Genomic DNA, 123755 nt, shown 5'->3' with positions numbered 1-123755 from the left:
CTGGATGTCACCTGGCCAGCCAGTGCTGGGAGGTGGTTTTAGGAATGAGATGCTTTTGGTTGCATATTATTTGTTGTTGTATTTTGGGGTTTTTTTCCCCCCCTCCACTTGAGGTGCAGAGAAGAGTGAGGTTGCTACAGGAAACTGAGGCCTGAGGCAGTTCCTGGCCACCCTGTCCCCTGCAGAGTTACAGGATGGTTTGGGTTAAAAGGGACCTTAAATCCCACTCAATGCCATGGCAGGGACACCTCCCACTGTCCCAGGCTGCTCCCAGCCCTGTCCAGCCTGGCCTTGGGCACTGCCAGGGATCCAGGGGCAGCCCCAGCTGCTCTGGGAAATCCATTCCAGGGATGGATTCCACAATTCCTGATTCCCAGTCTCCCACCCAGCCCTGCCCTGTGGCAGTGGGAGCCATTCCCTGTGTCCTGTCCCTGCAGGCCTTGTCCCCAGTCCCTCTGCAGCTCTCCTGGAGCCCCTTCAGGCCCCAAAAGGGGCTCTGAGGTGTCCCTGGAGCCTTCTCCTGTCCAGGTGAGCAGGCCCAGCTGTGCCAGGCTGGCTCAGAGCAGAGGGGCTCCAGCCCTGGCAGCATCTCCGTGGCTCCTCTGGCCTGGCTGCAGCAGCCCCACGTCCTCCTGCTGCTGTTGCCCAGGGCTGGGGCAGCTCTGCAGGTGGGGTCTGACCTGAGTGGGGCAGAATCCCCCCCCTGCCCTACTGGCCCAGCCCAGCATCACCAACATGGGGGTGTCTCTTTGCCATGGGGGAAATTCTTCCTCCACGTCCTAAAACAGCTCTGGGTGAATCCCCCCCTTTCCCATCTGCTCTGCTCCCCAAGGAAAACCCTCCCTTGCTTCCAAACCTCTTTATTTGGGGTGGATTGTGGTGCTGAGGGTGCCTAACCCTGTCGCAGACATCTTTTATGGAAAATCCTTTCCTTAGGATTTTTCCTCCTGAGAAGCTAAGGGGCCTCAGGAACAAAATGTAAACATTGATTATCTGCTGCTGTGGGATGCAACAGGTGCATCTGGGATTGGCCCATGTTGGTTATTTCTAATTAATGGCCAATCACAGCCCAGCTGGCTCAGACACAGAACCGAGCCACAAACCTTTGTTATCATTTCTTTGCTATTCTATTCTTAGCTAACCTTCTGATGAAATCCTTTCTTCTATTCTTTTAGTACAGTTTTAATAGAATATATATCATAAAATAATAAATCAAGCCTTCTGAAACACGGAGTCACATCCTCATCTCTTCCCCAATCCAAAAACCCCCTGTGAACACCCTCACACAACCCCAGGCTGGAGGAACACAAGTGGGAGCAGAGGCCGTGCCCGGGATCGTAGCTACTCCTTTATTATAATTCATGCCTTACGTCGCTCCTCCTCAGAGTTAGTATGTTAAACATTGGTCAGTAGGATATATATCGATATAAAAATGGTGAAAACACCCCCTCCCCTCACCCAAAACCATCAGAACATGGAGCATGGCACCAGGAAGGAAGAGAAACGAGGTTTGCTGAGCACCAGAGAAGCTGCGATCGGCCGAGAGGAGCAGGTGGACACAAAAACGGAGCTGGGACAGGAACACACGGGGGCTCTGCTGGGGGAAAGGGGACTGTCCCCTCCCTGCACCACAGGGATGGCCCCAAGGGAACAAAACACAGCTCTGGACAAAGCTTTCCCATCGCTGTGATGCGGAAAGGCCTGAAAATAATCGTCATCATTACAATTACAATGCCAACAAAAAGCTTTGGAGAGTTGAAGTCAGGTCTCCTCCACAGGCTGCCCGTGGAGGAGCTGGCCCAGGTTTGGCCACCAGGTGACCTGGAGGAATGTCAAACCTGCTCCTTTCCCATCTCTGTAGGCCTCCTGTGGGCAGAGGGGTGGGTGGCACTGGGACTGGCACCTCGAGTGGCACCACTGGGACTGGCACCACCTGCCTTTGGAGGCAAAGCACCTTTTGGAGGCAAAGCACCTTTGGAAGTCAAGCACCTTTGGAAGTGAGGCTGAGGCTGTCTCTGGGGTGCCAGGCCCTGGGGACACTGTGCCAGGCCCTGGGGACACTGTGCCAGGCCCATTCTTGTCCTGCACCCTCCTGTGCTGCTCTCCCTGAGCCTGGCACAGCCTGGATGCCCATACAGCCCCCAGCACGCCTCTGCCCCCAGCTCAGGGCCAAAATCTGGTCCTAAAAGTGACAAGGGCAAACAGGGGAACAGCCCAATCCAAGCTGGTGGCTATGGGAGTTTGGAGAGCCCCCTCAGCTCATGGGGTGGCCTGATCCCAGTCCTGAGGCGACAGGGTGCAAACCAAGGGACAAAATCCCTGCTCCAGCCCCACTCCCCACAGCAGCTCCTCTCCACCCATCACCCAGGAGCCACAAGCCACGCTGGCCACCCCAGGCACCTGAACCCTCCTCCCTGGCTCCCCTGGGGTCCCGAGGGAAGGGCAGCAGCCCCTGGAGTGCCCCAGCCCCGTGATGGTGCCCTGGGGACACGGAGCAGGATGAGGCAGGAGCGGGGCGAGCGGTGCCGCCTCCCCCAGCGGGACCTGGCTCCGCTACGAATAAATAACAACATCAGAATTTCAAGTAAAGTCCCTGCTCTGCCCAGCTCCCCCCTCTCCCAGCGCTCATCCAGCTGGGGCTGCAGTGGTTGAACTGGGATCCTGCCTCTGCCAAGCTCGGGGGGCCAAGGGGGTCTGTGGGGGACGGGGTTGGGTGACGCCCGTGGGAGCGTGACCGGAGTCTGTGCGGGAGCCAGGGGAGGTTCCCGGGCAGGGCAGGGCCCTCCAGTGAAGCTTTGGCCTTCCAGTTTTTGCCACGGGGGTCCCGCTGTGTCCCGCTGTGTCCTAGTGGCCCTGGCAGGTTTTACAGCACATCTGTCGGAAGTAGGTCCGGCTGCAGAACTTGAACTTGAGGACCAGCGGGCAGTAGGCCACCTTGTTCACATCCTTGCACTCTGCAGGGACACAGAATGGGGAACAGGGTCACAGCCATGTAGCCACATTATTCGTCACAGAGAAAAGCAAGGCACAGTCCTTCACAAGAATATTACTGGGTTTCACGTTCTCCGAAACTCAGAGAAAGGAAAAATGATTCTATCTCATTTGCTGTGCCTGTGTTTGTGCCAAAGTGTCGTAGAAATCTTTTATGAAAAATCTTTTTTTTACTATTTTTCCTCCTGAGAAGCTGAGAGGCCTCAGGAAGAAAATGTAAACATTGATTATCTGCTGCTGTGCATCTTTGATTGGCCCATGTTAGATGTTTCCAGTTAATGGCCAATCACAGCCTAGCTAGCTCGGACAGAGAGTCCGAGATACAAACCTTTGTTATCATTCTTTTCTATTCTATATTCTATTCTTAGCTAGCCTTCTGAAGAAATCCTTTCTTCTATTCTTTTAGTATAGTTTTAATGTGCTCCAGGATGCTCCATACCCCATCCAGCCTGGTCTTGGACACTTCCAGGGATGTGATCTCCCCACCCCAGAGCCCAGCTGGTGCTGTGCTGGCTCCAATGTCCCTGTCTCCAGCGGGACATGTGCGCCTCCCCAGAGCCCCCTCACCTTCAGGGTTGTCCGTGGGCCCTGACTCGCACTTGGTCTCGCACTGCTGCATGCCGGGGGGCTGCAGGGCCTCCACGCACTCCATGGACGGCTGCCCGGTGTGCGCCAGGCACTGGACGGATCTCCTCTGCTGGCCCAGGCCACACTGGGCAGAGCACTGTGGGGACAGCACAAGGGAGCTGCCAGGGCCACCAGCAAGGTGACAGGAGCAGGCACATGTGGGGGTTAGGGGCTGCAAAGGGTGCTGGAGGGGGTTGTTCCTTCCCTTCCTGGCATGGGTGAGTGATGTGGCCCTGCGTCCCAAAAATGCTTGGTTTGATTCTGCAGGGCTCGGGGAGGATCCCACATCCAGCCCTAAATCCCTGGCCTTTCCCAAACCTCCTGCATCCCCACATCACCCTGCAGCTCGAGGGGTGTTCAGGGCAGGGAGTGTCACCTCAGCTCCCTTCAGGGAGCAGCAGGAACAATTTCCCAAGGATTTATCCTGGGAAACACAGTGAGAAACCTCAGAGAAGAGAAAACAATTCTTATCTCCACTTGCTGCTCCCGTTTTTGCACATGTGGAACGTGTTATGGAGATTGTCTACCAAATGTGATTCAGTTAATTGGACAGCAGTGAAAGTTGTTTTGAGTGATTAGCCAATCGTTCAAAGCTGTGTCCTGGCTGTCTCAGACAGTCATGGGTTTTTCTTTAGTATATTATCTCTTTAGTATAGTTTTAATATAGTATTACTGTAATATAGTCTAGTTTTAATAAAAAAATGGTATAGTTTTAGTATAGTATTACTGTAATATAGTCTAGTTTTAATAAAACAATTGTATAGATTTAATATAGTATTACTGTAATATAATATAGTTTAATAAAACAATGGTATAGTTTTAATATACAAGTAAGTATATATATACTATATATATACTATATATAGTGTATATATATATATAGTATAGTTTTAATAAAACAATTGTATAGTTTTGATATAGTATTACTGGAATATAGTATAATTTTAATAAAACATTTTTTTCTGAATCATAGAATCAAATGCCAATCATTCCCTACATTGAGGGCTCCCTGAATTTGATACAGAGATCACTGCCAGGGTGACCCCACTGGGCTCTGGGGGGATCAGCCCACCCCTGCTGACCCCCAGCCACTCATGGGGACCCCTCAGTGACTTCTGTGGGGTCCTGCCAGGCCTGGAACACCCCCAGGGTCACCACAAATGAGCCAAAAAGGGGGGAAAAACACTGCCATGGGTCCCTGGATAGTTATGGTCAGGATCTGAAGGGCTGGGGAGGCTCCTCCTGCCATCCCCCCATGGGGAGGGCTGTCCCTACCTCTCCCCACTCGCCGGTGACCCAGCGGGGCGGGGGGCAGCGCCGCAGGTTGCACCTCATGCTGGTGGGGGGCTTGGTGGCCTCATGGCACTGGGAGGTGGGCAGGGTGACGCTGTGGTCGCCGCTCTTGCACAGCACGATGCGGTGGCGGAAGCCGGGCCCGCAGCTCGGGGTGCACTGCAGGGACAGGGGACACGGTCAGCGAGGGCACAGAGGCAGCTCTGGTTCCTCCCCACTGCTGCTCCCACCTCTCCTGGCTCCTGAGATGCCACATTGTCACACTCTGTGGACATCACAGTGATTGGCACTGTGCTCCTGCAGCAGCGCCCTCAGAGAGGGGAGAGATGGTGTCAATCACAGAATCAGAACATCCTGAGCTGGATCCCTCAGGGAGGATCAGCCCAGCCCTGTCCCTGCACAGCCACCCAAACTCCACCCTGAGCACCCTGGGAGTGCTGGTTTGGGTAGGAGAGACCTTAGGGACCATCTTGTTCCACCATCCACCAGCCCCAGGCTGCTCAGAGCCCTGTCCAGCTCTGTCACCCTGGGCAGCAGCAGCCACTGAGAGTTCAGGTGACACCAGGAGTGACAGACACGACCCCACTGCCTGCACTGCCAGCACAGCCAGCTCCACACAGGCTCAGAGACTGGACAGACCACGGAATCCTGGAATGTGCTCAGTGGGAAGGGACCCTCAGGGATCATTGATCCCAGCCCCTGTCCCTGCACAGCCACCCCAACACCCCCACCCTGAGCAGCCCTGGGAGCTCCTGCAGCTCTGGCAGCCTTGGCACCATTCCCTGGGCAGCCTGGGCAGTGCCCAGCAGCCTCGGGGGGGCAGAACCTTGCCCTGAGCTCCATGCCAAGGCCTGGCACAGCTTCAGCCCTTGCTGGGCTCCTGTCCCTGTGCCAGAGCAGAGCTCAGCCCCTGCCCCTGTGCCTGCCCTGGGGAGGAGCTGCAGCCCCCGAGGAGCCTCCCCTCAGTCTCCTGGGCTGCAGCTGAATGAGCCAAGTGCCCTCAGCTGCTCCTCAGCCCTTCCCCAGCTCCGTGTCCCTCCTTTGGGCACTCGCCTCTGACCAGTCCAGGGCCACCCACTCGGGAGGACACGTTTGGTTGTTGCAGGGCTCCAGCATCTTGGGCCGTGGCTGGGGGCAGGAGGCATCATCCAGAGTTTTCTCCTCGCTGGCAGAGATCTTCCTCTTGCAGAACACGCTGCGGGTCCGGACGCCCTCGTTGCAGCTGCGGCTGCACTCGGACCAGTTCCCAATGGCCCAGCTGGGGATGGGGAACAGCAGAGCTGGGCCGGGCCGGGCTGGGCCCCACTGCCCTGCACACAGCCCTGGCCCTTCTGCAGCCACAGCCTCCCAGGCAGCTCTGGCTGTAGCCCTGAGTCCCTGCACATCTCCCCTTCCCCTTCAGGAGAGGAGCCAGGCAGGGGCTGGCACAAATCCTCACTGAATATCTGGGACACAGAGGAGAAACGCCCATCCCATTCCCCAGCAGAGCTGCAGTGTCACCAGTGGGGGTTGTGACTTGGGAATTTCACTCTCTGCTACCCTGGTCTTCCTCCCTGGCTCCCTGCCTGAGCTCCAGGTATTTTGGATTAAGTCCTTTTTTGACTTAGAGATGGGGTAACTGAAAGGTGTTCTAAAAAATTTATTTTAAAAATTTAATTCTAAAATTTAAATTTAAAAATTGAATTTAAAAAGATAATGTATAAATTTAATTTTAAAAACTAAAGGTATAAATTTAATTTCAAAAACTAAATGTTCAAATTTAATTTAAATTTTAAATGAAAAAATTAATTTAAAATTAAATTAATTGTAATTTTTTTTCTATTTTTAGTCTCATGCAAAGGGTGAGACAATATAGTCGTTATAATTTATGCTATTTTAATTAGAAATTAACCATTTCTTAATTATAATGTGTTATAAGCTTTTCTGGGCTTATCAGTTTTTGATACATTATGTTGTAAATGCTTTAAAGCTATTATTATCTAAAATGTATTTAATATCATTAATAATAAATATATTAATATACTAATATTATTATATAATAATATTAGATAATAATTCCAGTATAATATTATCATATGTATATATAATTAGGATAATATTATTATTATAATTATTAGTATAATATTAGTATAATTGTATAATTATTAATAATATTAGATAATAAAGATATAAAATATTATTATCTAATAATAATACTATTATTATTTTCTAAAATTGTTTAATAATACTAATATTAATATCTAAAATTATCCAGAGCTATTATTATCTAAAATTCCTCTCCGTGGGTCTATCTTTCATAGTTCTATTTCTCCAAAGAAACGTTGATCTCCTAAATGAACATTTCTTATCTCAAAGTTTACATACAAATCCATACGACATAAACTTTCTATTAAAGTTTATCAGAAAAAAGAAAACAACAACAAGAAGATAATACTGATAATGATAATGATAATGATAATGATAATAATTAATTTCCCGTGTTGTTACTCACGCAGGGGGACAGGGCTCGGTGTTGCAGCTCCTCTGTCGCTCGGGCACTTTGGTGTCAGCGCTGCAGAAGTGGTTGGGGACAGTTGAGCCATCAGAGAGCTTCCTGCACACCACAGACTGGGTCTGGCTGCCTGCCCAGGGCAAAGAGGGAAGGGGAAAAGGGAGGAGGAGGCTGAGTCTGTGATGCCTCAGGTTTGAGCTTTTCTATTTTTCAGATTCTGTGCTGCTTTAGTGGGTGAGTCTGGGCTTCACATCAGGGGATGGTGAGCTCTGTGCACAGAGCAGGGAGACAAAACAATTCCTGCTCCAGCTGGGGACCAAGGACAAATGACCCAAATCTCAGGCCCAAGAGCACAAGCAACGTGGGCTGGAGAGAGAAAAACAAGGATGGAACTTCATGGGCTGGAGCTGTAATTGGACAATTAACTGCAATATGATAATAGACCAACATTTATAAAAGTGAGAGTGGGATATTGGGCAGGAATTGTTCCCTAGGAGGGTGCCCAGGACACAGGGAATGGCTCCCACTGCCACAGGGCAGGGCTGGATGGGAGATTGGGAATCAGGAATTGTGGAATCCATCCCTGGAATGGATTTCCCAGAGCAGCTGGGGCTGCCCCTGGATCCCTGGCAGTGCCCAAGGCCAGGCTGGGCAGGGCTGGGAGCACCTGGGACAGTGGGAAGTGTCCCTGCCATGGCAGGGACAGGAAAATTTTGATCTTTAGGGTTAATCTACTCATACCTGTGGCCCAGCTGAAGATGGCACCCAAGTTCTTTGCCCTGACACAACTCTCCTATGGCTGAGTGTGGGGTGGGGCTGTGTAAAGATCCCAGAGCTCCTCAGAGCCAAGCAGAGGCCCAGCCACAGCACAGGGCGGGTCCCACATGTCCCCCCAAAGCAGCCCAGCAGCAGAGCTCACCCCCTGCACACAGCACGGAGCACTTGGTCCATGGGGTGTAGTGCCAGGAGTAGAGGCTGGAGCCGTCCCTGCCCACAGGAGCGTTGAACTTGTATCGGATGCCCTGCGGCTCTGTCCGCACCAGCACCTGCAGGAAAGGCACCCCCAGAACATCAGTGCCACCACAGTGACCACCCAGCTGGCATCTCACAGCCTCTCCAACAGCCTGGAATATTCCTCTGTCCCCTTCCTGCCCCTCCCAGGGCTGGCAGGGCAGCCACCAGTGGTGACAGAGGTGCTCGATCAGGGAATGAGCTGCCAGGCACTCAAGGGTGGAATCATCCCAAAACCTGACAGATTAGGGCAGCAGAGCTGAGAATCAGGGAGGGAGATCTGGGAGTGCCCAGTGGATAAAACACTGGGGCCCTAATGCAGGGACGGTGGGCTCCTGTCCCACCTGGGGTGACTCTTTCAAGGCTGGATGTGGCACTCAGTGACACAATCTGGCTGACTAGGCAGTGTCAGGTCACAGTTTGGTCTCACAGGGCTTTTCTAATTAATTTTGTGATTTACTGTGTCAATTTAGCCCAATTTACCCCTGCTCCCTGTTTCCCTTTACCCCCAACAGCCACACCGGGGGCTGACCAGCTCCAACCCCCAGGCAGCCACAGCAAGATCTGTCACAGACATCTTTTATGAAAAATCCTTTCCTTAGGATTTTTCCTCCTGAGAAGCTGAGAGGCCTCAGGAACAAAATGTAAACAATGATTATCTGCTGCTGTGGAATGCAACAGGTGCATCTGGGATTGGTCTCATGTGGTTGTTTCTAATTAATGGCCAACCACAGTCAGCTGTCTTGGACTCTCTGTTCAGTCACAAAATTTTATTATCATTCCATTCCTTTCTATTCCTTGCTAGCCTTCTGATGAAATACTTTCTTCTATTCTTTTAGTGTAGTTTTAATATTTCATTTTCTTTTAATATAATATATATCATAAAATAATAAATCAGCCTTCTGAAACATGGAGTCAGATCCTCATCTCTTCCCTCAACCTGAGACCCCTGTGAACACCATCACAATTGGTGACCCCGAGTGGAGAAAAATTCCACATTTGGTGACCCTGAGTGAAGAAAAATTCCAGGTGCATCTGTGATTGGTCTCATATGGTTGTTTCTAATTAATGGCCAATCACAGTCAGCTGGCTCAGACTGTCTGTCCAAGACAGAAGCCTTTGTTGGCATTATTTCTTTTTCTATTCTTAGCTAGTCTTCTAATGAAATCCTTTCTTCTATTATTTTACTGTAGTTTTAATGTAATATATATAATAAAATAATAAATATAAGAAGAATAATAAAAATAATTAAAAATTAATAAAAATAATACAACTCCTGAAACATAGAGTCAGATCCTTGTCTCTTCCCTCATCCTCAGACCCCTGTGAACACCATCACATTGATCCTTCCAGCCCAACTTAGGACACCAGGAGAGGTATGAAGGTACCAACCATGACAAAGAGGGTGATGTTGGTGGGTCCCAAGGCCTCCAGCGACTCGGGCTCCTCAGGGGACCTCCTGTAGTGGAAGGTGGTGCCGGCGATGTCGAAGCGCCGGGGGGGATCGATGGAGAGCTTCCCGTTGATGAAATATTCCCCACTGTCCCCTCGCAGCGCTGCCAGCACAGGGGAGGGGGCTCAGCACAGAGCTGGGGGCACCTGGGCCAACCTCAGCCAGGTGCTGCCCACCTGCAGGGCTCAGAGCATTGCTAAAGGGCACCAGGGAGGGCACAGGGGCACCGAGGTACCCACAGTGCCTGCCCAGAACCTCCCTGGCCACCAAGCCAGGCTCAAACCCAACTGGGAATCCACAAAACCAGAGGGTTTTGGGAAAGCTGCAAAAGGCAGGCCTCAGAGACAGCAGAACTGTGATTAGAGCTAAGCAGTAGTCTTGCAGACATCTTTTCATGAAAAATCCTTTCCTTAGGATTTTTTCCTCCTGAGAAGCTGAGAGGCCTCAGGAACAAAATGTAAACATTGATTATCTGCTGCTGTGGAATGCAACAGGTGCATCTGGGATTGGTCTCGTGGTTGTTTCTAATTAATGGCCAATCATAGCCCATCTGGCTCAGACAGAGAGTGCGAGACAGAGCCTTTGTTATCATTCCTTTCTATTCTTAGCTTAGCCAGCCTTCTGGTGAAACCTTTTCCTTCTATTCTTTCAGTATAGTTTTAATGTAATATATATCATAAAATAATAAATCAAGCCTTCTGAAACAGGTAGTCAGATCCTTGTCTCTTCCCTCATTGAACACCGTCACACAGCAGCCATGAGATAGGTCAGCAGAAAAATTACTTAAAAAGTAGATAAGCAAGGATGAATAGAACAATGGTCTGTGTATTAACGCTTGTCTAGAATAACTCCCTAAGCTACAGAAAAGTTTATCTAGCCAGATATTAAGAAGTTCTAAGCTTAATAATGGAGCTCTGTGCATTGTGATTTAAGGCTCAGAAGCAGGTGTTGTATTTGAAATAAGCAAGCATTGTTTTAACCAAAGGTACATGTGCTTATAGTGGTTGGATAGAACTACTGTCAATATAGAATATATACTATACAGATATAAATACAGTCAATGTGCTTTTGCTTTGTGTGATTGGTCAAAAAACTTTTAAAGTGAGTTGTAACACTAAGTTCTTGGGATGTGAGCTGGTGGTTGTCATCACCACGTAATGAGACTGATGCTAAAAAACAAAACAGCTCAAGGCACGTCCCCAGCAGTCCCATCCCGTTTGTGATTTGTACAGACTCCAGCCGGTGCTGGAGCTGCTGGGGCCCGGAGCAGGGCTGTGGTTGCCCGGCAGAGTCGCTAGAGGGGGATCGGAGCGTTCGCTCCTGCTCCTGCCTTCCCTCCTAAACCTCCACCGAGCTCCGGGCACCGCTGCCCTGCTCGGGACGCGGGGGATGCTGCGGGAGTGGAGGATGCTCCCTCCATCAGGGATGCCCGAGTGTCAAACACTGTCCTGAGAGCGCAGAAATGCAGAAAGGAGTCCCCACACACCGGGCAGGGAGGGATGGAGGCACCTCCATTGCCAGGAGAATCCTGCTGGTACCCGGCAGCATCCAGGGAGAGCAGCCTGCCCTGCTCTGCATTGCTCAGGGGACAGGGAGGAAAAAAGAGGAAAGAAAAACCCTCGTGGTGAAAGCAGGGCTGAGCAAGGCTGGAAAACCGAGCCCGAGGAAAATGTGTTTTTAATTCCCAGGATGCCATGAGCTGAGGGATGTGGGGTTTGCTCAAGGTTGTGATGCTAACACAAGACAGGGACACTGGGGAACACACTGCCCTGCTGCCCTCCCCTGCCCCAAATCCCAGCCTGGCACCCCCAAATCCCCATTCCCAGATGGAGTGGGAAGTTCTCCCTGCATTTCCCTGCTAATCCCAGGGACATGGCAGGGCCTGGGTGGGATTTCAGCAGCCCCAGCTCACCCAGGTAGTTGATGGAGAGGTTCAGCTCCCGGATGTCGATGTGCACGGAGCCCTTGGGGATCTGGATCACCTCCTCATAACCTGTGGGACAAGCAGATGAGCAGCATTTTCAGCCTCCAGTCCCAGAGCCAGAGCTGCCCTGGGCTGGATGGGAGCGTGAGCCAACCCCCTTTTCCATGGGGAAATGATGGAAAAAGCATTTTGGGCACCGAAATGGAGCGGGTTTGTACTGGGGGCTCTTGTGGTGGGACTGGGAATGTGCTGTGGAGCTGGGATCAGCCCTGGGGAGCAGGGAAGGGGCTTGGAGCTCTGTGTCAGAGATTTGGGCACCACTGGAGGCTGGGGCACTATAGGAATGTGCCCCTTGTTGATGGAGTGACAAAACTATCCTTTGTCCCCTTAAAAGGGAAATAAGCCCAAAAGTTCCTCTCCTGGATTGAAAAGGCATCTCATAGGACATGGAGGACTTCACCTCAAATTTAAGGATAACTAATCAGACAGGAGCCAAAAAGTCCTGCCTGGGCAATTTACTAGAAAAAGAAGAGAACAAAGAAACGAATGGCTTTTGCGAGGTGTTTTACCAGAGCAAGACCCTCTTGCACCTGGCTGGGTTTTTCTCTGCAAAGAGTTTTGTTATTTTGCCTTTAATTAAAACCTTTTTCCCCCCAACACTACCACAGAAGCCATCCTCCTGTTTTATTCCTTCTAAGGTAGCTGAGCTACCTTGATCTCCAAGAGCTGATGAGACTCAAGGAGACCCACATTTCAGGGACCAGGTAACAGCCACCACCCTCTAAACACTTTTAGTTTCCAACACAACCACAGAAGTATTTTATACCTTCTAAGCTAGCTGAGCTATTTTTCAGGGATATCCCCTATTTCAGGGATATCCCATATTTCAGGCAACAGGTAACAGCCACCACCCTCTAAACACTTTTTGTTTCCAACACTACCACAAATCCTGTTGATTTTATGCCTTATAAAGTAGCTGAGCTATCTTGGGTGTGAAATAAATCTCCAAAAGCTGATGAGACCTGGCTCAAAGTGTCCCCTATTTCCCAGCACGGCTTGGCTGGTGGACAGGAGGGATTTGCTGCCTGGTGCCACCCCTTGGGATTGAGCTCTGGGATTTGTCCCTGCCTGTCCCCAGGGCCAGGTGAGGAGGAGGAGGAGGGATTGAGGGTGAGCAGGCCGTTTGTTCCCTACCTCCCTCGGGCAGGGAGTGGTTGAAGACGCCCTCGATGGTCTCGCAGGAGCTGCCATCTCCTCCACACACCCGGCACTTGTCCTCCTTGGAGTCGGAGCCCAGCACCCGGTCACAGCCCACGTGCTGTGGGGAGGAACAGCAGCAATGAGCCAGCCCAGAGAGACCCTGCTGTCCCCTCAGTGTCGCAGACATCTTTTATGAAAAATCTTTTTTTTAGGATTTTTCCTCCAGAGAAGCTCAGAGGCCTCAGGAACAAAAGGCAAACATTGATTATCTGCTGCTGTGGAGTGCAACAGGTGCATCTGTGATTGGTCTCGTGGGGATGTTTGTAATTAATGGCCAGTCATAGTCAGCTGGATCAGACAGAGAGTTCGAGCCACAAACCTTTGTTATCATTCCTTCCTATTCTATTCTTAGCCAGCCTTCTGATGAAATCCTTTCTTCTATTATTTTAGTATAGTTTTAACATAATATATATAATAAAATAATAAATCAAGCCTTCTGAAACATGGAGTCAGATCCCCATCTCTTCCCTCAACTTGAGACTCCTGTGAACATGGTCACAGAATCCCCCTTTGTTCCACTGCCCCATGGAGACAAACAGAGCCCAGAGATGCAGGAAGGGAGGCAGACAGACACACAGCCTGTCTGTCTGTCTGCCTGCTGGGAGATGTTGGCCACTCCCACAGAGCTTTCTTATAATTAACTTTTACAGCTCCCCCCAGATCCCATTGCAAGGGAAACATCAAAGGGGCTGGGGCTGCACAGGCTGGGGCTGCAGGGATCCATCTGTGAGGCAGGGAGTGCAGAGAGGATGGGAATGTTCCTGCTCCAGGCAGAGAAATAATGGACTTACAGAATGGTTTGGGTGGAAGGGACCTCAAAGCTCATCCCACTCCTGCCATGGCAGGGACACCTCCCACTGTCCCAGGCTGCTCCCAGCCCTGCCCAGCCTGGCCTTGGGCACTGCCAGGGATCCAGGGGCAGCCCCAGCTGCTCTGGGAAATCCATTCCAGGGATGGATTCCACAATTCCTGATTCCCAATCTCCCACCCAGCCCTGCCCTCTGGCAGTGAGAGCCATTCCCTGTGTCCTGTCCCTGCAGACCTTGTCCCCAGTCCCTCTGCAGCTCTCCTGGAGCCCCTTCAGGCCCTGCCAGGGGCTCTGAGGAGTCCCTGGAGCCTTCTCCTGTCCAGGTGAGCAGGCCCAGCTCTCTTAACCCTCCACCCATCCCAGTCTGTGTGAGCAGTTTGAGGGCAACGCTCACCTGCCCTGGGGGTCCGTCCTTGTCCCCTCTGCCCACAGGTCTGTTCTTGTCCCCTCTTCCTGGGGATCTCTACTCTGTCCCCTGCCTGGGGCTCTGTCCCTGTCCCCTCTGCCCAGAGATCCGTTCTTGTCCCTTCTGCTCATGGGTCTGTCCTTGTCCCCTGTGCCCTGCAGGTCTGTGCTTGTCCCTCTTCTTGGGGATCTCTTCTTGTCCCTTCTACCCAGGGGGTCTATCCTTGTCCCCCATCCCAGGAGTCTGACCCTGTCCCCCCTGCCCATGGGTCTGTCCTTGTTCCCCCTACTTGAGGGTCTGTCCTTGTATCCCCCCTGGTTTGGGTCTGTCCCTGTCCCCCATCCTGGGGGTGTGTCCCTGTCCCTCCTGCCCAGAGGGTCTGTCCTTGTCCCCTCTGCTTGGGGGTCCTTAGGGGTCTGTCCCTGTCCCCCCTGCCCAGATATCTGTCCTTGCACCCCTCCAGTCCTGGGGTCTGTCCCTGTCTCCCATTCCTGGGGGGAGAGTCTGTTCTTGTCTCCCCATTCCAGGGGTCTGTCTCTGTCCCCCCATTCTGGGGGGGTTTGTCCCTGTCCTCCATTCCCAGATATCTGTCCCTGTCCCCCATCCTGGAGGTTTGTCCCTGTCCCCCCTGCCCAGATATCTGTCCTAGTCCCCTCATCCCTTGGGGTCTGTCCTTGTCCCCTTGTCCCCTGGGGATTCTTCCCCTGTCCCCCATTCCCAGGAGTCTGTCCCTGTCCCCCCAACCCAGAGTCTGTCTTTTTCCTCCATCCTGGCAGTCTGTCCCTGTTCCCCATTCCTGGGAATCTGTCCCTGTCCCCCCATCCCAGATATCTGTCTGTTGCAGTGTGTCATAAACTTCCTTCCCCAGGTGTGCCTACACCACCTCTCTCCCTTCCCCCTCGCCCCCTTGCCGAGTGAGTCCTGTCCATCAGGCCTAACATTCCAGCAAGGCGTCGTGTGGTTGGTCAAGTTCAAAGGATGCCCCTCAGGCCTGGGGGTCATTGGCCTGTCTGGGTGTCCCTTGTCCCTTGAGACCCTGCCCCTCTCACCTGGTTGGTGCTCACCTGTCCCCTCCCCTTCCCCTGTCCCTGAGCTTAAAAGGTGAATCAGACCATGCGGCCTTGGAGCAGTTGCTCACGTTCAGACCTCTGTAACCATGGAATAAACCTCTGGACATTAAACCCTTCAGCAGAATCCATCCTTTTTCTCTTCACCATCACCTGAAGCTAATCCTCCTGAGGTAAACAGAGTTCCTAACAAGCCTGGACTTGTTCAGTGCCCAGCTGCAATCTCCAGCAAGCCAAGGTATCTCTGGGGTGATACACCACAGCTGCCACCTTTGGCCCAGCAGCGAGGGTCAGACTGGCCCAGGCACTATCTAACTGGTAATATTGGGATTCATATTCCAATATCTGTCCTTGCCCCCCCATTCCCAAGGGTCTGTCCCTGTCCTTGTCCCCTATCCCGGGGGTCTGTCCTTGTGCCCCTTACTTCAGATCTGTCATTGTCCCCATTGTCCTAGGGGCTCTGTCCCTGTCCCTCTATTCCAGGCTTTGTTCCCGTCCCCCCTACCTGGGGGATCTGTCCCTGTCCCCCCACCCTAGGGTCTATCCTTGTCCCCCTGTCCTGGGGTCTGTCCCTGTCCCCTCTGCCCTGGGCTCAGTCCTTGCCCCCCCCATTCCTGGGGTTGTGTCCCTGTCCCCCATGCTAGACCCTGTCCCCATCCCACCTTGCACTCCCCGTTGACGCAGATGTCGTTGGAGTCCTGCCTGCAGGGCGTTCCATCCACCACGGCCGCCGCTCTCTCCGTGTAGAAGTTGAAGCCCTCGGCCAGGCAGTTGAGGGAGCACGCCTTGACACCCCCTGGGGAAGGAGCACAGCTTCAAACGGGGCCAAAAGTGGTGCAGTCACATAGAAAAATCATAAAGGTTCATAAAATCATCATCAAATCAAACCTGCTCTCCTGGAATCAGTAGAAATATTAAATATTCATAAAATGTTCGTCAAATCAAACCTACACTCCTGGAATCAGTAGAAATATCATAAAGGCTTCCTAAAATCCTCATAAAATCAAACCTGTTCTCCTGGAATCAGTAGAAACATCAAAAAGGCTTCATAAAAATTGTCATAAAATCAAATCTGTTCTCCTGGAATCAGTAGAAATATCATAAAATGTTCATTAAATCCTCATAAAATCAAACCTGCTCTTCTGGAATCAGTAGAAATTTCATAAAGGCTTCCTAAAATCTTCATAAAATTAAACCTCTTCCCCTAAAATCAGTAGAAATATCATAAAATGTTCATTAAATGAAGCCTGCTCTCCTGGAATCAGTAGAAACATCATAAAGGCTTCATAAAAATTGTCATAAAATCAAATCTGCTCTCCTGGAATCAGTAGAAATATCATAAAATGTTCATTAAATCCTCATAAAATCAGACCTGCTCTCCTGGAATCAGTAGAAATATTGAATATTCATAAAATGTTCATCAAATCAAACCTACACTCCTGGAATCAGTAGAAATAACATAAAGGCTTCCTAAAATCCTCATAAAATCAAACCTGTTCTCCTGAAATCAGTAGAAGCATCATAAAGGCTTCATAAAAATTGTCATAAAATCAAATCTGTTCTCCTGGAATCAGTAGAAATATCATAAAATGTTTATTAAATGCTCATAAAATCAAACCTGCTCTTCTGGAATCAGTAGAAATTTCATAAAGGCTTCCTAAAATCTTCATAAAATTAAACCTCTTCCCCTAAAATCAGTAGAAATATCATAAAATGTTCATTAAATGAAGCCTGCTCTCCTGGAATCAGTAGAAACATCATAAAGGCTTCATAAAAATTGTCATAAAATCAAATCTGCTCTCCTGGAATCAGTAGAAATATCATAAAATGTTCATTAAATCCTCATAAAATCAGACCTGCTCTCCTGGAATCAGTAGAAATATTGAATATTCATAAAATGTTCATCAAATCAAACCTACACTCCTGGAATCAGTAGAAATAACATAAAGGCTTCCTAAAATCCTCATAAAATCAAACCTGTTCTCCTGAAATCAGTAGAAGCATCATAAAGGCTTCATAAAAATTGTCATAAAATCAAATCTGTTCTCCTGGAATCAGTAGAAATATCATAAAATGTTTATTAAATGCTCATAAAATCAAACCTGCTCTTCTGGAATCAGTAGAAATTTCATAAAGGCTTCCTAAAATCTTCATAAAATTAAACCTCTTCTCCTAAAATCAGTAGAAATATCATAAAATGTTCATCAAATCAAGCCTGCTCTCCTGGAATCAGTAGAAAAATCATAAAGGCTTCATAAAATCTTAACAAAATCAAGCCTGCTCTCACAAACAACTTTTCCTGCAGGTACATACCAGGTTAGAGTGACCAATCAATACAAAATAACAACTTGTTCCTAATCAATAAATTGCCAAGAAAGCTACTGACCAATTGGAGTCACACAGGAGATCTGTAAAATGGTATAAAAGGGAGAGTAAAGAATTTATTCTTTTGTGAATAAAGAATGGGATTTTTTTTTCCACCAAGAAGAAAACGGAATCTGTGTGATTTATTTCCATAAGAAAGGATGCAGAAAACCATGAGGATGCCCCTGGAGGAGGGAGCCAGGCCCTTGAACTGGACACATACCCTGGATTTTCTGAACCCCTGGTGTGGCTTGAGGATGAAGGAGAAGGATCTTCAAATTACATCTGAAATTTCTGTATTTTCCTATATTTTCACCCAAATATCCAGATGAAGTACCTGGGAGCACGATGTGGCTCCAGCAGAGCATTCTCTGCCTGTTGCCACGGGATTTTCTCAACCCCTGGTGTGGTTTGTGGCATTTGCTGCCTTCACTGAGCATCCCAGGAGACCCAGCAGGAGCCTGGCAGAGGTGCCTGAGCTGCTCCTGATCCCTGTGCCAGAGCTGGGGAAGCACCTTGGATGGGAGCAATGGGAATGTGCAAAAGGGAAACTCAATATAGGACATCAAAGGAGTAAAAGGAGGGGAGGGGAGGGGGCCCAGCTGTGCCGGAACAGCTGGAGGGGAAGAGAGAGCAAAGCTGGGAGAGGGAGGAGCAGGAGGAGACACGAGAGGGGAATTCAGCAGCTTGGAGGCATTTTCTGGAGCAGGATGCCTGGGCAAGCCCCTGGAGAAGCAGCTGCTGAGCAGGGGGAGCTCAGCAAAAGTGCTGTGCCAAATTGCTCCATGTGGGATGAGTGAAAATGGTCCTGCAGTTTGTCCTGTCTCAGGGTTTCTGATTAAAACTGCAGGATTTTCTTTCAATTTTGCATGTGTGAAAATGGTCCTTCAGTTTGTTCTGTCTCAGGGTTTCCCATTAAAACTGGAGGATTTTCATTCAATTTTGCCTGTGTGCTATTTGGAAGGTGTCTAAAAATTGGAGGGTTAGGGTCTGCAAATGAGCTATTCTTAAAATTAAAGACATCAACCTCATCTTAGGATTTTAGCTTTTATATTTGTAATCTATTTGTAATCCTGCAATTCTATAGTATATAACTCCAAACTCCACACACAGTGTGAGCTGCTGCTTTCCCAGTTTGGGCAGACACAACAATTCCTCTCCAGGCCTGGCATTCAAGGACACCTCACTGCCTCAGGCCCCAGAAATAGAAATAAAAGTGAACTGGGGAGAGAAAACTGGGGGTCAATGACTTCATTACCTGAAACTGTAATTGGGACATTAACCCCCCCATATGCAAATAGAACCAAATATCTGGAGAAGTTCCCTCAGAGGGAGTAATCCCTGCCCAATATCCCATCTATCCCTGCCCTCTGGCAGTGGGAGCCATTCCCTGTGTCCTGTCCCTCCAGACCTTGCTAAAATTCTGTTTATTTCCAGTCCCCTTTAGGCACTGGACACAAACCAGATCTCCCAGTTTTGAGAGAGAGCCCAAACTTGTCCAAAGTTGTTCCCTGCTCCATGGTTCTTTTCCTTTTCCTTTTCCTTTTCCTTTTCCTTTTCCTTTCCTTCTTTGACTCTGAATAAACAAAATTAAAATGCTCCTAATGACCCACAGCCACTGTGGGAAGAGGAGATGAAGCTCCCAAATCCCTTCCACACAAGGTCAGCACTGCCAGCCTCCCACCAGGGGAGGTTTCATCACTCATTTTGTGGCAGAGGAAGCTGAAGCACAGAGAGAGGAAGGGGCTCTTTATGAAAGCCAAAAATCCCTGTAAGGGTCAGATGACACCTCAAGGGTGATGTCCAACTGGCCAGCCCAGCCCTGGGCCATGCCTGGGGAGGAGAGAGGTCTGAGCCAGGGTTGTCTCCCAATCTGACATCCATTGAGGTCTCGGGGTGACTTTACAGCTTCCCAAAATTTTATTCCATTTTTATTGATCCATGCCCTGCAGCCTCAGCACAGCTGCTCCAGATGCAGGAGCCCCGCTGGGAGCTGGGCTTGTTTGCACAGCTGGGAAGGATTTCCCCAGCCCAGTTCATTAACTGCACCGAGGAGATGAGCTGTTTGTTCCTCCTCATTATTGAGAGATTTGTGCCACAGAGCCTCCTCCAGAGCCTTCTGCAGGACCCAGGGCTGACCTCAGGAAGAGGGAAGTGCTGCTCTTTGAAGGATCCATCAGATCCCATCCCTTCTCCTGCTCAGGAAGCTTTCCCTGCCTGCTCTGTCTCCTCCCCAGTGAGTTCCTATTTTAGGTCGGAAATGGGGCTGTGTGTTCTATTCCCATCTGTCAGAGCTGGGGCAGTTCTCTGCTGCCCATGGGGCAGTTTTTTCTTTATCTGCCCCACAGCCAACCCTCCCTCCAGGAGATCTCTGCTGTCCATGGCCACTGAGTGTCCCTGCAGGGCTGATCCAATTCCAGCATCCCATGGGGAGATGCTCCGCCCAGGGGAGGAGCCAAGCATTCCTACCTGGGCACAATCTGAGGTTTGGGACACCAGAACAGCCTTTCCACTGGATACCCAGAGGGAGCCCAGGCCCATCTCCAGCAGCCCTGGAGCTGCAGAGGAAAACTCCCCCCTTGTGCAGGATCCCTGCTCCAGCAGAACCTCACAGGGTTTGTGTTCCCAGCCCCTCTCCAGCCTCATTGCCTCTTTGGGCACATTCAAGGATCTCAACGTCCTTCCTAAACTGAGGGGCCAGAACTGGACACAGCACTCAAGGTTTGCCCTCACCAGTGCCTGGTACAGGGGCAGAATGACCTCCCTGCTTCTGCTGGTCACACCATTCCTGATCCAGGCCAGGAGCCGTTGGCCTTCTTGGCCACCAGGGCACACTGCTGGCTCATGCTGTTGACCAGTACCCCCAGGTCCCTTCTAGCCAGGGCATTGTCCAGCCACACCACCCCCAGCCTAGAGCACTGTTGTCACAGACATGTTTTATGAAAAAATCCTTTCATTGGGATATTTTCTCCTGAGAAGCTGGGAAGTTTCATCTTCTCCATGTTTTGCTGCTTTGGAATGTGATTTGGAGAACTGTTTACCCAGCATGTGAATTGTTTTTACTTGATGACCAATGACAGCCACCTGTGTTGAGGCTGTGAGAAGTGACAAGATTTCCTTCCTTTTCCTTTTCCTTTTCCCTGTTCCTTTTCCTTTCCTTGAAATTTCCTATGAAATCCTTTTCTTCTATTCTTTTAGTATCATTTTAATATATCATTTTCTTTTAATATAACATATATCATAAAATAATAAATCAGTCTTCTGAATCATAGAACCAAGAGTCTCATCTCTTCCCTCATCCTGGGACCCCTGCGAGCACCACCACATCCTGCCTTACTCCGAGAAAGGAGTTTCAGAAGCCTTCAGGGTTCTGAAGGAGCCCCTTTGAGGGGGTTTCAGCATTTTTACCACCCTGCCCTGTGACAGCAGAGGAGCTCAGCCCCAGCAGCCCCAGCTCACCTCCCCGGTAGGTTTTCCAGGTGTAGTACTTCCCTCGGAAGGGCACGCTGTCGAACTCGGCGCACTGCAGCTCTCGGAAATCCTGCGAGCCCGGTGGGCAGTCCTGTGGGCACAGAGCCATGGGTCAGTGTGGGGATGGGGAGGGACCAGCCCTGGGGACAGGGACATCAGCCCTGACAGTGGGGCATGGCCACCAGCTCCCTGGGGACAGGGACTTCAGCTCTGATACAGGGCACTGCCACCAGCTCTAAGCAACAGGGCATTGCCATCAGCCCCTCGGGGACAGGGACATCAGGCCTGACATGGCACATGGTCACCAGCCCTTTGAGGATGGGGATGCCAGCTCTGGCAGCCAGGCACTGTCACCAGCCCCTGGGGACAGGGACATCAGCTCTGACAATGGGACACTGCCACCAGCTCTGATGCTGGGCACTGCCACCAGCCCCTTGGGGACAGGGACACCAGCCCCTCGGAGACAGGGACACCAGCCTTAATAACGGGCCACTGCCACCAGCCCCTGGGGACAGGAACATCAGCCCTGACAATGGGGCACTGCCACCAACTCCTTGGGGACAGGGACACCAGCCTGTCAGGGACAGGGATATCAGCCCTAACAATGGGACACTGCCACCACCTCTGGCAACTGGACACTGCCACCAGCCCCTCAGGGACAGGGACATCAGCCTTGGTAACTGGGCACTGCCACTAGCCCCTTGGGGACAGGAACACCAGCTCTGACACTGGGGCACTGCCACCAGCTCCTCAGGGACCCCCGCCCCTTGGGGACAGGGACATCAGCCCTGACACTGCTACACGGAGGCAGGACAGTCCCTCCTGCAAAGCCAGACACGATTTGAACACCAAGAGCACGAGGAGGGGCCCCAGGAGCTCTGCCTGATCTGTGACCCTGGGGAGCCATCCCCCAAACCCAGGAAAGCAACAGGACCCCTCTGTTTCCCTCTCCAGCAGCCCGTGGGTGTTAAAGCTGCAATCCCCAGGTCCCAAGCTCCTCTGAGCATCCCCTCAGCACAGATTTTTCTGTAAATCTTTGAGGTTTAACCCTCATCCCTGGGAAGCAGAGTATGACCCAGCCTCACCTGAGCAGCCTGGGAGAAGCAGAGCTGGAATTCTCCCTCTCCCCTCCTTTCCCTCCTTATCTTTGGGCCCCTCTGGATGCCGAAGCCCCGCAGGTCCGTGCAGCCCCCCCGCCCCCGGAGCCGGCTCCCACACCTGCCTGGTCCTGCCCGGAATTCCCCATTGCGGGATCGCTGCCGGCTCACCCCGCCCTGCCTCCTCCTCCTCCTCCTCCTCCTCCCACGGCTGCACAGAGAACCCCGCAGCTGGGTGGAGAGGGCTCATCCCACCTGGGCAGGGCTGATCCTGACCACAGAGGGCTGATCCCAACCAGAGAGGGCTCATCCCAGTTGGAGAAGGCTCATGCCATCTGGACTGGGCTCATTCAACCCGGAGAGGGCTCAACTCAAACTGGACAGGGCTCATCCCACTTGGGGAGGGCTCATCCCACTTGGGGAGGGCTCATCCCATCTGGAAAGAGCTCATCCTACTGGGAGAGGGCTCATCCCACTGAGACACAGCTCATCCCCACCAGAGAGGGCTCATCCTACTGAGACAGGGCTGATCCCAACCCAGACAGGGCTGATCCCATTTGGAAAGGGCTCAACCCAATTCCAACAGGGCTCATCCCAACCAGAGAGGGCTCATCCTACTGAGACACAGCTCATCCCAATGAGAGGGCTCATTTAATCTGACCGGGGCTCATCTGACCTGGATAGGGCTGATCCCACCTGGAGAGGGCTTATCCCAGTTGGAGAAGGCTCATCCCATCTGGACAGGGCTCATTCAATCCTGACAGGGCTGATCCCACCTGGACAGGGCTGATCCCATTTGGAGAGGGCTCAACCCAATCCAGACAGGGCTCATTCAACCTGGAGAGGGCTCAACCCAATCCAGACAGGGCTCATCCCAACCAGACAGGGCTCATCCCATCCAAAGAGGGCTCATCCCAATCCAGACAGGGCAGATCCCAACCCAGATAGGGCAGATCCCATTTGGAGAGGGCTGATCCCAACCTGCACAGGGCAGATCCCCCTGGACAGGGCAGATCCCCCTCCTCCATCCCTCCATCCCTCCCATCCCCGCTGCCCCACTCACATCAGTGTTGCAGGAGCGGTAGCGTTTCCTCTCTCCCAGGCAGTACTTCCCTCCGATGGTGGGCCTGCCAAAGAGGAAGGAGGTTTGTGAGACTGTGACATAGATAGACAAGAAGACTCTCACATGGTTTGTGAGACTGTGACGTAGATAAGAACTGATAAACATCTGAGTCCCAACAAGAAATACCACACATTTAATCCCAACCCTGGCAAAAAGAAGTTACGACTCCCCATCCATCCAGCCTCTGCTCTAGCTCAGCCTTCCCAAGGCACCACAGGCACCTGGATGTGCCTCCCCACAAACACAAAGGGTTTGGGACACGGCAGGGCTGTGGTGACAGGGCCACCCCCACATATGGATGCCATGGGACAGACAGAGAGAAACGGTGAGCGTTTCTCACAGCGGCTTGGGAGAAGTTTTATGGAGCTGGAAAGATGTGATTATTTGTTGACTATAAACAATTTGCAGGTGGTGTTTTTCTACTTTACTTTTTTGTTCCTCTCAAGTGTAGGAGTGTTGGGGGGTAGGACGGTGGGGACGGATGGAGATGAGAGATCTCTGAAGCCAGGTAATGGAACTTGGGGTTTATTGCAAAGGGCCTGGGTGCAGGGCCCTGCTGGGAGCTGCCAGCCACAGCTCAGAGCAGGCCCGAGAGAGACAGAGTGGTAAAGAAGATGAGAGGGTTAGAGAGTAAAAGGGTGAGTGAGGTTCCCATTCCAATACAATAAATCTTCTTCTGTGTTGAATATTCTAATTCTCACTAACCAATCTAGTACAATATACAAATCTTATAACATTTCCATACAGCCTATAAGAATCACTACATTACCACACTGTGTTACATTTTAAACCCTAAAAACTCCTCTTTGGGCCCCTTCTGCCAAGCTGGCAGGGTCTGCTCTGACCCTTGGAGATGCCTGCAAGCAGAGGGTGTTGTTCCATCAAAAGGGGATTACCTTCAGCCAGCCACACCATTGTTTTCCAGTTGTTCAGTAACTGAGGGATCTCAAAGCTTGCTTTCATTTCAATCTCGCTTATAGTTTCTATATTCTCAAAATCTTTTGCCAGACAATCATATTTATAAGGCTTTCCGTTTCATCTTCCCCAACACTCGAGGACAGTGCGTGAGAAAGATGTTTCTATTAGTTAGCCAATAGAATAGAATCTATTGTACCGCTCTATAAAAACTGTGCGGTTCTTTTGAATAAACCCTTCTTCGCCTTTTCTACCATCCCGGCCCTCTCCTGTTCCTGCCCTGATCCCAGCCCACGAGTGACCCCCGTGTACCTGGGGCTGTCGCAGTGGCGCACGGACGAGGAGACGCCGCCGCCGCACGTCCGGCTGCACTCGCCCCACGATGACCACGAGCCCCAGGCTCCGTCCACGCCCTCCGGCCGCGTCCCGAAGGGCACACACTCCCTCTTGTAGCACCACTGCGGGGACACAGAGCTTGGGACACCTCGGCAATGGGACCCTATCGGAATTCAGTGCATCCCTCCGGGTGTCCAGAGTTGTTGAGGACCCCGTCGGGCACGCAGCCCAGAGCACCTGCAGATTTGATTTTGACCCCTGGAGCAAGTTACCAGCTTTGTATGAGGACCTGAAAGTCACAGAAGTTTAAATAGCATAATAATAAAATGATCACAGGGTGAAAATGTAGATTTAAGGCTTTTTAGAATGGGAGTTATGGGGACAAGATGGAGGAACTTGGGCGTGCCCAGTCCTTCTTCTTCTTCTTTTTGTTCTCCATTTTCTGCAGTGATGTTGGCCCTTTGGGATTGGTTTAGAGTAGAAGTGCACTGTCTAACACAGGTGATGGGTATTAGGAATTAAGTGTAAATATGTTATATGTAGTTTGTAGTATAAAAAGACAACACAGAGAGTGCCTGTGGCTGCCCTACTGAGCAGACCTTGGCTGGGCAGAAAGAAAATTTTATAGATAAGAATTAATAAACAACTTCAAGACCGAAAACTGAAGAGTCCAAACTTGTTCTTCAGACATGTGGGCTGAAGCAGAGACATCCTGCACATCTTGGGGGGGATCCTCCTGCCAGAACCTCCATGGGGCCAGTGCAGGGCTGGGATCTGCTTTGGTCCTGAGGAATTTGAGCTTGGAGCTGCTCAGTTCTCCAAGGCAAAGGGTGCTTGCCTTTCCTTGGGGTCCGTGGAATCAGTGTCCCCAGCCGCTGTGGTACCATCCACTGGCAAGGGGTCACATCCCAAATGTTGTCCAGAGCAGCTGTGGCTGCCCCTGGATCCATGGAAGTGTCCAAAGCCAGGTTGGACATTGGGGCTTGGAGCACCCTGGGCTGTGGAAGGTGTCCCTGCCCATGGATGAGGTTTAAGGTCCCTCTCAACCAAACCAGTTAGGGATTCTTTTCTAAAGATTTCCTATAAAAACCCTCGGCAGAGTTCCAGGTGATCTTGGGTTGGAGCTGCTGCTGCTGGGCAGGGCCAGGATCCCTGGGGGACATGGCCACAACGACTGCCAGGACAGAGTGAGTTTTGTTTGTACTGAGAGCTCAGGTTTGTGTGGTTTGTGTGCCCAAAATGTCCAGATCAGCAAAGAGCTCGAGTTCAAATAAAGTTTAAATTGTAATATCAGAGTTGTTGTGTCATCGTTCTGCTGAGGATCTTTAAAGAATCCTGTCCCTGTCCTACTGGGAGACAGATGCTCATGGAAATTTGCCTATGAAATTTTTCCCTCATGCCTGGCACGTGTCCCACAGCCCCTGGAGTCCCCAGCATGGGAGGGTGGGACGGTGCCAGAGCCGCCCGGGCGCGGTGCCGGACACGGAGCCCCGGGGGCTCAGATAATCCCAGGAAGGAAGAAAGCTCTGTGTGCTCCTTCCAGGGGCTGGGAACCCACCCTGGAGCTGCTGGCACAGCCTCTCCCTGCTCCTCCCGAGCCAGCTCTGCATGGGCAGCCGGGAAAAATGCATGGTGTCTTCCCAGGAATCCCAGCTCATGATCCCTGGGAGCACCGGAGCCTCTCCAAAGGGGGATCCCATGTGGAGGAGATACTCCACAATATTCCCACAGCCTGGGAATAGCTTCAATAAACCCTGGGGGCCCTTCCCTTCCCTTCCCTTCCCTTCCCTTCCCTTCCCTTCCCTTCCCTTCCCTTCCCTTCCCTTCCCTTCCCTTCCCTTCCCTTCCCTTCCCTTCCCTTCCCTTCCCTTCCCTTCCCTTCCCTTCCCTTCCCTTCCCTTCCCTTCCCTTCCCTTCCCTCTGAACAACCCTGGTTAAAAAGCAGTTACAAAGTTGGGGGAAAGGGATGATTAAAAGTGAGAAAAACTGGGAAAAAGGAGGAAAAAATGCCCCTGTGGGTTCTTGGGGTAAGACAGGTGAAGCCTTAACAACCACAGGAGATTGATTATTAAAAAAAAAAAAAGGGATCTGGGAGGAGGAAATTCCCAGAGGTTTGGGATGTGGGTACAGCAGAGCTTGGCTCAGCCTTCCCCCACACTGGCTGGCAGAGCACAGGAATTTTCTCTCTCCTTAAATATTTCATACTTTAAATTCCCTGATCTTTCTGTCTGCTCTCCCCAGGGCAAAGGGAGAAGCCAGGGAAGACCTTGGAGAGCTGCTCCAGCCAAGGGCTGAGGTCTGGGGCTCACCCCAGCAGCTCCAGCTGGGAACAATACAGAAACTTAATATAAAAGTGTATTCTTCTTAATATAAAAATATCTTCTTCCACCCAAGGCCATCAAATCACTTCCAAATAATGAATGGATCCAAAAGGGTAAGCACAGGGAGGTAACTGGGGGTTCAAAGGGAGCCAGAATCCTCACAGGGAGCAGCTCCCACAAATCCTGGGGGCTGTGACTGCTTCATTTCCCTTCCCTCAAGGCTTTTGAAGAAGTCTGGTAAAAAAGCAGCCACAAAGTGAGGGAAAAGGATATTGAAAAGTGGGAAAAGCTGGGAAAAAGCCATGACTAGGAGGGAAAAAATGCCATAATCCCTGTGAGTGTGCAACCCCAGGAGCTGTCTGCTGCTCTCTGCCCCAGTTCCCAGCAGAACTAAAATGAAAATAATCATGGATTTGTCAGAGCCATGCACACCAACTCCTCCAGCTTCCTAAGGATTTGAAATGTTTCTTGGGAATTACTTTTTTTCTAGTGGAATGGAGAATGTCCCAGCCCTGATTCTCCATTGTTTCTGTGTGCAAAGGCTCTTTGTCTGAGCAGTGCATTCACTTTGTACTGGGGAAAATGGGTGTAGGAGGAGCAGGGAGTGAAGCAATCAAGGCAAAATTCACGGTCAGGGAAAATCCTGCCCTCTCCTCCCAGCTGAGGGTAAAAAAAACAAAGTTTCATCATAGCCAGTTTTTCCCAAGTTCCTCTGAAAGCAAAAATCTGGGGGGGGGAAAAAAATCCCTTTTCTCAGACCAGCCAGGAGATCCCAGGAGACCTGAGGACAAGGTGTTCATTTAAGGACATGGCATTCCATGACATTCTGTTCCTCCTGAAGAAGAAGGAGGAAATTTCCAATCCATGGAAAACTTGCTGCCTTTCAGGAGCAGCGTGTCCTGTCAGAGGTTATCCAGGAAATGTTAAACAGGTTCAGTTTCAGTGACAGAAACTGGGATGGGCAGCAGAGCCTGAGCTGCCACAGCTGCTTGAGGTCACCTTGCTGTGCCTCAGGGGTGGCACCAAGGAGGATTTTGCTGGAGTAGGGATTTCCCATTCCGTATTCAATATTCCACATTCTACATTCTCCATTTTATATTCTACACTCCACTTTTCACATTCCACTTTCCACATTCTATTTCCCATATTCCACATTCCTCTTTCCACATTCCATATTCCATAATATCACATTCCATATTCCACGCTCCACATTCCACTTTCCACATTCCATATATCACATCCCACATTCCACTTTTCACATTCCACTTTCCACATTCTATTTCCCATATTCCATATTCCACATTCCATATATCACATTCCATATTCCACACTCCACATTCCACACTCCACATTCCACTTTCCACATTCCATATATCACATCCCACATTCCATTTTTCATATTCCACTCTCCACATTCTATTTTCCTTATTCCACATTCTATTTTCCATATTCCATATTCCACTTTCCACTCTCCATATTCCATATTCCACATTCCACTTTCCACTCTCCGTATTCCATATTCCACTTTCCGTATTCCATATTCCATACTCCACGTTCCACTTTCCAATTTTCATATTCCACATTCCACATTCCATATTCCATACTCCACATTCCACATTCTAGCCCTGTGCAAGCTGAGTTCTGAGCTGGACCTTGGGGTGATTTCTGAGCTCCTTGGCCCATCCCAGCCTCCCTCCAAGGGCAGCTCTGCTCTATGGGATCAAGGCTGGGCTGGCTGCTGGCTGCTCCCAAACCAACCCCACATCCCCAGCACAAACAATAATCCCATTTTTGCTGGAAAAGGGACCCAGCCCATCCCTGCCAGCTGCCTGCAGTGCCCAGGGCTGCCTTACCCCCTTGTCGATGGTGTTGGTTTGGCAGATGGTGCCCTCCGCTGCGGGGATGCTGTTGGTGATGCAGCGGTTGCTTTTGCTCAGACACCAGAGCTCACTGCACACTTCCTGCAGATGGGGAGGAAGGGAGAGGCAAAGAAACAAAACCCAGATTAGGATTGGCTTGTGCCAGGGAGGCACCAGCTGGGTGGGACACAGGGACATGGGGACACCGAGTGTCTTCAGCGTGGTGGGGACAGTGTGAGGTCAAACCCTGCCAGCTGCAGCCACACCAAAGCCACTGAGAGCTGTCCCCTGCTCTACACTTGCAAACTAAGCACAAGCGCCTAAGCAAAGTTTATTTTTTTCTAGTTTAAGTTTTTTCTAGTTTTAATTTTTCTAGTTTAGTTTTTTCTAGTTTAATTTTTTCCTTCCTTGTGGAGGAAAAAATTAAACTAGGAACAAGTTTCAGAGGATGAGCTTACAGAAAAGAGTATACTTCAGAAAAATAGAACTATAAAAATACATTGTAGTAAGATCATAAAGAGTAATTTAAAATAATTAGCTTTAAAGTATTTACAATATAGTGTAGCAAAAACTGATAAGCCAAGAAATGCTTATAATATATTGTAATTAAGAAATAGCTTCTGATAGTAATAACAAATTATAATGCTATATTAAGTTATATATTATACATAATATAATATATATTATGATTTATATATTATTTATCTAGATTAGATATAATGTTATATATTATATATTTCTATATTATTTTATATATTTAATATAATATAATATAATATAATATAATAATTTTTATATTATTCCTCTATATTTATATTAAATATAAATTATCCATATCATTTCACCCTTCTCATGAGACTAAAAATAGATTAAAAGCTTTTAAAATGCCAGTAAGTTATCCCATGTTTAAGTCAAAAAAACCCCTGCTAATCCAACAGAACAATCAAACCACAGAAAATAAAAGTTCAAACCAATATCAACACCTTACAAGATTTACAACAGCTTTTAAGAGAAATCAATTAAATCAGATCTATTTTAAAAATTACAAATAATGAACTTACTCCACTTTTAAACTGATTTAGAGGGGACTGTAACATCAAATCTCCTAAAACTTTAACATTTAAGGCTCAAAAAACCCCTTCTGGCTGTGGAGGTTCCTCAGGCTCAGATGGCAGAGCTGACTCCAGCCAGCCCATGCCACCTCTCCTTTGTGTCACCTTGGTGACACCTGAGCTAATCCCACCTGTCCTTATCTGTGTTGTGGTTTTTCACAAACAGGATGGGACTGCTGGGATAAAATAAATAAATAAAACTTCCTGGAGTTTTATTGTGGCATAAGATAAGATGGTGAAGGGTTTATAATGAAACTTCCACAAACACAGGAGGGTTTGATCTGCAGCCTTGGAAGAAGCTTGGATTGATGTAAAAATACAATACACAGGCATTAAGCAGAAGAATCATAAATTTATGTTCCTAAAGTTGTAAGTAAGAATACGCTTTAAGTGAAATTGTATTGGTAAGATGGTGAAAGGTTTATAATGTAGGAAGGAAACTGTATTGATAAAGTGGTGAAGGGTTTATAATTAAATTCCCACAGACATGGAAGGATTTGTCCTGCAGCCTTGGAAGAAGCTTGGATTGATGTAAAAATACAATACACAGGTATTAAGCAGAAAAATCATAAAATTATGTTCCTATAGTTATAAGTAAGAATTAGCTTTAAGTGAGAAACTATTGATAAGATGGTGAAGGGTTTATAATGTAGGAAACTGTATTGATAAAATGGTGAAGGGCTTATAATGTAGGAAAATGTATTGATAATATAGTGAAGGGTTTATAATGAAACTTCCACAGTCACAGGAGGGTTTGATCTTGGAAGAAATTTGGATTGATGTAAAAATACAATACATAGACATTAAGCAGAAATAAATAAGGGTTGTAAGTAAGAAACTATTGGTAAGATGGTGAAGGGTTTATAATGTAGGAAAATGTATTGATAAGATGGTGAAAGATTTATAATGTAGGAAACTGTATTGCTAAGATGCTGAAGGGTTTATAATATAGGAAACTGTTGATAACACGGTGAAGGGTTTATAATGTAGGAAAATGTATTGATAAGATGCTGAAGGGTTTATAAGGGTGTGGTTGTATAGAATAAGTTAAGAGTTTAGAAGTTATAATAGAAGCATGTGTGTGCAAGTGAGACAGAAGCCACTGGACAAAAGCATCCACAGTGCAGCAGAAGTAAAGGTGATAGGTTAGAAAAGCAAAATAAGTTCTGTGGCAACTGTCTATTGGTTTAGAAAGTTATATATTGTCTTGTAAGGAAACCACTTAGAGCTATGGCTGACTGCTTGCTGCTCTAAAATCTCACATCCTCTGAGCCTGATGTTCATCTGAGCAATAAATCGTTCTTAGCTTGAAAATAGCCCCATCCCTCCATTTCTAAGGGTGCCAATGACAGATGTGGGCAGCAGGCACAGCCCCATGGACCTCTCCTTGCCCCACGCCCCCTCCCACAGCCCTGGAACCGATAGTAAAGCAGGAAGGCTCTCTACCCCGTATTTACACTGGCGGGATTTGACTCCGTACTGGAAGCGGCACTGCTCGTCGGCATCGTAGGCCTGGCCCGGGGCCACCGTGGGGTAGATGAAATCCTGCTTGGGAGGAGCGTTGTTCAGGCACAGTCCCATCCCCGAGCTGGAAACACAGGGGGACAATCAGAGCTGAGAAAGATGAGGAGAGAGAGAGAAGCTGAGGTGGGGGAGCAGCAGGTGTTAGTCCTGGCTTTGCTGGGCTGAACTTTGTCGCAGACATCTTTTATGGAAAATCCTTTCCTTAGGATTTTTCCTCCTGAGAAGCTGTGAGGCCTCAGGAACAAAATGTAAACATTGATTATCTGCTGCTGTGGAATGCAACAGGTGGATCTTTGATTGACTTACATTTGTTGTTTCTAATTAATGGCTAATCACAGCTTATCTGGCTCAGACAGAGAGTCGAGCCACAAACCTTTGTTATCATTCCTTTCTATTCTCTTCTTCACTAGCCTTCTGATGAAATCCTTTCTTCTATTCTTTTAGTACAGTTTTAATGTAATATATATCATAAAATAATAAATCAAGCCTTCTGAAACATGGAGTCACATCCTCGTCTCTTCCCTCATCCAAGAACCCCTGTGAACACCATCACAGAGCTTGGCTGCTTGAGGGGATAAATTTGGGTCTGCTCTGGGTGTGGAAAGTGCTCTGAAATCCTTCCCAGGCTGGGAAGAACATCCTGGTTCTGAGGTAACTCTGGAAGTGTTGATCTGAGGGTTCATAGAAACCTGGAACATCCTGAGCTGGGAGGCACCCACAGGGATCATCTCCACTTACTGAAAATTATCACAGCTCTTAAAATTCCCAGATGGCATCATCACTGGGCAGAGGTGGACAGAGGAGCCCAAATGAATATCCTGAGCTGGAAGGGACCCTCAGGGATGATCAGTGCAGCCCCATCCCTGCACAGCCACCCCAACATCCCCACCTGAGCACCCCTGGGAGCTCCTGCAGCTCTGGCAGCCTTGGCACCATTCCCTGGGCAGCCTGGGCAGTGCCCAGCACCCTCGGGGGGCAGAACCTTGCCCTGAGCTCCATGCCAAGGCCTGGCACAGCTCCAGCTCTTCTGCAGAGTATTGCCCGCCCAGGTTGTCCCCAAGGTGAGTGCCCAGGCAGGTGTGCCCAGGTGGGCACTGTGTGGGCAGAGGTGCTGGTCCCCCACCCAGCTGTGATCCCCCAGCCTCCCTCTCCAAGCCCAACCTCCTGCTTGCCCGAGCTTTGTAGGAAACATGCAAATTCAGCCAGAAATGCCTTTCCCTCCCCTTTCCTCGCTTCTCTCAGAGCTCCCCCTAAATCAAAGCTGCTGTCATCACCCCCAGCCCCAAATCCTGCTCACACCACGTCCCACTGGAGGCTCCTGGAGCTGGGGGTGGCCAGCACGGAGCACGAGGAGTGGGGATGTGTTATTATATTATTTATTTTTTATACAATACATAATAAATAATATAATAAATAAATAAAGCTCTTCCAGCCACAACAAAAATGGTTTTAGATGTTCAACAGGCAGGAAAAACATGGGAAAGTCTAAAGGAAGGAAGGAATGCGACTGTGGGAGACAAGACAGAAGGTTTTGGGGGATTTGGGTCTTTGCTTTCTTTGGCTTTACCCCCTCCTCACAAGAGACTGGGGGAGGCTGGAGGGAGGGCAGGGAGGGGTGGATTCCTTACTCCAGCAATTCCCCCACTCTTCCTCTGGGGAACTGATCTATTTGTGAAGTTTCAAACATGAGAATAATAAATAAATGAAAATAAATAAAAATATATTATATATATAATAAATAATATAATAAATAAAGCTATCCCAGCAACATTATAAATGGGTTTTGATGTTCAACAGGCAGGAAAAAACGTCTAAAGGAAGGAAAGAGACTCTGGGAGACAAGACAGAAGGTTCTGGGGGGTTTGGGGCTTTGCTTTGGCTTTACCCCCTCCTCACAAGAGACTGGGGGAGGCTGGAGGGAGGGCGGGGAGGGGTGGATTCCTTACTCCAGGAAGCTGGTGATGTAATCCCTGCTGCAGGTGGACCACACGAAGGGGTTGGTCTTCATGGTGATGTGGGCAGCCATCAGCTTGGCCGTCTCCTGCCCCCGCGAGCCGCAGCTGTTGCCAACCCCGTCGTGGTTCATGCCGAACCTGGAGAGCACCACAGCACACAGCCTTGGGCAAAATTACTTCCTCCTTCATTATTCATATTAAAAAAATACTCAAACTAACATTTTGTACAGTTTAACAACAGCTCTCAAGAACACTCAAACAGTTTCAAGCAAAAAAAGTGATTTTTTTCAATTGTTTAAATTCCTCGTGTTGGATCATTGATGTGTCTTATGACTGATAGTCTAATGGCAAACTCAACTTTCTTTATGAAACAGGTGTTTCTCAATAAGGAAATAAAGTTTGCAGATTTTTTTTTTCCCTAAGCCGCAGTTATTGGGAAAATTCATCCAGCTGGGGTTGGACACACCTGGATGGTCCACAGGGAAGGTTTTCAGCCTGTGAAAAGCACCTTCACTGTCCTGTGCAAATTTAAAAAGTTTAATAAAGGACCACAGGAGACAACGACCATAAAGCAAAGGTTATTACTTGAGTTATTATAAAGGTTATTAGTCAGCCAAGAGCACCCCGTTATCCTCATGGATACCCCTTAAATACCTTATCCATTAAATCAACCCTTTGCATATTATAGACCCTTATGCATAGTAAACTTTTCCCCAAATGAGTTTACATGTTCCAAGAACTGTTTAGCATGGCTCCTCCTGGGATCCAAGATTTTAGAGCAGGTGTATTCCTTGGGTGTGGTTTTAGTCCTTTTTTTATCACCTCCAGTTTTTGTTCCTCACTGCCTTCAGTCAGCGAGTGCTGATGGTTGGCAGATCTGCACAGGTGTCCTCGTTATATTTTTATTGGATGTATCCATCCAAGCAGGCATTTTAACAGAGGCACATTTATATCAGCTATTTCACTGAACTTAATTAACAACAGAAATAAAACTATATCTTTATAACAAAGTTAATTTAAAACCACATGTATAGAATCCATTTTAACATTTGCGAAAAGCCAATATTATATAATAATAATACATTACATACTATTGGATATATTATATAATATACAATGATTAATAACAATATAATATATTATATATTATTGGATATATTATATAATATGTATTATATATAATATATTATATATTATATTAAATATAATATAATATAATATAATATAATATAATATAATATAATATAATATAATATTTATATAAATATATAATAAGTCTATATAATATAATAATATAGATACTATATTTATATAATATAATATATAAAACATATAAATTTATATATTCTATCATATACAATTATTAATAATGATATATTATATCGGATATATTATATAATATTATGTATTACATATTATATATACTATAATAATATAACATTATATAATAATATACAGTATAATACAATATAATTACATTATATGTATAATATAATACAATGATATATAATTATAATATATATTATACCATTATATATAATATTTATATATAATATATAATATATATTATATAAAGTTATATATTCTATAATATGTAATAATTAATAATTACATAATATATTATATAGTGAGGGATATATAATATTGTGTGTATATATATATATATATATATATATATATATATATAATAATCTATAATAGATTATAGATCATACGTATCTATAACAAGCCCCTGGTGGCAGGGCCAGAGCATCAGGAGCTGCACTCACGTGTGGCCGATCTCGTGGGCGATGGTGAAGGCCGTGGCCAGCCCGATGTCCTCGTTGATGCTGCAGCTCCTCTCCCGCTCACACATCCCCCCCACGGGGGCCAGGCCTGGGGAGGGGACAGAGCTGTCACACAGGGCCACCTCGGGGTGGCTGAGGGGACCTGGGGGTGTTTGCGGCTGCCTGGTGTTCTTCATGCTCTGTAGCACTGAGCATCCGTGGCTGCAGCCTCTTCACTGCAGCAGGCGCAACTCCCCCAAGGATTTTCCCTCAGGAAGGCAGTGAGGGGCTCAGAGAAAGAAGAGAAAACAATTCTTATCTCTACTTGCTGCGCCTGTTGTTTGGCACATGTGGAATGTGTTATGGAGATTTTTCACCCAGAGTGATTTGTTAATTGGACTCTGGTGAAGGTTGTTTTATTTCTTGACCAATTGGATCCACTGTCTGGAGACAGTCACAGGTTTTTCTTTAGTATTCTTCAGTATTGTATCTCTTTAGTACGTAATTTAGTATAGAATTAGTGTACATCTCTTCAGTATGTAATTTAGTATAGTATTAGTGTAATATAGTATATCTTAATAAGGCAATGTTCAGCTTTCTGAAACCATTGGAGTAAATGAATATTATTTCCCAGCTGAGGGATCACCTGTTTCTACTTTAAGCAGTTCCTTCTCACCATTGCACTGGGCTTTGGGATGAACTCATGGCTCTTACAGGACATGGTCACTCAGCACTGATGGTGAATTAAGAGTGACAGGCTCAGAAATGCCAAAAATCCTCTGAATTTTGTACCCAAATAGTGCAAAGGGGAGCAGTCCTTGGCACAAACCTGGTGAGGGAATCTCAGATGGGCTTCACCAGCTCTGGGGCATTCGAATCTGGCCAGGGAGAGCTGAGCAAGCTGGCTCATTTGGAGGATTGGGTGATGCTGAAATTCTCTCTGAATTGTGACAGCAAATTCCCTCTGCACAAGCTGTGCCCCTGCCCCAGTCCAGGAAAGGGCCTGGCTGTGCTAGGGGAATGATTTGAGCCATCCCAGCACTCAGAGATCCACCAGCTCTCCCCACAGTTATGAAGAGCAGAAATCTCTCCCTGCCTGCCCAGTCTAGACCAGGATAAGACAAAGGAGGAGCTGCAGCCAGACAGGGCTGTGACAATAAAAACTCCCTTTGCAGTTATCACAAAACTGTCAGATTTCTCTCTGCCTAGCCAGGAACTCCAGCAGGCCATGGACAAGCCCTAAAAATGTGAGTGGTTCTTAATCAGCAGTCTGGAGCTGGAGCTGGAGGAGTTCCAGGGTTCAGCTGAGCTCAGGGCTGCTGGATTAGTGCTCACAGAAGGGACAGGAGGCTGGAAAGAACTGGAATGGTACTGGGACAGGAGCTACAACTTCACTGGGAAGGGATGGCACAGGTGGGAAAGGATGGCACAGGGGGAAAAGGGATGGCACAGGTGGGATGGGGATGGCAGAGGTGGGAATGGATGGAAGAGCTGGAAAGGGAATGGCACAGGTGGGAATGGATGGAAAATGTGGGAAAGGGAGTCACAGCTGGGAAAAGGAATGGAACAGTTGGGAAAAGGGCTGGCACAGCTGGGATGGGGATGGAACAGCTGGAAAGGGAATGGAACAGCTGGGATGGGGATGGCACAGGTGGGAATGGATGGAACAGGTGGGATGGGGGTGGAACAGCTGGAAAGGGAATGGAGAGCTGGAAGGGGAATGGAACAGTTGGGAAAGGGGAATGGAACACCTGGAAAGGGATGGCACAGCTGGAAAGGGGAATGGAACAGGTGGAAAGGGAATGACACAGCTGGAAAGGGAATGGAACAGCTGGAAAAGGAGTGGCACAGCTGGAAGAGGGGTGGCACAGCCCATCCTCATCACATTCCCAAAGTTCTGTGTGCTGCTGGGGGCTGCTGAGGGGGTGTCAGATTTCCACTCACCCAGGGTGCCACAGGGCTTGTTCTTGTAGATGCAAATGTCGTACCTGTGAAGGAGAGAAGGTGGCATTAAGGACATTTCTGATTTTGGGGGTTGTCCTTTTGCCCATGTGTTCACATCCAAACCACTCCAAACCAGCCCGTGAAATATTCTGGGATGGAAACACCAATGGTGACAGGTAGGACAGCACTCACTGTGCCCAGGCTGAGATTCACTGAGGGTTTTAATGGCAGAGCTGAGCAAGGTCAGAGGTTTGGTTTTAATGAAACATGAGCAGGGAAGGGAACAGAGCTGGGGAAGGGTCTGGAGCCCCAGGAGAGGCTGAGGGAGCTGGGAAGGGGCTCAGCCTGGAGCAAAGGAGGCTCAGGGGGGACCTTGTGGCTCTGCACAGCTCCTGACAGGAGGGGACAGCCAGGGGGTTTGGGCTGTGCTCCAGGGAACAGGGACAGGAGAGAAAACAGCACCAAGCTGTGCCAGGGGAGGTTTAGATCAGATTTTAGGGAAAATTTCTTCATGGAAAGGATTGTCAGGCATTGGAATGGGCTGCCCAGGGCAGTGGTGGAGTCACCACTGCTGGAGGTGTTAAAACCATCAGCAGATGTGGCATTTCAGGATGTGGTTTAGTGGGCGAGGGGATTCAGTCAAAGGTTGGACTTGATGATCTTGGAGGCCTTTTTCAACCTTAATGATTCCATAAATCAGCAGGGACAAGGTAATTCCTTGTCCAAGATTATGCCAAGGTTATGCCAGACCTGGAGCTCTTTGGGTTTGGGTGGGTCCAGCTCTGCTCCCCAGCACTCCTGGGAGGCATCAGGCACAGAGGGGAGAGGACAAGGCCAACCTCTGCTCTGCCAGCTCAGGTTTCTTGCAGGAAATTGCATCAATCAAACAGAGAAACACAGAATCCCAGCATGGTCTGAGTTGGAAAAGACTTTAAAAATAATTTCCCTCCACCCCCTGCCACGCCAGGGACAACTTCCACTACCCCAGGGTGCTCCAAGCCCTGTCCAGCCTGGCCTTGGACACTGCCAGGGATGGGGCATATGAAATTCTGATTAAAAACAAACTAAAAATAAAGAAAACATTTGAGTTTGAAAACATGTTCTATTTCAAATCCCACTGTGGTTTCATGAAAATGCTGAAGTGATTTTTTTTTCAGTTCTTTACTGAGAATTTTCCAAACAAATCCAATCTGGGTTGATTCAAGGTGACTCTTCCCTCTGCTCCTGGCCTCGACTTCCAGCCACTGCATGAAGGAATCTTCTGTTTGTACAAGGAAAAGTAAAACAAGAAGAGGAAAAACTTCTTCCAGATGGAAACACACCATCCTCAAAATAGGAAGAGGTGGAAGCTCCAAATGAGACCAGTTTGGGTTAGAGAGGGAATGTTCTCATTTCCTTGCAAAGGTCAACATTTGGGGTGTGCAAATCTGGGCTGAAGGGGGCCAGGCTGAGAGCTGGGGAGGGTGGGATCAGCTGGGGGACCAGGGGGCAGCTGGGCTGGGCTGGGACACCCCACAGCCAGGTTGGGGTGGCATTGAGGATTGTGACCCCAGCGTGGCTTTGGGGACACCCACAGGGTCGGGGTTGAGGATTGTGACCCCAGTACGGGTTTGGAGACACCCACAGGGTGGGCAGGACAGAGGATTGTGACCCCAGAGAAGACTGGGGACACCCACGGGTTGAGGGTTGAGGATTGTGACCCCAGAGAGAGTCTGGGGACATCCACAGGGTGAGGGTTGAGGATTGTGACCCCAGTGGGGATTTGGGGACACCCACGGTGGGCAGGACCAAGGATTGTGACCCCAGAGAAGGTCTGAGACACCCATGGGGTGATGTTTGAGGATTGTGACCCCAGAGCGGGTTTGAGGACACCCATGGGGTGGGCAGGACTGAGGATTGTGACCCCAGAGCGGGTCTGGAGACACCCACAGGGTGAGGGTTGAGGATTGTGACCCCAGAGAAGGTTTAGGGACACCCATAGGGTGGGCACGACCCGAGGACTGTGGCCCCAGAGAAGGTCTGAGACAGCCATGGGGTGATATTTGAGGATTGTGACCCCAGAGCGGGTTTGGGGACACCAGGCAGGACCCTCCAGCACTGCTCCCTCCACTGACCCCTCAGTGATGAAGGTGGGCGGTGAGAAGCTGCAGCACACGAAGGGTTAAATGTGACACATTCCCAGGGATGGCTCCGGTCCCTTTGGCCCCTGGAAGTGCCCAAACTTCTCCCCTCCTCTCGGCAGGAAACCCAGCAGAGTACAAAACATTTGTTGCTTTGTTTGGGGCCAATGCCTTTAAAGCCTTCGGAGGCTCTGCTTTGACACGTCCCTGCAGGAGGATAAAAAGCCCCGAGCTCAGCAAGATCTTATCGGGACACCGGGAATTTATTGGGGCCCGGGCCGGATGCGCCGGGCGCTGTCCAGGCTCAGCAGCGGCTCCGGGCTGGCTCCAACATCTGGAGGGAGGACGGAGAGCTCGGAGCCGGCGTTTGCATCACAAATGTGGGGAGGGAGGGCAGGAAAAAGCTGCAGCCCCCTCGGGAAGGGGAAAATCTGGGGATGAGGGGCCCTTTTGTCGCTCCTCTGTGGGGTCTCATCAGTGGGGGATTCCAGGCTCACGCTGGAGCTGGAGCAGGAGGACAGCACATGGATAAAGGAAACAGCTCCTACCTGGAGGCTCCCCTCACCAGCACTTTCATTTCCTGAATTTCTTTCTCTGAAGGAGAGGGGGAAAGGCACAAAATAATGTTGGATTTGCCTTTGGCCTCTCCTGGAGTGTTTTGCATCTGACAAGGAGGGATTTGTGGGGACTGGAGGGACAATCCTGGACACAGCCAGCAGCACTTGGGGACTCAGCATTCCCTGTGCCCTCCATCCCTGCAGAATCCTGTGTCCCTTCCAGCTGCTCTGCCATTCCTTCCACCATCCCTGACATCCTCTGTGTCCTCCTTTTGACCATCCATCCATCCATCCATCCATCCATCCATCCATCCATCCATCCATCATCCATCCATCCATCCATCCATCCATCCATCCATCCATCCATCATCCATCCATCCATCCATCCATCCATCCATCCATCCATCCATCCATCCATCCATCCATGTCCATCTATCCATCCATCCATCCATCATCCATCCATCCCCCATCCATCCATCCATCCATGTCCATCCATCCATCTATCCATCATCCATGCATCCATCCATGTCCATCTATCCATCTATCATCCATCCATCTGCCATCCATCCATCCATCCATCCATCCATCCATCCATCCATCCATCCATCCATCCATCCTCCATCCCAGCAAAGACCAAGGGAAGAGTGGGAAGTGACAACGAACTGGGGTGAAGATTGAAAACAAAAGTGAAGGTAGAGATTGATAACAAAACTGGGGTGGAGATTGATAACAAACTGGGTACAGGGTGATAAACTGGAGTGGAGATTGATAACAAAAGTGAAGGTAGAGATTGATAACAAACTGGGGTGGAGATTGATAGACTGAACTGAAGGGCGATAATCTGAACTGCAATAATCTGCACCCACTGAAAGTCAGGAAGCTTTGGAGGAGCTTGGAGTCCAGGACAGCTGGCACCCCCAGGGCACAGTGCCACCCCCAGGGGACAGTGCCAGCCCAGGGGACAGGGCTCACCGGGTGATGAGCACGGCGGTGTCGTGGTTGGCGATGCCATTCTCCGGGATGGCGTTCCCGTTGCCGTTCCTGTTCACGATGGATTTCTGCCACTTGCAGAAGCTGTCCAGGGATTTCCCGGCGTGGTGGTTGATCTCCAGCGTGGGCTGCAATGGAAGCAATGGCAGAGGGTGTTCCCAGGGAAGCTTTGGGGGGGAAGGCACTGCCCATTCCGTGCCAGCAGAGCACTGACACCACTGCAGACAGCCCCAATTCCTCATGGAGGCCATAAGAAAGCAAGAAAAATGGGACTTTGTCAGTCTTAACTTTTTGCCAGGGTTGGGATTAAATCATGGGATGATATTTCTTCTTTGGACTCAAATGTTTATTAGTTTAGTGTATTAGACTAAGATGTTTATTAATTTAGTGTATTAGACTATGCCACAGTCTCACAAATCCTGAGTTCTACAGCACTTCACTCTAACAAACCAAAAATGCAGCTCCATCTCTCTCTCTAAAAGGTCTTTTAAGGATAAACTGTCCAATTAAGAAATGATACCTAAATTATTTTTACTTTTAACCCAATAACCAACCACCTGTGTCCGCAATGGGGACTTTTTTATCCAATTACACAATGCCACCCAAACCCATGGAGAAGAAGGAGAAGGAGAAGGAGAAGGAGAAGGAGAAGGAGAAGGAGAAGGAGAAGGAGAAGGAGAAGGTGAAGAAGGAGAAGAAGGAGAAGAAGGAGAAGGTGAAGAAGGTGAAGAAGAAGAAGGTGAAGAAGAAGGACCAGCCTCCGCCCTAAAACCTCCATCTTGCTTTATCTATATTACTGTATTCTAAAACCTTCAACTCTGTGATATCACACACTTCTATTTAAACTCCACACCCACAATCCCAGTTCTATCATTCCATTTTGGAAGCTTCTCCACAGCCTCAGGTCAATGCAGTTTTCTCTTAGGGGTCAGTACCTGGCAGCACAGAAAGTCTGAAATTCTCAGCAGCCAGGGTTCCAATATGACTTTAGGAGAACTAAAGCTGCTTAAACCTCCCTAAAGTCACCTTATCATGGAAACATTCAGATTCCAGAGGTCGGCTCAGTCCAGTCCTCAAGGGGCATTGGGAGGATGTCACTGGGGGGAATTCCTGGGAGTGACATCCAGGGGGGACACAGAGCTCCTGAAGGGAAGTGCAGACCCAGGACAGGCTCAGCAAAGCCCAGCTTACCTGATCCTCCGTGAGCAGGATCAGCCGGGTGACCAGGATATTGACAATATTGCCCAGACTCGAGTCCTGGAAAAGTTTGGCAACCTGACCTCCAAGAAACAAGAAAAGAGGAGTCTTAAAAATGAGCTCCGTGGCCAAGCGAGCTGGGAAGGACTGGGCACTGCTGTGGGGGGGTCTGAACCCAACATTTTTGGGAAGCAGGGATGGGAATGAGACACTTGAATAGCAGAATTCCCTAAACCACAATCAGGGCTTGCTGTCCCAGAGCAGAGAAGCCAAAATCCCTCAGCCCAGGTGGGGCAGCCCCCACTGTTGGCAATTCCAAAATCCCTGTTATAAATAAAAAATCTGCCAATTTTTTTTTTTTTTGGAAAAAAAGTATTATAGAGCCAGTTAAACCAGTTGCTGCCAAGGTGAAGTTCTACCTCTTTGTTATTGTAATCACCGGTTGTTCGTGTTAATTGCTCCTTTTGTATCGGTATGGCCCTGCCTGGGGCTAAGTTGTCCTTCTCCCTGGACGGTGAGGGGAGGGGATATGGTGGGGGCATCAGAGAGGATGCAAAATAACCTCGAGACCAGCATGCCATGGGAAGCCACCCCACCAAACTTACCGAAAAGACCCCAAAAACAACGAGCCAACACAGAATTAAGAGATCAGAGTGATGTCTGGACGTGAAAAACAAAGTACCGAGCCTGCAGAGATGCCGAAAACCTTTGTAGCCTCTCACCCTGAGCTAAGACCTCATCTGAAACCAAGACCAGGAGACTGGAAGACCCAAAAGTTGAAAAGCACGGTGTTCAAACCCACTGCTCTTGTGAGGACAGGACCCCCAGGTCTGTCCTTTAGTGGACAAAGCTGCACATTCCTCCTCCTCCGAGTCACCCTGGGAGCAACGATGGAGACCACGGATCCATCGAGTCTCCCAGCCTTGAGCTGATCACTTTTAATAAAGGCATTAAAAAGGAGAAAAAGTCTCCTGCCCTGTCGCAGTCATATTTTCATTAAAAACCTTTCCTTAAGATTTTTTCCTCCTGAAAAGCTGAGAAGCTTCAGGAAGAAAATGTAAACAATGATTATCTGCTGCTGTGGAATGCAACAGGTGCATCTGTAATTGGTCTCATGTGGTTGTTTGTAATTAATGGTCAATCACAGCAGAGCTGACTCGGACAGAGAGTCTGAGGCAGCTGCCTCTGTTATCATTCTTTTCTTTTCTATTCTTAGCTTAGCTACCCTTCTGAGATGAAACCTTTCCTTCTATTCTTTAGTATAACTTTAATGTAATATATATAATAAAACAATAAATCAAGCCTTCTGAACATAAGAGTCAACATTCTCGTCTCTTCCCTGACCCGAAAACCCCTGTGAACACCGTCACGCTCCCCTGTTTATTATTTCAGGGCAGCCCCCACTGCTGGCATTTCCAAAATCCCCAAAAATCCCCACTGGATGGCATTTCCAAAATCCTCAAAAATCCCCACAGGTGCTGGAGCTTTGCTGAGGGGAGGGCACAGCATGTCTCGGTGGGATCGGCAAGACCACAGCATCCCCCAGGATTGTTTCGGAGCAGATGAAACCGGGATTTGTTTGGAAAATCTGGCGTCGGGGCTTTAGAAATGCAAAGCGTGGAAAGCGATCCTGCGGAGGACGGGACAAAGAGCGGTCACAGAGGGGCTTTCAGAGGGTTGATGGATAACTTCCAAACCCATCTCACCTCACAGGAGGATCCAGCAGGGCTGTTAATGCATCCAGCCTGGTACCCTGCCGCCTGCAGAGCCCCACACCAGAACCAGAGCTCTGGGGGGATTTCTGAGCCCCTCTCTCTGCTCAGCCCCCAAGCGTGAGAGCTGCCCGTCCTTCTGCTTTCCCATGTGGTTCTCAGCTTGCCTGGCCGCGTTTGCAATGCTAATTTGGGCTGAGAGATGCTGCTCTAAGAAAGGCCTTTGTTCTCCCAGCCCGGGGTCAGACAGGACAGAGTTTACCTCTGCAGGCTCCGGGGTCCCACCGGGGTCCCTCTGCTCAGCAGCAGCAGCAGCCTGGCAGGATTTTGGACCCCAAAACCTGCTCTGAGCCTAAGAAAAAGCCACTGCCAGCCTGGCAGGATTTTGGGACCCCAAAACCTTGCTATGAGATTGGAGAGAAGCCGCTGCCAGCCTGGCAGGATTTTTGACCCCAAAAACCTTTGTGAAAAATGCATGTATTTTATGATTGGCTTTTTGCAAATATTCAAATGAATATTATATGTGTTGTGTTAGAAAGTGATGCTGTATTAATTCTCTTAAGTACAGTGTTAAATATAGTTTTAGGTTATAAAAAAATATTAAAATAGAAACTATGCTATGTAGGATACTTTTTTTAAAGAAAGGACTCGCAGTGAGAGAGCAGCCACAGGACACCTGAATCTTTCAGAAAAAGAGAATTTATTGCTCTCTTATCAGAAGAAATTAACTTCTTCCCGCCTCGAAGGGGCTGTTAGGATTCAGAGGAAGAAGCTGACACTGACCAGACAGAATCCTGTGTTTGAATGGAATTTATGCATCATGTATGAGGTGTGTGAATATGCAACAGGCTGTTGTTTTTAAGGGTTAATCCTTTGCTAACTGTGTCCTTTTTTGGCCTCGGGCTGCCCAGAAAAATGTGTCCAGACGTCCTCTTTGTATTTATTGTCTCATATTGTCCTAATTCAATTTGTCCAAATTATTATTACTCTAATTGTATTACTATTTTTATAAAATTTTATTTACCATTTTATTACTATTAAACTTTTAAAATTTTTAATAGAAGTGATTGGCGTTTTTCACACCTTGCTCAGAGCCAGGGGAGAAGCCACTGCCAGCCTGGAACAGATCCCATTTTCCCATCCTGCTTCATACAGGAGAATCTCCTTTTCCCTTTCTGCTTTAGGGGTTGAAAAGAATGACAGATTTGTCTTTAGAAACAAACTGTGGGGCTGCTGGTAGATAAAACCAGCACTAGGAGGTAAAAGAAACAACAGGAAGGATTCCGCTAATTGATGAGTGGCAAATGATATTTACCTTCACAAACAAATTGTAGGTTTGCTGATAAATGAAATTGGATATTGAAAGATGAAAGAAACAATGGGGAAAAACCCCTAAATTCCGTAAGAATTAAAATTAAAAAGGAGGGTTATAGATTAGAGGGGAATCTTTGGTATCAGGTGTATTGGGAAGTCTGAACCTCTCAAGTACTTCAGAAATTGGGAAAGAGAAGGGAAATTGGGATTAAAAGGTGGCTGCATCCTCCAAAAATTTGAGAGGCCCCATGGCCTCTCCCTTTATTTTAATAAAGCAAAAGGTTTGTCTCCTTTTTGGACACAAACCTCTGATGTTTGTGGATTAATTCTCCTGACAGGGTGATGAACAGGAGTTCTCCCCCAGCCCACGAGGCTCCTGGTGTGGGTGTAACACTTACAATATTCATGATGGCCAGGATGTACTGCTCGATGTCCCTGCGGCCATGGTAGCCCACCATCATCTTGTCAGCCACCACCAGGGTCTCCACGTAGCGCTCGGTGCTCACCGACCTCTTCAGGGGCAGCTGGCCCCGCTGGCTGTGGTTGCCTGAGGGCTTCAGCGGGGAGGGTTTCAGTGTCCGGAGCCACCAGTGCCTCCCCTTCCAGGGCTTCTCATCTGGGGAGGGAACGGGATGGTTGTGAGGCCCTCAGGATGGCTGGGATGACCTCGGGATGGTTGTGATGCCCTTGGGATGGTTGGAATGACCTTGGGATGGTTGGGATGCCCCTGGGATGGTTGGGATGCCCTTGGAATGGTTGAGATGCCCTCAGGATGGTTGTGAGGCCCTCGGGGTGGTTGGGATGCCCTCAGGGTGGTTGGAATGACCTCGGGATGGTTGGGATGCCCTCAGGATGGCTGTGATGTCCTTGGAATGGTTGGGATGCTCTTGGGATGGTTGTGATGCCCTCAGGATGGTTGGGATGCCCTTGGGAGAAGCTGCCGGCTCCCAGTACAAAGTCGCTCTGTCCCAGTGCCTCCCAATCACTCCCAGTCCCTCCCAGTACAAAGCTGCTCTGTCCCAGTCGCTCCCAGTTGCTCCCAGACCCTCCCAGGTTAGGTTAGGTTTCCTAACCTGCTCTGAGGTTCATCACATCCAGTCATGGGGCAGACCTCAGGCAGCCCCAAAACCTCAAGCAGCCCCAAACCCTCCCAGCTCCAGCTCCTTTAGAGATCCAGAGGAGCTCCTGGAGGTGCTCAGAGCCCAGGAATGCTGGGCAGGGCAGGACAGGACATGTCCAGCCACAGGGTGGCCTTGCTGGAGCTGTTGTGCTGTGGTTGTTCTAAACTTTGGCTCCCCCTGCACATCTCTGCTTTCCAAGAAGCAATTAGGAGAGGGCTGAATTATTTCTGGAAGCTGGGGAATGTGGCAAGGAGTCAGCAGGAGGGGAGTCTGCATCCAGCAGGGCTTTGGGAGATGGATGGGCAGGGCCAGGGAAGCACAGGGTAGCTCCAGAGGTGCTGGTGGCTCTGGGGACACTCAGAGGAGGTGACAGTGCCTCCTCATCTGGCCAAGTGTCATTGCTGGGGCAGTGAGGGATGGACACCCTGAAGTGACACCCAAACAGGGTGTCAGTCCCTCCCAGTCCCCCCCAGTCACTCCCAGTCCCTGGCAGGATTTTTGACCCCAAAACCTTGCTCTGAGCCTGGAGAGAAGCCAGGAGCAATCAGGGCCAGCTCTGGTCTGCTCCCACAAACTGATCCAAACTGAAAAGGTAGGGATGGCAACTTCCCTCAGCCCTACAGAGCCTCTCTGAACTGAGGGAGGAGCATCCTGCAGCATTTTGGGGAGATGGTGAAACTCTGCCTGCTCACACAGGATTCCAGCCAGACTCTGGGACAGACTGGTGGGAAGGGCAAGGACCAGGAGGTCTCATGGGGAGAGGCCAGAGCTGGTATTTGTGGGTCCTTTTGGAGGTCAAAGCCGTGTAGGTGCAGAAATGGGGCTGATGTGCTGTTGAAGACTGCAATGCAAGTTGTTTTCTATTACCATCTCTATGGCAGATTATCTTTGTCAAGTGGGCAGTTTGCCTTATCTCTCTCTTTGAGTGACCACATTCACTCCTCCTTCGGGAGGGGACATCTGCTGATAACAGCTACTGAATGTCACTGCATGGCTGATAAGAACTACAGCATCCCATTGGGAGATGTGAGCCCAGAGGGAGGAGCCAAGCATTCCTGCCTGGATATAATCTGGAGATTCTGGAACATCAGCACAGCTTCTCCACTGGATATCCCAGAGGAACAGCAGCTGCCTCTTTCTTCCACTGGATCTTCAGAGGAAGAATACATCCTTTACTACAGAAACATCCTTCTCTAAAAACCCCCTTGCTCCAGCAGAACCGCCCCTGACACTGCAGGAGGGCTGCAGCCACAATTCCAATGGGGCTGCCACCAACAGCCTGACCCACAGGGTGTCAGGTTGGGTTCTGACTCTGTCAGTGTTGTTTTGGTTACTGCGTTGTTATTTTATCCTTTTTTCCCCCCTTTCTCTATTAAAGAACTGTTATTTCCTGCTCCCATATTTTTGCCTGAGAGCCCCTTGATTTAAAATTTATAGCAATTTGGAGGGGTGGGGAGGGTTTACATTCTCTATTTCAGGGGAGGCTCCTGCCTTCCTTAGCAGACTCTTGTCTTTCCAAACCAAGACATGTGCTGTCATCATTGTCCCCAAACATCCCCCAGAGTCCCCTGTGATGGGCCAGGCCCCACATCCCCCCCTCCAAGGGCCTTTTCCACATCAGCAGCAGAGTTATCCCAACATGGACAAAAACCCCAAAGCCAAGGCTGTGCTGAGCACACGTGAGCTGTGATTTCCCAATCCTCTGCAAATTGGCCAAATCTGGGAGGATTCTTCTGAAGAAAAACAAGAGGTTTGTTTTCTTCCCTCTCCCATTCCATGCTCTATTTACAAATTTTCAAGCCCTGCTGCGAGGAGGAGAGGACAGGATCTTCCCAAAGCCCAGACCACCAGAAAGAGGTAAAAACAAACCCAAGAAAATCTCAAATTTAGGAGATAAATTTGGTTCTTTGCCAGGATTTCCCCAGGGGGTTTTGGGCTGGATTTGAGGAGGATATGATGGGGGCACCTACCCATCACTCCACAGGCTGCATCCATGTGAGGGTACTGCAGGGATGAGCGCTTGTACACCACGTGGGGGCTGCCCTTGCCCTCTCCCCCCATGCTGACGTTGGCTCCAGGGCTCAGGGGCTCGATGAAATATTCCTCCTCATCTGCCACGATCACCCCGTGCTGCAGGAGGGAACAGAGGGGGTGCAAGAGGTTTTAGAGCCATTTCTGGGAGCCAGAGAGAAGTTTGAGAAGAGAATCCATGTTTACCCCTGAAAGAATTTTCTACCAAGGTTGTTGGCATAAAAACCAAGAAAGAAAGAAGGATAAATAAGAAAAACCTGCAACTATTCCAATAAACACTTTGTCTGTATCTCATTGCCAGTGAGTAAAGTGTAAACTTATGAGCTTTGTAAAAATGTATGAAAAGTTATAATAAAAACAGGTTTGAAGCCCCCTGAAAATGCAGTGTAGCTTTGTATTGTCTCTGTCTCAATTATGGCAAGACGGGAGGCAATACCAGAGGTGCACAGAGAATCTGGTGGCTTCTCACGGTGAGGTTTTTGCTGATTAACCTCATATGAGCTTTGTAAAAATGTATAAAAAGCATGCATGCTATAACAAAAACATGTTTGAAGCCTTCTGAAAATGCAGTGTTGCTTTGTATTGTCTCTGTCTCAACTACAGCAAGAGGGGAGGCAACACCAGAGGTGCACAGAGAACCTGGTGGCTTCTCATGGTGAGGTTTTTGCAGATTAACCCCAAATTTCTGGGGGCTGACAAAATCTGAGGAGGAATCCTGCACAAACATTGAACTACAGGAAGCCACAGAGCAGAGGAAAACCCATCCAGATGGTGGTGGATGCCTTGGGACATCTGCGTTCACTAAAGTCCTCTGGAAATCACAGCATTGCCTTGCTGAGTTATGAATGAGTTGTTTCCTATTCCACCCACTCGGTCTCAGTGGGATCCCTGTGGGATCCCAAAAAGCCCTTCAAGCACAGCAGCACTCAGCTCTGAGCTTGGCCTTCCCAAAACAGCCAAAAAGCAGTTCAGGACCATCCCCAGCAGCTGGGAATTGGAGCTGCAGAGAGGGGTAAATCCCCAGAGGTTTTGGGAAGCACCCCAAATATTTAAAATCTGAAGGCTGATTAAGCAGAGGCCACCAGCAGAGCCAAACCCCTTCTCTGGTGTGACCGTGTTCACAGGGGTTCTTGGATGAGGGAAGAGACGAGGATGTGACTCCATGTTTCAGAAGGCTTGATTTATTATTTTATGATATATATTACATTAAAACTGTACTAAAAGAATAGAAGAAAGGATTTCATCAGAAGGCTAGCTAAGAATAGAATAGGAAGGAATGATAACAAAGGTTTGTGGCTCAGCTCTCTGTCTGAGCCAGCTGACTGTGATTAGCCATTAATTGCAAACATCCAACATGGGCCAATCAAAGATCCACCTTGTTGCATTCCACTGCAGCAGATAATCATTGTTTACATTTTGTTCCTGAGGCCTCTCAGCTTCTCAGGAGGAAAAATCCAAAGAAAAGGATTTTCATAAATCTGTGGAATGCAACAGGTGGATCTTTGACTTATGTTAGTTGTTTCTAATTAATTGCTAATCACAGCTTAGCTGGCTCAGACAGAGAGTCCGAGCCACAAACTTCTGTTATTCTTTCTTATTCTATTCTTCACTAGCCTTCTGATGAAATCCTTTCTTCTATTCTTTTAGTATAGTTTTAATGTAATATATATCATAAAATGATAAATCAAGCCTTCTGAAACATGGAGTCAAATCCTCATCTCTTCCATCATCCTCAGACCCCTGTGAACACAGTCACATGTCACTCCCTGCCAGGGCTGTCCCTGTCCCCTCTCTGGGCACTGTCACTGCCAGGGCTGTCCCTGTCCCCTCCCTGGCCGAGCTCAATGCCTCACTGTGTGAGCATTCCCGAGTGCCGGGGGATTTCCTCCTGCCCCAGGCTCTGCTGCTCTTGGCTCAGCTCCACTTTCCAAGCACAAGCGAGGCACTGTGAGGTTCCCGAGGCCAGGGGAGCCCGGCAGAGCCAGCTGGAAAAGCTTTGTGGTGTGGGATGGGGGAAGGAGGTCATCCCCAGCCCGGGGGCAGAGCGAGTCTTGCCCCAAATCCATCCCAATGCCAAAGGGATGCTCTCACTCCAGCTCTGCAGAGGCTCCACACCTGCCTGGCACCTTTGTTTTGCGGAGATAACCAAAAACTCCACAACTTTGTGAAAGTTGTAAAGCTGGTATGTTCATTACAGTGCCAGATGCATGTGGAGATTACTCTCCTTAAAAGACATTCGTACCTCTGTGAACTTCAGATCCCTTTTTATCCCCCTCTCAGATACATATGCATAAAATTTCACAATAGGTTCATACATATTCATTTTTACGAATTTCTAGTAACATTTGCTGCTATTTCTTCTTTACCAGAAAGAATTCCTAGGTTAGGTTGACCTGCTGTCACAGCAGGTCAACCTAAAAACATTCCAGACCTAGCTAAAACTATTCCTCTCCTCCTAAAAACCTCTACCTCGAGTCTCTCTGTCTCTCTCTATCACTCTCTGTCTCCCCCCCTTATTTCTGTCCTTCACTGAAGCAGTTTCTCTGAGCCTAGGCTTTTGCAGTCAGGCTACATAGCTATGTTTTCTTACTACACACTCAACTCAAAGATGTACGTTTCACCTAAATCAAAATGGATTTCTACTTTAGAGAATTTCTACTCCGTCTCACCTTCCAACAGCAAGGCTTGGATGCCACAGGAGCCTGGGAATTGTCCTAGTGCTGACTCCAAGGACTTAGCTGTGAGGGCTGGACATGGACGTGACACAGGGCTGGTGAAGGGGGTGGTGAGAGGTCCTGAGGGAGCTCTGTGGTTTGTGGGGGAGCTGCAGTGGATATCCTGTGTGTGATTCACACAGGTCAGCTGCAGAGCAAGGAGGGTTTGCACTGTCAGCTCATACCACACTTGGCAGAGGCACAGCCATGGCCTGGGGCCAGAGCTGTGTGACTGAGAGGTCATCTGGGTCCATTCCTCCTAATTCCTCCAGATAAGGAGGAATGGACTCCTCATCTGGGTCAGTTCCTCTCCATCTGGGTCTATCTTCCTCACCTGGGTCCATTTTCCCCATCTGTGTCCATCCTCCTCACCTGGGTCCATCCTCCTCATCTGGGTCTGTTCCTCCTCATGTGGGTCTATCCCTCCTCATCTGTGTCCATCGTCCCCATCTGGGTCCATCCTCCCCATGTGGATCTGTTCCTCCCCATCTGGGTCCATCTTCCTCATCTGGACCCATCCTCCTTGTCTGCATCCATCCTCCTCACCTGGGTCCATCCTCATCTGGGTCCATCCTCCCCATTTGGATCTGTTTCTCCCCATCTGGATCTGTTCCTCCCCATCTGAGTCCATCCTCCTCATCAGCATCTGTTCCTCCTCATCTGGATCTGTTCCTCCCAATCTGGGTCCATCCTCCCCATCTGGGTCCATCCTCCTCCTCACCTCCTCACCTGTCCTGCGAGGCAGTGACAGCCAGGAGGAGCAGATCCCCGTGGTGTCATCACCAAACCCACCAGATACTTGCAGGGTCCCTCCTCTCCACGCTCACAGCAACATTCCCTTGACCTAAAAGGTCTGAGCAACACCAGAAGTTTCTGGGAGCCCAACACCAGCTCCATCCCAGCTCCTGGCACTGAGTTTCTCTAAGGAATGTGGTGCCTGGGTCCCTCCAGACACTTCTGTTCGTGCTGGGCTCAGGAGGCTCCCCAGGAAAGCTGTCCCCTGGATCCCTGGGAGTGTCCAAGGCCAGGCTGGACAGAGCTTGGAGCACCCTGGGACTGTGGGACATGTCCCTGCCCATGGCAGGGGGTGGAATGAGATGAATTTTAAGGTCCATCCCAACCCAAACCATTCTGGGATTGTCTGATGAAGATTTGGCCTTTTGGCTGTTCCTCTGACACAAAGAGGTTCAAAACCAAACCTTGCAGGCATGGGAGTTCCTGAGGATGTGGGAGTTGGAGAGCAGGAGGATGGCTGGAGCTCATTACTGTGTTCACAGTCATCCTTTCCCTCCTCCTTGTGCTCAGCTCACCCCATAACCAGCTCAGTTTGTGCCCAGTCACCACCACAGCGCCCAGGTGCCCATGCAGCAAAGGTGGGGCAGTGCAGTGCCCCCTCCGCAGGAACCTGCACCTGAGGCCCTCTCCTGTCCCTTCCAGGATGGGTGATGCCCTCCTGGAGCAGAACCTGCTGGGGATGGGGGATGCCACGAGTGGATCAGCAGCTCCTGGTCACCCAGAGCACTGCAAAACATCTCTCATGGCAAATCCAGCCCCCTCTCTAGCTAAAAACATTCCAGACCTAGCTAAAAACATTCCTCTCTTCCTAAAAACCTCTACCTCTAGCTAAAAACATTCCAGACTCCTCTTGCCCAAATCCAGCTAAAAACATTCCAGACTCCTCTTGCTCCAATCCCCAGCCCCACTGTCCTCAGTGACCCCAAAGCCTTCCTCCCCCATCCTCTCTGTGTCCATCCCTCCGGAGGGCAGAAGGACAGAGTTCAGGCAGAGGAGAGATTGTTGGATGACCCACTGTCCCTCTCTGTGCCTGGCTGCATTCTCCTCCAGACAGGCCTTGGTGCCTCTCCAGAGCTAAACACGGCCTGGGGATGGAATTCTCCCAGTTCCAAGGGCTGCAGGGCCAGTTCAGCCTTTGTGAGCACCACGAAATTCCCTGGGACTGGAGCAGAGCTCCCATGTCCAAACAAAGGGCTCTGGAAGTTTGTGCAGCTCAGGAGTTTGTGCAGCTCAGGGGTTTGTGCAGCTCGGGGTTGTTGGCTGTGAGCTGGAATCTTCAGACTCTGTGATATAAAATGAGTCAGATTCTCATTTTCTGTTAATAACCCACAGCACTGTTCTGGCAGAGTCACCCAGCAATAAATCAAATGGGAATTCATTCCCCTTTGGAAGCTCTTTGAATGCTTCCAGGAGGTGAGGCTGGAGCAGAAATATGAACCTGGCCCTGAGAGGCTTTTTCTACCCCTCCAAGGGAGCCATCAGCCTTGGGATTCACTCACGGGGTATGTTTGCTCCATCCCTCCATCTGGCAGCTCAGGGAATGTGCTGTGCAAGCCAGAAAAATCAGAAAATCACAGAAAAATAGGGATGGAAGCCCTCAGTCTATTCCCAGGGCTGGGAGAGCTAATGAATCATACCTGAAGGGTTTTTGAGAGGCTTTTGTCTGGCCTGTTCCTAAAGATCTTCCAAGATCTCTCTCTCTCTGAGCAATTTAGTCCAGAGCTCAGCTGTTCTTGCACTGATGTCCACCACTAAGATTCCTTGCTGATATTTAGGACTGGGATGTTCAATTTGAGCTATCAGGACTTGGAAAATCAACCATTCCCACCCTTCTTCCTGCAGCCTTGCTGATTTTGAGGAAATGCCACCTTGCTCCCTTCTTGATGTTTCATTTTTCATATTGAAAAACCGATTATTTCAGGGTTTTTTTTTCCCTCAGAATCAGCATTTTGTATCTCCTGAAACATGGACAGAAGCACCTGGGATCCCCAGGAGTGCATCTGCAACTGGAAGGATCTGGATGCACTTGTGGCCCTGTGAAATCCCTGCCCTCCCTTACTTCTTCTTCACCAGCACAGAAAAATATTCTTAGCTGTTGTTGTTGGAAAAACCTGGCGAGAGCCAGGTCTGGGTATCCCCAGAGAGTCAGGATTATCACATTCCAACCAAAATCAATGGGAAAATGCCCAGAAACTGGACTGGAAGTGACACAGATATCAGCAGAGATCAGGAACGCCTATGGATGTCTGAGGGATATCTGCATCTCTGCTGATCATAATGACAGTTTGGAATAATAAATATAAAATATAATAAATATAAGATAAGTATGTATATAAAAATATAAAATCTATATTATTAAAAATTTATATGTATTTTATAGATATTATATATATTTTATATAATATATTGTATTAATATAAAATTATATAAAATTATATATTTATATCAACATATTAATATTATACTGTGTATAAAATTTATACATATGTTTTGTATACTTTCTTCATATAAAATATTATATATAATATTTTAAACATAAAATATTATCTATAATATATAAAATAATATAAATATATACATATAAAATAAAATATAATATAATATATGATAAATACATAAATATAGCATAATATAATATATTATATATAATAAATATATAATATAAATTTTGTATATTATATATAATATATAAAATATATTATATATAATATACAATTTATGTAAAAATACAAGTATTATGTATATATAAATAGATATATAAAATAAATATATATAATATATAATATATAATATATAATATATAATATATAATATATAATATATAATATATAATATATAATATATAATATATAATATATAATATATAATATATAATACAATATAATTAGAGATATAGAGATATAGAGATATAGAGATATAGAAATAAAGAAATAAAGAAATATAGAAATATAGAAATATAGAAATATAGAAATATAGAAATATAGAAATAAGTGGAGTTAAAAAAAATATATTAAATATAAAGCTTGCCACCAACCCCAAGCTTTTCCCACCACATGGATCCACCTGCTGGAGGACCAAAACAGCTGGCCCTGCCCCCATCAAGCCAAGGCAAGGCAGACTCACCAGCCCGTTGCAGTTGCTGATGGCCACCTTGGAGCTGAGGTACTGGTCCTGCAGGTGCCCGGCGTAGTGGCAGTCCTCGTGGAAGTCGTGCTGCCAGTCCATGCCATCCCGCTTCCAGTACTCCACGGTGAAGTGCTCAGCCAGCAGGTTGGAGTGCAGGGTGAGGTTGAGCAGGAACTGGGTGTGGTGGGCAGAGACTTTGTAGAAGACCTGCTGCTCCGAGGGCTCGTAGGGCAGCGAGCGCCGCGGCCGCGGCTTCAGCTGGCGGCGCATGTCGAAGGTGAGGAAATCGCCGTTCTGGTCCACTTGGATGGGGAAGGCGATCTCATAGTGATCCAAGCTGGAGAGGAATTCCTCTGGGGAGGGAAGGACACGTATTGGAAATGCAGCCTGCAAAGGGAGTTGGACGCCCAGCAATGCCAGCCTGAGTGCAGTGCAGGTGGAGGGTCATGGTCCTGCCACAGCATTCCGAAAATTGGGATCCCAAGTCTCTGCCCAGCCTGCAGGATCCTGGGTGTCCTGGATTGTCAAGCAAATTTTGTTCTATTTGCCATCTGTATGGCAGTTGTGTTTTGTCAAGTAGGCAGTTTTCCTTATCTCTTCCACTTCTCCCTCTGGGCAGACATCTGCTGATAACAGCTATTGAATGTCTCTGCATGGCTGATAAGAACTACAGCATCCCACTGGGACATGTGAGCCCAGGGGGAGGAGCCAAGCATTCCTGCCTGGATATAATCTGGAGATTCTGGAACACCAGCACAGCTTCTCCACTGGATTCCCCAGAGGAACAGCAGCTGCCTCTTCTTCCACTGGATCTTCAGAGGAAGAGACTGCACCTTTCTACAGGATCCCTGCTCCAGCAGAGCCACCCCTGACACTGCAGGAGGGCTGCAGCCACAATTCCAATGGGACTGCTGCCAACAGCCTGACCCACAGGGTGTCAGGTTGTGTTCTGACCCTATCAGTGTTAGTTTAGTTTATTGCATTGTTTATCTTATTATTTTCTTCCCTAATAAAAAACTGTTATTCTTGCTCCCATATTTTTACCTCAGAGCTCCTTAATTTAAAATGTATAGCAATTTGGAGGGAGGGGGTTTACACTTGCCATTTCAGGGGAGGCTCCTGCCTTCCTGAGCAGAAACCTGGCTTTCAAAACCAAGACTCAACCTGAAAAGGGAGTTGGGCAACCAGCAATGCCAGTCCGAGTGCAGTGCAGGTGGAGGGTCATGGTCCTGCCACAGCATTCCAAAAATTGGGATCCCAAGGCTCTGCCCAGCCTGCAGGATCCTGGGAAATTCCCCAAATACTGCAGCCTGCAGAACCTTGGGATAGCAGTTTTTGGAATGCAGCTTTTTCCTCTGCAGGTAATGGATAATTGTGTAATTGGATAAAAAAGTCCACATTGTGGGCCACGGGTAGTTGGTTATTGGGTTAAAATTAAAAATAATTTAGGTGTCATTTCTTAATTGGACAGTTTATCCTTAAAAGGCCTTGTAGAGAGAGAGATGGAGCTCCATTTTTAGTTTGTTAGAGTGAAGTCCTGTAAAACTCAGAGTTTGTGAGACTGTGACATAGATAAGAACTAAAAACATCTGAGTCAGAACAAGAAATACTGTCTTGAGTGCTTTCAATCCTGACCCTGACAGAGGCAGAAAAGAAGCAAAGGAACTGACAATCTGGCTTTGTCTGACAGCCCTCAGCCCCGGAGGCTTGGGCTGAAAAGGGAAATATTCATGTGCTGGACCATGACATCTTCTCACTGAGTGTCCTCCTGAACTCCTCATGCCTGGAGCATTTGAGCCTCCTGAGCCCTCGTGGGAGGAGATTTTCCCTCTGTTCCTTCTGGAAAAATCTTCCTGTGCTTTCTGCATCCCACTTGTTGATGTTTCCTAAGCAGGCAGGAGGAGCCTGGCTGCTCCAGGGTGGCTGAATTTTGAATTTTGCCAGCCCTCACCTTCAGAGCCTTCCCAGCCATCAGAAACTCAGCCAGCTCCAAACTGCACTCTCACCACAGGGCAGCACTGGAAAGTTTCCTTTTCCTCTGTTTTCCAGTGTGGGAGCCTGACACAGTGGTTTCCTTGGCCACCAGGAATGGGACAGCCCTTCCACTTTCTGGGATTAGGGCTGAGCTCCCATTCTTCCCAATCATAAACACTCCTGGCACCTCTGGCCAGAATTAACTATTAGGGCTTTAACTTCCCATGCTTCAGCTTTTCCTCCATCCCAGCACCTCCCTGTGATGGGGCTGGGCAAACAAGGGTGACTTTTTGCACTCAGAAATTACTTCAAGCTTGGAAAAATTTGCTGTCGGAAGTGTTTTGTTTTCCTTTTTGCCTCTTTGCAGTCCACTTGGGCTTGGAAAAGAGTGAATCATAGGGTGGTTTGTGCTCACCGTGGCTACAAAGCACCTGGGACTCAGGGCTGGAGGCTCTGATCCTGACCTGAAAAGCATTTCCAGGAGGAAAAATGTGTCCAGAGCTGAGGGTGGGGTGGTGTGGGAGAAGCTGGTGGTGCTGTGGGGCTGGACACTGCATCTCCTCAGGGATGTCACTCTGGACACAACCAAAACCACTACTGTTGGGAAGGATGAAAGTTTGACAAAAAGTCTCACAGATATGTGTGCTTGGCAGGAAGATTTTTGAATGTAGAGTCTGAAGAAAGGATAGAGATGGAAGCAAGTTGTGATATAGAAGAAAAGAATTGCTGAGCCAGTCTTACTGGATAACCAAGGAGCCAAAGGGTGTGTTAGTTAGAAGGGGTTTTTATGACTTACAGCAAAGGGTAAACCCACCTCAAACAAGAAGATGTTTTTACCAAGCAGAAAGACAGCACAGGCAAACAAGTCAGCAAATGTGACAAGTATAAAAAAGGTCTCAGAATTTTCTACTGCAAGAAAACTGAAAAACAACTTCTAGCTTAGACTGTAATGTACTGACTTTTAGTGATTGGAGAATGATAACATAAATATGGTAATTACAGTAGTTATGATAGGCTATAGATAAAAGTTAAGGTATAGATTAGTTCTACTGTATTAAGATGCTAAGCAAAGAAAAGTATCTAATGCATTGTAACCAAAAGAAAAGTATATAATGCATATACTTTAAAACCAAAGTGTCTCCAGGCCTGCCTTCAGCTGGAGCTGACAGCTGCAGGCACAAGCTCTGTCACCCATGACCCTGGACTGCTGTAACATCTTGGACACAATAAACTGCATGTTGAAGAGCCACCTGGAGCCTTGCATCTCTCTTTCAGGCTCTTACACACTTCACCATCCCATCCCATCCCATCCCATCCCATCCCATCCCATCCCATCCCACCCCATCCCTACCTTGTGACTGGAAGGGGAAGCCGGGGAAGGTGCCCCCGGCCAGGCCGAGGGTGAGGGTCCAGGTGAGGAGCCTCCAAGCTGTGGCCATGGTCAGCGCCGCTCGTGTCGGAGCAGGGAGATCTGTGCCGGCTGGGAGGGCGCTGTCCCCACATGTCTCTCCCTCGGCCACCCCTTATGTCCAGAGAGGAGTCCCGGGTCCCTCCGCAGGCATCCTTGGCTGCTCTGTGCTCTCCTGAGGCTGGCAGGGGTGGGCAGTGCCAGGCCAGCACTGCGGGGTCAGCACGGGCTCGTCCCCAGCCCCGGCATCGCCCCTGCAGGGGAATGTCACAGACATCTGTTATGAAAAATCCTTTCCTTAAGATTTTTTCTCCTGAGAAGCTGAGAGACCTCAAGAAGAAAATGTAAACATTGATTATCTGCTGCTGTGGAATGCAACAGGTGGATCTTTGATTGGTCTCATAGAGTTGTTTCTAATTAATGGCCAATCACAGTCAGCTGGCTCGGACTCTGTCTGAGCCACAAACCTTTGTTATTCATTCCTTTTTTTGCTATTCTTAGCTAGCCTTCTGATTAAATCCTTTCTTCTATTCTTTTAGTATGGTTTTAATATAATATATATCATAAAATACTAAATCAAGTCTTCTGAAACATGGAGTCAGATCCTCGTCTTTTCCCTCATCCTCACACCCCTGTGAACGCTGTCACAGGGGAGAGGGGGATGAGTGAAGGGATGGAAGAGAAGGACTCGAGGCAGGCAGGGGAATGAGGAAAGCAGGGTCCTGGAGGAGGCAGGAGTGGGATGGAAAGAGAGGAAAAGAGAAGAAAAAGATGAGAAGGGTTTGAGGGTGGATTAACCCCATCAGCTCTGCACTGCACTCAGGGGTTCTCCCAGCTTCTACCTGTGGAAAGGAGCTCAGGATCAATGGGAATCCTTTATCCTGTTGCAGCACCCTCCAGGAAAAGCAGCCCTAAGAGTGCCCTGGGTCCCCTGATCCCTTAAAGAGAGCAGGAAATAACAGCACTGGCAGGGAGTGGTGAGCAGCAACCCAGAAATCCTCTTTGGATTTCAAACACACTTTAAGGACTGTCACTGCACTGAGGGAAGAGCACTTGCTCTCAAAGTGTGCTGGCTGAACCTAAAAAAGTGATGGAAAACAAAGAACTCATTCAGGGAACTCACCCTCAACCCCATCCACAAATGGATCCCGAGATTCCAATCGCATTTGTTCTTTAAAACGCTCTGCTAATTGCTCTGGTGAAAGATTCCTGGCTTGCAGAGAATTTCTACTCGGTCTGAGGCGATTACATCAAACTCAAATCGTGCTGGGGACTTGTACAAAGCCTGTGGGGTTTTCTTTTTACCCACCCACCCAATGAGTACGGGATAAGTGCAGCACATCCCAGAGAATCCCAAATGTCCCAAGGGTGACGCTGCAGGGCATGACCCAGCAGCCAAACCCAAACCTCCCTGCAGGGGTGGCAGATCCCATGGGCTGGAGCAGGGCTGGGAAAGGCAGGATGAGCTCTCCGGGATGTGCTCCCTTGAAAGGCAGGATGAGGTCCTGGGAAAGGCAGGATGAGCTGCCAGGAAAGAATGGGATGAGCTCCCCATGGAAGGCGGGATAAGCACCCCAGGAAAGGCAGGAAGCGCTCCTGGGAATGGCAGGATGAGCCCCCTGGGATGAGCTCCTGGGAAAGGCGGGATGAGATCCCCAGAAAAGATGGGATGAGCTCCCTTGGAATGGCAGGATGAGCTCCTGGGAAAGGCAGGATGAGCTCTCAGGAATAGCAGGATGAGCTCCTGGAAAAAGCAGGATGAGCTCCCTGGGAGCATGGGATGAGCTCTCAAGCATGGGAAGAGGCTGGAGATGGGAGGAGGACGCTCTTTGCAAAGGTGTCAGCGGCCAGGGCCTGTGTGTGGTCCTCATCCAGTAATGCTTAACCCCTGCCTTGATGGTTTAAACAGCCCAGGGCAGGGGAGCTGGGTCCTCCTGGGATCTGCCCTGCTCCCCTCCGTGTCCTTATGGGAATCTGAATCCCTGAAAATTAATTTCTGCTCCTGTTTTCCCATCTTTACTGTGCCATGAATGGTATTTGTGCTGCAGGAATGACACCCAGTACAGGTGGTATAGGAGAGATACAAGGGCAAATCCAGGAGATGATTCCTACCCCAAATTTATCATGGAAATTGTAGAATGGTTTGGGTTGGGAAGGACCTTAAAGCTTATCTCCTTCCACAGGGGCAGGACAATTTCCACTACCCCAGGGTGCTCCAAGCCCCATCCAACCTGGCCTGGGACACTTCCAGGGATCCAGGGGCAGCCACAGCTGCTCTGGGCAACCTCACAGGGAAGGATTTCTTCCTAAAATCTCATTTAAATCTCCCCTCCTTCGGCTTAAAGCCATTAACCTAAATTAATGTTCTTTTCCCCTACTAGTCAGAAACAGTGGGAGATGAAACACACAGCTTTAAACATAACTCAGAGTTGCATAATATAAAGATTAAGAGTTTTCACTGCTTATTTACAGTTAAGAATGGCCAAAGATCCTCAGTGGGGCCTCAGTCTGGACTCCCCAGTCCCATTTGGGGCCACTTGCCAGGTTTTCCTCTGCAAAGCCCAGACACAACAAGAGGTGTCCTCCAAAACTGTGAGTGGCCCTGAGAATGAAAGGGGCAACTCCCACCTTGGGCTGCTCCTTTCCCTGGGACAGGTAAGGGGAATCAGGGAGTGGGGAGAAGAGGGTTGAGGCAGGAATTCTGCCCCATTCCACCCCAAAAAGAGGATGCTGAGATCTAGTGACAGCATCACCTGTGGTGCCACAGTGAGGGCACAGCCAGGGCTAGGAAAGGCAGGTGGGGGCTGAGGAAACTGAGCTGGAAAAGGGAGAAGTTGCAAGCAAAACCCTCTCCTAAATCTGCATTTTCCAGCATCTCCCAAAGCTTGTGATTCCAGCTTTTCAATCCTGTCACAGCTCCAAACCCCACAGAGCCCAGCTAAAGTGTTGTTGAGGATTGCAATGCAAGATATTTTCAATTGCCATCTGTATGGCAGATTATCTTTGTCAAGTGAGCAGTTTGCCTTATCTCTCTCTTATGACCACAATCACTCTTCTCTTGGGAGGGGACATCTGCTGATAACAGATTATGGAATGTCCCTGCATGGCTGATAAGAACTACAGCATCCCACTGGGAGATGTGAGCCCAGAGGGAGGAGCCAAGCATTCCTGCCTGGATATAATCCAGCGGTTTTTGAGACACCAGCACAGCTTTCTCCATGGGATTCCCCAGAGGAACAGCAGCTGCCTCTTCTTCCACTGGATCTTCAGAGGAAGAATACATCCTTCTCTACAGGACCCCCTTGCTCCAACAGAACCACCCCTGACACTGCAGGAGGGCTGCAGCCACAATTCCAATGGGACTGCTGCCAACAGCCTGACCCACAGGGTGTCAGGTTGTGTTCTGACTCTGTCACTGTTGTTCTAGTGTACTGCATTGTTTATTTTATCTCTTTATTTTTCTTCTCTATTAAGGAACTGTTATTTCCTGCTCCCATATTTTTGCCTGAGAGCTCCCTTGATTTAAAATTTATAGCAATTTGGAGGAGTGGGGAGGATTTACATTCTCCATTTCAGGGGAAGCTCCTGCCTTCCTTAGCAGACTCCTGTCTTTCCAAACCAAGACAAGTGTATTTTCTCCTGGGCTTCACACAACTGATTTCCCCTGTTTTCCAGCTGTCAAACCCTTTTCCTCCAGGCTTCCCATCCTCCCCCTGCCTCTCCATGACCCTCCCCGTGTCCCCTCTGCCCTTCCCGGCCCCTCAGCATCCCCTGGAACTGTGGCTGGGAAGCAGCCCCGGTGCCAGGAGCCCGCAGCCTTGACCTTGGGGGAAGGAGAAGCGCTGGGAGCAGCACAAGGCAGGAATTACAGCTGCAAAAAATTCCTGCGGGCCGGGCTGGGGGAAGGGCCCGGCTACGATCCCTCCCTGCAGGCAGCGGGGAAAACACGGCCCCTTCCCAGAGGGGCTTCATTGCCAGAGTCCAGGAGCAGCAGGAGCACCTGGAGGAAGGTGTTCTCCACACAGGTGGATCCTGGCTCTCTCCCCGTGGGCAGATCCAGCTCCCAGGAGCAGGAGGAGCACCAAGAGGAAGGCCCAGGAGCCAGAGGAACTCTGGTGCTTCCATCCCTACCAAGTTTTCCATAACCCCACTGTGCAGCTTGCAGGACGATCCCAAGGATCGCGGAGCCCCGGCAGGACAGGGGGGTGCCACGGGCCAGGCTGGGACAGCTTGGGGCAGCTTGGGTGTTGGGGAAGATGAAACAGGAAAGCCTTATGATTGTCTGGCAAAAGATTTTGAGAATATAGAAACTATAAGCAAGATTGAAATCAAAGCAAGCTTTGAGATTCCTCAGTTACTGAACAATGGGAAAACAATGGTGTGGCTGGCTGAAGGTAATCCCCTTTTGATGGAACAACACCCTCTGCTTGCAGACAGGCCCAAGGGTCAGAGCAGACCCTACCAGCTTGGCAGAAGGGGCCCAAAGAGGAGTTTTTAGGGTTTAAAATGTAACACAGTGTAGTAATGTAGTGATTCTTATAGGCTGTATGGAAATGTTATAAGATTTGTATATTGTACTAGATTGGTTAGTGAGAATTAGAATATTCAACACAGAAGATGATTTATTGTATTGTAACGGGAACTTCGCTCTCTTGCCTTTTACACTCTTAGCCTTTTACTCTCTCACCCTCTCACCTCTCTACCCCTCTCTTCTCTCGGGCCTGCTCTGAGCTGTGGCTGCAGCTCCCAGCAGGGCCCTGCACCCAGGCCCTTTGCAATAAACCCCAAGTTCCACGACCAGAAGAAGATTTATTGTATTGTAACAGGAACCTCGTCCTCTTTTATTCTCTCTTTACCCTCTTTACTCTTCCTCACTCTCTCATCTCTTTACCACTCTCTTGCCTTCTCTCTCTTTGCCTCTCTCTCCTCTCAGGCCGGCTCTGAGCTGTGGCTGCCGCTCCCAGCAGGGCCCTGCACCCAGGCCCTTTGCAATAAACCCCAAATTCCAAGACCAGAAGAAGATTTATTGTATTGTAATGCAAATCTCATCCTCTGATCCTCTCTTTTACTCTCTCATTCTCTCTTTACCACTCTCTTATCTCTCTCTCCCTCTTTGGGGCCTACTCTGAGCTGTGGCTGGCAGCTCCCAGCAGGGCCCTGCACCCAGGCCCTTTGCAATAAACCCCAAAGTTCCACGACCTGGCTGCAGAGATCTCTCATCTCCGTCCGTCCCCACCGTCCTACCCCGACGCTCCTACACTCAGGGACAGCTTGGGGACAGCTTGGGGACACGGCATGACCTCTCTGGTCTCGTGCCTCCCTCGCTTGGGCCGCTTCTGATCTGCTCCTTCCCAAGGAATTCGCTGTCCTTGGCAGGCTCGGCTCGGGCTGACGCTCCCGGCTCCCGGTGCCAAGGGTGGCTTTGGCCGAGTGAACCCGAATGACACCAAGGGACAACGCCACCACACCAGGGCACAATGCCACCACCGCTCCAGTTCACCTCCTGCCACCCCAAACAGTGCCGGGAAGGAAGGGGCTGGGAAAGGGGTGAAATTCCAGCTGGGATGAAGCGAGGAGAGAAGAAGGAGCAGGGAGATGAGAGCTGCTCCCAGCTGCAGACAGAACTCCCCGGCTGCTGGGCCGGCTCCAGCAGCGCTGGGGAAGGTAATAGGAAGCAGATGGGCGATGCTCGGGGCCAAGAGGAAGGTTCAAGGTGCCTCCTAGTGCAGGGAAGAGGAATTTAACTGCTTTTAAAGATGCAGGACTCGGCGGCTTCCAGGTTTCTCATCCAACTTTTGCAAATTATAAGCTCAGGTGTCCTTATCCCTTTTTTTTCCCTTTCTTTTCTGAGGGAGAAATAAATACAAACACAGAATTCTGCTTCCAACTTTCCCCGGGGAGAGGAATACTTTTAGAGCCCCCCCTACCAGGCCTTCCACTGACATCTTTCAGACGTGGGAGAATTGGGAGCACTGGGAGCTGTGGAGAAGTGAGAACAGCACCTCAGTGGGAGCACTGGGAACAGTGAGAAAGCAGTAGGAAAGCAGTAGGAAAGCAGTGGGAAAACAGTAGGAAAGCAGTGGGAAAACAGTGGGAGCAGGTCCCCACAGCTGCACCACCCCAACAGCATTTCTGGGCTGCATTATTTTAAGGAATGAAAACCTCAAGGTTCTTTATTCTTGTATAAAATGGGGAATTGACATCACCCTATAACCACTCTGGGGTTATTGGGGTTATCATGGCGCCACAACTCACAGCTTGATCCCTTTTTGGCCCCAGGTGCTCCCTGACCCTCCCAAGGGGCTGCTTAGCCCCACAGCAGCCCTGGCAGCCCCTACAAACAGCACCACAGGGGTTTCTGCTCCTCCAGCTGCTCCAGCCTGGGATTTGTTCCACCAGGTCAAAGTTTATCTCTGGGGGAAGAGCTCTGAGCCCCAGGCTGGCCCCACAGGCCTCATTTTTGATGGAATCCAACCTAAACACAGCAGGGGCTGCAGGGGACTGGAATTTGGGCTCAGGGGCTGTGCCAGTGCAGGGAGGGCACTTGGCAGCAGCAGCAGCAGCAGATTTTTCAGGCTTTCCTGAAAAAAGGACCCACATGGATCCCCTTCTACCCACAGTGGGCTCTCTCCTGCTGCCCTTCAGGACACACAACAGCCCCTGAGTGCCTGTAGCTCCTGGGTGATGCTCCTAAAGTCACCAGAAGAACAGTGCCCCTGTCACCTGCCATCGCTGCTCTGTGCAGGTGACACCTCAGGTTTGAGTTTTTGTACTTTTCAGATTCTGTGCTGCTTTCGTGGGTGAGTCTGGGCTTCATAGAGGGGATGGTGGGCTCTGTGCACAGAGCAGGGAGACAAAACAATTCCTGCTCCAGCTGGGGACCAAGGACAAATGATCCAAATCTCAGGCCCAAGAGCACAAACAGCATGGGCTGGAGAGAGAAAAACAAGAAGGGACTGCATGGGCAGGGGCTGGAATTAGACAATTAACTCAAATATGCAAATGGAGCAGAACTGATCAAAGTGAGAGACCCTGTGACCAGTTGTGCATTTTGTGACCATTTTGATTCATCTTGGGTGCAGCCCTGGCTGGGCTCTTGTGCTGCCCAAGGTGCATCCATTGAGGCCTTTCAATAAATCCCTGCTTTATGCTTTAGCTCTGTCTGGTCTCTGTTCTAGCTCAGCCCTCACAAGGAATCAGAGGGCCACAGGTTTTGGTTGTAAAGCCTCAGCTGGAATCAACTTTCACCCTTCCAGTGAGGAAACTTATCCTCATATCCAATCTGAACATCTCCTGGGGCAATTTCAGGCTGTGTCCCATGGCTTGTTCCCTGGGAGCAGAGCCCAAACCCCTCGCTATCCCCTCCTGTCAGGGAGTTGTGCAGCGCCACAAGGTCCCCCCTGAGCCTCCTTTTCTCCAGGTTGAGCCCCTTCCCAGCTCCCTCAGCCTCTCCTGGTGCTCCAGAATCACTGAACCAAAGACCATGGGATATCCTGAGTGGGAAGGGACCCTCAGGGACATCAGTGCAGCCCCTGTCCCTGCACAGCCACCCCAACACCCCCACCCTGAGCAGCCCTGGGAGCTCCTGCAGCTCTGGCAGCCTTGGCACCATTCCCTGGGCAGCCTGGGCAGTGCCCAGCAGCCTCGGGGGGCAGAACCTTGCCCTGAGCTCCATGCCAAGGCCTGGCACAGCTGCAGCCCTTGCTGGGCTCCTGTCCCTGTGCCAGAGCAGAGCTCAGCCCCTGCCCCTGTGCCTGCCCTGGGGAGGAGCTGCAGCCCCCGAGGAGCCTCCCCTCAGTCTCCTGGGCTGCAGCTGAACGAGCCAAGTGCCCTCAGCTGCTCCTCAGCCCTTCCCCAGCTCCCTGTCCCTCCTCTGGGCACTCTCCAACAGCTCTGGGTCCTTCTGATCTCGTGGTGCCCAAAGTGCCCCCAGCACTGGAGCTGAGGCTGCCGCAGGGCAGAGCAGAGTGGGACAATCCCTCCCTGGGCCCAACCAGTGATGTTCAAATCCTTATCATCATCTCTCCATCCCTGCTCCTCCTCACCTCTCTCTCTGCACACCCCAGGGCCTGGCAGGGGCAGGTCCTGCTGCATTTCTGTGTTTTCTGTGAGGGTCTCAGCCCCTGCATCCCCGGGCTCTGGGTGTTCCCTGCATGCTCAGGCATCTCCCAGCTGGCAGCTCCGGGCAGGTCCCTGCACGTTCCTGGGGATGGAACACAAAGCCCCGCTCCCCCCGCAGGGCTGAGCACGTGGGGGATGCAAAACTGTCCCAGAGACCTCCCTGGCTTCCAGCAGGAGAAAGAACGTCCTGATAGTCCCGACAAAATATTTGGCAGGGCTGCCAAGTGGAAAACATGCGGAGCTGCAGATGGCAGAAGTCTCCCCTGCAGTGATCTTGCCAGCACCTCAGGACTTCCACTGGGAAGTCATTTCTCAGCTCTAGGGCAGCACCAGGGCTTAAACCCACAGAAATCAGCGGTTTTTTGCTGCCAGGAGCATCTGCAAATTGCGAGTAAAAAGGGTTAAAGTCACAGGTCTGCAGAACACAGAATAAGAACTTGAGCCATAATCTGCTGGGCTGCTCCAAGTGTGGCCTCTCTGAGGCCACGGCGAGTGAGGAATTAGAAACATGGCGTTATCCCTGTTCCCAGAACACTGCAGCCTCCAGCCTGGGGTGGTTCCTGCCTGCACAGCCACCCTTTGGCTGCCCTGCAGTCCCTCTCCTCACCCCTGACACCAATCCCAGCTGCTGCAATGCCAACTCTGCCTGTCCCTTCCCTGCTGAACCCCAGGATGCTCAGTGCGGCCCCCCTCTCCTTTCAAGGGCTGATTCACCTCCCCTTGATAGCTTTCTTAGCACACCCCAGTGACTGTGAGTCCCATTTCAGCTTCCCAGGAGGCGAGGTGCCATTTTCACACCATTAAAATCAGATCCAAGCCCATCCAAAGGCTCACCCCAGCAATGTGGGAAATGCAGACCAACACTGCCAGCGTGACCCTAAGAGCTGAGGGCTCTGAGCCGGGGTCTCTGTGTTGCATTGTGATTTCAGGGTTTGTCTCAGAACCTCGGGTTCCTCCCCTGATAATTCCCTCCCAGGTGTGTCAGTCACCTCTCCTTTCCCCTCCCAGCACTGTCTGTCAGTCCTGGAATTCCAGAAGGGATTGGCAGATTCACAGGATGCCCTCTACCCCTGGGGGGCATTGGGGCCATCCAGGTGTCCTTTGTCCCTTTGTCCCTCCCCTCCTGTCCCTGCCTGGTGGCTCCCTGCCCCTTCCCTGCCCCTCTCCCTGGGGTTAAAGGAACAGCAACCACGGGCTCAGGGAGTTCTGTTGGAGCTGCTGCTGCATTCAGAGGCCTGTGGGCCAGAATAAAGCTCTGGATCCAAACCCTCCATCAGAACCGACTCCTTTCCTTCACCATCCCCTTAAAGCTTCTCCAACACAGGGAAACCTGAGGAGCAGCCCCTGCTATGGGGGAAAGCTCCATCCCAGCACCACCAGAGCTCCTGCAGGCCTGGACTTGTCCCCATGGGCCCAGCTGCAGCACCCAGCCAGCCAAAAGGGTCTGTGGGGTGAAACACCACACACCCAGCCAGCCTAAAGGGTCTGTGGGGTGAAACACCACACACCCAGCCAGCTCAAAGTGTCTGTGGGGTGAAACACCACACACCCAGCCAGCCCAAAGTGTCTGTGGGGTGAACACCACAGTCGCCCCTATTTGGTTCAGCAGCAAGGCCAGACAAGTTCAGGCACATACTGTCTTCAATATTGGTAATATTCCAATATCTCTGTCCCCCTGCCAGCACCCCAGTGCCAGCCTGGGTGCCAGGGGCACACTGTCCCTGCCTTTGGAGCACCAGCTCCCCCTTCCAGGCTCTCCATGGTGCTCCACAGCCGGCCCTGGCCGGGCACACCCTGCATCCCTTTGTACAGCAGCTTCACAGGACTTTGGGCTCACTCCAGCGCTGTGTGGGAGGAGGGTTGGCTTTTGATTTTTTTTTTCCCCAAAACCATGATAATTATTTTACAGTCAAATCTATTCAGCGCAATCCCAGTGAGGAAACGGCTGAACCCCCTGCCTTGCTCCTCTCCAAAATCTTTAATTTTGCTAGCAAAGGGGCAAAAGGAGCTTGTGCCAAAGCCAGGGCAGGGGGAGGAGAGCTGGGAGCAGCGACCTCGCTCTGACACAGCCTGCTTGGCTCTCTGGAAATCCTATCCCTGTGTTACATAAGGACCTGGCCCTATCTGGAACGCCGGGGTCATTGCACTTCTCCAAGTGTGGTAAAATGCTTGGAGGTCCTCAGCAAGAAAGCAGGAGGGAAATGCCAACTCAGATCCTCCTCAGGATGGGGAGCTGGGCCTGGGGCAGGGCTGGAGCTGCCAGAGCAGTGCCACAACTCCCCCCTGGGGGAAGCTGGGCACCAAGAGTCCCAGAGCTCCCATCCTGGGACTGCTCCTGCTTTCGGGAGAGGATCCACCAGGCAGGTCCACTCTCAGACGGGACTTATGCAATAGTTTGGAGCCTCTCCATGTGACCCAGACTTGCTGGCGCTCTGCCACCGCTCTCCTCGCTGGCTGCAGCCAGGCACAGAGCGGCGGGATTAGAGAGAGGCCGGGCTGGGCAGTCATTAACGGCGTGCCAGTCATTAACAACGGCATTAACCCAGTGCCACTTATTAACTGCGTGCCAGTCATTAACAACGGCGTGTTAGTCATTAATCAAGTGCCAGTCATTAACAACGGTGTGTTTGTCATTAACGGTGCATCCCCCACCACATAGGGACACACGACCCATGAGTGAAGGGACACTCGTGCCACCCACATGTACCCAGGGCACAGCTGCAGCTGCCTGTGTGCAAGGGGATGGGGATAATGTGTTTTAATGTGGATTAAATGCTATTTGCACATGGATACATGTTATCTGCATGTGATAACGTTATCAGTATGAGGATACATGCTATCTGTATGGGGATGCATGTTATCTACATGGGGATAGATACTATCTGCAATGTTATCACATGCAGATACACATTATCTGCATGGGAATACATGTTATCTGCATGGGGATAGATGTTGTCTGCGCAAGGATACACATTATTTGTATGTGATAACACATTATCAGTATGAGGATACATGTCATCTGCATAGGGATAGGTGTTATCTGCACATGGATAACACCTCATCTGCATCACGATGGAATAGATCTTATGGAACAGATGGTGGAATAAATCACATGGGATACATAATGAAACAGATCTTTTGGAATAGATCATTGAACAGATCTTATCTGCATAGGCACAGACATTATCTGTATATGGATACTCATCTTCATGTGATAACACGCTATCAGCATGAGGATACACACTGTCTGCACGGAATAGATCTTATCTGCATGGGCACAGACATTATCTGGGCATGGATACACGTTATCTGCATGTGATAATGTGTTAACAGCATGAAGCTACATGCTATCTGCATGGGAATACATGTTATCTGCATGGAGATAGATGTTATCTGCACATGGATACATGATAACTCTTTGTATGCACACACTACCTGCAGACAGGTCTGATGCCCACCCCTCTGTGCCCTGCCATCCATGGAGTACAGATATTGCATACAAATGCCATTTTTATACCCTGCATCTCCGTGGCCACCTCTGCCTCCACGAAATGCTCCCTCTCTGTGGGGCTCAGCATAGCCAGGAGAGAATCCAGACCTCCTGGGCCTGTGCACAGGCAGCTCTCCCTGTGCTCCTGCTGCTCCTCCTGGCATGGAGCAGCACCAGGGCTCTGCCAGGAAAGGGCTCTGGGAAAGGCTGGGAGCGCTCACACCTCAGAGTGGGCAGGGAAACAGAGGCAAACCAAGCCATCTCCATCGTGGCAGGGCTGGTTCATCCCCATCCCAAGACTGTCGGCTCCTCTCCATCCTGGCACTGCTGGCTTGTCTTTCCACCCCAGCAGGGCCGGCTCCTCTCTCCATCCTGGCACAGCTGGTTCCTCTCCATCCCAGCAGGGCTGGTTCACCCCCATCCTGGCAGGGCTATCTCCTCTCTCCATTCCAGCAGGGCTGGCTCCTCTCCATCCCGGCAGGGCTGGCTCATCCCCATCCTGGGACTGCTGGCTCCTCTCTCCATCCTGACAGAGCTGGTTCATCTCCATCCCGGCAAGGCTGGTTCTCATCTCTCCATCCCAGCACGACTGGCTCCTTTCTCCATCCTGGCACGGCTGGTTCTTATCTCTATCTTGGCCCTGCTGGCTCATCCCCATCCCGGCAGAGCTAGCTCCTCTCTCCATCGCAGCACTGCTGGCTCCTCTCTCCATCCCAGGACTGCTGGCTTCTTTGTCCATCCTGGCAGGGCTGGTTCATTCCCATCCTGGCACAGCTGGCTCTCATCCCCATCCCGGCAGGGCTGGCTCTGCTCTCATTCCCATCCCGGCAGGGCTGGCTCCCGCAGCTCCCCCTCCAGCCGTGCCGGTGCTTACACAACCCATCCCCGCGGGGCACCGAGCCCTGGGCTTGCATAAAGACAAACAGCCTCGTGTGCCAGCAGCGAGCTGGGCTCACCTGCACAACCAGCCCGGCCCTCTCCAGGAGGGATCTGCTCATGCTGTGAGCCCCAGCTGAGGCAGGGATATGTGGTTGGTGCAGCTCCAGCTCCAAGGAGCTGTCACAGATCTCACACCGAGTGTCACAACCAAAATTTGGCTCTTTGTCACCCAGGCTGTAGGACAGGGCCATACCCCAGTCACAGAATGGTTTGGGTGAGAAGAGATCTTAAAACTCATTTAGTTCCATTCCCCTGCCATGGCAGGGACACCTTCTGCTGTCCCAGGCTGCTCCAAGCCCTGCCCAGCCTGGCCTTGGGCACTGCCAGGGATCCAGGGCAGCCACAGCTGCTCTGGGCATCCACAGTCCCCAAGGCAGCTTGGGTTTTAGGCTTTTCTGTTCTGTTTTGGTGTGCAGCTTTTAGCTTTATATTAAGGATATATATATATCCTTTTACCTATATATATCCTATATCCTATATATATCCTATATATATAATCCTATATATATAATCCTATATATATGTAATCCTATATCCTATATAGATCCTATATAGGATTTATACTAGGATCTCTTCACAGGCTGGTGAAGACAAAATAATCCTATTCCTGCTGCAGGCTCAAGGACAATCCCTTCAAACTTCAGGCTCAAAGCACAAAAACGTGAAAAGAGGAGGGCAGGCAAGCAAGCAAGGAGGATGAAACTTCATAATTGGAAGCTGTTAATTGGACTGTTAACTCCTATATGCAAATGGACTAAAACTTATAAAAATGTGAGATCTTGTGGCCAAGCCCTTTTTGCTTCTATCTTGGAGCCACCTGGGCAGAGCCACAACTGTGGCCGTGGCACTGCCAGGGTGTGGCCTTGGAGGGCATTTCAATAAAATGTGCACTTTATTCCTCTGAACTCCCCCTAACCTCTGTTTCAGCTCCTCAAGGCATCACCCCCATGTCAGGGGAGCCCTGCAGGAGCAGGGATGCCTCCTGTGGGATGAAGCTTTGCAGAACTCTTCAGCTGTGGGATCCCTCCAGCCCTTACAGACCTGCAGATCGTGTCCAGGCTCCTTGGGAGCTCCAGGAGATCTGCTGGGCAGAGATTTTGGGCCCTTTCCCTCTCCCTGTAGGTTCTTTACTCAGGGAAATATGGCCCAGGTGCAGCTCCTTCCTCCACGGCCAGGGAATGAAGAGTTCCTAACCCTGACAGGACTGAACTCATCCTCTGCATTTACATTTTGGACAAAGCCACTTCCCACTGAGGTCACAAATCCCAGAGGACGAGGCCAGGACTTCACCTGCCAGTTTAGCTCATTTGGGACCAACAATCAGGAGTGCTTGAGTTCAGAAAGATTTGCAGGACTGCTCAGGAATAGATTAATTTTAAGTCATTTTTCCTTTTAAATCAAGCTATGATGTAAGAGTAAGAAACACAACATTGATAATTGTGACAAATAGAAGTGTAAAGCTGTGGATGTCCCATCCCTGAAGTGTCCAAGGCCAGGCTGGACAGGGCTTGGAGCAGCCTGGGACAGTGGAAGGTGCCCCTGCCCAAGGCAGGGGTGGGACTGGATAAGCTTTAAGGTTCCTTTCCAACCCAAACCATTCCATTATTCCATGAAAGACTCTGAGTAGACAGACATGGAATATCCCAAGCATTTCCCAGCCTGGGAGGATGCAGAAGGTGAGAGAGGAGCAGCAATGGAGCAGCTGGATGGAGACCCTGCACTGATGTGGCTCCACTGAGGTCAGACAGAGCTAAAATATTCCAGCAGTGGAGACTCTCCCAACCCTTCAGACTTCATTGAAGGCCCTCACAGAAAGCAAGATGGGAAAGTTGGCTTGGATAGTGTCCCTTTAAACCTCGTCAGTGCTGGAAAACAGAGCTGCATCCAGGCTGGTGGTTTTCCATGTGTCTGTGTCCTCCATGGGATCTGACCTGCTCACAGATTCCTGGGAAATGTTCGTAACTCCTCACCCTGCAAACACTCCCTACAGTGGTGGGGTCAGGCAAAGACCTCTTTGCCTTCAGCACATCTGAGCTGACATCCCCCAGCTAGCTGCTTCTGAAAATGTGACAGGTTTGGTCCCAGTCCTGTTTCTTTTAAGCTCATCTTGTGTTAACCCAAGATCGAGGCCGGGCAGGACGTGACAAACACATCCTGCACTGCTCCCAGCTCAGGAGGAACTCATTGCTGCAAACTTGGCAAGAAAAGTGGGGTTTGGAGTGGGGGGTTTCAGATAAGCTGGAGATAAGGGTTTGCACGGGATCATCCTGTGCTGAGGACCCTCCATGGAGCTGCTCCTTGGGGAAGAGGAGCCTGGGCTGTTCCCGCACCAGGATTCCATGGAATGGTGAGAACATCAGCTCCTCCCGCTCATCCCTGGGTGGCCTGGAGCCATGGGTGATAAGAGAGCCTCTCATGTTTCAGGTTGGAGGAACAGACACTGTTTATGTTGAGCAGCACCACCTTCCACCCCTCGGGGCTCCTCTTCAGCTGCTCAGGCCCGGCTTATCGGGGCCTCCCGGTGCCAAAGGAAACAGCTCAGCCCCCCCAGCCTCATCCGAGCAGAGCAGATTTGCAGGAGATGACAGCACCTTTCCCATTCCCCGCGTGGGGAATGCGGCTGGAGCAGCCCCAGAGAGGCGCCGTGAGCTTTTTGGCATGTGGGGAGGAGGAGGAGGAGAAGGGGAGCGCAGGGTGCTGCCCTGGGGCGAAGCAGGAATGGTGGGAGGCTGAGGATGGAGCAACTGGAGTGCTCAGCACGTTCCATATATGGAGAAACCTCGGGAACAGCCTCCCCAGGACTGCGGGGAGCCTCACTGATGGAGGCATTTCAGAGCAAGGCTGGTCCCAGCTTGGGGAACATCCCAGAGCTGGGAATCACTCTGGAACAATTCCCCTTCCACCTTAGGGAACTCCCCAGATCCTCCCTGCCATGCCCAGCATCCCACCCTGGCACCACTGGGTACTGATAAGGAGGATAAAACTGACCACAACAAGAATCAGAGCTCTGCTGGTCTCCAGCACTGGTGATTGGCAGGGATTGCAGCAGGAACACAAATGTCCCCCGAGGTTTGCATCTTGACCACAAAAAAAAGTCCCCAAGAATGGGCCTTGCTGTGAAATGTTACATTTACCTGCCCCCAGCACAGCATCCTACCCTGGCACCACTGGGTGCTGCTAAGGAGGATAAAACCGAGCACAACCAGAACCAGAGCTCTGCTGGTCGCCAGCACTGGGATGTTGGCAAGGATTGCAGCAGGAACACAAATGTCCCCTGAGGTTTGCATCTCTACCACAAAAAAGTCCCCAATAATGGGCCTCACTGTGAATTTTTACATTTACCTGCCCCCAGCACACTCCACACTTCCCTCTTGGTTGGTTCTTCCCCTCTGGAAGCTATTTGCCAAGGTTATTTTATAAACTCCTTTCTATTTATAGCCCAGCTCCTTCAGCTCTAATGAGATAATCTTCTGGCATCTCACCACCACTAATATTTACTTTGATGTTTAAAATAACATCTTCTGAGGGATTGATTTTTTTTTTAAAATCAATAAAAAACCACCATTAAAGCATAGTCAAAGCAAAGAAAGAACCGAGCAGGGCAGTGGGGCTGAGCTCCTGGGGATGCACACGGAGTCAGTGACACTGCAACTTTTTCAGGGCAGACTCTTTATAATCCTCTGAGCACATCAGGAGGGAGAGAGGCATTGGCAGCTCCTGAAGATGGAGAGAGAGACAGGGAAGGAGGGAGAGGGAGCGCGGGCTGTGTTTATTCTCAGGAATGAAGGCAGCAAGGAACGTTTCATTCTGCAGCAGGGCTTGGGAGCTGCTGCTCTCTGTAATTGAGAGCTTGGCCCCGGGGCAGCTCAGCAGAGCAGATTTGGGGTTTAGAGAGGCAAACATTCCATCCTGGGGTTAATGCAATTAAAAAGAGGGGCTGGGGGAGACGAGGGAGGCAGCAGCGGAGCCCAGTTCCCGCTGCCTGCAGCCACTTTGAAACACAAGCCTGCGTTTTTATGGAAATTCTGAATGTTGGAGAAGGGTGAACATGGTTTTCATTCTCATAAATGTTTTTCCAGCGTGCAAAGGCTCTCTGGGCTCATTCCTTCTCCAGGGAGACGGTTCTGATTTCAAAGAACATTCGCATTCCCTCCACCCCAGACCACCCCAACTCCAACCTCAAAGAGCCTCCTCTGGAAAAATTATTTTAAAGAGCTTTTTACCTTTTCGAGTGCTTTCCCTTCTTTCTTCTTTTTTTTTTTTTTTTTCCCTTTTTAATTCCTTCAGCTTCTCTCTCTTTTTTTTTTTCCTCTTCTTTTTCCCAGCAGCAGCCAAAAGCTCCTCTCTCCCCCTCAGCCCTGCGTGTGTCAGAAAGTTTCCAGGCTGAGGGGTTGTGTCGCCTTCCTTAAGAAACTTCTTCTGTCAGACCCAGGCAGAGCTTGGAGTTGGAGTTGCTTTGCTAAAAAGTCTCCTTTCAGGAAGTGAGGAGTAATAAGAGAGCAGCTCGGAAGCAGCACATGGATAGGGGCTGCTTGAGAGAAAAAAAAAAAAAAAAGGAGAAGAAGAAGAAAGAAAAAAAACTTTGCTCAGGAATTTTGCCAGGATTATCCAAAAGAAAAAAAAAAAAGAAAAAAAAAAAAGAAAAAAAAAAAAAAAAAGAAAATCCCCAAACCCACAAGGCTGGAAAAGTCCCGCCCTGGCTGCTGACATCAGTGCAGAAGGCAGGTCTTGGCTGAAATGGTATAAAACTACTCAGCCTTTCTGTGGAGGAGCAGGGAGGGAGCTTGGGGCTGCCCTGGAGGCGATGCTGGGGCTCCCCTGTGGATAAAACATCCCAGGAATAGCCAGGAAGGACAGAGGCTGTGCTGGCAGTGCCACACAGAGCAGATAAAGCAAAGCCTTCCTTGGTTTTGGTTTGGTATTTTTTCCCCTCCAAAACAACAAACAACAAACCCATCGTGTATTTTAACCGGAGTTTTCCCAGTGCTGTTAAAAACTCAGGGAGATTGTGAGGAAATGGCCTGAAAGGCTCCACAGCAATGGCAGCGACTGGCTGGGAATTGAAAAAAAGCCTTTAAGAACTCGCCAGTGTTTTCAGAAGTCCCTTCCCTCTGCAGTTACATCATTCCTGCCCCGCTGGCTCTGGATTGCGGCGTTCTCCTGCCCTCTGCCACCGTGGAGGGTCCCACTGAGGGACAAATCCCCCTCCGGAGCAAAGGAAAACCCCTGGGAATAACCAAAATAACCAAACTCTGCTCGCTTCCAAACAACCCCCTCGAAGGACACCTCAACAATAAAAGGCAGGAGCTCATTTCCTCCTTCCTTCTGAAGGCGGCTCTGGGATTTCAAAGCTGAATTTGTGAGCCTTGGTGGAGAGAGAATTACCTGGCAGTGCTGCAAAGGCTGGAAAAATGAGCCTTCCCCGAGCTGCCCTTCCCTGGGAAGAGAGAGGGGCCCTGGGGAAGGGCACAGGGGAAGGATGGAAGCACCAAAGTGAGGATGGACCCCCAGCCTGAGCCCTTGGTGGGGACAGAACAACCCCAAAACCACCCTGGCGGTGCCTTTTCCTTCCATAAGGATTTAAATGAAGAGTTAAAGGGGTGAAAAGCTGCCAAGGGAATACATAATATATAAAAAAATATAAAAAATTATATAAATATATAATAAAAATATATGTATATTTAATATACATTAATTTAAATAATTATACCTAACAAATACTATTTATATTAATATATAATACAAATTATATACTATTATATAAATATATAAACATAAATTATATATATTAATATAAATATACAGATTTAATATTATATTATATATTAAATATTATATGTTTATTTATCTAATATATAAATATATATTAGATAAAATATATAAACATAAGTAATATATATTAAATCTTAAGTAAAACAAAAACTATATATTAAATATATATTAACTATTATAATCAAATATAAATTAAATTTTAGATTAAATGTTAAATTAAACATTAAATATATAGTAAATAAATGTATTAAATATTATATTAAATATATTAAAATATATTATTAAAGCAAAAAAATAAAATATATGTATCAAAGCAAACTTCCTGAACCTGAGACCCCAGGAGGGGATTACAGGGGTGCTCTGGGACACCAGGACAGGATTTACATCCCTGGGCAGTTGGTGAGGATGCCAAGTGCAGGACAGCCCTGGCAGCCTGGTGTCCTGCCCTGACCCTTGCAGGCACACACAGTGCCAAAGCCATGGGACACAGCCCTGGGCAGCCAGAGCTCCTGGCCACGGTCCCTGGTGCCACCCAGGCTGCCCCAGCTGCCACCAGACCATGAGATGGGCATGGAGAAAGAAAAAAGCCTCAAAGGCCTGGCCAGCCCCGTATCCTGATGGGATGCTGGCCCAAAAAAAAACCCCAAAAAACAAAAAGGATGAAGGAAAAAGCAAGAAGTTGTGGCATTTTTGTGGTGGATGCCCCTAAATCCTCTGATGTAAGCAAAGCTGGATGAACCTGACCTGGAGCTGGACCAGCCCTAATTCATGTTCTGCCATAAATTTGATTTTTGGAGCCCTCTGAACTCCCCTCCAGGAATGGAGCAGCAGCAGGGTCGCCCAGGAGGGACCTCCTGATTCCCCCCGAGCTGCCTGTAAGGTTTTCTGATCCAAACAGCCCAGAAAAACCAGAGAAAACATCGTTTGCTCCCAGGAGGAGCTGGCTGAGGCTGGGAGATCACAGTCCCCAGCTCCACTCTCTCTGTGCAGACTGGAAAGGGCTGGCTCTGCACTGGAAAAAAAAAGAGTTCAAAAGGGACTGGGATTGATTGCTGGGCTGGATTTTGGGCCAGTTCCCTGGCTGGGTGGACAGAGTGGTTTCCTTCCTCCCCAGGCCACGCTGGCCATTGTCTGAGCCCCCAGAGCACACCCAGAAAAGAGCAGCAGAACAAAATATTTGGGGTTTAATTGAATGGTGCTGCTGCTGGCCAAGGAAAAATTAATTGCTGCAAGTGTGGCCTGGTGCCATTCCAGGGGTGTTCTGTCTGCTGGGGCTTGTCTCAAACACACTCAGTGTGGAATAAACAGGGATGGAGGGGCAGATTTCCTTCCCCAGAGAGTGGCTCTGTTCTGCCAGACCCTTTGGAAAACTTGTTTTTCCCCGATTCACAGAGTTTCCAGTCCCTCCTGGGTGGTAAATACAGAGTCAGACACTCCTGATTTATAAGGCAAATTCCCCCAGCTCTGTACCCCAACCCAGCAGTGGTCTGAGCACCCTCAGATTTGTACCAGACCAGATCCAAAAGTGAGTTTTGCTCCAGTCCTGACCTGACCCTGAGGAGGGGATGGAGCAGCACAACCCTAACAAGCCAAGACCTCCATCCCCTGAACACATGCTGGAAAACAGGGAATGCTAAAATGACCAGAGGCTCACAGCAAAGAGGAGGGGGTGATAAACAGCATAAAGAATAGAAATTTTCAGTCCCTGAGGTTGCTAGAAAGTTTATTTTTCAGATTAGTTCGGTATCAGAAAAATTTGATACCTGAAAAATCTGAAAATCTGCCTGAAAAAATGATTTCACGGGGCAACAAACAACCCCCCCATTAAAACTCCAAAATCACTCAGCTGCTTCCTCTCCCTAGGATGAGGAGCCGAGGCTGAATTTGCAGCAGAGGTTTGAAATCCTCGCTGTGCAGGGGATGGAGAGGAGCCGGGAGCAGCCCGGTGTCACTGCACCCTCCTGTGGCTGCACGGAGCGGCCGGGGCCACTGGGAGGATGGAGACAACGGCGGGAGGATGGAAACGGCCCGGGGTGATGGAAACAACGGTGGGATCCTGAATCCCCCTGGAATGAGGGAAACACTTCCAGGATGATGAAACCCTGCCAGAATCCTGAAACCCCATGGGATGATGGAACCCCTTGGGATGACGGAAACCCCAGTGGGATGATGGAAACCACATGGGATGATGGGAACACTTCCAGGATGATGGGAACACTTCCAGGATGATGGAAACAATTCCGGGATGATGGAAACCTCCCCAGGATGATGGAAACCCCCTCGGGATGACAGAAAACCCACGGGATCCTGAAACCCCTTGGGATGATGGAAACCTTGCTGGGATGATGGAAACACTTCCAGGATGATGGAACCCCTTGGGATGATGGAAACCCTGCCAGGATCCTGAAACCCCTTGGGATGATGGAAACAACAGCAGGATGATGGAAACAATTTCAGGATGATGGAAACCCCTTGGGACGATGGAAACACCACAGGGTGATGGAAACCCCCTTGAGATGATGGAAACCCCGCCGGGATCCAGAACACCCCTGGGATGATGGAACCACCTTGGGATGATAGATACCCCTTTGGGATGCTGCAAACCCTGCCAGGATGATGGAACTGCTTCCAAGATGATGGAAGCACTTCCAGGATAATGGAAACCCCCTCGGGATAATGGAAACCCTTCTGGGATGATGGAAACAACAGTGGGATCCTGAACCCCCTTGGGATGCTGAAACTCCCTTGGGATGATGGAAACCCTGCCAGGATGATGGAAACACTTCCAGGATGATGGAAACCCCAGTGGGATCCTGATCCCCCATGGGACGATGGAAACCCTTGGGATGATGGAAACCCCACGGGATCCTGAAACCTTTTGGGATGATGGAAACAATGGTGGGATGATGGAAACATTTTCAGGGTGATGGAAACCCTCTCAGGATGATGGGAACCCTAGTGCGATACTGCAAACCCTGCCAGGATAATGGAAACCCCAGGAGGATGATGGAAACACTTCCAGGGTGATGGAAACACTTCCAGGATGATGGAAACCCCCTCAGGATGATGGAGACCCCACTGGAATGATGGACTGAACCCCTCAGGATGATGGAACCCCTCCAGGATGCTGGAAACCCCCCAGGATGATGGCCTGAACCCCAGGGAGGCACAAAGACTGACACTTCCAGGCAAATTTGGCACTTCCTGGCAGTGCTGGATGGTGCCCAACGTGTCCAACCTGCACCAAACCAAGGCCAGGGCTCCTCTGAGGGCTTGAAAAGGCTGCAGACTGTCCTGGTTGCCGTTAGGACACACAGGGAATGCTGCTGAGGCCTGACAGGGTAATTCTGTGTAAGCATTTTGCACATAAAATGAAATATTCTCCCTGCCTTGCTATGTCTGAACTGCAGGGCCTGGGCAGAGTTCCCAGCTCTGGCTCTACATCACAGCCTGGCCCCAAGTCCGTGCTGGGACAAGCTCCTTGGCCACAGACTCACCCTTTTTATGGCTGTTCAGCACCCAACACAACAAAGCTCCATTCAGCCCTTCAGCTACTGCAGCAATAAACAAAGTGCTGGGCTTTGTTTGCAGCCCAGAGGCTGCAGGTTGAGAACCTGCGAGTGAAACAAGCTGGAAACAAAAGGGTTTGTTTTTCCACCGGGGCACAGACGTGTAAACTAATTGCCCAACAGTAAAGCCAGGCTTAATTAGTCCCAGGTGTTAAATAAAATAGGGTTGGTGTTTCCCAAAAGTGTAATTCTGGCTTGAAGGAGGTGCAGACTTTAAGAGCAGAGCCATCAGAAGTGATTATTGAGAATTTTGGGGGGATTTGGGCGCAAATGACAAATATTCAGGTAGGTTTTGCTGAGGGCACTGCAATGGGGTGCTGCATTTTCACCTGAGGATCTCACCTTGTCCTTGGGGAAAGCTTTGTTGTGGATTTTTGGGTAAACACCATGAAGAACTCCATGTGAAAATTAAAACAAAGGGCTCCTGAGGGAACAATCCATGGGGCTGAGGTATGCTCAGGTGTACCTTGTGCTCTGCCAATCCAACCTATTCCCATTTTTTTTTTTTTTTATTCCAATCAGTCCTGATCATCATAAAGCTCATCCTGCTTAATCAGGGCCTTAGTCCTGACTTCTACAGTAAAATTTTCTGCCAGCAAAAGTCAAGAAACTTTGGGATTGTCCATCCATCTCCTTGGGACACCTCTGCATTCAGCAGGAATCAGTCATGGATGGGGCTGATCCAGAGGGAGGTGTCCCTGTCCATGGGGTATTGGAAAGATGGGATATAAGGCTGCCAGAACAGGGACGGGATGGAGGAAATGGCCTCAAGCTGCTCTAGGAGGAATTTGGAGGACATCAGGAGGAATTTCTCCATGGAAAGGATGGTCAGGAGTCAAAAGAGGCTGCTCAAGGAGGTTTGGAGTGCCCATCCCTGGAGGTGCCTGAGCAAGGCCTGGAGGTGGCACTCAGAGCTCTGGGCTGGGGACAAGGTGGCCATTGGCCACAGGATGGACTCAGTGACCTCAGAGGGCTTTTCCAGCCCAGGTGAGTCTGTGATCCTGTGGCAAAGACACTCGTGCACAGAAATTCCCTTTCCCACCAACATCTGCTCAGTGGAAACTGTTCAAGGAGACAACTTTGCTCCCCAAGCAACATCTCCCCTAAAACATCCATTTAAATAAGGACAGCTCCTCACCAGCTCCCTCTGTCCCCTTCCCTCCCACAGCAGACCCCTGCCCTGACACGGGGAAGATCTCAGAGCTCTCTCACTCTTCAGAGCTGCACGGTTTTTGTTTGCTCTCCTTTCCTTTCCTGTGCAACAAGGAAATAAGGTCACATTTCAGAGAAACCCAGCCAGCGGTGGTTTGCGAATGCCAGAGCTCTCGCTGGATGCTGCGGCCTCTTCTTTCCCAAAACCGACACAACCCTCACTCCACAGAGATAATTTTCCCTCTATTTTCCCTTCCTGCTCCCCAGCTGCTGTAGGGAAGCCCCCAAAGCTCCTCAGCAGAGCAGGTAAGAGGCACTTTTTGTTCGCTGCTGTTGTTTGGGGTGGCGGGTGCATCATGGCTGCTTTGCTGCTTTGTGCCTTTCTGCAGCACCAGGGCGTTCAGAGGGAAGATCCTGTGAAATGTTGGTGTTAAATTCCAGATTGATTCCTCATTCCACCTTGGTTTTCTTATCGATCGCTCCATTAGAAAAAAACGGGGTTGAGTTGGGGCCATCACGTTGTTTTTGAAGCTGAGGGGGTTTAGATGGGTCAGAAGACAACGAGATGATGGCTTGTGGTCCAGCATACCTGGCCAGCCCTTCCCTTCCCTTCACCTCTGGACACGGCATCAAAACTCTGGAAGTTTCTCTTTACATTTCCTGCGAGCCTCGGTGGCAACGTGGGAAGGTTTAGGAGGAGATTTAGGAGATTTGTGAGGCGATTTAGGATCTCAGTGGCTCTGTGGGAAGGTTTAGGACCTCAGTGACACTATGGGAAGATTTAGGATCTCCATGGCAATGTGAGATTTAGGATCTCAGTGGCACTGTGGAAGGTTTAGGGAACCTGGCACCTGCTGGATAATGCTCCAAACACTCCAGAAGAACTTCAGGAATTTGCTGCTCGCCATCATAGCAACAAACAGACTGGAATCCCAAAGCAAACTCACTTTTATTCCCTTGGGTTTCTTTGACATCTCTTCTGTTTCTCCTTGGTGAGGACAGGCACAGTTCCAAACACAGTCTGGGGTGTTAGGGAATAACCTGGGACAAAGGAAACTTGGGTTTGAACCTCAGAAAAACCTTTCCTATCCATTAGACTTGGAATAAACCCCACAGGAACACCAGGGAAAGCCATCCCAGGAAAGAACTGGAGAAGGGATCAGGCTTGAACAAGGGGGGTGAACAAAGGGATCTTCTTGATTTATTTATGGTTCTGCTGATTTCAATCCCTCATCCTCCTTTTTCCTGTTGGAAAGAGGGACTCAATTCCCTGAAAAGTTTGCTTATGTTGCTGGGAATAGGATTTCCTAAAGAAACGTGGGTGCTGCCGCAGCAGGATTTAGAATTCACACGTATTCATATACAACTTTAAAAGTTAATTCCCATCAAGATGTAAGGGAAGAGGCTTTCTGGAAGCTCCCAGATAACCAGGACAATCCATAGTCTCTCTGTAAAGCACCCAGCTCCACGAAAAGCAGAAATTCTGGGAATTCCCAGGTTCTCTCCATGCTCTAAATCCACCCAACCAAGCACAGAGCACTTGGCTCGAGCAGCCAAGCTCAGGAAGGACAACGGTGTCGGTTAAGCCGAGCTTTTCCTCTCACAAACCCCAAACAGGTGGGACTGGGGCACAAAAACAGAGAGGCTGGAGGCAAAGAGTGGCACTGAAAGGGTTTTTTTCACCTCTGACAACATTTGGGGTTGAGTTGGGTAACGAGGAGGGAGCAGCTCCTTGTGGGGCAAAGCAGGAAGTTCTCGAGGGTTGGAAACACTCAAAAATACAAATAATTGTTAACAGGTGATTGTCCAGGTGAACATGACCAATATTTAATGCTGGCTAATATACTACAGACTGTAAGTACACATACCTAAAGTATAGACATAGGTACAATAAATACATTAATATTTAATGGAATAAAACATAATAATAGGATATTTAATATCATTAAAGATAGACATAGATACAACAAATACATTAATATTTAATAGACTTAAATATAATAATAGAATATTTAATATAATTAAATATAAACATAGATACAACAAATAGATTACTATTTAATAGAATGGAACATAATAATAGAATATTTATTTTAATTAAATATAAGCTTGAAGTATTACCCTTGCTCTTAGTCCTTAGTGCAGGAATGTGCATTTTTAAACACTGCTTTGATCTCTAAATGTTCTGATTTAGCTTTGTAATATCCCAGAAGTGCCAGGAAAGGCTCTGCTGGGTGTGGAATTGAATGGGCACAGCCAGAACATGGGACAGATCCCAGGGGGCCATGGGGACCATGGGCAGCTTCCACAAACTCCACACAGAGCCAGGAATCAAATTCCAGCCCCAGTGAGTGAGGCAGCAAAGATAAAACATGAACCAGTCTGAAATAACTCCATTTCCCCACATCCCATCCAAAATATTGCAACAAAACCCCTTTGCTGTTGTAATTAAAAATAAACAAAATGCCCTGGGCAGGTCTAACCCTTTATTTCTGCCTCAGAAAACCTTGGCTCAGCTTTATACTTAGAAAATAAGGGGGATCCCAAGCTGGCTGTGAGTGGAGCATTTCCATACTCAGGGAATGTGAGAACAAATTCCCAGAAATCACTCACAAATCACTGCTCACATGCAGGGATGTCCTGACCCCTCAGAGCTGATGTCCAACACTTCCACTTCCCAGTTGTCTTCATTTTCCTCTTCAGGAATTTCCTCATCAGGAATTTCCTCTGGCCACCCTCTAATCAACCCCAGTTAGACTTTTTGTTTGATGCCCAGAACACAGATTAATAAAGGAATGGTCTCTGTCTGCTTTGAAATAACGTTCCACCAATGCTCAGGCAAAGCTGGAGCTCCAGTCCCATGCAGACCCTTCCAGAGAGCATCACCCACCACCAGGACATTCCACACGTGGGATTTTGGGCCCTCAGCTGGATCCTGCAGAATTCCTTTCCTTGTTGCAGTTTTGATTTCAGCCTCACGTTCATCTTTCCTCTTTTTAATCTCCAACCAGAGCATCTGATGCTCAATAAAACTTCCTGCTCTTAAATTTTCTGCTGGCATGGAGCTCAGGGCAAGGTTCTGCCCCCCGAGGCTGCTGGGCACTGCCCAGGCTGCCCAGGGAATGGTGCCAAGGCTGCCAGAGCTGCAGGAGGATTTGGATGCAGAATTCACAGAATTTCAGAATCACTGGGTTGGAAGAGACCTTCAAGATCATCGAGTCCAACACAACCCCAACCCCTCAACTGAACCCTGGCACCCAGTGCCACATCCAGGCTTTGTTAAACACACCCAGGGATGGGGACTGCACCACCTCCCCGGGCAGCCATTCCAGAACTTTATCACCCCTTGCATGAAAAACTGAAAGAATGATCAATTTTTCCTAATACCCAACCTAATACCCTAATTAGGTTTTTCCTACTGTCCTACCTATAGGATAGGATCTCACCAACTTCCTAATATCCAACCAATATTTTTTCCTGATATCCAACCTGTATTTCCCTTGGTGCAGCTCGAGGCTGTGTGCTCTGGTTGTGTCAGTTCCTGCAGACAGAGCCCAGCCCCAGCTGAGCACAGGCACCTTTCAGGAGCTGCAGAGCGATGGGGGCACCCCTGAGTCTCCTTTTCTCCAGGCTGAGCACCCCCAGCTCCCTCAGCTGTTCCTCACAGGGTTTGTGTTCCCAGCCCCTCACTGACAGAGCTCCCAGGGGTGTCAGGGTGGGGTTTTGGGGTGTCTCTCAGTGATTTACTCCAACCTTGAGCTCAGATCTCACAGAAAATCATTCTGCCTCCAAGGTGCCCAACACAGCCACATTTTGCCCAGGTTTTCTCTTATTCTGACAAAAAAAAACCCCAGGGGCTGAGTATTTTACACTTTAAAAAGGTTTAAAATTTTGACAGACCTAAAAATCTCTTACAAAACCAACTGATTTGTGCCTCTGAAAAGTTTCTAAACACTCCCCCAGCCAGAGCCTCTGAAGTCACTCAGGTGTGACAGGTTGGGCCAGGGAAGAACAGATTATTCAAATTTTTGGCTCTTCTGCTCTCCATCTCTCCAGAAAACTCCCAGTGTTGGTCTCTGAAGCAGAGTGAACCCTTCTAATTTGATTTTGGAAAGGTGCAGGCAGCACTGAGCACCCTGAAGAAGATCACACCCAAATCTGCTGCTGAGATCTGCAGGGCAAGTGGAAAGTGCTGGGTTTTTTTCAGTGAAAATCACAACTTTTTTCCTGTCAGATGTTTGTGCAGATCCAGCAGATGATCTGTGAGCACATCCATGTATGGTTTGCCCCTCAGTTTTTATGTGGGCTTCTGATCTTTCTAGCACTGGAGGCAGAGGTGGGAGCACCCCCAGAAATAAAATATCACAGCCAATAAAACTTTTGTTTTATTAGCGCAGTTCTAGAGTGAGACTGAGCATAAACCAGTGGGAAAGCATCTCCCAGTTTCTGTGTCAGATGTTCAAGGTCCTGTTGTGGTTGTCACCTCCAGGACAGAGCGGAGTGGATGGAGGAGGATCCTGCCTGAGCCAAACTGGGCAAACTGAGCACAGACCCCAGAGCTGGGGCTGAGCTGGGAAAACATCCAGCAAATCCAGCAAATCCTGAAAATCCTGCAAATCCTGCTGATGGATTTCTCTTTAAGCTAAGTCTCTTGGTTTGGAAAAGATAGGAATCTGGTAAGGAAGGCAGGAGCCTCCCTTGAAATAGAGAATGCAAACCCTCCCCACCCCTCTGAATTGCTGTAAATTTTAAATTAAGGGGGTCTCAGGCAAAAAAAATATGGGAGCAGGAAATAAGAGTTCCTTAACAGGGAAAATAAAAGGATAAAATAAACAATGCAGTACACTAGAACAACACTGACAGAGTCAGAACCCAACCTGACACCCTGTGGGTCAGGCTGTTGGCAGCAGTCCCATTGGAATTGTGGCTCAGCCCTCCTGCAGTGTCAGGGCTGGTTCTGTTGGAGCAAGGATCCTGTAGAAAGGTGCAGTCTCTTCCTCTGAAGATCCAGTGGAAGAAGAGGCAGCTGCTGCTCCTCTGGGGAATCCAGTGCAGAAGCCGTGCTGGTGTTCCAGAATCTCCAGATTATATCCAGGAAGGAATGCTTGGCTCCTCCCTCTGGGCTCGCATCTCCCAATGGGATGCTGTAGTTCTTATCAGCCATGCAGTGACATTCAATAGCTGTTATCAGCAGGTGTCCCCTCCTGAGAGAGGAGTGATTGTGGTCACTCAGAGAGAGAGATAAGGCAAACTGCCCACTTGACAAAGATAATCTGCCATACAGATGGCAATGGAAAACAACTTGCATTGCAATCTTCAAGCTAAGTTTTATGAGCTCTCAGAGAACCCATCACACCTGAGATAGCCCTGCTACCCCAATGGCATCAAATCAGCAGGATGGCTTCTGAGGCAGTGTTGGAAACAGAAAAAGGTTTAATGGAAGGCAAAATAACAAAGTTCTTACAGAGAAAAACTGAGCTAGGGGTGAGAGGTTCTTGCTCCTGCTAAAACACCCCACAAAAGCAAATATTTCCTTGGTTCTCTTCCTTTTTCTAGTGAATTATCCAGGTGGGACCTCTTGGCCTTTGCCCAGTGGACAGCCGCAGGTCTGAGATGAAGCCTCAAAGTTCCTATGAGGTATCTTCGTATCACATTGGGAGAGAAACTTGTGGGCTTTTTGCCTTTTTAGGCACAGAATAATTTAGTCACTCTGTGAACAGGGGGCACATCCTATATCCTGCCCCAAGGAGGATCATTTAGATGTGGAGGCAGACAAGAGTGTGGAGAAAAACCCCACAGACACAGCAGAGCAGGGTGAGGGATGCCAGAGGGATGAGCAGAAGGTTCAGGGGTGCTCAGTGCTGTCTGCACCTCCCCAAAATCCACTCCCATGGTTTAAACCAGGCCTTTCTGGGCACTCAGCTGGGCAGGACAGGCCCAGCTCAGCTGCCATTCCCTGGCATGTGGAGGGATTTTCACCCTGGAAAGCGGTGAATAAAACTGCTGACCCTGTAAAGAGGCTGTGGGCGAAATAAGAACTCTGCTCTCAGTGTCCCAAAACACAGCCAGGAATGTCCCCCACAGCTGAGAGGGACCTCCAGCACCAATCCCCACTGCTCTGAGCACAGGGAAATTTGTGTCCAGTGAAATTTGTGTCCATGTCTTGGGTTTTTGTGGTTAAGATGACTTTTGAGGTATTAGAAAGTCTTTTTATATTTTAGCTTTGCAGCTGAAGAAGAAGTCAAGATTTGTCGGTTTTGCTTTTTAAGTTTGTATTTTTTTTCTTATATATTCCATTTTTTCTCTGACTTGCTGAGATCTGTCCAGCAGGTTGGATTGTGTCACACTGACCAGCCTTGGGGAGGTGTTGGCTTTTTATACTATAAAATACCTGTTATTTATTTACAATAACTTTCCAATACCTATCACCTATGTTAGACAGTCTGTCTCTACTCTAAACCAATCCAAACATGTCACCATCACAGCAGAGGATGGAGAAGAAGGACAGGACATGCCCAGATTTCTCCATCTTGCCTCTTGAACCTCGATTCTAAATCCCCAGTATTCTACTTTTTCACGCTGTGACAAATTAACCATCATTCTACTCAAAGTCTTGTGGCTTGTAACTCTTCACACAAAGGTGGGAATTGTTTCTATGGGTTAAAATGGAAGGCACAGAGGAATGTCCTGGGTTCTGACATGCATGGGCTCTTCTTGTCCCCAGATCCAGCTTGAGGGGGAGCAGAACACGAGGACCCCAAAGGTTTTCTGTGGGGCAGCATTTCCCTCTTCTGCTCCTTCTAGGGTACTTTCCAAAAGGGAAATTCTGGGTTTTGCCTGCTCTGGGGTGTTCAGCTGCAAGGTCGCCTCAGGGATATTTTTCCTGGGTGGAAAAGTGAAGGGAGAGGTGAATAGTGCCCGTGTGGGAACAGCCTGAGCACCGGCAGTTATTGATTAATGCAACCTCCCCTCGAGAGCACAGGAAGGACAAACACCAGGAACTCGCCAGACCATGGAGAATGAGTTGTTTTTGCACCTCAGTCCTGGTCACTGAGTTATAAAAATGTGCCAGAGAGTATTTACTGCTGTGCATGGGGAGGGTTTCACTCTCCTTTCACACAAAAATGTCACAAAATCCTCCTGTGCTCAGTGATCTTCAGTTTTCCACAAAAGACTGACAGAACTGGAGATCACATTGGCTCCAGAAAGAAACTGAAAGCAGGATTTTCCCTAATGGAACTCAGGATTGCAGGAATTAGCAATGGGAAAGTCCTGTGAGCTCATCCCTGGGGGTTCTTCCTGCCTGGGGAGGATTGTTCCCATTTCCTGATCCTGTGCTGAGGGCCTGCCAATGGCACTTCCACGCTCCCCCTGCCCCACATCCTGATGAATCTTCTTGCTTGGAAATGTTTCTTGATACCCAGACTTCCTTTCCACTGATTAATTTCTTCTGCCTTATCCCTATTCCATTTTAGCAGGACATCCAAACCAGTTTTTCCTCTCTGAAGGAAACTTGCGCTCCTCAGATGCTTCTCCCTTGCTCTCAGATGTTCCCCCATCACTCTTGGCCAACAATTAGTGTTTGTCTCCATTCCCCAGGGCTGAGCCCATCAATCAGCCCAGCCAGGCCCTTCATCTCCTTCCACTGCCCTTCCCTGAACTTGTCACATTTCCAACACTTTGAGGCTCAAATCATCCCCCCCAAAATAACTCATTTCAACCTCACCAACGTGCTGGGATCATGGGACTGAGCCCCAGGGGTGGTATTTATTTTATCCCTTAATTTTCAAACCACAGGGAATGTTTAGGTCTGGTCTGTGCAGTCTGAGTTCCTCGTGGTGTGTCTGGGGAGCAGTGAGAGCACCCAGAGCTCCGCCAGCCCTTCCCCACCTGGCAGCAGCTTCCACTCTCTGTGCCCACAGGAATATTCTGGCTATAAAGATGAGCACAACACATTCATTTTGTGGTGCTGGGAGCTGCTGGTGGCCCTTTCACCTGAGATTTCAGACTGTGACTCACAGACAGCAGAGCCCCTGGCGCTGCAGGCACAGAGAATTCACTTTGGTCTCTCAGCCAACTCCAGAGCTGCATATTTCTGTATTTTTTATATTTCTAATCTGCCCAAAGCCCTTCCAGCAGGGCTGCAGGAGGTTGTGTCCCTGTTCCAGGCACTCCTGGAGCACAGGAGCTGCTGTGCCCCACCAGAAGGTAATGATGAAGCAGCTCCAACATCTGCTGCAGATGTTTAGAGACCAAAGTGGTCTGGGGGAGCTGGAACTGCCCCAGACAGAACCCCCTGGCTATTGTACTCCCAGGGAATGTCCTGATGAAGGCAGGAATGATGACTCTGACTCCATATTCTCAGAAGGCTCATTTATTACTTTATAATACTACATTATATTCAAGAATACTATATAGAATACAAAGAATACTATTATATTATATTATATTATATTATATTATATTATATTATATTACATTACATTACATCACATAACATCACATCACATCACATCACATCACATCACATCACATCACATCACATTGCATTATACTAAAGAATACAGAAAAGATACTTACAGAATGCTAAAAAGATAATAATGAAAATTTTTGACTCTTTCTAGAGTCTGGACACATCTTGGCGCTGATTGGCCAAAGAGTCAAAACAATTCACATTAAACCAATCAAACAATCACCTGTGGGTAAACAATCTCCAAACACATCCCACATGAGCAAAACACTGGAGAAGCAAATGAGATAAGAATTGTTTTCCTTTTCTCTGAGGCTTCTCAGCTTCCCAGGAGAAAAATCCTGGGCAAAGGGATGTTTTCAGAAAATGTGAATGCCACCCCCTGTCCAGTGGCCATGGGCAGTTTTGGGGCAGCTCAGGGCTCAGGGAAACCTTTGTGCTGTCCAAGCTGAGGTGACCAATGTGTGGCACTGACACAGCAGCAGCACAACGAGCTCAGTGCTGGTTTGGGTGGCAGCTGCTGGGTTTGGGATGGATAATGGGTAAACTCCTTACTCAAAGGGTGAGGATGCCCTGGCACAGGATGCCCAGAGCAGCTGTGGCTGCCCCTGGATCCTTGGCAGTGCCCAAGGCCAGGCTGGATGGGGCTTGGAGCAGCCTGGGACAGTGGAAGATGTTGTTGGCTGATGCTCTTTTCTGAACCAGAGATGGGGCAACTGAGAGGCATTTTAAAAACTCAAAAAAATGTTTAAAAACCCCATAATCCAACAGAAAGTGTCCCTGCCATGGGACGGGTGGGATGGGATGGGATGGGATGGGATGGGATGGGATGGGATGGGATGGGATGGGATGGGATGGGATGGGATTTAAGTTCCCTCCCAACCCAAAGCAAAGCAGAATTCCTTGAGCTCACAGTCTGGGAGGGCCAGACCCAGGGACAGCTCTGCTCCTGCAGAAATGGCATTAATGGTCCCTTTCAAGGTGGTTTTTGCTGTGTGGGAACAGCTGCCTTGGTTCTAGACAGTTTTTAAGAGCTGGACATTCTAAAATGGCTTCCCTTAAAATTTTAACCCATTCCTTTAAGGTTCCTCCAAGCCAAACCATTCCATGGTTCCATTCCATGGCTCCATTCCATGGTTCTGTCATTCCATTCATGTCTGCCTGTTCCAATGCTCCTCTCCAGGAGGGACCTGTGAGGTGGCTCCAGTGGGGAACTGTGAACCAGAAATGCCACAAAGTTCCACATCTGCCCAGAGATGCTGCCCAGAGTGAGAATTCCTTAAAAACCCACCTTGGGAAGCAAAAAAGAGGAGAAAGGAGATGGTTTTGGGCAGGACCATCTGTGTCTGGCAGCACCCAGAGCTAGAGCAGAGGCTGTGCTCAGCAGGGAGGTGTCACTAAGGAGGACACAACAACCATTTCAAAGTATAAGTAAATTACTTATGCTTGGAAGTAAATTGGAAGTCAATTGAAAGTAAATGAAAGAAGAATGGAAGTAAATGGCAGTATTAACACTTGGGAGTAAATTAAACAAGAATTTAATAAGAATTAAAATTAAATTTTGGCAAATTTAAGTAAATTTAAATGAAGGCAGAGTTGCTGAAGGAAGGAAACCCAGCCATGCTGATAACTTCACACATGTATCACCATTATTTTCAAACAGCAGAGGCAAGGCAAGAGCACAGCTGTTCATGCAGCAAAGCCACTGTCACTTGTGGTTGGAAATAGAGCTGTGAGCCCCTGCAGCACCTGAAACAGGGAGAGGGGCAGGGGAGAGAAGGATCTGGTGCTCAGGGCAGCTCAGAACCTGCTCAGCACCTTCAGGAGGACCCAAACCAGTGCAAGCCAGGGTAAAATTATCTTAAAATGTTCTCAAAGCCCTCTGTGCCCCCTCTCCTACACCCTGCTCAAGTCTGTGCTACCTGCCAGAGTAAGGAAGTAGTAAAGGAATGGGCTCAGCCACAATTCCCTCACATAAATATCTCATTTAATCTTCCTGCAGTCTGACAATCCCCAAATCCTCTGCGCTGTCAGGATCAATCTCCAGGCCCCTGATGCTGTATATAAGTTGTAATTTCAGCAAAAGGTGAGGCAGGGAGGCCAGGGAGAAGCAAAGGAAAAACCAGAGCCCTTCTCCTCCAACTTGTGCACAAACTGCTGCAGTTTCCTGCTCTATCCCTAAGCCAGAGGAGCTGCAGCTTTTCTGACTGCTCTCCATTTGCTGTCCACACCTTGGTGGCAGGGACAAGCTCTGTGCTCCTCCAGCCCCAGGACAAAGCTCCAGCCCAGAGGAGCACAGGGGGACGCCAGGCAGGAAAGGAGGGGGCTCTATAAGAGCCTAAATGAGGGACTCCAGGCAGCTCTTCAAAATGCAGTTTATTCCATCCAAGACGTTCCAGCAGTCCAGGGTTATGGGTGACAGAGCTGTGCCTACATCTATTGGCTCCAGCTGCAGGCAGGCCTGGAGACCCACATCCCTCATTAAGGCTCTTACTAATGGTGCCCCACATTGGGCGCCACTGTTAAGATGCCCTGCAGTCCCACATGCCCCCTAAATGGGGCATGTGGGACTCCAGGGGCTCTCCAAAATGCAGTTTATTCCATCCAAGAGGTTACAGCAGTCCAGGATTGTGGGTGACAGAGCTGTGCCTACAACTGTTAGCTCCAGCTGCAGGCAGGCCTGGAGACCCATAGTTTAGGTTACAAATGCATTATAGACTTTTCTTTTGGTTGCAATGCATTATATACTTTTCTTTGCTGAGCATCTTAATACAGTAGAACCAATCTATACCTTAACTGTTATCTATAGCCTCTCATAACTACTGTAATTACCATATTCATGTTACTCGTCTCCAATCACTAAAAGTTAGTACATTACAGTTTAAGCTAGAAGTTGTTTTTCAGTTTTCTTGCAGAGGAAAATTCTGAGACCTTTTTTTCTACTTGCAACTTTGCTGACTTGTTTGCCTGTGCCATCTTTCTGCTTGGTAAAAACATCTTCTTGTGTGAGGTGGGTTTATCCTTTGCTCTAAGCCATAAAAACCCCTTCTAACTAACACACCCTTTGGCTCCTTGGTTATCCAGTAAGACTGCCTCAGCAATTCTTTTCTTCCATATCAAAACGTCCTTTCATCTTTATTCCTTCATCAGACTCAACATTTAAAAATCCTTCTGCTAAGCACACATACCTGTGAGACTTTCTTGTCAAAATTTCATCCTTCCCAACGGGGTTGTGTTTAACTCTGTGCCCCAGACCCTCATTAAAAACTGTTCAGGATCAATGGCTCTGGAGCCAGGAGTGTTTCCAGTGGCCCCACAAAGGCTCAGCAGGGTGTTTTCACAGCTCAGTCCACAGCCAGCAGAGGAGCCCAGGCTGTCTGAGGACAGCACAGTGACTTGGCTTCACACAGAAATGTCCCAGCAGTGCCACCCTGGGCCCAGCACCCTCCTGCTCCAGGGGGAAGCTGCTCACCAGGGACATCTGACTTGGGTGAAGATGCTTTCACAAACCAGGGCAGCTCCAAGAAGGGCTTCTGTCCCTGCTATAACCTCTTGGAGTATTGGGCAGCAAAAGAGCCCAGCCAGGGCTGCACCCAAGATGAACCAAAATGGTCACAAAATGCACGACCAGTCACGGGGTCTCTCATTTTTATATTTCTGCTCCATTTGCATATTGGAGTTTATTGTCCAATTCCAGCTCCAGCCCATGCAGTCCCATCCTTCTTGTTTTTCTCTCTCAAGCCCACGTTGTTTGTGCTCTTGGGCTGAGATTTGGATCATTTGTCCTTGGTCCCCAGCTGGAGCAGGAATTGTTTTGTCTCCCTGCTCTGTGCACAGAGCTCACCATCCCCTGACATGAACCCAGACCCACCCACTAAAGCAGCACAGAATGTGAAAAATAGAAAAGCCAAAACCTGAGGCATCAACCTCATCTGGTGGCTGTGACCTCACAGATATTCCTGTCCCAGCCTCTGTGGGGAGGCACCTGAGAAAACCCAGAGGAAGCAGGGTGACACCAGTAAATTGCTTTTTGGGAACCAAAAAACTGCTTTCTTCAGTGCCAGCCGTTAGAGAAGCCCAGCCTGAAGGGAGCAGGCACAGAGGTGTCCCCTGCAGGATCAGGAGGAGCCCAGGCCTTTGGGGCCATCTGAGGGCACCAGAGCTGCCTGGGAGGGACCTTCCACAGGTTCCTCCTGGAGAGGAGGATTGGAACAGGGAGTGTCAGAACCATGGAATGGTTTGGGTTGGAGGGACCTTAAAGGAATGGGTTAAAATTATAAGGGAAGTAATTTTAGGATGTCCAGCTCTTAAAACTGTTAATATAATATAATATAATATAATATAATATAATATAATATAATATAATATAATATAAGGCCAAAAGGCTCCCACATTTCACTTCAGAAGGTGAGGAAGATATCAGGGAGGATTTCTTAATGGAAAAAGTGTCAAACACTGGAACAGGCTGCCCTGGGAAGCAGTGAAACACCTTGGAAATGTTCAATAAACAACTGGACATGGCACTCAGTGCTGGGGTTTGGGTGTTGGGTCAAAGATTGGAGGTCTTTCCACTTAGTGATTTTTTCTGGAGCATTTCTGCATCAGGTAGTGCTGGGTGTGAAAAACACCAATCACTTGATGTTTAATAGTAATAAAATGGTTATAAAAATACTAACACAATTATAGTAAAAATAATTTGGACAAATTGAATTAGGACAATATGAGACAATAAAGACAAAGAGTTACCAACACTTCGGGTACCTTTTTCTGTGCAGCACGAGCCTGAAAAAGGACACAGTTAACAGAGGATTAACCCTTAAAAACAACAGCCTGTTGCATATTCATACACTTCATACATGATGCATAAATTCCATTCAAACACAGGATTCTGTCTGGTCATCATCAACTTCTTCCTCTGAATCCTAACAGCACCTTTGAGGTGGGAAGAAGTTCATTTCTCCTGATAATGGGACAATAAATTCTCTTTCTCTGAACGATTCAGGTGTCCTGTGGCTGCCATCTCACTGCAAGCCCTTTCTTTATAAAAAGTATCTTACATAGCATTGTTTCTATTTTAACAATTTTTGTAACCTAAGACTATATTTACCACACTACTTAAGAGAATTAATACAGCATTATTTTCTAACACAACACATATAATATTCATTTGAATATTTGCGAAAAGCCAATCATAAAATACATGCATTTTTCACAGGTTGGAGGTCTTTTCCACCCTTGGTGATATTTTCTGGAGCATTTCTGCATCAGGCAGCGCTGGGGCACTGAGGACTCAGCTTGTCCAAGGGCAGCAAGAGCAGAGCAGGTCCTCGGTGGGAATGAGGGAGGTTTTCCTGCAGATTTACTGTAAACTCACCCATTTCAGGCAGCTGTGAGTCAGTGAGCTCCCTGAGCAGGGGAGCAGATCGCTATCTGCACACAGCACGTGTTTGTGAGCACAAACACAGACAGGCTCTCACAAACTCCCACACAGCTCAAGTGTTAATCAAGAGCCGAGCAGCTTTGGCTTTAATTAGCAGCCAGCAGGGAGGGCAGAACAGCAGCTCCAGCCAGGAATGTGAGTGCTCCTAAATGTTGGGAAGAGCTGCCATGGAGTGCATAAAGAATTAAACATTAGTAATTAAAAGAATGCAGCCAGGTCAAGGCAAAGTGAAGTTTTCCAGGTTTTTTCTTTGAACTATGGAACACTGCATTGAATCAAAGTTATTTCAAGTTGAATCAAAGTTATTGCAAGTTAAATCAAAGTTATTTCAATTTAAATCAAAGTTATTGCACCTTTTCTGTTTAAGATAAAAAAAATAGTATTTTTTAAGATTAGAATTTTTAACATTTAAAAAACAAACAAAACCCTAGGAATCCCCCTAGGGTTAAATTTTTTAAGATTTAAAAAACAAAAAGAAAATCCAAGGAATCAGCTCCTCATTTCCTCCTCTTGCACAGTCCCAGCCAGTCCTGGGATGAACAATCTGCAAAAGCAACTTGGACACTGAAGGTGTTTTCCATCTTTTTCTTCTCTTCAACCACAAATCAGAAACAAGAGAATGAAATGCAGGGAAGGGCTGGGGACAGGCAGGAGGTCCCTGCCTGGGCCATCACCTCTGCAGCAAACAGCACCAGAACAAAGCGCATTTATTCTGGCATTAAATGCAGGTCCCTGCTCCCCTCCAGACTGTCCCAACCACCCCATTGTGGCTGTGTTAGCAGGGATTATTTGTGGTGTGTGGGATTATTGCTGCCAGGACAAGGAGATAAAAAACACGGTCCTAACAGGATGCTGAACCTTCCAGTGCTGCCTCCAGTTTCACCAGTACAACCCCCTGCTCTCAGGAACTGGTCTGGATTTGCATCAAGTGCTGTTCTGGGAAATTATGAAATCAAACCAGTTCCTGTTGGTTCTTGTCTGATCTGAGTAAAAAAACGAGTGGCCACCTATAAATAGATGTGATTGAGTGACATCTCCAGGGCTTCCTGTCTGCTTTTCCTGTGTTGTGGGGCACAGACCCGACTGATTTCATGTGGGAGTTGTTTTTTTGGGTGCATCTTCACGTCATCACACCAACTTGCCAACGTGGCCACCACCAGAGGAACCCTGGGCTTCCAGCCCTGCCTGGAGAAAAGGAGACTCAGGGGTGCCCTTATCACCCTCTACACCCCCCTGAAAGGTGCCTGTGCTCAGCTGGGGCTGGGCTCTTTCTCCAGGAACTGACAGAACCAGAGCACACAGCCTCAAGCTGTGCCAAGGGAAATATAGGTTGGACATTAGGGAAAAAATATAGGTTGGATATTAGGAAGTTGGTGAGATCCTATCCTATAGGTAGGATATTAGGAAAAACCTAATTAGAATATTAGGAAAAAATATACGTTGGATATTAGGAAAAAATTATCATTCTTTCAGTTTTTCATGGTAAGGGTGATGAAGTTCTGGAATGGCTGCCTGGGGAGGTGGTGCAGTCCCCATCCCTGGGTGTGTTTAACAAAGCCTGGATGTGGCACTGGGTGCCAGGGTTCAGTTGAAGTGTTGGGGCTGGGTTGGACTCGATGATCTTGAAGGTCTCTTCCAACCCAGTCATTCTGAAATTCTGTGAATTTTGTGAATTCTGTGCCCAACCTGTGGGACCACCCAAACCCAAGGGAACACCCAGCACCTGCAGCCCCAGGGACACAGATTAAAAAACGAGGAGAAACGAGGTCCTGTTAATTGAAATGAATAATGGTGGAGGGTCCCTTGCACAGTCTCTTTCAGCTGCTGTTCCATGAAATTGGTTCTCATTTTTGGCTGCATTTGGCAGTGTGGGAGAACAAAGTTGAAGGAGATTTTTGCAGGTCTATTGAGGTTGTTCCGGGTTGCTCAGGTTCATCCAGAACAGAGTTTGGAAGAGGAATTAGAGGAGACTCTGAGCTGGTGTGTGGGCAATAAAACCAGCCAGGGCAAATATTTAAAAGTAAGAGCTTTAGAGGGATTATAAATCTTCCCGTTCATATCTGCTCTCAGTGACTTTCCCTCGTGTCTCAGGACTGGGAAAGTTTTACTCAGCAGAGAAATTTCCTACCAGGGTTGGTCTGTGGCAGCAAGGCTTGGGTGGCACTGCCTGACCCAACCTCTGAGCCCTGGGTCTATCTCCTATCTCTGTGAGGGTTTCTTCACTCCCAGCTCTGTGACTGGAGAGGAAAAACATCCTGTTTATAACAGAGCACCCAGTGTGGGCAGCTGGAAATTCTGTGAGGGCTCGCATGTCATCAATAACTTCTGTGCCCTCTCACTTTCACCTGGCTGAGCTGCTGACACAGGTGCTCCACTTGCTGTGATGTTCTGCTCCTGGAATTTCCAGAGCAGGGATTCAGCAGGTCTGGGTGCAGATGTCATGGCTGTTTGTCCCAGTGCAAAGCAGCAGCTCACACAGGAGGCCACTGACGTCCCTCTGCCCACTCAGTATTTCCTGGTTCTCAAGAACGTGACTCATGAACCTGATTGCAGCTAAACCCAAGAGCTGCATCCTCCCTGCTCATCTCCTTCAGCCCATTTTCCTGGAGTTATCCTCTTGGGAGCCAGCTGGTCTCAGGAGCTGAACGTGGGGAACCAGCTCTGGGAACCAGTCTGGGCTTTGATCTCTGGAGGCACCACAGGATTAGGATGCTTTGCTTTGGTCCCAAGCACCAACTCCAGTCTGGGTTTGAGCCTCAGGGTGTTCCCATTCACCTGCACATTCCAGACTGGCAGCTGTGCCAAGACCCCACTTTGCTCCATTTGGTGAATTTGGTGACAGGGCCTTCACAATTTGGGCTGATTTGAGCTGTGCTGGGATGGTTTCTGCTGGTCCCTCACCCTGGCTGTGAACCACTGACGCTTCCTGTTGCGGTTTCCTGCCTCAGCTGTGATGCCTCCTCTCTGCTCTCCCTTCCTGTTCTCATCAGGGCCATTTCAGAGCTTCATGGGGACAACAAATAGGTAGAGAAGGCTCTGGTGGCCATAAATCCAGCTCCTGGTAGCCCTTTGCTGCTGAGGGCTGAGCAGGGCAGGGTGCATGAGCAGAACAGCTCCTCCTGAGCCCTTCCAACACAGAGATCCAGCCAAGCCCTCCCCAGCTCCAGAGACGCCAGGGGATGGCAGGAGGGCCCTGTGCTGCTGGGAGGGATGAACCAGGCTGGCATGAGCCAGGGCAGGGCTGACCACCAGGGCAGGGCTGGCCACATGCCCAGGCACAGCTCCAGCTGTGATGGTGATCACAGGGGTGTCAGGTTGAGGGAAGAGACGAGGATCTGACTCCATGTTTCAGAAGGCTTGATTTATTGTTTTATGATATATATTACATTAAAACTGTACTAAAAGAATAGAAGAAAGGATTTCATCAGAAGGCTAGCTAAGAATAGAATAGCAAAGAATGATAACAAAGGTTTGCGGCTCGGCTCTCTGTCCAAGCCAGCTGGGCTGTGGTTGGCCATTAAGTACAAACAACTCCATGAGACCAATCACAGATGCACCTGTTGCATTCCACAGCAGCAGATAATCATTGTTTATATTTTGTTCCTGAGGCTTCTCCGCTTCTCAGGAGGACAAATCTTAAGGACGGGATTTTCCATAAAAGATGTCTGCAACATCCAACCACTGCCTGGGAGCAGAGACCACAGCAGTGTGCTCAGCCCATGGGGAAGCAGCTTCTCCCACCATGTTCAGAAGAGTCAAATTGGGAAGAATCAGGGCAAATACCCAACGTGCTGCCCCAAAATCTGGTCTTTCTTTGCTCCTTACATGAGTGACGTGTTTGCAGGAGGCGCAGGTGGAGAAATCTCTCTGATCTTTTTGGGGTCATCATCTGTGCAGGAGCAATGCCAAAGTTCAGGGAACAAATGAGACCCTTTGGTCATGGTCAAATTTCCATTGATCACAGCAAAGTGGGCTCTGTCAACACCCTCTGGGTGGAATTTTAGGTGATTCAAGACAGAGATACAAGCCCTGTACAAGGACAAGCCCTAAAGGTCTTTGGCACCAGGGGCTCTGCAGGATTCGGTAAACGAAGGGCCCTCTCTGCCAAAGGGATCAGAGCATCAGGAACCAGTCAGAGCCAGGTATTGTAGGGAAAAATTCCACAGATTGTTTAAAAAACAATTCAAGGAAGGTTTCTCCTTGTTTCTGCTGACTGCTGGTTGATGTCTGCCCAGAAGCACTTGGGTTTCTCTCCTTTCGCTGTGCTTGGTGCAGTTGTTTATCTAAATGTTGTTTTAGACGTTTCATATCCATCTCATGTTTTAATCTCAATGCATTTAAGGTTTTGGCCTTCTAGACCTTCATGGCAAAGCTCATTTATTCAGAGAGGCCAAAGAATTTCCTTTTATTGTGAACAGGGCTGGAGAGAAAATGGTAGGAAATCAAGGCTAAAAACATCAGGATGGATTTAAGGAGCTCATTTTTAATAGTGAAGGCAATCAAGGACTGGAGGAACTCACTGTAGGATTTGGGCCATTCTATCTTGCTTGGGATCTTTAAACCAGGTTCAGGGGGTTTCTCTATTCCTTGGCATCTATAAATCAAGATCAAGTGGATTCTCTGTTGCTTGGGATATTTAAATCAAAATCAGGTGGATTTTTATTTGCACTTCTCAGCTCTAGTAAGGACAGAATAGAAGGATGTGGGATGCTGTGAGGTTGAAATGACCCCACAGAGAGCTAGTGGGAGAACATCTAGACAGGGAAGTCTGAACCCCAATTTAACCATTTTTCAAAATGATGCTTCAGGGACCAATTTTCCCTGCCAGGCCAGGCCCCAGCAGTGGGTTGTCACAGCAGGTATTGCTCAGAATGGTCTTGAAAAAGTCACCTTGGGGGCACAGCACATCTGTGCTCATGCCAAGTGATTTCAGCTCCTCTGTGATCCAGGTGATGCAGAAGGAGAGACTGGGTCTTGGTATGGGGTTCCAAGGACAGCCTTTATTGAGCTTCTCCCTCAAACAGATCCAGGAAGAAAGAAACATTCCAGCAGGGAAAGCAGGGATTTATATAGGGATCTCAAGGGGCAGGACAGAGCACCAGGGCCAATGGGATGAGGGCACAGGGGTGGAGCAAGGGGGAAGGACCAATGGGATACATTGAATCTGCATATCACAGCAAGGCATGCTGGGAGAAGCCTTTTGGTTGTAGGCGCATCGGTGGGTAGCACGGTCAGGACGGAGGGAGACGAGAGATCTCTGAGGCCAGGTAATGGAACTTGGGGTTTATTGCAAAGGGCCTGGGTGCAGGGCCCTGCTGGGAGCTGCCAGCCACAGCTCAGAGCAGGGCTGAGAGAAGAGAGGGGGAGAGAGAGAGGATGAGAGGGTAAGAGAGTAAAAGGGTAAGAAAGTAAAAGGGATAAGAGAGTAAAAGGGGTAAGAGAGTGAGGTTCCCATTACAATACAATAAATCTTACGTGTTGAATATTCTAATTCTCACTAACCAATCTAGTAAAATATACAAATCCTATAGCATTTCCATACAGCCTGTAAGAATCATTACATTACCACACTGTGTTACATTTTAAACCCTAAAAACTCCTCTTTGCGCCCCTTCTGCCAAGGTAGTACTTGGACCTTGCAGACAGGTCCAAGTACGGTCTGCTCAGACCCTTGGAGCTGCCTGCAAGCAGAGGGTGTTGTTCCATCAAAAGGGGATTACCTTCAGCCAGCCACACCATTGTTTTCCCATTGTTCAGTAACTGAGGCATCTCAAAGCTTGCTTTCATTTCAATCTCGCTTATAGTTTCTATATTCTCAAAATCTTTTGCCCGGCAATCATATTTATAAGGCTTTCCTGTTTCACCTTCCCCAACATTTTGTTATAACTTGAATGCTTTTCCTTCCAGGGGAGCACCGTCGCCTTCCTGCCTGTTGGCCCACCAGCCTCCTCAGCGCGTGATCCATCGAGCGGAGGGGGAGATGCCGGACGCTGCCGCCCACCTGCCCTTCTACTACGGCAGCATCGCGCGCTCGGAGGCCGAGGAGCACCTGAAGCTGGGCGGGATGGCGGACGGGCTGTTCCTGCTGCGGCAGTGCCTGCGCAGCCTGGGCGGCTACGTGCTCTCCATGGTACGTGTGACGGTGTTCACAGGGGTTCTTGGATGAGGGAAGAGACGAGGATGTGACTCCATGTTTCAGAAGGCTTGATTTGTTATTTTATGATATATATTACATTAAAACTGTACTAAAAGAATAGAAGACAGGATTTCACCAGAAGACTAGCTAAGAGTAGAATAGGAAAGAATGATAACAAAGGTTTGTGGCTCGGCTCTCTGTCCGAGCCAGCTGGGCTGTGATTGGCCATTAATTACGAACATCCAACATGGGCCAATCGAAGACCCACCTGTTGCATTCAGCAACAGATAATCATTGTTTACATTTTGTTCCTGAGGCCTCTGAGCTTCTCAGGAGGAAAAATCCCGAGGAAAGGATTTTCCCTAAAAGATGTCTGTGACAGGTGTGCGACCTGCAGTTCTACCACTACCCCATCGAGCGCCAGCTCAACGGCACCTACGCCATCCTGGGGGGCAAGGCGCACTGCGGCCCCGAGGAGCTCTGCGAGTTCTACTCCAAGGACGCTGACGGGCTCTGCTGCCCCCTGCGCAAGCCCTGCAACCGCCCCAGCGGCGTGGAGCCCCAGCCCGGTGTCTTCGACAGCATGAGGGACAACATGGTGCGGGAATACGTGCGGCAGACCTGGAAACTGGAGGTACTGGGGCTTTCAAAGTGTGGGGTAGTGTGGATTCTTTTTTTTTTTGCTTTTTCTTTTTTTGCTTGTCTTCTATTTTTGCTTCTCTTATTTTTTGCCAGGGTCAGGATTAATTGCGGTGTTTCAGGTTGGCACTCAGATGTTTATCAGTTCTTATCTCTGTTACAGTCCCACAAACCCTGAGTGCTGCAGCACTTCACTCTAACAAGCTAAAAAATGGAGCCCCATCTCTCTCTCTACAAGTCCTTTTAAGGATAAACTGTCCAGTTAAGAAATGACACGTAAATTATTTTTACTTTTAACCCAATACCCAACCACCCATGGCTCACGATGTGGACTTTTTATCCAATTACACAAAGCCACCCAAACCCATGGAGAAGAAGGTGAAGGACCAGGCTCCACCCCAAAACCTCCATCTTGCTTTATATATATTACTGTATTTTAAACCCTTAAAGTCTGTGTTTTCTACCATGTGCTATTCTACACACTTCTATTCAAACTGCACACCCACAATCCCAGTTCTATCATTCCATTTTGGAAGCTTCTCCACAGCCTCAGGTCAATGCAGTGTTCTCTTGGGGGTCAGTGCCTGGCAGCACAGAAAGTCTGAAATTCTCAGCTCCAACAGGGTGGGAAGCTGTGATTCCTGTGGTGCTGTCATGTCCATTTGCAGCACAGCAGAGTAAAGTTGCTCTCCTTGGAGGATGCTGGCACTGTGAGGGGTCTGAATCCTGCTCTATCTCAGTTTCTTCTCCACACACTGGTCTAAACATCTTCCCAAGCCTTCAGACTTGGAACAGCTGGAACTGACTTTGCAGGCCTTCTCTTCTGCATCCCATGGGATGCTCCCTGCCTTGAACCCGAGCTCTGATCCCAGAAGCCAACAACCTATCCCAAAAGCCAACATTGTATCCCAAACCCCAACAAACCCATCCCAAACCCCAACAAACCCATCCCAAATCTAAAGAAACCACTCCAAAACCCCAACACACCCATCCCAGAACTAAACCAACTCATCCCAAGACCCAATGACTCATCCCAGAACTAAACAAACCCATCCCAAACCCCAACAAACCATCCAAGATCTAAACAAACCCATCCCAAACCCCAACCACAGAGCTCCAGGGGCACATAAAGACATGAGCTCCATGCCATGGATGTGTCCCTGGCACTGCTGGCAGCAGATTCTTCATCCCACTCCTGGGATTGGCTCAGTTGGTTAGAGCAGGTGGTAATAATGCCAAGGCTTTGGGTTCCATCCCCATATGGGGCCATTTACTGAATAACTGGACTTGATGATCCTTGTGGTTCCCTTCCAACTCAGAATATTCTGTGATTTCTGGGAATATCTCTCCATACGTGAGGTGCCCATGCCTCCAAACATTGTGCTGAAGATGAAATGAAAGCAGATTAGCAGATTTAGACTTTGCTCTGGTCATTTTCACTCTTTGGAGTGGAATTTTTGCATCTCTGGATGGGTTTTTTTTGCCAGTGAAGGTTTTACCCATGAGACCAGGCAAAGGATGCTGGATCAGGTCTGTGAATTATTTAAATTTAAAAATATCCAAAACCAGGTTCCTGCATTTTATTGCAGACTGGAATATCTACAATATAAAAAATCATATAAATCAAAATATATAAATCAAAACTCAAAATGGTCCCACTGGCAGCCATGGACCTCATTTCTTTCTGCCTGCTGCTACCTTGGCTCCTCAGATATTTCCAGGGGTCATTTTGTTGTTTCCTTGGAAAGGGCTGCCCAGGGAGGTTTGGAGTCCCCATCCCTGGAGGTGTCCACGGAAGGCCTGGAGGTGGCACTCAGTGCTCTGGGCTGGGGACAAACTGGGGATGGGGCACAGCTTGGCCTTGCTGATTCTGGAGGTCTTTTCCAACCTAAATCATTCTGGGATTTTGTTTTTTCTGACTTTTGAGTCCTTGGAGAAATATGGCTCAGGCAGTGCCCTTATGGAGCCTTTCTACAGAAGCTTCCTGAATTTGGCCTATTTACACCAAATGTGTTTGACAGAATGAGGTATTTTATAGGGTGAACGAGGTGTTCTCTAGGATTGCCATAGCCAATTGAGGTGTTCTGTGCTAAAATGAGATATTTTGTAGCAGAATTCTCTCCCAGAACAGGGGTTTCTGTAGGGTTTCCCCCAGAGCAGATGGGTGGCCACCTGCAGATAGCACAAAGGACATCGCCACCTCCTGGCAAAGGGACAGGAACGGTTTGACACCGGTGTGAGCCCGGGGAAAGGAGCTCAGGGTCCTTCCCTGTGATTGCCAGACTGCACCGACCCTGCCAAGTCCTGGTGCCTGTGGGTGGTGGGCAGGGGCATCAAGAAAATCATGGAGAGATGGAATATCCTGAGCTGGAAGAGACCTAAAAGATCATCCAGTGCAGCCCTGTCCCTGCACAGACACCCCAAACCCCACCCTGGGCACCCCTGGGAGCTCTGTCAGTGAGGGGCTGGGAACACAAACCCTGTGAGGAACAGCTGAGGGAGCTGGGGGTGCTCAGCCTGAAGAAAAGGAGACTCAGGGGTGCCCCCATCGCTCTCTGCAGCTCCTGAAAGGTGCCTGTGCTCAGCTGGGGCTGGGCTCTGTCTGCAGGAACTGACACAACCAGAGCACACAGCCTCGAGCTGCACCAAGGGAAATTTAGGTTGGATATCAGGAAAAAAGTATCGGTTGGATATTAGGAAAAAGGTCTTTGCAGAAAGGGTGATAAAGTTCTGGAATGGCTGCCCGGGGAGGTGGTGCAGTCCCCATCCCTGGGTGTGTTTAACAAAGCCTGGATGTGGCACTGGGTGCCAGGGTTCAGTTGAGGGGTTGGGGCTGGGTTGGACTCGATGACCTTGGAGGTCTCTTCCAACCCAGTGATTCCGAAATTCTGTGAATTCTGTGACTCTGTGAATTGTGTGAGTCTGTGTCCAAACTCTCTTGGAGCTCTGGCAGCCATGGCACCATTCCCTGGGGATCCTGGGCAGTGCCCAGCACCCTTGGGGGGAAGAACCTTGCCCTGAGCAGGAATTCTGCTCTGCAGCAGAAAATAATTCAGTGGCTGTTGGGTCTCAGTTGATCACGAGACCTTCCAAGTTTCCTGTGTCGTGTGCCCCCAGTGAGCTGTGCTGAAGCCATCGGCAGAGCAGCAGGATGGCAGGAGGTCTCTTTTCCTGCTCTTTTCCAGGGGGATGCCCTGGAACAGGCCATCATCAGCCAGGCTCCCCAGGTGGAGAAGCTGGTGGCCACCACAGCCCACGAGAGGATGCCCTGGTACCACGGCAACATCAGCAGGGAAGAGGCGGAACGGAGGCTCTACTCGGGGGCACAGCCTGATGGGAAATTCCTGTGAGTATGCAATGCAGGCATCCCTGGATTTCTGACCATTTCCCACCTCCACTGCCCTTAAAAATAGCTCCAGACAGCCTCTTGCATTTTATTTGGTACTGGAATATATATAATTCTATACATTATATGTATAATTTTATAATATATAATAGTATATAACTTTATAGCATATATTATAATATTATATATATAATATAACATTATATAATATATAATATATAATATATAATATATGATATATGATATATGATATATGATATATGATATATGATATATGATATATAATATATAATATATAATATATAATATATAATATATAATATATAATATATAATATATAATATATAATATATAATATATAATATATAAATTTAAATATAGGCCACAATTTTGATATAGAATAATTTTATATATATTATAAATTATAATATATGAAATAATATAATGATTTTATATAATATTATAAATTATAATATATGAAATAAATACATAATATATAATATGTAAAATATATAACATATAATATTATATATTATATATTATATATTATATATTATATATTATATATTATATATTATATATTATATATTATATATTATATATTATATATTATATATTATATATTATATATTATATATTATATATACTTTTAAATATAATACATATAGTTTTATACAAGGATGCAGGGACACCTCTCCACATATACATGCCCACTCACCACTGGCACTGACAATCCTCAGAGTAAAACCAAGAGCTGCCTTTAATAATTTATGAATCATTTTCGTCCCTGCCAGGCTGAGAGAGAAGAAGGAGAACCGTGCCTATGCCCTGTCCCTCGTCTATGGCAAGACTGTGTATCACTACCGCGTGGACCACGATAAATCTGGGAAATACTCCATTCCTGAGGGCACCAAATTTGACACACTCTGGCAGGTAGCAAGAAATTGAGGCACCCTTTCCTTGCTTTGAAGCATTACCAAGTCCCTCAAAATCTTCAGGATAAATAAACCCCTCTAGCATCATTTTTTTAGTGTCAGTGAGTCAGGAATTATTTTATTCCTGGCCAGGTGTTGTGTTTGTGGCTGACAAAATTCTGGCCTCCACACAGACCCTGATCCAAAACTTTGTTACTTGATTGGACTTTAATGTTTATATAAAATTATATAAAGTCTAAATATTAAGTTATATATAAATTATATAAATATATATTTATAAATATAATATATATTTATAAATATATATTATAGAAAATATATTTATATAAAAGGATTTTTTTTATACTTATTTATACAGAAAAATAAATTAATATTCATTGTTTCTAAATGACATCATAACACCAAAGTTGTGGTTTTATCCCCACCACTTAATAATTAGTAATCATCACCACTGATCTTCAGGGGTCCCTTCCAACTCAGAATATTCCATGATTCCATGCTAATTCTCTTTCATTAATTAGTATTTTATCCTCTATTGGTTATTAATTTCTCTTTTCTGCTAATTAGACCATATTTTTAATTTTTACAAACTAAAAAAGATTTTTTTCTATTTTTTTTTCCTTAGCAGGGACTCTCCAATGCTTAAACTGAATCTTTTTTAGTCTCTTCTTTTTTTCTTCTGGTTTCTCTAAAGTCTCCTTGTGGTCCATAAATTCTGCATTCCAGATGTCCAACCTCAATCCATCTTCCTCTTCCTGGCTTTGTTCGCTGGGGTATATCAGAGTTAGTTTATCAAAACTTAAAATTCCAGTAATTTTCCCCAGCTGTGCTCCTGCAAAAGTAGCTGATGACAACCTTGTTCCATGCTGGCTGGGAGTAATTGAAGAATAACACAATATTTATAATTATACATATATTGGTTGGGATTAATTAATTAAAACAAGTAATTTAAGAGTTAAACCATTAACTGAAATTATGCAGGGAGTGGATGCCAGAGTTTCCTCCTGGCTAGGGCTGTCTGAGGGACAACAACCCCATTTTGCTGAATTTTCTGTATTCCCAGGGCTGTTTTCACATGGAATTTTATTGAAAACAAAGATTTTTGGGCCATTTTTATGGCGACAGAGCCATGCCAGGCTCTCAATTGCTGCTGAAATCTGAGCCAGGCAGGAGGGGAAGGGAAAGCCTGGTGTCCCTGGGCTGGCCTGGCTGTCCCCAGGGTGGGTGATGTCCCCTCTGTGCTGGATCCAGGGGTGCTGCCATCAAAAACTCCCTGGGATCCATGGAACAAACCCTGCAGTTCCTCTGGGAAGAAGCATCTGCTTTCTCTTAGGATTTATCCCACACATCAGGGCCTCAACCCCTTCCTGGCTGGCACAACAATGGCACTGCACCCCACATGCCCTGCTCAGACTGCAGATTTTGTCTTTCTTTGGGCCTTATTGAATTTCCCAAGCTCTTCCCAGTTCTTGCAGATACAGTCCAGGGATGCAATCACACCCTGGGGCATCCCTAAGTGCACACAGAGAAGAGAGAAACAGACTGGTGCCTGCTTGCCATAAATCTGAGAGGATTCAATGCTCTAAGCCACAAAAGCTAATACTAATACTAATACTAATAATAGATATACAATATAATATATAATCTATAATATAGATAATAATATATATAATTAAATATATTGTCAATATAAAATTATATATATATTCTATATTATTATATAATAATATAATAATATAATAATATAATAATATAATTATATTATACTTATATATAATAATATATAATGTGCATAATATAAGGATATCATCTATATTATATATAATATATATAATTATATTAAATTCTATATAATTATATTATTATTAAATTATATTAATATTATAATATATAAGTAAATATCATATACAATATATAAATATATACTTATATATTACAACATTAATATATACTATATACAAATTAGTATATATTATATATAATCTATGACATATTATATATTATATATTATATATTATATATTATATATTGATTTTTTTCTCCTCACAATAATCTCTTTTTCCTCCCATCTCTTTCCCAGTTGGTGGAGTACTTAAAGCTCAAACCAGACGGGCTGATTTTCTACCTGAGGGAAGCCTGCCCCAACCCCAACATGCCGGGTGAGCTGACACCTGCCAGTGCCACCCCTGGCCTTGGTTTGCCACCACCTGGTGCCAGCTGGAGCAGTGTCATCCCAAATTTCCTTTCCTTCCCGGGGCCACTTTGGCTCCACGTGTCACAAATGTCACTTGAGAGCCTGTCCCATCCTGGGGTACAGCTCAGCAAGTCCCTGCCCATGGGGTGCTTCAGTGGTGCCACTTTCCCTGACAAAATTTGGGAATAACAGCCACATCCAGAGCCATTTCCACTCCTTTTTAGGCTAAAGCTGGGGAAGTTTTCCTTTGGGGGTTGGAGGGGATGGGATCAGACCCACAGGGTCCTTCAAGGACCGATGCTCTGGCCCTGCTTGGAGCAAACTCCTTATAATAAACTGCTGATAAGAAATTCCTGATAACAAACCCTCTCTCTTGTTTTGCAGCCTCTGCAGCACCAGTTCCACCCACCCACCCCTCCGTGAGCGTGAGTTTGGGGGAGCCTTTGTGTCATTGGGAGCTCAGTGGTTTTAATATTGCTGCATTTCAAGCCTGGCTGATCAAACCCTGCTCTTCAAACCCTGCTTTTGTCTGAAAGCTCAGCAACTGCACTGGACTTTATTAAGCCCAGCTGGGATGTTGTTCCCTTTCCAGCTTGGATGGGGGTGGGGAATAGCTGGGCACAGCCCTTGGTGGAGCTGAGAAGGGTTTCCATTCATCCAGAGCTCATTGCCACACGTGGGGCTGTCCTTGGGGACCCCTCCATTGCTGGGATTCTGGGAATGCTCAGCCCTGCTGCTCCCACTGGCCCCCAGCCAGGGCTTTGTGCTCGCCCTGCCCTGGGGAATGTCCCTGCTCAGCCCCTGAGTGCTGGGCTGGGCTGAAAGCAGCGAGTTTGGGGATTCTGGGGGGCTGAGTGAGGCCTGGGGGCTCACCCATCACCTCACCCACAGTGGCCCCCAGGGTGGTGGGCACTGCCCAGGTGTTGGAGAGTGCCCAAAGGAGGGACGTGGAGCTGGGGAAGGGGCTGAGGAAAAAAGCAATTCAGCAGCAAATCCCAAAGCCAAACAGGACCCAGATGTCCTAGAAATCAGCAGACATGCAGAGAACCAGACCAAGGTGCCCAAGCTGAGCTCTTGTAAGGCAGGAGCATCCCTTGGGATGTGCACAGCAACTGTTCCAGGCATCACAGCAGATCTGGCTCATCTCAGAGCACTGCAGAAAGGGCCCTGGGGGTCCTGGTCAGTGCAAGTTGGATCTGAGTCACTGCTGGGTCCTGGCAGCCCCAAGGGCCACCCTGTGCTGGGGGCACCAGGCCCAGGGAGGGATTGTCCCACTCTGCTCTGCCCTGGGGCAGCCTCAGCTCCAGTGCTGGGGGCACTCTGGGCACCACGAGATCAGAAGGACCCAAAGCTGTTGGAGAGTGCCCAGAGGAGGGACACGGAGCTGGGGAAGGGCTGAGGAGCAGCTGAGGGCACTTGGCTCGTTCAGCTGCAGCCCAGGAGACTGAGGGGAGGCTCCTCGGGGGCTGCAGCTCCTCCCCAGGGCAGGCACAGGGGCAGGGGCTGAGCTCTGCTCTGGCACAGGGACAGGAGCCCAGCAAGGGCTGCAGCTGTGCCAGGCCTTGGCATGGAGCTCAGGGCAAGGTTCTGCCCCCCGAGGCTGCTGGGCACTGCCCAGGCTGCCCAGGGAATGGTGCCAAGGCTGCCAGAGCTGCAGGAGCTCCCAGGGCTGCTCAGGGTGGGGGTGTTGGGGTGGCTGTGCAGGGACAGGGCTGCACTGATCATCCCTGAGGGTTCCTCCCAGCTCAAGGAATTGTGAGGCTGAGTGATGTCCCCTCTATTTATTTATACAGAAAAAATTTATTTATACTCAGCAATGTTGCCTCCAGACCACTCCAATCTCATCTTTCAGAGGGATCACCAGCTGGGGCTGTGTTGGGGTGCACTTTCCCTGTCCCTTTCTCTTCCATTTGCAACTGAAGCAATTTCTCCTTTATCCACTTTCTCCTCATTTCTTTTCCAGAGAAACCTGGGCCCTCTCAATGCAGATGGATACACCCCAGATCCTGTTGGTGAGCACATCCAGAGCCCTTTCCTCCTCTTAGGGGACAGGACAGGGAATGTCCCAGGAGCCCAGGGGTTCTCTGGAGCCCTGCTACAAAGCCCCTTTCTTACAAAAGCATCCAGGAGCACCCCAGACATTTCAGGGCCCTGCACCCATACTGGGCTCCCAGGAGATCAAGCCTTACCCCATTCTTTGCCTTAGCCACAAGTGAAGCCCTGTCGTAGCCCCGTTTTTCACTCAAATTGGCATTTTTTCACTAAAATTTACTTTTTTCACTAAAATTAACATTTTTCAGTGGATTCAGCTGAATTTCAGTGGGGTAAAGGGCAGATATGTGGAGTGGGAATGCTCAGACCCCTATCCTCATCCCATCTCTTGCAGTACGCTAGGACTGTATTGATGCAGGATGACACCCAGCCAGAGGAATAATGTGCAATGACTCCAAGATTCAGAAGGCTGAACAATTGCATTATTAAGCTATATTATATTATATTATATTATATTATATTATATTATATTATATTATATTATATTATATTATATTATATTATATTATATTATATTATATTATATTATATTATATTATATCATATTTTACTAAAGAAAACCCATGACCCTTACTAGACAGTGACAACACAGCTTTGACCTGATTGGTCAATCAATCCAAACCATCACCAATTAACAAATCACTCTGAGTAAACAATCTCCATAACACAATCCACATGTGCCAAACAGCAGGAGCAGCAAATAGAGATAAGAATTGTTTTTCTCTCTTCTTTCTCTGAGCTTTCTCACTGCCTTCCCCAGGAGAAATCCTGGGAAGGTTGTGCCTGCTGCTCTCTGTGAAGAGAAGGACTGGGAGGGGCCCTGGGTTGTGAAAGGGAGGGAGATGCCCAGGAGGGACCAGAAATGCTGGAGGTGGAGGTGAATTGGCCAAAAGAGCAGAGAAACCCTTCCCAATCCATGAGGGACAGAGGGATGGGGAAATGGGGAAGGGCAGGTTTATAACCAAGTGCTCCTCTTGGGAAGGGGCAGGAAAATCCCGGCTGCTGCCCATGGACACCAGTGTCTACGAGAGCCCCTACAGCGACCCCGAGGAGCTGAAGGACAAGAAGCTGTTCCTGAAGAGGGACCACCTGATGATTGATGAGGTGGAGCTGGGTGCAGGAAACTTTGGCTGCGTCAAGAAGGGAGTTTACAAAATGAGGAAGTGAGTGAGGGTGCCGGGGAAGGAAGGGGGAGGAGAGGGACCTGGCTGGCCTTGAGGTGTCCACAGCTGTCTTCTTGGTCACTAGATGGGCCCCAAAGTGACAATAGAGGGGATTAGAAATGACCTGGAAGGTCAGGGGTGATGGATCTGATGGTTGAGGCACCAGCACTGGAAGTGTTCAGAAGATGAGCAGGTTTTGTGGTGAGGTTTAGTGGGGATGGTGGTGTTCAGCCAGGGGTTGGACTTGATGGTCTTGCAGGTCTTTTCCAATGCCAGATATCCCAGGATATTATGATATGATGCTGTAATTCCATGGCTTCCCATGGATTTTCACTGACAGCTGCAGTGCCCTGGGTGTGTAATTTCCACATTCCCAGGCACACAGCTGCCACTTCCAAAGGGACTTGCTGGGCTCAGAGGAACAACTCCACATTCCTGAGGCCACCTCTGTCCGTGTCAGGCCAAAGCAGTGACACTGAGGAGTTGTGCCACCCTTGGCTCTGTTGCTGGTTGTCTCTGATTGTCCTTACCTACTTGTGCCTCAGTTTCCTCCTGGAAAAATGGCACCGATGACCCAGATCTCAGTGTGGGAAGGGAGGTGTCTCATCCCCAGATCAAGGATGGCAACTTCTGGCTACACCCACAAGGGTGAGGTGACCTTTTCTATCCATCCTGGAACACCAGAATGGTGCAGGGCCCTGCCAGAACAGGCTGTTGAGAGATCAGTGTCCCAGGAAAAGGGATTTCCATTCCTGGCTGTGACCCCTAATTCCAGCTGTGCTCAGCCCATCCCACAGTGTGGTGCTTGTGAGGTCCCCAGGATGAGGTGAGACATGAGAAATCTCCATGTTCTCAGAAGGCTGATTTATTATTACATATTATATTACATATTATATTACACTATACTAAAACTATACTAAAGAAAAATAAGGATACAGACAGAAGGCTTAACAAGAATGATAATGAAAAGCTTGTGACTGACTCCTCAGAGTCCAACACAGCTGATGGTGATTGGCCATTAAGTAAAAACAATTCACATGTTTGGATAAACAATGTCCAGACCACATTGCAGAGCAGCAAACACAGGAGAAGCTGAGGCTTCTCATCTTCCCGGGAGAAGAAATCCTGGCAAAGGGATTTTTTAGACAATACAACAGTGACACCATGGCTGTTCCCCATGCAGGAAGCAGATTGATGTGGCCATCAAGGTGCTGAAGAGCAACAACGAGAAGACGGTGAAGGATGAGATGATGAAGGAAGCTCAGATCATGCACCAACTGGACAATCCCTACATTGTGAGAATGATTGGGGTGTGCGAGGCTGAGTCGCTGATGCTCGTGATGGAGATGGCTTCTGGAGGGCCCCTCAACAGGTTCTTGGCTTCCAAGAAGTGAGTGTTGGATAAAACATAGCTGATTTTCTGTGTTTCTTCTCAAAATCTACTTCAGAAGCCCACCCGTGTGTCACTGTTGAGTCAGATCAGAAGACAAAATGGCAAAAAGCCTCATTTATTTAATCCTCTCTTCTTTTATAGCTTAGTTCACTACAGTTGGACCTGATTGGTCATTTAATCAACACATTTCACATGACTGGCTAATTAACAAGATGCCTATTTACAAGCAATCTTATGAGAAAACCAGAAAAACAGATTATTAGAAAAACACCACCTGCAGGTTGTTTTTAATACTTGGCTATCATTGTTTATCTCCAGTTCCCTAAAGCTTCCCAGGCTGATTCTGGGAAAACTTATTGTCTTGGTTTGGAAAGCCAGGTGTCTGCTAAGGAAGGCAGGAGCCTTCCCTGAAATAGAAAATGTAAAACACCCCACCTCCCCACTACCTTTCCAAATCGCTATAAATTTTAAATTAAGGGGCTCTCAGGCAAAAATATGGGAGCAGGAAATAACAGTTCTTTAACAGGGAAGAAAATAAAAAGATAAAATAAACAATGCAGTAAACTAAAACAACACTGACAGAGTCAGAACCCAACCTGACACCCTGTGGGTCAGGCTGTTGGCAGCAGTCCCATTGGAATTGTGGCTCAGCCCTCCTGCAGTGTCAGGGGTGGTTCTGCTGGAGCAGGGATCCTGTAGAAAGGTGCAGTCTCTTCCTCTGAAGATCCAGTGGCAAAGGCAGCTGCTGTTCCTCTGGGGAATCCAGTGGAGAAGCCGTGCTGGTGTTCCAGAATCTCCAGAGTATATCCAGGCAGGAATGCTTGGCTCCTCCCTCTGGGCTCACATCTCCCAATGGGATGCAGTAGTTCTTATCAGTCATGCAGTGACATTCAATGGCTGTTATCAGCAGATGTCTCCCCAGTTGTGGAAGAGATAAGGAAAACTGCCCACTGAACAGAAGACAGTGCCATACAGATGGTGAATAGAACACAATTTGCTTGAGATCCAGGACGCTTATCTTGCTTTCTCTGTCTCTGACCAGGCTGTCACATCCACACCCTTGTAGGTGTAGGAAAGCTGAAAAGAGCAGAAAGAAATCTTTCGTGTAGGTGTAGGAAAGCTGAAAAGAGCAGAAAGAAATCTTTCGTGTGAGGCTCCAGGGGCTGATGCTTCTGGAGCAGAGCTCTCCATGCTCATTCTCCCTTACAGCTGGAAAAGTCAGAAGGGACCACAGCAGGTCCTTTATGACTGAGATCTCCTTTCACCCTCCCCAGGGACGAGATTACAACGAGCAACATCGTGGAGCTGATGCACCAGGTGTCCATGGGCATGAAGTACCTGGAGGAGAAGAACTTTGTCCACAGGGACCTGGCAGCCAGGAACGTCCTGCTGGTCAACCAGCACTATGCCAAGATCAGTGACTTTGGGCTCTCCAAGGCTCTGGGAGCTGATGACAGCTACTACAAGGTGGGTATGAGCAAGCAAAGGGTCTGGAGCAGGAGCCCTCCTGGTTGGGAGGATGAGACCCCCAGCGACTTGAGGAGGATCTGGGCTTTTCACCGACCCCTCTGCACATCAGGCTGTATTTCACTGGAGTGACATCAAAAGGGGCTTTGCAGAGCTCTGGTGACAAGGAGGATGCAGAGGCAGCCAGGGGGATGAGAGGAGCCAGAGAGAAGAGAAGGTGATGAAGAGTGAGCCAGGGCTGATCTTCCCAGCAGTGCTCAACTAAAGGAGAAACCCCATCTGGAATTCTGTGTCCAGCTCTGGGCCCACCAGCACAAGAAAGATGAGGACCAGTTGGAATGAGTCCAGCCAAGGTCACTGAATTGGTCACAGGGCTGGAGCCCCTCTGCTCTGGAGCCAGGCTGGGACAAGAGAAGGCTCCAGGGACACCTCAGAGCCCCTTGCAGGGCCTGAAGGGGCTCCAGGAGAGCTGCAGAGGGACTGGGGACAAGGCCTGCAGGGACAGGACACAGGGAATGGCTCTCACTGCCAGAGGGCAGGGCTGGGTGGGAGACTGGGAATCAGGAATTGTGGAATCCATCCCTGGAATGGATTTCCCAGAGCAGCTGGGGCTGCCCCTGGATCCCTGGCAGTGCCCAAGGCCAGGCTGGGCAGGGCTTGGAGCAGCCTGGGACAGTGGGAGGTGTTCCTGCCATGGCACTGGATGGGCTTTGGGGCCCCTCCAACCCAAACCATTCCATAATTCCATGTCTTAACTGAGCCCTGGAGGCGGGTGGCAGGAGGAGGGTGGCACATTGGGCATTCAGCACCTGCACAACAAGACAGCAGGGCCTGGACTGGGCTTTGGAGCTCCCGTTTAAGGTGATTTTTTCAGCCATGTGAGATTTGACACAAACACCCAGCAGAATCCAGGTGCAGCTCCCAGCAGTCTCAGGCTGCAAATGTCCCTCCTTGCTCTGCTGCAGGCCAGGACAGCAGGGAAGTGGCCCTTGAAGTGGTACGCCCCCGAGTGCATCCTCTTCCACAAGTTCTCCAGCAAGAGCGACGTCTGGAGCTACGGTGTGACCATGTGGGAGGCCTTCAGCTTTGGGCAGAAACCCTACAAGGTGAGGGTCCTACAAGATGAGGCAGAGCTGGCTCTGTCACCCATGGGTGTCACAGCCCCACTCCACTTTAAGAAAGGCACAAATGAGGGTGGATCCTGCAGCTTTGTGCTTGTTTTAAGAGAGAAGAAATAGAAAACAAATGGAGTTAATTTGGGTTTGAATCAAAGCAGAGTTTTTTGATCCTCCTTCTCTTTGATCCTTCTGCTCACTTGGGAGACATTAATTTCTCCTTGCTCTCATCCCAGAAAATGAAGGGCCCTGAGGTAATCAGCTTCATAGAGCAAGGCAAGCGCATGGACTGTCCCCAGGAGTGCCCAGCAGAGATGTACTCCCTGATGCAGCAGTGCTGGACATACAGGTGAGCATTTCACCATGATGCCAGCTCCACCAGAGCCACCAAATCCCAGAATGGGATTGGAATTTTGGGCTGGAAAAGACCTTAAAGCCCATCCAGTCCAACCCCCTTCACCACACTGTTTGCATAGCGACAACACAAAGCAAATGGTGTCTCCTTCCTTTGTCTGTGATGGTTCCCCAGCCCAAGATGAATTTTTTATTATCAGACCTCTCCATTTGCCTGTGCCAATCCTGGAAGATCCCAAGGTGTCACAGACATCTTTTATGAAAAATCATTTCCTTAGGATTTTTCCTCCTGAGAAGCTGAGAAGCCTCAGGAACAAAATGTAAACAATTATTATCTGCTGCTGTGGAATGCAACAGGTGGATCTGGGATTGGTCTCATAGAGTTGTTTCTAGTTAATGGCCAATCACAGTCAGCTGGCTTGGACACTCTGTCCGAGACAGAAGCCTTCGTTATCATTCCTTCTTATTCTATTCTTAGCCAGCCTTCTGATGAAAATCCTTTCTTCTATTCTTTTAGTATAGTTTTAATGTAATATATATCATAAAATAATAAATGAAGCCTTCTGAAACATGGAGTCAGATCCTTGTCTCTTCCCTCATCCTCAGACCCCTGTGAACACCATCACACCCAAGGCTCTGTGTCTTTGTCCCTCTGTGTCCCTGAGAGGTCTCAGCTGCCTCCTGAGCCCTGGCTGCTGCTCTCCCCAAGGGTCTCTGTGTCCTCTGAGTGCATCAGGCCATTTTTGTCCTCTCTGATGACTTTATTTGTTCCTCTCTGATGACTCTTTTTGCCCTTGCAGATGGGAAGAACGTCCAGGGTTTGTGGCTGTGGAGAATACCATCCGCTCCTACTACTACAGCATTGCTGCCAAGCCTGAAAATGGGCCAGACACAGGGGACAGGGCCAAAGCAGCTCTGCCCTGAGACTCCTCCTCTGCTCCTCCACCTGCCCTGTATGGACCTGGAAAGGCTCTTTGTGAAGTTTGGCTTTAATCTCTCAAACGCTCCTCAGCAGCTGCGGAACTGAGGATGAGGAGGGACAGACGGGGACACCCAGCCGTGCCCCCCAGCTCCTCCATCCTGACCCAGCAGCACAGACTGTCAAACCTCCTTCCCACCCAATTCCAAAGCTGTCCCAGGACCCCAGAGCTTTGTGCCTCCCAGGCTCCCTGAGGATGAACTGTGTTGGCTTCAGAAAATCTGGATTTTTCCAGATTCTTTAACAAACAATGATTTCCCAGGAAACCACTGTGAAAAACACCAATCACTTGTTTTTAAAATTTTAAAAAAGTTTAATAGTAATAAAATGGTTATAAAAATAGTAATACAATTAGAGTAATAATCATTTGGACAGTTTGAATTAGGACAATATGAGACAACAAATACAAAGAGTTACGGATATCCAGGTACCTTTTTCTGGGCAGCACGAGCCTGAAAAAGGGCACAGTTAACAAAGGATTAACCCTTAAAAACAACAGCCTGTTGCATATTCATACACCTCATACATGATGCATAAATTCCATTCAAACACAGAATTCTGTCTGGTCAGTGTCAACTTCTTCCTCTGAATCCTAACAGTGCCTTCAAGGTGGGAAGAAGTTCATTTCTTCTGATAATGCAGCAATAAATTCTCTTTCTCTGAAAGATTCAGGTGTCCTGTGGCTGCCATCTCGATGTGAGTCCTTTCTTTAAAAAAAGTATCCTACATAGCATCGTTTCTCTTTTAACATTTTTTATAACCCAAAACTATATTTAACACTGTACTTAAGAGAATTAATACAGCATTATTTTCTAACACAACACATATAATATTCATTTGAATATTTGCGAAAAGCCAATCATAAAATACATGCATTTTTCACATCACCAAGTGCACATTTCTGGTGGGGTTTGTGGGGTGGGACACAGCAAGGAACCACCTGTGCTCCTTTTCCCCTTGTATTAAGGCAAGAAGCAGCTGGTTTGCAGCTGGGATGGGGAGGAGCAGTGGGACAGAGCTGGTTTTTACCCCTGCACCCCTGGCCATCCCAACCCATTTTATCACCCAGCCCTCCAAGGTGACTCCCAAGCAATTCCAAGATCAATCCCTCAGCTCTGTGCTGATGAAATGTTGTTTTTCAAGCTTAAAAACTGGTCACCCTATAAATAAACTATTCCATGTTCTGACATCCCATGGCTTGGATCATTGAACTTTGAGAAATGCTGGCAACTGCTTCAGCCTTGTTACCAAAAACCCCCCAAACCCATCAGGATAAGAGAACCCTCCAATGCTGCATTTTTAGTGTTAGAAAACTGCTTTATTCTCAGCTCTGGGTGTGGATGGGGCTGACAAAATCCCAGCCTCCACACAGCCCCCGATCCAAAACCTCCTCACCTTTTTATACATTTTTAGCAAACAAAGCAGTGAATTTTCATTGCAGCATATCAAGGTTAGCTCAACAAACTTTACAGTTTTAGTCGTTTTTCCAGGCTGTGTTCCCACAAAAGGAGCTTTGCTATATGCTAAGAGTAATTTAAGAACAGCACATTGTCTATAATTAATGTATTGGTTATGATTAACTAACTAAAGCTTATTTTTAATAATTGTATCATTTCCATCAGGCTGACAAGCAAATAAATGTAATTCCACTCTGTTAAGCCAGGATTTCTCTCCTTGATCGTCCCCTTACCTAACCTGGCAATTTTTTGGCTGTTTTTGCTGCAGAGCTGGAAGGTTTTTGGCATGTTTTCTTGCAAAAAAAAAAAAAAAAAAAAAAAAAATTAAATTGCTTAGCTGGGTCTGCAGTGGATCCCCAGTGCAGGGGATTGCCCGTGATGGGGGCTGTGCTGCAGAGGACAGAGAGGCAGAGGAAGGAGGAGGTGGGAGCCCTGCGATGCTGCGAACACAAGAATTTATCTCTCACCATCTCCTGGTAGCTAAAGCCACAGAGCAGCTCCCCCCCAGCACCTTGTCCTGGGGATAAACAAACAGCCTCAGGCCAAGGTACAGCCAAAAGCCTCGGTGAGAGCGGATTTGGGCTGAAAACAAAGTTCCGGGGAGCATTTAGATAATTAACCTTATCTACACCTGAATTAACCTCTGTCCCAGCAGTCACTGAGCCAGGTTTGGTATTAAAAAATATCCTAAATTTCCTTGCTTAGACAGAAGCCTCCAGAGACACCAACTCTTCACGTGGCATTTTCTCTCTCTCATTTTCTCTCTCTCATTTTCTCTCTCAACCCCATCCCCCTGCCCAGAATGTTGAACTCTGGATATATTACCCCTCCAGCAGAGAGGAAAACAGGGATCCAGGAGAACGTGCCTTGTTTTCATTCAGTCACTCAGTGCAGAGACAGGAGAAAATTCTCCTCTCTGTCATGTTTTCCTCCCAGAGAGAGCAGCTCTTCAGCTGGAAAAGAGAAGGCTCAATGTGTTTACTGCTTGAAAGCCACCGCCAAAACATTTTTTTTAGACTTTGTTTTCTAAGCAAGTCCATTTTCTGGTTTGAAATGGTTTCTTACAATAAATTTTCAGTTCAGTGGACGCTGCTATTTTATTTTTTTTTCAAACAGAGAAGTATCTGCAGAGAAACTTCTGCTTTAGCTGGAGACAGTTTTGAGTTTATCCACACCCTGACAGACAGGACATAAATCCCTTGGGATTTTTCCAGAGGACCAAGGGAAAGGGTTTATCCTGTGCTGGGGATGGTTTGGGTTGGAAGCTGCCTGTTCCAAGAGCATTGGAAAATACCAGGAGTTGCTGGAAGGGGAAAAAGGAGTGAGACAAGCAGGACCTGAAGTCACAGGGCTCCTGTGAATCTTTGTGATTCCTGCTTTGGGATGCGCAGGGCCTGGCAGTCACCCCTGAGGGGAATTTCCTTGGAATTGAGGCCCAGATCATCCATTCCAGAGGGACTCAGCCCCCTCAGTGGGAGCATCTCCAGTTCTCCAGGCCCTGCAGCCTCTCTTTGCCATGCACAGCAGGGATTTGGATAATTTTCCAGCTCTGCCTCTCTCCCTGCTGCAGGTGGAACACCCTGCTGGACCTGCAGCCCCTTCCCTGTCTGATCCCAAGGATCTGGGGGTAGATAAGAGCTGTGTCACTGATAAAGGCAGCAGTTGGAGAGCACAGAGTCAGAGCTGCTGCTCTTCCAGAAACTTCCCCAAATCCTCTCTTTTCTTCCTTCCCTCCTTCCCTGCACTCATCCATCTCCCTCTTTTTTACCCAAATGTTTGGAATTTTCCACTCTCTGTGTTGTCAGGGAAGGCTTGAACCCTCCTGAGCACCCACAGTGATAACATGACAGTGTTGGCACCCATCTGATCATCACTGGGACACCTCATCACATCCTCCAGCCTGATCTAACTCATCCCAACCCATCTTACCACCAGCACACCTATCTTATCACCAGGACCCCTATCTTATCACCAGCACACCTATCCTATCACACGGACATGCTGGTTATCAGTTGTACACGGCACAAGCACAAAGTGTCCTTTTCCATCCCTCTCAGGTTTTGCTCAGCAGCATAAAAATGGGACCAAAACCAGCTTCTCCACTTGTGGGCTCTCTCCTCTGTGACCTCCAACTCTCCCTACTTGTGACCTCCAACTCCCCCTAATTGTGACCTCCAATTCTTCCTCCTCTGACCCCCAGCCTGGGCTTGTAGCTCTGGGCCAGCCTGAGGAATCCCCAAACTGAGCAGAGAAATAATTGTGTGCCAACAGGTTAAAAAACGCCTCCAATAAATACATTTCGCTGTTGGATCAATTAATTAAATTATTCTACAAAGTCATTGCTGATGGAACTGCTTCTCTTTGGTGCCCTGGCTCATCCATCAGCTGGGAAATGCTGTGGCCACAGCTCCAGGGTGTGTGGAGAAGGGATGGAGCTGACAGGGTTTAAGGACCCATCCAAGGACCTGGCCAGGCTTTGCTTTGTTTCCACCACCAAAGCTCTGAATGGAATAAAAACCTTCCCCAGAACTCTTCAGTTGGGCCTTGTCAGCGTTCTCAGGTGGAAAACTCATCAGGTTGGAAAATTCCTGACCAACCCAAGTCATTTATTGCTGGGGTCAGGGAGTGGGTGTAGAGCATGGTCCTGTGGCACTCCCCACATCCTTTGACGTGATGGAAACAGGGATGTGGTGGAGCAGATCTTTCCCCAGATCTGCAAAGTCCACATGCCACATCATCTTGGGCAAGATTTTGGCCGTGTGCCGTTGAATTTTGGGCAACAGACTGGAATGGCAAATAGTCAACAACCCTTGACCTAAAAAAGAATAAAAAATCCCACTGAGGTGAGAGTTGATATCTCCTTATCTTCTCCCAGGAATGGGATGAGAAGAAATGGCCTCAGGCTGCTCCAGGGGAGGTTTAGATTGGATATCAGGTGGAATTTCTTCATGAAAAGGGTGGTCAGGCATTGGAAAGGGCTGCCCAGGGCAGTGGTGGAGTCAGCATCCCTGGAAGTGCTCAAAAAAACCTTTGAATGTGGCACCTGGGGACATGGATTAGTGGTGACCATGGTGCTGTTGGGTTGATGGTTGGACTTGTTCATTTTAAAAGTCTTGTCCAACCTTAATTGCATGATTCTGTATGGAATTTTGTGACCCTCTGAATTTATCCTTCTGCCTTCCTTGCTCCCAGAGCTGTGATTCCAAAAATTCACAGTTAATCCTTTGGGAATTGGCCTCTTTGTCGCACAGCAATGCCTCAACATAAAATAAACATTTACATTAATAAATAAAAATAAATTTATTTTATTTATTTAAAATAATTTATTACACTATTTATTTATTACATTGCATAATGTAATAAAATAGTGTAATAAATTCATTAATTTGCAGGTTTTAGCACATTTTGCTCTACTGTAGCAAATCTCACAGAAAATTATTTTATTTGCTATTAAGAAGCATCTGTGCAAAAGACACCTTCAGGAAGGAACTCAAGGTGTCTGTGGTAAAAATGTAAGGGAATCATATAAATAAGGGAATCAGAAAAATAAGGAAATCACAGAAATAAGGGAATCACAAAATCTCTTGTCTTGTTCCAGCCTTTTAAATTGAAAATTTAACTGGCAGATATTCACAAAATTAAAAGGAAAAATAAAAATACCAATTGGAAAAAAAAGTGGTTGCAATGGTTAATAAAAGATAAAAAATCTCCTCCAACCAGTGGAAAAGGGTAAAGTATTTTCTTTCATATGTTTTTGCTTCTGCAAAGAAGAGAAAAAAGGACGGAAAAAGTGTCTGGTGAACCAAAACTGGGTTAAAAACAGACACAGGAAGGCAGATTTTGAATCCTGCCAGCTGATCCCCAAATTCAGCACCCATTTTCCCCAAATGTGAAGCAGAAAAGACTCAGCAAAGAGGAAAAAATACTGTACAGAAGGCTGAGAGCTGCTATTTAGGGCAGCCTGTTTAACACCCCAGGGCTGTTCTGGCACAGTCAGAAAAATCACAACTGAGCTGACACTGGGAGGAGCTGCAAAGACACAGCAAAGGTGGAAAAGGAGCAGAGCAGCTGCTGAGAAAGAGCAGAAATGATGACAAGGGCTCAGGTACTGAAAGTGGAACAAAAGGAGGAATTTTTGGGGTAGAATATAAAAATCAACTCACAGACAGAGCAGGGAATTCAGCAAAGGGCAGTGGAGCCTCAGCAAAGGGAATATTTCAGAGGTTATTCCAAGTATAAACTACAGGAAGCAGGTTTTAAAGGGAATATTGAATTTTAGTTTGTTGTGCTTAATTCTGATTTCATGTCAAATTATCTGGTTTATCTCTGTTATTTTAACTTTAGTAATGAAGGAAAAATCTCTCCTCTAGGTTTTCTTAATTGGCTTTTCTAAACCAAGGGTTTGATTGTATCCCTTAATCAAGAATTCTTCATTAGGATTTAAGGATTTTTGACCCTTTTTCTCTGGAAAAAACAGGCAAAGGCCATTCCCCTGAAATGGGTCACATTTGCCTCCACATCCAACCTGCTTTGCCCTCAGGGATCAGAGCCCACGAGGGGATGGAGAAATCCAGCAGGACAGGATGGAAATGGGAGCTCACTCTGCTGGAGAAGGACACTCCTACCACAGCTGTCCCTTTGTCCTTGGGACCAAGATGGAGCAAGATGCCTCAGCACAGCCCCAGGCTCGGGAAAACCAATGTAAGGGAAAACCAATGTAAGGGAAAATCAGATTCACAAGCAGAGTGAAATGAAGAGGGAGTGAAGTGATGGGAATTTGTGGAGGTCATTCTTCCCAGCAAGTCAGTGGAAGGAGGATGTCAGTGTTCCCTTGGAGCAGTTTCCAAAGGACAATGTCACTTAGGGTAGATTTAATCCTTATTTCCCCTTCTGGTGTTTTTAGGTTGGAGCCTTCAGAGTGGGGAATGACATCCCTGGGGCACCTGGGAATTGTCAGGTGTGTCCTGGTGTGTGTAGGAAGGATTTTGTGCGTGCACAAGTGAAGTGCACACAAGGACAGAGCTGGGACTCTGCTGGCACGAGTGGTTATTATGGAATCCCAGAATGGTTTGGGTTGGAAGGGACCTTAAAGTTTATCCCATCCCACCCTTGTCATGGCAGGGACACCTTCCACTGTCCCAGGCTGCTCCCAGCCCTGCCCAGCCTGGACTTGGGCACTGCCAGGGATCCAGGGGCAGCCACAGCTGCTCTGGGCACCCTGTGCCAGGGCCTGCCCACCCTCACATTGTTTGTGCCCCTTCCTGCAGCATCTCTGTCATGGTTTGACCACAGCATCCCAAAAAACTCACTTCCTCTCAAACCACGACGCTCCACCCTTCGCCTCTGAGAACACGCATTCTAAAATTATTATCAAAATTATATGAAAGACGCTTCT

At 48.3% G+C, this 123755-nt stretch overlaps 2 protein-coding genes across 2 annotated transcripts; one reads left to right on the top strand and one right to left on the bottom strand.

The window, feature by feature from the left end:
* Positions 1-2143: 2143 nt before the first annotated feature.
* ADAMTS10 (ADAM metallopeptidase with thrombospondin type 1 motif 10) lies at positions 2144-75203 on the bottom strand. The gene is made up of 25 exons (XM_059489659.1): positions 74951-75203; positions 58121-58431; positions 54793-55148; positions 48100-48259; positions 45407-45624; positions 41977-42060; positions 40768-40913; positions 37119-37162; positions 35178-35283; positions 33400-33546; positions 31376-31517; positions 28812-28919; positions 24614-24759; positions 23327-23390; positions 21155-21257; positions 15994-16127; positions 12985-13108; positions 11779-11859; positions 9806-9969; positions 8322-8448; positions 7403-7532; positions 5965-6169; positions 4894-5070; positions 3559-3715; positions 2144-2954 (listed from the first exon to the last, which is right to left on the bottom strand). The coding sequence occupies exons 2-25, from the start codon at positions 58206-58208 to the stop codon at positions 2845-2847; spliced, it is 3321 nt and encodes a 1106-aa protein (XP_059345642.1). The 5' UTR covers positions 58209-58431; positions 74951-75203; the 3' UTR covers positions 2144-2844.
* Positions 75204-81371: 6168 nt separating this feature from the next.
* On the top strand, positions 81372-117551 carry LOC132084583 (tyrosine-protein kinase ZAP-70). The gene is made up of 14 exons (XM_059489778.1): positions 81372-81526; positions 101038-101260; positions 101649-101900; positions 105091-105251; positions 106046-106184; positions 108267-108345; positions 108765-108805; positions 110344-110392; positions 111415-111595; positions 112779-112985; positions 114263-114455; positions 115421-115561; positions 115807-115919; positions 116725-117551. The coding sequence occupies exons 2-14, from the start codon at positions 101111-101113 to the stop codon at positions 116846-116848; spliced, it is 1830 nt and encodes a 609-aa protein (XP_059345761.1). The 5' UTR covers positions 81372-81526; positions 101038-101110; the 3' UTR covers positions 116849-117551.
* The last annotated feature ends 6204 nt before the right edge of the window (positions 117552-123755 follow it).

This window comes from Ammospiza nelsoni, chromosome 27 (genome assembly GCF_027579445.1).
Source record: "Ammospiza nelsoni isolate bAmmNel1 chromosome 27, bAmmNel1.pri, whole genome shotgun sequence".
NCBI lineage: Eukaryota > Metazoa > Chordata > Aves > Passeriformes > Passerellidae > Ammospiza > Ammospiza nelsoni.
Note: the sequence above shows the minus strand (reverse complement) of the source record. Positions and strands in the feature narration are given on the sequence as shown.

Bases quoted from the DNA above. Each gene is read 5' to 3' on its own strand.
- ADAMTS10 (XM_059489659.1), bottom strand. From the start codon at position 58,208: ATGGCCACAGCTTGGAGGCTCCTCACCTGGACCCTCACCCTCGGCCTG. The intron at 48,260-54,792 runs GTGAGTCTGCCT...TCCCTCCTGCAG, and splicing joins TCAGCAACTGCAACGGGCTG to CACGGGGTGATCGTGGCAGA. The intron at 42,061-45,406 runs GTAAGTGTTACA...CTTGGAGGTCAG, and splicing joins TCCTGGCCATCATGAATATT to GTTGCCAAACTTTTCCAGGA.
- LOC132084583 (XM_059489778.1), top strand. From the start codon at position 101,111: ATGCCGGACGCTGCCGCCCACCTGCCCTTCTACTACGGCAGCATCGCG. The intron at 108,346-108,764 runs GTGAGCTGACAC...CTTGTTTTGCAG, and splicing joins CCCCAACCCCAACATGCCGG to CCTCTGCAGCACCAGTTCCA. The intron at 115,562-115,806 runs GTGAGGGTCCTA...CTCTCATCCCAG, and splicing joins TTGGGCAGAAACCCTACAAG to AAAATGAAGGGCCCTGAGGT.